Source organism: Arvicola amphibius, chromosome 11 (assembly GCF_903992535.2).
Source record: "Arvicola amphibius chromosome 11, mArvAmp1.2, whole genome shotgun sequence".
Lineage (NCBI taxonomy): Eukaryota > Metazoa > Chordata > Mammalia > Rodentia > Cricetidae > Arvicola > Arvicola amphibius.
Genome location: NC_052057.2, coordinates 100,751,041 through 100,895,219, shown reverse-complemented (window position 1 = coordinate 100,895,219; position 144,179 = coordinate 100,751,041). Strand labels below are relative to the sequence as shown.

General features: G+C 43.5%; 2 protein-coding genes across 2 annotated transcripts; both read right to left on the bottom strand.

The window, feature by feature from the left end:
• Window positions 1–50,176: 50,176 nt before the first annotated feature.
• Window positions 50,177–57,218, bottom strand: Cavin4 (caveolae associated protein 4). The gene is made up of 2 exons (XM_038346981.1): window positions 56,811–57,218; window positions 50,177–50,878 (listed from the first exon to the last, which is right to left on the bottom strand). Exons 1-2 carry the CDS (start codon window positions 57,216–57,218, stop codon window positions 50,177–50,179), a joined length of 1,110 nt encoding a protein of 369 aa, XP_038202909.1.
• A 600-nt stretch (window positions 57,219–57,818) lies between these two features.
• Tmeff1 (transmembrane protein with EGF like and two follistatin like domains 1) lies at window positions 57,819–141,200 on the bottom strand. Its single transcript, XM_038347526.1, has 10 exons — window positions 141,026–141,200; window positions 123,240–123,349; window positions 116,838–116,967; window positions 112,656–112,682; window positions 110,285–110,381; window positions 84,977–85,125; window positions 83,164–83,229; window positions 70,520–70,643; window positions 61,842–62,000; window positions 57,819–58,820 (listed from the first exon to the last, which is right to left on the bottom strand). Exons 1-10 carry the CDS (start codon window positions 141,198–141,200, stop codon window positions 58,736–58,738), a joined length of 1,122 nt encoding a protein of 373 aa, XP_038203454.1. The 3' UTR covers window positions 57,819–58,735.
• Between the last annotated feature and the right edge of the window lie 2,979 nt (window positions 141,201–144,179).

Sequence of the window (144,179 nt, the reverse complement as noted above, 5' to 3'; positions counted from 1 at the left end):
CACTGTGTGAGTTCCAGGATTTGAACCTACACCCTCAGGCTTGCTGCAAGTGCTTTAACCCACTGAACCATTCCACCCACTGGTCTTGAACCTTTAAAACCTAGCACTCTGAAGTCGTTTGCTGACACGTTAGCTGTCACATCATCTTTTCTCTGGTGTTACGAAGCTCTCAATTTGTGCAGCCGTCACAGTGGAGACTTGCCTGTTCCCTCTTGTCTGCTCTCAGACTCCAGTCTTGTTCTTCGCTTGCTCACTGCCAATTGTACTATTGCTCTGAGTTTTGGTGGGCCCTTCTGGCTCACCCCAGGAGACAGGAGTGTCCATATAGCCGTCACTTGACACTAGTTTTTTTTTCCAGTTTATTTATTTTTTATTAAAAATTGCCATCTCCTCCCCTCCTCCTCCCCCTTCCCCCCCCCTCCCCTCCACCCACACCCCCACTCCCTCCCTCTTGAGGCCAAACAGCCATCAGGGTTCTCTACACTATGTTGAGTCCAAGGTCCTCCCAACTCCCCCCAGGTCCAGGAAGGTGAGCAACCAAACTGACAAGGCTCACACTAGTTTTGCAAACAAAACTTTAGTTGCCAACACAGTGCCGCGGCTTCTGTCCTGCCGTCCACGACCTTCTGAGCATCTCTCTATAGGATCTACCTCACTGCCATTGCTCAAGTCATTATCTCCACTACAGATGGACCACTCGTCATTTCAGAACAGTCTGTCTCAGTCAAATTTCAGTTCAGCTTGCTGAAGCAATGAGTTTAGCTCGGTTAGGGCAAAGGAAGCAAAGACAGCTTACAAGTGACTACACCACTGAAGAAAATGTCTTCATAACATCAATTAACTTCCTATAAATTCTCAAGGAGGAGCAGGGCCTCATGAGCCCCTTTCCTGCCTCCATGGCAGAACATCAATGGGCCCAATTGTGTGTAGGTGGTGTGTAAGCAAACATAGCTGCTGAGAGCTCAAGAGGACAATGGCCATGTCACACCCAGAGAAGAGCATTCTGTAGCAATCTTAAGAGACTCCCCCAGGAAACGCTCATCTCTCCACATCTACCTTCTCCCCTCAACATGTTCATACCAGGTCTGTGCTGGGAGGGGCTGGTATTGTCTCCTTTCCTTATAGGTGCTCTGATGCTCATTTTCCTTGTCTTTGCTTAATTGTGAATGTTTTTGTGACAGCCCTGTTCTGTCTTTTGGAAACACTCCTTCCTACGCCCCACTAGGGAAATCCAGTATTGAGAAAACCGAAAAACACTCAGAGTGTTAGGTAACTCCAGTTTTTTGTTTGTTTGTTTGGTTGGTTGGTTGGTTGGTTGGTTGGTTGGTTGGTTGGTTGGTTGGTTGGTTGGTTTTGCTTCTGGTTATTTTGAGACAGGGTCTCACTCTACGGTTCTGGCTGTTCTGGAACTCTCTGTGCAGACTGGGCTGGCTTCAGACCCACAGAGAACTCAGTTTTTTCTGTGTCTTACTAGCAGACATGAGGGTGAGCCAGACTCAAAAGAGTCTGGCCCTAGCCTGCAGTTTCTAATGGTTTCCATAGTTTGAACAGCAGTGTTGAACTCTCCATCCATGTGACCACCCAAAGGTGTCTCTGTGTCCCATAAACACCAAAGGAAGGTTTTGACTGCAGGTTAAACATGTTTATAGACAGAGCTATTGCTGGTGACCATTCAGGCATCTTAAGTAAACAGAGTCCCGTTGTTTAATCAGATGGCTTTGTTAACCATTCTTTAAGATAGCTCTGCAAGCATTTGTCTTCTCAAGATAGGAGAAAGGGGCTCAACGGGAACATGTAGGAGAACAAAAAGAGTAAATCAGTATAAAAATCATACCCCATTTGTCTTGACTTAGTCCTGTAGCTTCAAACAGAAACTAGTGGACTATCAGGGTGCAAGGTGGTAGCTAGACTGCATTAGATGTACAGAAGACCAGTAAATGTTTAGCATATGCTCTTTTTCCTCCTCCCCCCTCACAGCATCTGCTCTCTGTATTCTCTACAATTAGAACACAATAGATATGGCAAAGATTAGAGATATGTTTCTCAGCATACCCACCAACACTCAAGGCAGCTTTTCATTCTCTCCATTTCTTTAGGAAATCTATACTGCTCTCTTCTCTATCTTTCTCACCATGCATTTTACAAACACAAATTTTACTTCAGGCCACAAAGCACACTTTGATGAGATAGTCCAAACTAAGGTCTCCTATATGGCCTTCTTTGAAAGCATAGCAAATAATTTTGTCAGAGAACATGCCTTCATAGTCTATGCCCTAGGCTTTGTTTATTCTGCTTTTCCAGAGCAACAGCAGACTCTCCAAGGGAAAGATGCAGCTTGGTAAAAAGCCACCCTTGATAAATCTTCTTTGTATTTTACCGTTGTTCAGAGGAGAAAATCAAACACTGCTCTGCTCTGAGTTCTCAAGGATAACCCTGGAAGAGCTCAGGGAGAGCTAAATAAAGCAGAGTGGCGACCCAAGGTTCCTCCGGTGTGATGGAAAGCCGCTAGAGTTCTTCCAGCAAGGCCAGGGCCTGCTCAAGAGCCACTCAGGCTGTAAGCAGGGAGTACACACTAGGATTAAAGAAGGACCGTGGGTGGGAGCTCCGGAGTGATCCACACAAGGGTGACTCACACTGTGTCAGTCTTTGCCAAGAGAGTGTTGAGAAATACCCAACCTAAATACAGGAAGAGGTGCTTAGTCTTACTATAACTTGCTACGCCATTCTTAGGTGATACCCACGGGAGGCCTGCCCCTTTCTGAACAGAAACAGAGGAGGAGTGGATTGGTGGGGAAGGGAGGAGAGAATGGGAGGAGAGGAGCGAGGGGAAACCACTGTAGGAATGTAAAATAAATTAATTTAATTTTTAAAAAACTACAAAGGTAGATGATTACAAACGGTACTTAAATGCATCTTCTTTTACAATCAGCTTAGAGAAAGATCTTAAGAGTAGAGTTGAACACAGAAATCTCAGCATTAATGTACTACTTGTGCTTGAGAAACCTGGACAATACCAGTCAAAGCTAAAAGAGTAGGTAAGCTTGTCCTCCCCTATGCTGAAGTTTGTCTGATATCCCTATAATGGATGGAACTCAAGGGAGCCCCCATGTATTGGGTAAGTGGCTGGCCATATGTCAAGGCTTCTACCTGAACAATACCATGCTGACAAGGGAATTCAGAATCTATCAGAGAGTCTCAACTCACACTCATTACCCATCACTCTGAAACTCTAGGGGTCAAATATCTTTAAAGACAAGTTCCTCTGTGTCCATGAAGCATCCTTCCATCACCTAGGCTAATTACCAAAAATTTGCTGTAGCCATGAAGGCAATCACTTAACAGCTTTCTATTGTGCATGTTAAAGTTTGACTTAATGTACATACAGAAACTTTTCTGCAAAGGTAAAAGAATGAGGCATAATATTTGCTGATTCTCAAGCTCTGCAGTTATTTTGTATCTTATCCTTGTTGTGGAATATCCTTTCTGTATACTGTGAAAATGTCACTCTGGTTTGTTTAATAAAAAGCTGAATGGCCAATAGCTAGGCAGGATTTCCAGGCACAAAGAACACTGGGAAGAAGAAGTGCTGTGTCACCAGGCAGACAGAGAGCAAGCAGAATGGAAAGTACAGAATAAAGGTAACCAAGCCACATAAAAGAACATAGATTTAAAAGTACAGGTTAATTTAAGTTATAAGAACTACTTAGGAACAAGCCTAAGATAAGGCCAACCTTTTATAATTAATATATATCTCTCTGTCATTATTGGGGAGACAATGGCCCCACTTAAAAAGCCCAGCTATATATTCTCATGGTTTATTTCTTCCATTGATTCCACAATGCAGCTGAATCTACTTCACTTGACAGAAAGTAAACTAAAGGCAAGAAAAGATAAGGGCCTAGTGCCAATGAGCAACAGGAACCAGATTTGATTATAAAGCTTGTATTTTATGGAAGTCAACTAAATAACCTTTGGTTTCTCTTAAAGAACAGGGGACAGTAGAGGTTTTAAAAATTGAGCAATGGTACCTTAAAGTAAAACAGCTTTTTGCAAAATATTTTAAATGTATGCACATACAAGTGGGGGTCAGAAGTAACCCAGGTTGGCCATGAACTCATGACCCCCCTAGACTGGGATTATAGATATGTATCACACCTGATTAGTCCTCCATATCTTTACCAAATTCTACTACTATCAAACCCATACATAGTGGGTTTCCTAAGGTATCAGTTAATTCCATATACATGGATTCAAAAATACCTTAAAATAAAACAGAAACAACATATGTGAATGAGGTGGAAGAAATAAGAACATGGGCAGAGGAAGGAGAAGAGAAGGGATAGTGTAGACTGATTAGAATTTTTTAAATATATCAGGGAATGCTCATTCTCACACCATGAGAAATCAACTTGATGGAAATTTCTAAGCATCAAACCTGTAGATTATCTTATTATATGTCTGTGTGTTCCAGTTTCCCTGACTACAATATTTGTTCTTCTCCTCTAATACATTAATAAACATTCTACAATTCTTCACCCTGCTCTCCTCCAAAGCTGTCCCTGCAAACCTCATTTTGCCATCTTGCTTAGCATTGCTGGACAGAATCACTTGTTGATCCTACCAGGCGAGAATAAGACCACTACCACAGATTTTGAGATAAATTTGAAACAAGATTTATGAAATTCTGGCCAAGATGATGGGCACTGGCCAGGTTCATATCCCAGATTCCCAGAGAATGATTGCAAATGACATTAGTCCGTTGCTTATAATGGCAAAAGCCTCAAGGCTATGTACTCCTTGCCTTCATCTAATGGGGCACAAGCACACATCCTAACATATTCCCTGCCTGTGTGTGACCAAGTGCATCCTGTGCGGTTAGGGCAACCAACCTTGTTTACAGAAATAAAAACACAAGGCTTGGTATCTTATTCAAACAACAGCCCCAGCATTCCAGGAAGTTGTCTGTCCTTGGGTAAGGGAAATTTACAGGTTAGAGGCATTTTTTTATAGATCTTTTTTTTTTTTAAGATTTGCTTCAGATTTTATCAATTGACATTCCTTGTAAAGATCATATAGAACGTTAGTGTGACTGCATTTTTGGTTTGCTTTCTTTGGACCCAGTGTAAGAACTCAAAGAAAAAATATAAATGATGGCTGATGTGAAATATCCTTCTGCATATGTGTTGCTTTTATTGTTTAATAAATAAAGTTGTTTTGGTCAATGGCTTAGCAGAATAAAGCCAAGCTGGAAAACATATAGAGAGAGAGAATAAGCGGAGTAAAAGAGATGCCTCATAGCTACCAAAGGAGAAAGATGCCAGAAAACCTTACTAGTAGGTCACAGCTTCATGACGATACACAGTTTAATAGAAACGGGTTAATTTAACATGTAAGAGTTACTTAATAAGAAACCTGATCTATTGGCCAAACAGTGTTGTAATTAATATAGTTTCTGTGTGATTTATTCAGGTCTGGGTGGCTGGGAAACAAGCAAACAGTTTCTACTTACACAATGGCACCCATACATTTGGGGCTGACCAGCATGGCCAGCCACACATTTCAGGTTCAGGTTCTTGTATGTCTACTTGGGGTTAGGAGGAAAGTAGCTGAGAGCATGCCTGCCACTCAGCACCCCCTCCTGGACAGCTGGATTGGGTCTGCTAGGCATGCACAGGCAGAAAAGCATGGTGGATTCCCTCCACCATACAGAGACATTTCCAGGCCGCACAGCATGCTGCATGGCAGATTTAGCTTTTACTCAAACAAAAAAGGTTTATGTGCTCCATGGTGCTTTTCAGAGTTGAGGTGGTGAGCATGGCTCCCACCCAGCAGTCCCAAAGCTGGCAGTAAATGTACCTCTGCCATATTGAAAGGCCAAGAGAGGTGGAGCCAGCATCCAGGGCTGCCACAACCACATTGCTTATCATTTTAAAATGATCCTGGTCAGAAAAGGATCTCAGATACACAATAGGACAGATTCAGACATAAAAGACCTCTAAATGAGACACAGTGTGTTTAAAGATTGTATGTAGGCTTGGGAGAGAAAGAAAAAAACTACAGAGAGTTATGAAAAGAAATAAATAGTTTTTAAAAAATAAAATAAAGAGACATGGTACAGATAGTCACAGATTAAAGGAGTAAACAAAAATAAATCATGTAAAGATGGAATATACACAGAGAGTCTGAATTATATATATTATTGTGTTTTCGTTGGATTTTTTGACTGCAGAGAGATATTTAATTCTGGGGGCTGCTAAGTTAAACTAACAAAAAGGTATCCTGACTTCAAAATTTGGGTCTAAGGATATGTTGCTTTGAAAAAGAGGGTCTGCTTTTGTTTACACAGAAGATGAGAACCTGTGGATACCTTCCAGGCTAATGTGGTTTGATGAAACAAGACCCCCCCAAAGGTCTCCATGAACCCTAAAAATACTTTGCCCAAGAAACAGCAGGAAGAAGTTTGAAGAAAACAACAGCCAAATTACAAAAAGATTGTTTATAAATGTTTGTTTTCATTTAAAGGAGGATATGTTATAGATATGAATAATTTGCAATGGTATGGATCTTGATCTATTGATACAAATTAAAAGTTGACTTTGTTACACTATATATATATATATATGTATTTATTTCTGCTCTTGTTTAAATGTGTTTGTGTAGCTCTTTAAAATTATAATGTATAATTAAAAATTACAGATTAATAGATAGTCATCTATAATAGTCAAACTGTAGTCATGTTAGCTAGGTTTTCTAGATTTACAGAGATATATTTCAGATAGGTATTCTTCAAAGCTTTCAAAGACTTACATAAAAAGGCATTTAAAATGTTTTATTAACTTAAGACTTTTCATGACAATGAGACACATCTGCTCCTGGCAGCACCAATCTACTTCAAGAGGAAGATGGGCATTAAGAAACTCTTTATGGAGTTAGATAGCCATTTGGGCAAGAAACTGCTCTTGCCTATACTGCTTGATGGTATGCTGTATTAACTGGAAATGCAGGACCCACAGAAAAATAACTGCTGAACTTGCCAAAAGATGAGACAATCCTTCAGAATCCCTGCTTCATGAAAGAGTCTGTCAGACATTTTGCAGGACGCAGAAGAAAACAACTGATGGACTTTGTCAGTACAAGACAGAACAGATTTTCAAATTGTCTGCTTCACTGAAAAGTCTGTCACACATTATAGGCCTATAGGCTGAAGATGGATGCCCCAACATTACAAAAGAACTTTGGGTTGCTGTCCAGACAGTGAAGTGTCTCTATCAATTCTAGAGTTTTAGAAGTTGCTTACAATGCACTTCCTGTTTACTTGGCAAGATTATATCCTTCTGGAGTCTTTGATGGAGTGAATATAAATATAAATAGTTATAATTATAGTTTTCCTTAGTTATGATAAAAGATAAGTTATATATGAAACTTAAGACTCACAAAGAATTAATTGTAATTCTTGCTTGATACCTGTTTTGTTATATGTAATTTTCTATATTACAGTTAAAACCTTCCTTTTTATTTAGACAGAAAAGGGGAGATTATGTGGGGTGTCCTTCTATACATGTGTTGCTTTTATTGGCTAATGAATAAAGCTGTTTTGGCCAATGGCTTAGTAGAATAAAGCCAGGCTGGAAGACATATAGAGAGTAGGTGGAGTCAAGGAGACACCATATAGCTGCTGAAGGAGTAAGATGCCAGAAAACCTTATCAGTAGGCCACAGCCTCATGGCACTACATAGATTAATATAAATGGGTTAATTTAAGATATAAGAGCTAGCTAGGAAAATGCCTGAACTAATGGCCAAACAGTGTTGTAATTCATATTATTCAGGTCTGAGTAGCTGGGAAACGAACAAGCAGTCTCTGCTTACAGATGACTTACAAACATTATCCAGTACCCATTTCTATATGCATTATAGCTCTGTTTCTGAGGGATGATCAATCAAATGCATTTGCTCTTCTTTTTTTCTTTCTTCTTTTTTTTTTTTTTTGCTTAAATGCGTTTTTGCTTTTATTGAGCTTTAAGCATAGCAATTGAAACTTAAAATTTTAGCCCTCACACACTGCTTCCTCCATCTTCCTCCACTTTCCACTGACCTTTATGTGGGAAGCATCTACTATGAGCATCTAAGTACACATTTCTCTCCTCTACTGAAAAGCCTCAAGACAGCCCCACATTTTATTAACCCTTAAGCCATGAGCATGTATGTCTTGACACAATGTACAGAGTAACCCTAGAGCAAGAACAAATCCACTGTCTCTATACTGGATGGAGAGATGGTGAAATACACAAAGAATGGTATGGAGCCACATTTCCTAGGCTCAAAAGTTGGCTCTGCCTTTACTGACTGTGACCTTGGACCTCTCTGTTCTTTTTTCCTCTCCTGTAAAATGAGACATCTATGGTATCTATCTCTTAGTATAAGAGTGTGAGGATTTAATGAGCTATTAAAGGAATTTAAAAACTGAAATACTTAGAAATTGCACTCAAGTGCTCATTCTAAGATATGTATTGGCAAGATAAATATTATTCAGTCACATATCTGTGCCCTATGAGAGAATAAAATACAACCCACAGTCAGACCACATCACCTCCACCAGGTGTTTGTCTTCACCAGGTGTTTGGGTGGTCAGTGCAAATGGACCGTTGACCATTGACACTGTTTCTACTGCAATCAGGGATTTGGTGACTGGAATTTACTTTAGACATCACTCAGTGGAAGCTCCTCACTGAATGGAAGAGGTGACAAAGGTAAAGTCACTTTCTGAAGGTACCGGCTGTATGCATAATGATATTTCTCTTGTCAATCTTACGTTCTTTCCATGTTTGCAGGTAACATTAGTAAACCTCAGTGTTCTTAAAATTATTTGGGAGGGGAAAAAAGAGAGACAAAGTGACTTAGTAGCTGTTCTTATGCAAAGCAGATCTCATTATTTCCTGAACAAAGTCGAGTTCTACTCCTCCTAGTGAACTACTGTGCCCTTCTTGGATAAAATTACCACGAGTTCCAGAAAATGCTTTTAATTGCTTAGTGAGTGACAGGAAGAATTACAGGAAGTCAAACTGCCTTGGTGTCATCTGGGGAGAATGTCTTCAATTTTATTTTTTTCTGTGGGAGAGTAGAGATGATTGTTAGTTGTTACAATGAGATTGGGGTATTGTTGAGCAGAATGCAAGATGTGCTTGCTTTCTCCTTAGATTTCTTCAAATGGCATTGTAAAGAGATGGCTTACTTCTGAGGAGGATGATGCAGGCCATACTTCTTCCCTCTGGAGACCGAGGCCATGATCCTCTGTACTCAGGGGCACTTCAGTGGGACATTTGGGGCATGTAGTAAAACAATGCGCACCTTAGATGATTTAATGAGAAAATGTAGAAAATGCCATAAAGTATGCTAGTACTTAAGCCTGCCTGAGGACTGGTTGGTGTTAGTGCCCACAAAATAATTAGGCCACCATGCTTTAAACATAAAATACGAAACAGTGAGATCACTTAGCAGATAAGGGCTCTTTCTGCCAAACCTGACACCTGAGTTCAATCCCTGAACCCACATGGTGGAAGGAGAGGTGACTCTGCAGGTTGTCTTCTGACCCCCACATGTGTGCCATGGCACATGCAAGAGCATACACACAAACACACACTCATTACTTAGTCAACTAAACTAAATAGAACAGTTGTCTCAATTCAGTTCAATGAACACGTCAAGCTCCTGAAGAATCGAGGATGACAGACAGACAGTGTGACCAATTTTGATCAGTTACAGTTATCTTTGTCTTTTTAAAAATATTTTATTAAGCTTTTAAAAGTGTGTGTGTGTGTGTGTGTTGTCACATGTGATGGTCCGAGAACAGTTTGAAGGGATTAGTTCTCTCCTTCCATCATATTTGTATGGAAGTCAGATCACCAGGCTCAGTGGCAAAAACCTTCCCTCGGTCCCTCTATTACCACACTCATTTTGTTCTCTTAAAGTTTTGCTAGCTAATGATACCAGCTTGGTTCTAACTTTTGTAGACATGATTGCTTGGGTTAGGAGAGGAGTATCCTTATATTTGTCCAACAATAAAAAAGATACTGTGAGTGTTTCTTTTCAATTTTTAATGGTTATATTATTTTCAATGTCATACATACACACACACACACACACACACACACACACACATACATGCTTTGCTTCTATTTTACAGGTACCCCAAGCACATGCCTATTCAAGAACCCTAGTTGAATTATTTCCCAACCTCTTGCAAGGAAACCTACCTACTCACTCAGAAAGACCTAAGATAAGGCAGTTACAACCGATTAAGTTGTGGATATGAACCCATGACAAGTACACCTCCACATACTCACACATGTAGCTGATGAGCCAGCTTGCCTTCACCTTAGGCTTAAAAACCATCTTCTAGTAAAAGCAAACTAGGTTTATATCTCTTTATGATTAAATCTGTTTCTCAAAGATTAGGCTATGCACACCTGTAACCTTAACAACAAGTGGTTCTGTGCAGCCTGTTCCAGGAAATGGCAACCACACCTTTGTTTCAAAAGGTTGTTATGATCAACTTATGCCTTTGTCCTGCTTCTGTAACCCTGCCTATTTGCCTATAAAATTCTCCATTTGGAAACCCTTTATCCCTGAGCTATAAAAACCCTATCTTCCCCATGTCCAATACTGACTTTTTGAACTCCATCTTAGGGAGAGGCAACCTGAATACAGGAATAAAAAGGTTGATTTTATTAATTGCTTGCTTCAATTAATTTGGCCATGATAATTTGGGTCAGTGGTCTTTCTCCTCCCATCCCATCACTGAAATTAACACAGTCTAGATCTGAAATAAAATAAAAACAGCACTGGGTCACTTGGGGAAATAACTGCTGTTCTGCCATACTCTTTCGTATGGCAAACAATGCATGGCTGGGAAAGAGCCATTTCCATAAATGTTTCATTCTCTCTCCGCCAAGCACAGCATCACTGCAACATGAATTATGACCTGTTTGACCATGGAGCATCCTTCTCTGAGTGCATTCTTTCTCATTTGCCTTTACAGGAGTGCCCCCAGTGCAGAGGCATGTGAACAGAACTCACATTCAAAAACACACCCATGGCTTCTACAGCAACTGGCCTACCCCAGCCTGAGATTTTTAAACAGCTATTGACTTTCCTCAAAGTCACAATGAGCAGGATTTTCTTTCCTATTTGACAACAAATGTGGAGAAATCCTACTTTCTTACACACCCACATACACTTATGCTCACGCATATTCCTATACTTGCACACATACACCTATGCTCACTCACTGGCCAGGCTATGCAAATCCCTTGTGTTATAATTAAATTATATATATATATATATATACACATATATAGTGTGTGTATGTAATATATTACAAAATAAATTATATGTTATAAATTAAATTACATATATATAATTCTTAGTTTCTGAGTAATAATAATCATAATTGCTGCTGATAGCAACACAGCACTGTTGCGGGGACACAGTGTGACCCCACACAGCCCCTGGTAGCCTCCTTCATGTCACTTAGCTCTCCTCACCCTTAAACAGCTCTACTTCATAGCATAGAACCATCCACAAAAGCCACTTGGTTTATTGAAATGTCCTTACAAAGTTCTTCCATGATACTTAGGAAGTAGAAATAACTGAGATAGATTTTTTAAAAAGTCATCTACAAGGAAACCCTCTATATGAGATAAGCAAGATGCAGTCACCCTGAAGGGATAGCACTCCCAAGGATTATTCCTCCTCCTTGATCCCTGCCCCAGCTCAACCAATGGTGTCTTTATCAACCTAGTCACCCAGCTCAAAACCTTTCTCTTCTTCACTCCTGTATTCCATCACCGAAACAGTGAACCTTTACTTCCTAAATACATTCTAAGTCTGTCTCCTCATCCTCAGCCTACTGCCAGTGTATCGATCCAAGTCACCATTGTTTCTACACAGCCCCAAAGCTCTCAGCTGGACTCCCGGGCCAGTGCATAACCATCCCTCTGAGAACTTTTCAGCTACAAGCTCTTAGACCTCACTCCCAAACCCCAGGGCCCCAGAAATCTGTGTCTTACAGGCTCTCTGAGGGTTCTGATGCTGACATATTTCTGGACTGCTATCTTATTACAATGGAATCCTGCTTCCCTGTTTCCTTGTTGCTTCCTTCCTTCTTAATACATATTCTGTGGATGAGCTTCCTAAGACAAGCAACGCTTGCTTAGGTCGACCCCCACACTTCATTCACCCTTCATGCTTCAAGATCCTGACTTCTCAGAATAGCATCTGAGTTCTTCCTAATCAGTGGCTCTCCTCTTCTTCCACCATTGCTGTTTCCCTCTGCATGTCCAATGGGTAAAGTTGGCATCTGGATGAAGATGAAGATGTCCATCTGGAATACGCTTATCAAGTATATGTGGTCACTTCATTTGCAGAAGGCAGCAAAAACAAAACAGGTGCCACAGTGTTCTGAGTTCCTTAACTGGATCTTAAAACAATGGAGATATGATACACTTAAAACAATAGCCGATGGATACACTGGCTACTGAGGCTCCACTCATGTTAAAGGGCTCCATGACTTCTGCATCCTCGAACCCAGAAGCTGGGTTCTGAGTGCTCTTACAGAACAAAAGCTCATGGTCAACTGATAGTAGGTTTATGAAGCAGGACAGCTAGCACCAATAAAGTCTATTCAATTGTTGGTTTGTATTTACAAATATTTGCTAGTGTCCTGTAAGTGGCAGAGTGAGAGGAAGTATAGAAGGCTTTTGGGAAGAGGTCTTGTATGACTAGGAACTACTGCAACATATCAAAGAGAGTCAGGCATTGGAGAATCCTGCAGAAGATTGGGAAGAAAAATTGTAGGGGTCAGAGGGGCCAAGGACGCCATAGAAATCTCCATATTCAACTAACCTGGGCTCATGGGAGCTCACAGAGACTGAACCAACAACCAGGGAACCTCATGGTACTGACCTAGACACTCTGTGTATATGTGACAGTTATGTAGCTTGGTTTTCTTGTGGGACTCCTAACAGTGGGAGCAGGGGCTGTCTCTGACTCTGTTACCTGCTTCTGGAACCCTTTCCTCCTACTGAGTTGCCTCATTCAGCCTTAACAGGAGAGGAGGTGCCCAGTCTCACTGCAACTTGAGATGCCAAGCTAGTTGATAGGATGCCTGCCCCTTTCTGAAGAGATATGGAGGAGTGGATGGGAGGAGAGATAGAGGGTAGGGATTGGGAGAGAGGAGGAAGGTGGTGTAAAAACAAAATAAACAAACAAGCAAACAAATTCAAAGAAAGTAGTAATAGTCTCAACAGACTGTCAAAGGCAGTCATTACTGCTCAGTAATGAGTAATTACTTCTGTGCCTCTGCCTCCTTGTTTCTAAAATGGGGTGATAGGGTAGCAAGGTTATATATCATTCACAAAATAGGAACTGTGATTCTGAATGTAGAGTATTAAGCATAGCTTGGCACACAGTAAGTGTCCCACAATCAATCACCACTATTACCAATAGTCAAAGATCTACCCAATGCTACCGAGTGTATATATGGAAAGAAAGCATCTAAATGGGACTGAATCTACTAAGAACATCAACTTTAACAAGATTCAAACTTTTGCACCAGCTGAGTCTCCCTTCGCACTTGGTCACCTGTTCATTCCACATACAAATTCATTGGAATTTCTCACTTATGAAGTTGCCCGGGTCTCAAAAAATTGGTTCCAAGAATTTGGAAAGATTACAGGTATTTCCATTGATGCAATGAAACACCATGACCCAAAGCTAGTTGGGGAGGAAAGGGTTTATTTGGCTTACACTTCCACAGCACTGTTCCTCACTGGAGGAAGTCAGGACGGGAACTGGAGCAGGGCTGGAACCTGGAGGCAGGAGCTGGTGCAGGGGCCATGGAGGGGTGCTGCTTACTGGCTTGCTTCCAGTGGCTACCCAAAATGGGCTAGGTGGCCCGCTCCCATCAATAGCTACTTAAGAAAATACCCTACAGGCTTGCCTACAGCTTGATCTTATGGAGGCATTTTCTCAACTAAGGTTCCCTCCTTTCTAGTTTGTGTGTCAAGTTGGCTGAAGATTAGCCAGCACAACTGGTAGAGTTTTCCCAAAATCTTATACAGCTTCCCCCAAGTTACCCAGCAGTTGAAATGGGGACAGAAGTAAGTAGGCATGGTGTTGAGTGAGATCCAGTTCCCCAGACGAGACTTCCTATAGAGTTGTGTTAAGTACTTGATTTCATTTCTGTGGTACAGTCTTCAGTTCTTACTAACTTCTTCAACAGGTGGGCTGTATGGTTAAGGGCTGACAAAACCAGAAGCATTTCAATAAAAGAAAGATACTGCATCTGTGATTCTTCCCATCACTGTGCAGAACACCTGGCAGACACAGCCGAAGGACAGGCTTCTTTTGGCTCGTGGCTTGAGGGTGCAGTCCTTCATGAAAGGAATAGTGTAGTGGCACTGTGAAGCAGCTGGTCACTTTGCAGTCAGAAAATAGAGAGATGACTAGAATTAAAGAGGGCTCTAAAACCCCAGGGCCCACTTCCTCCATTGGGGTTCCGCCTCTTCCCAAAACTGGCTCCCCCAGCTGGGGCCCAGGTTTTCAAACCCATGACCTATGGAGGATATTTCACATTCAAATCATAACAGATGTATTCTGTCTTTAAGACTCTCTAAAGCACTGGTTCGCAACCCGTGGATTGGGATACCTTTGGGGATCGAAAAACCCTTTCATGGGGTCAGCTAAGAGCAATGGAAATATCAGATATTTACATTATAATTCAGAGCAGTAGCAAAATTACAGTTATAAAGTAGCAAGAACTATAAAAAATAATCTTATGGCTGAGGGTCAGCACAGCATGAGGAACTATATCAAAGGGTTGCAGCATTAGGAAGGTTGAGAACCATGGCTAAAGCTTGACAGAAGCACCTAGTTTGACAAGGTGCACAGTACAATTGAAATCAAATAGAATCACCCCTGTTCTCACTAGCAGTATGCCTTGGGAATAATTCCTCCATAAGTTGTCACAGCTGGAATTCTTTCTCCCAAGAAGTGGAAGTTTTATGCTCCTCGTTTTAGGATGTGGGTTTCATGTTGGAATCTATAATTTTGTGACTGAGAAACCTAAGTAATGGAAATGGCGCTAGGTCTGGTAATTGACATAAACAGGCTACCTGAAAGAGAGTTCATGGTTGTAGAAGCTGTAACAAAAGCCGGGATCTAGGAGCAATTATAGGCCCCTCATCTCAGGAATTGCTTAGGGGCTTTGTGTAATTAGTGAATGCTTATGATAAATTTCCATCTAGCTCCAATTGGGTCAAATTACACATTTGACTTCTCAATAGGGTTTGAATTCCTATAAACGATTTTTTTTTCTTAGTTATAACTGAAGGGAATTGGCTTTGAATGAAGGGCCTTCTTGTGTACTCTTGGGACTTCCCTATATCCATGATATTAACTAACATTTGCTAAATATCACACTTGCTCTACAAATCACATTAAACACTTTTGTGGATTCTCTCTTTGAATCTTTTCAACAAAGTTACAAGACTTCTACCAATACTAGCACCATTAACATGAGGAAAGTGATGTTTGGAGTTTTAACTTGATCAAAGACTAACGGTTGGTCAGTGTGGGGAAGCAATAGTCAGACCTGAGCAGCCTCACTCATAGAGCTACAACTTTGAATCTGCAATGCCATATTGATTTTAAAAGCCTGGCATTAAATCTAGAACTTCCCATTCTCCAGGACAATGAGAAACAAACTTGTATTGATTATAAGCCATTCAGTCAATGGTGGCTTCTAGTAGCAACATAAAACAGTAGAACTATATTTATAACAAGAAATTTTAAAACTTTCTTTTTTCCCTTATGGCTTGGAGAAAAGAAGCAAGATTTTTTTTTTTTTTTGCTTCAACTGTCCTATGGTAAATAGAAATTAGAAATTTAAAGTCTAATTCTCAAATGATGCCCCACACTGTGCCCACAGATATCACTCTGGCATTCCTTTCTGACCAAAAGACTCGATACTAAATGTCAAAAACAAAAGAATGGCAGGGGCGGTGGTGGCACATGCCTTTAATCCCAGCACTTAGGAAGCAGAGGAGAGCAGAGGAAGAGAGGATCTCAGTAAGTTCAAGGCCAGCCTGTCTATAAAGTGAGTTCCAGGACATCAGGACAGCCAGGACTGTTACACAGAAAAGCCCTTTCTCAAAAAAACAAATTTTTTTAAAAAAAAAAAAAAAGTAACAAGAAGAGAGAGAGAGAGAGAGAGAGAGAGAGAGAGAGAGAGAGAGAAGAAAGGGACTTCCTTGAAGAACGACATCACCCTAGTTCGTTACATCCTGTCTCCTACCCCCTTTTTACCTATGCCTCTTGTCCTACTCTCTAGCAAATAACTTCTTTTAACGAAAAAAAAAATGGTCAAATGTAATTCTTTACCACATATTTTAGTGGCAGCCACAGAAACCCAGCATCCTTTAGTCGATGTGAATTAACACCACCCTCCGGTAATTGGATGATCATCAGAACAGCAGTTTTGATAACAAATGACCCCACTTGCAGCCTGTCATTAATCCATCATCAGGTTCATTAAGCTAGAATTGAATTTCCCAACTTCAGGCAGGACCTCTGCATGGTGACTTATAGGGCTGCCCTTTGATTTTCTAATCTAAAACCAAAATTGCCATACATTCCAAAGGCATCCTCATGGAAGCAAACAGCTCTATTAACACCCGAGACACTGGCACAGTTATTCTGAGCCAATAGGGCCATTATGTACACAAAACAAGATGAGTGGTCCCGCATATGAGGCCAAGCTTCCAGTGAGGGTGAGAAAGACACCTGATTTACTGCGAACACACGAGGTAATTGTGATTCTGTGATATAGAGTCGCTTGTCTTCCGTGCAGACTGTGAGGGAGTGATTCAATCATGTTAGATGGGCTTTTTGACTTTTACCATAATAATTATTATTGACAGATTCATTTGGGGTAAGAAATGGTCTTTCAGACAAACACTGGGGATTGCAGCAGAGCCCGGGGTGTGGGAGCAGATGTGCATTATAAAGCAATATGTGGCATAATGAGAAAAAGCATTCTTCCCTACCCTATTAATTGTGGACACTACCTAGTAATCAAGAATGGCTGACCCTTCCAACCTCCAGCTAGCACAGAGTCCTGTATCACAATGCACCATGGTCTGAACACGAGCTCAAATGAACATACTGCCGACAACTTGCATGCCGATAATTCATTTGAACACTACCTGTCCCCACTGTGTTGTCTGACTATAATTCGTCAATAATACATAAACACTCTGAACAGGTGAAAGGTCACCAAGCTACATAATGCAATTGATAAACAGCTATGGCAAAATTTTAGTCAACAATCGTGAAGACGATTTTTAAAATATGGAAAAAGCTTGCATCATGAGATTACAAGATCACAGATTGCAAAACTGTCAGAACTTTAAGATTAAAAATATATAATAATGCAGCAGGGTACGTTAAGAAGTCATAGGCAAGCTGTTATACTGATAGGGAAGATGACAGGTGATTTATTTTCTAATGCCCTCTAATGTTCCTTATAATAAAATTTTTTTAAATCAATTCCACCACCTCATGTGAAAAAAAAAAATCTACCCCTCACTGTAAAATCTATAGACTAAAATAAACCCTGTATGTGATAAACGCTGAAGCATGTTTTTTCCAAGTTCAAAAATAGTGTTGGGATCTGCTAAGGAATGGGTTCACATTAGTCAATGTCAGATACATTTACACTCACATGTATTAGTAATTCCTTTGGTTGACTCTTCCTTGCTGTTGTCATGGCAACCATTTCCACTGCCATTAGTACCCCTAGGGCCAGGGATTGTTCACTTATTTTTAGGCTGTTTCTCTTCTAACAAAGCAATTAATACTGTGGCATGTCTGTATTGGAAACTGGAGAGACCTGTTCTGCCTTTTCAAACGCTGAGTGTGCACTTTCCTTCCTTCTGCCTTGAAGGTGCTCTTGTTTCTATTCTGGTGGTTCACTTCAGCAAATGATTTTTTACTGCTTCCAAATATAACATATTTGGATTTAAAGGCTCAATTTTCCCCACACATACTATTTCCCTATTGAATAACCCTCTCTTCGTCATCAATGAAAGAGCACGCTTTCATTAGTAGTCACTTGGGACTGCTACCGTAAAAAAAGGATCACGAAGTCTCAGGGGAAAAAACAAAGCCTTCAAAGGATCATAGACAGGTGTAACATGGTGATATAGTCTGGACCTGCCTATCTCCAATTCCAAGATGCTCACAAGACCTCAAACATCGCCCTGCATTCTCTGGCATTTGGAGTCATCTAATGGTCCCTTATAATTGAATGTTGAGGTTAATGACTATCTTTTTTATATGTCAAGTTAATACAAGGCAATGTCATGTATGGTGAGGTTTAATATAAGATGGAATTATTATGTTGCTGTACATATGAATAGATATAAATTTATGCAAATTTTATTGCGTAATATACCAGGTCATCTGCAAAGACAAGACATACTCCAGCCCCAAACTTACTTTATAAAATCCTCTTTCCTTGGGTCCCACTGTAATGTCTCAGTGGATAACAAGAGATGCTGTACAAGCAAAAGGATCTGAGTTCAAATCCCCAGAACTCACACAAAAAGCCAGACTTGGCTATACATGTGCCTCAAACCCCAGCTCTATAAAAGATGGAGACGGGGATTCCTGGAGCTTACTGGCCATCAGCTTAGCTCCAGGTTCAGTGACCGCTTCTGACTCATGGAGATAAGGTAGACAGCAATAGAGTAGGACACTGGACATCCTCCTCCAGCATCTGTGTGAATGTGAATGCATGAGCACACACACCCACACATACATACGTATGCATGTACCACACATGTATACACTACACATTCACACACAAAAAAAGAAGCAAAGAAACTGACAAAAATCCATAATAAAGACACTAATTCATTTGTGAGTGCAGAATTCTTATTTGCTTGCTTGCTTATTTGTTTGTTTGTTGGCCAGGGTAAAACTCTATAACTATGTAACTCTGCCTGGCCTGGAACTCACTATGTAAACCATCCGCCTGCCTCTGCCTCTGCCTCCAGAGGAAGGGTCAAACCCCACTAGACCCAGCTCTCTTAGCCTTATCACCTCCTAAAATTCCCTCCTTTCAGCACTGTGGTGACGTTCTGTTTCCAGCACTTGGAGTTTGAGATGCACATTCACACACAGCTCAACCTTTCTGCCTTTCCAAATACTCAGACACTTTAGAATCAACTAACAAATCAATTTTTTAAGTCTCGCAGAGCATGGTGGGATATGCCCATAATCACAATACTTTTTAATCTGAGACAGGAAGTAAGTTCAAGGAAAGCCTGAACCACATAGGAAAATTCTGTCACACAAAAAAAAATATAAATGAATTTAGTGCACACTGTCTTTCTCAGAAGAGGCTACAGGGAACCAATTTCAGTAGCAGTGAACCACCATTTTACCTGACAGACATTGACTGGTGTGTGCGCGCGCGCATGTGTGTGTGTGTGTGTGTGTGTGTGTGTGTGTGTGCGTGCACGTGCGTGCGTGCACCCCCACTCACTCACAGGCTCCTAATAAGTAGATGCAGGATGGGTGTAAGCAACACTGAGCAGCTCGGGTGTGTGTGTGTCGTAACATAATGGAGAATGTCACATACCAACTAGAATTGGCTGGTGTCGTAGGACTATTTTTTATAGTATTTTTAAGAGCTCCGAAACTGGCATTTATTGTTAACAGATAAGAGAGACGCAGTTTTCCAGCCTAGTAGATGGGCCAGCTACAGCATGTGGGGAAAAAGAATTTCAAGGGCCATGTGTTCCACCTTTTAAGGCGTACTTGAAAATTGCAGCAGAAGATGGCATTTTCAAATGTTCCCTGTTTATGATGGCTGCCCGGTATTAGCCTTCCCTCTGCCAATGCGTACACACGGGAGACAAAACCAGCAGCCCATCTAAACACCAGCTGTCGGGAGACGCTGACACATGGCAACCCCAGTCAATGCAGGCAAGAAACGCCTGCACTTGGGCACCCTGCTCTTTTCCCTCCTTCCTCCTATGGCCAACGCTTCGGCGGCACCAACCGTTTCCCCTCCTCTGCAAACCTCTTTATGCAGTCCTTTAGCGTATTTAGAGCATTTCCATTTTGACGAGTATTCAGATTCCCGCCTCATTGGTATCAGACACGCAGAGGACTTCTCCCCATCTGTATGGAAATGCGCTCCACCTATGTGTTCCAGCTAAAGGCCCTTGCCCTCGCTTCCATGGCCCTCGTTCCCTCGATAAGTTCTGACAAGACTTCATCTCCAAAGGCCTTTTCTCACTGATTTAGCGGAGGTTTACAGGTTCACACTATTTCGAGGTAATTAAATCATGCTAACTGAATTTACACCGTTTCTCCAGAAGATTGAACAGAAAGAAATGAGATCAAATCACTCACATATGAGAGGAAATTCAGAGACGAAAGGGGAAATTTTGAGCATATGTGTGGAGGTTTGAATAAGAACAGCCACCATAGGGCTTTGTTTGGAGGGGGTGGAGAAACTGTCAGGATTCAAAGGATCAGTATGTGTGGCCTTGTTGGGTAAGTGTGGTCGTGTTGGAGGAAGGGCATCACTGGGGGGTGGGTTTTCAGGGTTTTAAGGTTTTGAAAGCTCACACCCAGCCCAATCTCTCTCCCTCTCCCTTGCCCTTTCCCTCCTCCCCCTCCCTCTTCTTCCCCCTCCTCCTTCCCCTCCCTCTTCTTCCCCCTCCCCCTCCCTCTTCTTCCCCCTCCCCTTCCCTCTTCTCCCTCTCCCTCCCCAGATCAGGGTGTAGCTCCAGCTACCTCTCTAGCATCAAGCCTGTCTGCTGCCCCCTGCTTCACCTCACCTCTGAAACTGTAAGTTAAACCCAATTAAAGGCGTTCTTTTATAAGAGTTGCCTTAATCGTGGTGTCTCTTCACAGCAACAGAAGTGACTATGTCGTCATATAAATCAAACCAGTGGTTTCTGTGAAGGCTACAGGGTACCAATCATCAATTCTTCAGAAGAGTCACTTCTCCCTAGAGACCTACCTTCTTCAAAGTAGTGATCATAAATTAAGGACCTCTTGATTTTCCCCTCATAGAAATTCTATGACTAGAGAGTATGACAGCAGGACACCCTGCTAACTGCCTTCCCTATATCCCTTCCTTCCTTTTCTGAGATAACAGGCTTTCCCATGCTGCAAGAGATTAGCATACAAGCTGGCCAATAAGATGTAAAAGCAACTGGGGGGAGCTTCTAAGGACTTTTCAGAATTCATACCATTCATACCATGGGAGAGAGAGAGAGAGAGAGAGAGAGAGAGAGAGAGAGAGAGAGAGAGAGAGAGAGAGAGAGAGAAAGATTACACAGGCACACAATGTGTTTTTAATCATATTCACCCTCCACTCCCACCCTCTAGCTCCTTCCAAATCCACCTACACCCACACCCTCCTAAATTCATGTCCTCTTTTGTCTTTTAAAATAGCCCATCAAGTCCCTTTGTGCTTTCTATATACCCACAAGTTTTGGGCCATCAGCCGCCCTCCCCAGAAACCATCAATGGTCAATAGTCGCTTGGGTAGGGGTAGGGACTTGTGAGCCCCTCCCCCCTCCATGCTAAAATAGTGACAGCAGGGATCCTGCGAAGGGCACGTGCAAGCACACACAGCCGCTGGGAGCTCATGACTGCCACATATCTATCATGACCAGAAGGCACTTTTGCACTGATCCTCCCTGGTCTCCGGCTCTTGAAATCTTTCGGCCCCTCTCTTGTGATGGCCCCAGAGTCTTGACTGTCATAGGTATTCTTGCGTACTACCTTTCGTCTGACCCAGAGGAACTATGCAGGCTGCAGGCTGGCAGGAGTCATCAACAACAGTCTTAAGTCAGTTGAGAACCCAGTGAACTTGTGGCGAGATGTCCCTATGGGTGAAATAATAGCATTATGAGATCAACCAACCACTTTCTGCTTAGATTTAAGAGGAAACGCATGCCTAGTTCTGAGCTCAAAGGTCCCTGGAGTGAGCCTACTACTATTAGTTTGCTCAATAGACACAGTATCAACCTGCCCTCCAAATTCCTATCTCTGTCACACGTCATCAGAGAAATTTCTTTGCGCGGAGGATGGCAACTAACAGAGAGACTCTCAACTGCGCAAAGGGCAGAGAATAAATGTCTGAGGAGCGCTCAGTTACAAGTCGGACGTCTCCTGGCTTTTCTCTACCTAAAATGCTCTCCTGATTCCCTTTCTCTCATCTTATCCCAAACATCACCTGCTCAGAGACCCTGCCCCGCATAAAGCAGTCATTCAGTCATTCAGCTGAGTCGCCCCCTGTTTTAATTCTTCACAAGGTGCGTGTTCTTATCTGTCATTTTCACTCTGAGTGTGTTCTGTTTCCACGCAGGGAAATACAAAAGCCTTGACGGCAGGGAGCTCGCTGCCCTCTTCCTTGCTTATGCCCAGGTGTTTAAAAACTGCCTGCCAGCCGGGCGGCGGTGGCGCACGCCTTCAATCCCAGCACTCGGGAGGCAGAGGCAGGCGGATCTCTGTGAGTTCGAGGCCAGCCTGGTCTACAAGAGCTAGTTCCAGGACAGGCTTTTAAAAAGCTACAGAGAAACCCTGTCTCGAAAAACAAAAAAAAAAAAAAAACACAAAAAAAAAAAAACAAAAAAAAAAAAAAAAACAAAAAAACAAAAAAAAAAACAACTGCCTGCCATAAGGTAAGCATTTGGAAAACGTTTGTTGAATGAATGAAACCTGCGCTGGGACCTGTCTTTGTGGTTAGGAATCACCCTCCTCGAGCCATCAGTACAAGAGATGTTCTCTAGCACTATCCATGACAAAGAGCTGTATTTCATTCTCAGCTGATTGTGTGTGTGTGTGTGTGTGTGTGTGTGTGTGTGTGTGTCCACTACTTAACGAAGAGTCCTTGAAAATAACAGTTAAGAGACTGATACAGTGAGCAGCGGCTAGAGTTCCAGGAAGTCGCTTGTAACGGTTGAATGAATAAAATAAACAATTAATTAATCAACGAGTAAAATCATAGGCAGAAAGAGAATCATGTCATATCTTGTCACCACATCTTCTCTGTTCATCGAGAGTCAGAAAAGGATGCAAATTGAATCACCTGGTAGCAACCACATATCAGAATAGGTGTGAGCAAGCCTGCGACGTATGGGAGCTACTGTGGCTCTCCCTTTTCACCTTGACTGATCTAATAGTCAGGGAGAGTTCACCTGAACTAGGACTCAGTGCATGATAACACCCAAAGATTTCATACTTTGAACATCACAGTAAAGATAAAAGGACTTGGGAATGGGATATGTAACACTCATTTTATAATGAAAATGAAACACCCACTAAATATTCTCTCATATATTGAAAGGTAATAATTATAGAGTGGATTCTGATAACTGCCTCATTTACTATGGAACCAGTAATAAAATAATTCTATGAAAATTTTTACAGCTAATATTATAGAGAATTTACTTGGATCCAGAAATTCTGCTGAGTGTTTTACATGATATATGTTATCATTGTTCCTATGTTACAGATGATGTGAGTCTGCACCAAAGAAAGTGATTTTGGGGCTCAGAGAGATGACTCAGAGGGTAAGAGCATTGACTGCTCTCCCAGAGGTCCTGAGTTCAATTCCCAGGAACCACATGGTTGCTCACAACCATCTGTAATGAGATCTGGTGTCCTCTTCTGGCGTGCAGGCAGAACACTGTGTACATAATAAATAAATAAACCTTTTAAAGAAAGAGACTTTCCCTCACTCTGCAACAATCAAATGCCAAATGCCAATAGCTGCTTAACCACGCTTTTTCTTTTGGGCCATCAACCAGCTCTCAAATCATGACACAGAGACTTATTATTAGCTTTGAATGCTCAGCCTAGCTTAGGCACATTTCTGACTAGCTCTTTTAACTTAAAATCTGTTTCTCTTTATCTACCTTTTGCCTCAGGGCTTATTACCTTTCTTCTGTATCTCTTACTCGTGCCCAGCTTTCCCCTCCATGCTGGAGCTATGTCTAGCTTGAGCCTTGTGCATGCTCTCACGGTCGCTTTGAGTTCATGCCACCCCGGTATTTCCCACCTCAACATTCCCGTCATGTTTCGCGTCACCATTCTGCCCCTTTAAGGCCTCTTTCTCTCAACCTCATAGACCCTTTCTAGTTTCCTGGCCTCAACAATCACTACTAATTAAACATATAAATATAAAAATGTAAAGCTAGGATCCAACCATGAATGCAGTTACTAAACGCAAGATTACATGGCTATTAAATCCAAATATAAACATGTTAATCTAATTCCTGACCCCATATGTTCACCCTACTCTGTGTCTTGACACATCTACCTGGACTGATCTCTATTGGGATTCTTAGATGTTTTATGGTTATCCTGGGACTCTTACTTCTGAGACTTGGGTCTCTGCATAAGTACTCAGTCTGAGGACTTTTTTGATTATATCCTGGGGTGGTATGAATATCAAATACCCTCCCCAGACACAGCTGGTCCGCAGCTGGTGGCAGTTATGGAAGTGTGGCCTTGGAGGAAATGACTCACTTTGCGTATCCTCTAAAGCTGTCTAGACCGGTCTCTCTTCCTCTTTACTCTCCATGTCCTGACTGAGGAGCCAACGTGACCACTCCACCCTCCTCCTGCCATGGCTTCCCCCGCTGTGGTGGGCTGTATTCTTCTTAAACCATGAGTTAAAATCAATTTTCCTCCCTTAAGTTTCTTCTTGCCAGGCATTTGGTCAAATAAGGTAAATAACTAATAAATATCCTAGGTCCTTGGGCATATTTTGCTCCACCACAGTGGTTCTATGTAAACCTGAGAATATATACTAAAGTCTAGAGCTCCCTGTCCCTCTGAGGCGGGTTTTCTATAGTTGTGCTACCCAGTATGGGCTCTCTGCTATGTCCCCTTCTCTGTAACTGAGCCCTGGCAGCAAGATTAGAAAATCCCAAAGTTCCTCTGATAGGAAGAGCATATAGCAGCTGGGGTATTTTAAAATGATTCCCTCCGTGGACAGAAACAAGAATAGCATTCCCTTTGAGACACCACTCACCAGCCCCATATAAAGTGTTTAATTACTCCACTCCCAATCTTTTATATGTTACTCTAGAATACTGTGTTGAGAATGTATTTCTTAAATCACATCTTGTACATTCTAACTTGAAAACACTAATAGACAAAGTCAAGCATTTCTTAATCATCTCCATCTGCCGCTCCGAGAAAGAGCTTTGCTGTGCCTTTTCCCTTGAACAATACTTCCCTGGACCAGACAGCCTTGCATCTGTACTGCTTTGTCATTTACCCACCACCACAGAGGCAAGGGCGGCAATAATAAGAGGCCGAAACATGAACTCGTGCTAACTTTTCTCTACCAAAAGAAGAAATGCCTGGGTATGGCCGCACATGCCTGTAATCTCAGCACTAGGGATGGGGTAAAAGCAGAAAAATCATGAATCCAAGACCAGTCTGACCTACATATTAAGATTCTGCCTCAGCCAAGTGGTGGTGGCGCACGCCTTTAATCCCAGAACTCAGGAGGCAGAGGCAGGTGGATCACTGTGAGTTCGAGGCCAGCCTGGTCTACAAGAGCTAGTTCCAGAACAGGCACCAAAACTACAAAGAGAACCCCTGTCTTAAAAAAAAAAAAAAGAAAAAAGAAAAGAAAAGACTCTGTCTCAAAACAAAATAGTAAAGGGCTGAGGATGTTAGAGAGCTCCCAATGTTAGAGAGGTTGCCCAGAAAGTGCAAAGCCCTGGGTTCGGTCTCTAATACTGCACATCTTACATGTATAAGCACATACGTGTATACAGTGTCATATGTATTTACTTTTTGGTCCATGTTACTGAAGTATTTAAAGGAGTCTGGGGAGAATCTAACAGAACTGGACAGGGAAAGTCACCAACATTGAGTCATAACCACCAATTGTGTTTCCAAACAGATACCAGTATATATTTCTAATATCAAAGAAATGGCTTGTGAATAAGACATACGCTGAAAAGCTAGAAAGGATGCACCTGATATCCAAGCCACTGAAATCCCCTTCTGTTTAAGTGAAAGTTCAGTTTTAGCTTATTTCTTGTACCTTGCAGCATGCTACACATTCAGTCCTTAAGGGGTTACTTTACAAACTGTGTGCCTGTAAGGGTGATTAGCAATAAGATAGAAAATTGAGCAAGTATATACCATAATTTTGTAGAAAAAGATTCTGCTCAATTCCTTATTTCATCTGTGAAAAATCTGCAATATGGGCAGTTTCTAGGAATAAATAAAAAGGAAATGTAAAAAAAGAAAGGAAGGAAGGAAGGAAGGAAGGAAGAAAGGAAGGAAGGAAACTCTCTTCTTCACTAACCGTAGTAGCAAACTTCTAAATGAAGACTCTATGGCTTTCAGAAAACAAAGACCCTGACATCCTAGAAACATAGCTAATCACAACTGTCCAAATAACTCATGTCTCGTTTACTTAGTGTACAGTGTTTATGTGCAAAAAGGAATATCAGGGTTTTGTGGCCGGCAGCCCTCACAACTGTCAGAGGCCAATTTCCTTATCAGTCCAGCAGGAATGTGTAATTAAAGACAATAGCCTGAGCAGCTGTATTGGAAAAACACATCATTTGTCTCCAGTTTCCCCTGTGCCTTCTGCTCAGAGAGCTTCAGCTCCATCAAAAGGCAGAGCGATAGAAAACACAGGTCCTTCTCCCACTGTGCACTGCTAAGGTCAAAGAAACAAGGCACCTGAGTTAGGGCTTGGAATTCAAATGTACCTGAGATAGGGAAGTTTTGGAGAATAATAAGAATTATCCTGAGATAGGGATGGCCTAAAGTATTTAACAGTAGGCTCTACAAAACGGCAAAGGCCAGTTTGGCATATTTTCCAACTTCGGCTGATTTCAAGCTATGAACATATCACCGCCCACAGAATCTGGAGAGAGCAGGGAAGCGGCACAGCAGCATTGTATGACGTAGGATTTCTGCTACACACACTCACACAACAGACATGAATAATCTCATGAGCACAGGTCACAGCAAAGAATAGAAAACTAGGAAGCCATGGCTGTGAATATTTATCGCCTTTATAATACAATGTAATTTATTAAAACTGTATATAATTTAATTTTTAGTAATAGCTGGGTTTAATTACCACTTTGTAGAATTCCTGAAAGCAATCATCTCTCGCACTGGCTCCCGGCCACCACCGTCTGTCTATGCACGGGCTGCCATGTCACTGCAAGTAACAAATGCCATTCCGGTCGGTAACAACGAAAGAGAATGTATAACAACATCCATCATTAACAGCGGAATTTGCTCAGTTCTTTAGTAACTCCCCTGAGAACTACCCTTCCAGAATGATCTCCCTGAAGCCAGCAAAAGACTCATTTAGGAGATGCTCATGTGTTGCTACCCAAACAATGAAAACCCAGATTCTTTGGGTAACAAGAAATGTCGAGAATGTACTTTGCAACCCTTTCTCCACATATGTCCAGCCAGATGCTGATAAGGAATTTGGTCCAAAGCATTGAGACAATAAGTTCAGAGTGAGGTAGAGGGGGATCTGCGAACTTAGAAAAGATGTGATCAAAAACAAACAGCCACATATGTACACGCTTAAAACAACCATTATCCAGGCTCCAGTTTCTGGAGGGATGGAGATGGCGACATTCTTATCCCTGGCATCCTGAAAACAACCGAGAACTCTGGCAACTATTTTGGGAGAAGCTAACCTGAAAAGTAGAGAGAGACACGGAGAAGCCAGCGGGTGCGAGCTGGTTGGCTGCGTTTGCACCTCACTTATCTTAGACTCAAAGGTGAAGAATAACACATAAAACCCCATCACAAACCGCAGGCGATGCGGAATTTTATAAGATGTCACATATGAGCAGAGAGTGTGTGCATCTGTGCGGCCTTGAGCTCTCTAAATTTTCTACCTAGAAAAGCTAGGAGAGAAATGGATGTATTCTTTAATAATAACTTACGCTCTTGGGTATTATAGAACTAGGTGAAATGTAAATCACCTATCCCATGATTTCCTGAGACTGATTTGTCTCAGGAGAACACCAGACAAGGAATCAATGAGGCCATGGCCAAGGGTTGATTGGTGTGAAGGCTGTTTAGAGTCACTGTGTGGTGGGTGCATGAGGGAACTACACAGATCCTACCCTTGCCGGCCCATCCTTTCCTCGGTCTACTGACACCCCCCTTCCGCCTCCAGGAGCCCTATTGCCCCAGGACAGAAGAATCCTGCTTCCTGCCTGTCTCAGAGATACGCTATCTGGACCATTTCCTCCGGGAGCTCCTGAGACTGCAGTTTATGACTCTGCCTCCCTGGCCTTCACCCTTCCCTGCTGTGCCACCTCCCCAAGAAGGCACAAGTCTTTCTAAGAAGCTTTTCTATCATGGCTTGAGAAAGTGAACAGGGAGGAACCAGGCAGCACACGGGTCTGTTACAGAGCCGCTGTGACTCTTCAGAGTTCTCCCACAGGCGTCCTCCAGGTGGGGACAGGCCTGGAAATGGAGGGTGGAACACAGGGATTTCCAGGAGGAAGACACACACTACCCATTAGCCGATGACGGGGCAACTCCACAAACACTGGAGCGGCCTTCACAGAGGAGACGGAGGTGTGTGTAGAGGGCTCTGTATAGGCACAGGGGTCCAGCGAGTGACCCCGCCGAGTGACGCCGTGACTGATTGTCTCAGTCGCTTGTTCCTCATCCCACTGAAGAACAATACTGATGGGAAGAAAGCTTGCTGGTCTCTCATGCAAGCATCTCTCAAAGAACTGTAGGACACCCGCTCTGGAGGTCACAGAACCCTGGGTTTTTACTTCCTGGATGCATCTCAAGATGTTAATTCGGACATCAGGCTAGACAATTTCAAAAGACTTTCTAGAACAATAGTCGAGATACAGCAACTCCTTGGCCCTGCCTGGATGGGCCCGTGTCCCCTCCTCAGAACCAAGCTGTGGGTGCTTGAGGTGGTCGCTGTACTTGAGGCTCGGCTCCACTGGGCTCTTTTCCACGGTCTTCATTTGTGAATCCAAGCTCAAGATGAATCCTATCGAGAACACACTGCTCTCTTGAAACAAACTTGTGTTTTGTGTGGCAGAAATTGGTAAGTTAAGCCCATGACCACTCACAGTTGCCCCAGTGTCCGAGGAGTCAGCATGGAGTTGTGGTTTTCACAGGGCTAAGACTCACTAGGACCATTTCCAGAGCTGACCGCCTCCCGGCTCTCCAGCGCCTGGAACTTGTTTTGGACTACTGACACCCCCCTCCGCCTCCAGGGCGGAACCTATTTTTATTTCCTATTTCCATCAATTTAACATTACCTAGATATCAAGAATCCTGGAAATTTTACAGACAATCTTCAATTAAAATGTGATTTCCTTATATACTATAGAGAATTTGATTAAGATGCCTGTGAGTTTGGTGATATTAATATGAATCTGATCATTTGCCTTTCCCCAAGAACTTATCAATGTGAGGAGCTATTATCAAAGGACCTCAAGCCTCAGAACCTAGTGTTATTAAAAATCAATACTGTCACCACTAACGACACACGGGTGTTCTCAGAAGGAAACCACATCTGTCGTTTCATAAAAGGATTTCAAGTAAAGAGGAAACTTTCTTGGTCCGTATAAAAGGAAGCATTTAAAGGCAGGAAAGTTGAATGCAGTCATCTGAGCCAACTCCCCCCTTTACGCCTCCTCTCATTTAAAAGAAAAACACGGGTAAATGATGTCTCTCACCCTTCTAAGGATGTCGATGATTTTAACTATCTTAGATGACATTCTGCCTACATAATTTTTGAAAAGAAGAGAAAATCTATAAGCTTGCAAGTCATTTAAATTCTGTAGGAAGCAGGACCAGTATTAACAAATGTGGTATTAGGATAAATGAGTGCAGGTTACAGTTTTTGTAAAACATATCAAGATTCAATGTTATGGGGCTGGAGAGATGGCTCAGAGGTTAAGAGCATTGCCTGCTCTTCCAAAGGTCCTGAGTTCAATTCCCAGCAACCATATGGTGGCTCACAACCATCTGTAATGGGGTCTGGTGCCCTCTTCTGGCCTGCAGGCATACATGGTAGGAATGCTGTATACATAATAAATAAATATAAAAAAAGATTCAGTGCTATGAACACTCACTGAACATGCTCACCATTCCATCGGTATATGAAGCAGAGAAACAGACTAGGAAATTTCCCAAGATGGGTCTCGGACAACACAGAATTATCATCATCATCATCACCATCATCATCATTTCTAAGCAATGACCAATAAATGTTGATATTGGTGTCCTCTTTTATAAGTTAACTGAATTTTGATGGCTTAGCTATATTTTTGACTTCAAAGAACTACAAAATTAGCGAGGAGTGGTGAAACCAAGTCTAGGCAGGAAGGGAACGTGACAGACATAACCCATAATTTGCCATCCTGAAGGCAACTTGCTGAAGCTGGAAATGAAGGGGACAAAGGAGAGGCTAAGAAAGTGAGCACTGTCCTCTCCGGGGATTAAAGGAATAAATATGTGAGCCCAGGATGGCCCAAAGCTCCGTGGTAAATACTCAGTATTGTCAGTGAAATTCCACACAGAGAATATGGATAAGTTCAAAGCAGGCTGGCTTTCTCTGGGGCTAAAGCCCAGACCTGAACCATCTCAATGCCTGAGAGGATTAAGGTGAACTGTCCAAATGAGCTGTCGAGAGAAACGTAAGGGAATCTCGCCCAGGAAAGAAAAACAATACAAGAGCCTAAGACTGTCTTTAAAGCTCCTCACGAACAATACCAGGCACTCTGTGAAGAAGAAAGAAGAGAAGGAAGGTGAGGAGGAGGAGGGAGAGGAGGAGGAGAGGAGGAGGAAAGGCAGATAAATAAACTATTGCCTGTCAGTCAACTAAATAGAAGGCAGAGAATTGATTTGGAAACCTGGAAATAAGTTAAACAGAAAGTTGGGCTCTCAAAGACTACACATGGCCAGCTGGAGAGATGGCTCAGTGGTTAAGAGCACTGACGGCTCTTCCAGAGGACCTGGGGTTCAATTTCCAGCATCCACATGGCAGCTTACAACTGTTATAACTCCAATTCCAGGGGACCCGACACCATTGGCAAAACACCAATGCACATAAGATAAAAATAAGATTTAAAAAAAAAGAGAGAACAGATGGCGAGGTGAAAATATGAAAGATGAGCTAAGGAAAAGATTAGATACAACTTAATAGATAATTCCTGGAGCAACACATCAGAAGAAAACGTGTGTGCTGAAGAAAACAGACTCAGAATAATGAAAAGATCCGGGACAGTTAAAGCAGCTCAAAGGGGGGAAAAAAAGAGGAGAGGATAAAGCAAAAACAATATTTGAAAAAATAATTCCACAAGTTTTTCCAGAAACACCAAAAAGTACAGCAAACTCTAAAATGAACAAAGAAAATGGGATCAACACGTAAGCATGTCATAGTCAAGCTGCTGAATAACACTGACAAAGAGGAAATCATAAGAGCAGGAAGAAGATATAGTCAGCCCTCCCTAGAGAAAGATTTCGCAGGCCCAGGTTTGACTAATCTGTTTGAACTACACACAAGATAACGTTATAACAATACACTATATGGCGTTGGCATTGTATTCGGCAGTGTGAGGAGCTTAGACTTGATTAAAGCGTACAGAGGATCTGTGGAGTTATATGCAATTACTACAGAGATAAAATATATGAGACTTGAACAACTACAGGTCTTGGGATCTGTGGGGATCCTGGAACCAATGTCTTCACACATTATACAAGATGGTTATATTAGCTTTGAAAGAATGGCAATAAAACCACCAGCTGACTTCTCAACAGGAGCAAAGGGCAGTAAATCAAAGAAATATCTTCAAAGGGCTGAAAGCAAGTAACTCCCAACAAAGAATTCTGTGTTCACCAAAAATGTCCTTCAAATTTAAGGCAAAATACTTTTTTTATTTTATTTCATTGAGCTATACATTTTTCTCTGCTCCCCTCCCTGAAGGCAAAATACTTTTAGTTCCAAAATAATGAGAGCATTTCAGATCGGCAGAGATGATGCTAATGTAAATACAACTATAAAAGACAGTCCCTCAAGGAGGAAAACGGTCTCAGAAACACTGAGATGCGGCACAGCATGAATACAGAATGATGGGAAGGATGCTTGCTGCATCCACTGAGCCTGGTGATGTAGGTCTGTGGTCCTAGCTCTGTGGTCCATCTCCTCTGGAGAGGGAAGCAGGTGGTCCATCTCCTCTGGAGAGGGAAGCAGGTGGAGTCTAAATTCAAGGTCAACTTGAACAACCTAGTAAGATCTTGTCTCAAAATAAAGATGGCTGAAAACATAGTTATCATTTGGCACAATGCTTGCCTAGCATGGAAAAAGCCCTGGGTTCAGTCCCGGCACTACATAGACTGGGCATGGAGGTGTCTGCCTATAATTCAGCACTTAGAGGTGGTTTGGCAGGAAGATTGGCAATATAGTGAGTTTGAGTTTGAGGCCAGACTGGTCATGGGATCCCATCTCAAAATGAGGGAGTGTATCAAAACATAAATATGTCAGTTCCATAGAAGATGTGTCTTAAACAAATGAGGCTGAGAGTAAATAGATGGAAAAATTCATATTCACAGTGCCAACACTAGCCAAGGGAAGCTGATGAAGCTTGACTATAAGACAAAGCAATCTTTAAGTACAGAAGTATTGCTAGAAACAAAGATGGAAATTTTATCTAATAGAAAAGGAAATATTTGAAAGGAAAATAAGATGCTGAGTTTGTATCAATCTAAGTACACTATCTCAAAATATGTGAAGAAAAAAATGCTGAAAATAGAAGGAGAAATAAAGAAACCCACATCATGCCTGAAATTGCTGACATAGCCTTCTGAGTAACATAAGATGCAAAGAAAATATCTGTAAGGATTTAAATGGGCTTGATCAAACTACTCAATGGGCAAGCAGAGAACCAAACACCCAGCTAATGTCAAACATCCTCCCTCCCCCACCTTCTCCTCTGCTCTTTCTTCCCTCTCCCTCATCTCTCTGCCTCCTTTCTCTCTGTGTCTTTCTCTCTCTCTTTGTGTGTGTATATGTGTGTGCGTGTGTGCACACGTGCATGCACACATGTACATGTGACAGTCAGAGGACAATCTCAGGTTTCATCCACTTTTTTCAGACAGTCTCTTGCTGGCCTGGGAACTCAGCAAGAACTGAGTCAGCTGACCCTCAGGCCCCCAAAGATGTCCATCCCTACCTTCCAAGTGCTGGAGTTACAAGCATCTGATTCCACATCCAGTTTCCCTTTTGATGTGGGTTCTGACTAAACTATGTCTCTAGCACCAAATATGCATTATTTTAAAATAACACCCAGCATCTAACAAATTCTCCAACATCTGAGCTGAAAATCAAGTTTGGACGAATCTCAGAGGGTTTGTGTGTTAACTAAACCCAATTAATTCAATTAAGGCTATAATTAATACCACGAAAATACAACCAAAGAATCCTGACATTTGAAAGTTAGCAATCCCCTTCTGAGCATCCCAGGCAGCCAGGCACAATGACTAACACCTGTGATCCCAGCACTCAAGAGGACTGTTGTGACCTCAAGACCAGTGTGGCCTGCAAAGTAAGTTCCAGACCAGACCAAGCTGTGGGTGAGACTCAGCTTTGAAAGATAAAAATAAATAACAAAGATCCAGAGATGACAGTGGTTAAGGCATTGGGCCAGGTTCAGTTCCCAGCTCCTCCTCGACAGCTCACAACTGCCTGAAACTCCAATTCCAGGGGAGCCAACACCCTCATCTGGCCTCAGGGCACCACAGGCATGCATGTGGTTTACATGCAAACATTCAGACAAAACACTCATACACGTAAAATAAAAACAAACATTTTAAATAATAAATAAATAAAATAGATAAATGCTCTGAATCAAAAAAGATCATGGAAGTGAGAACTACCTGGAAAAACAGTATATTTTAAATTACATGTCCGTTTTCAGAGATGGAAACTATTATCACATCAAGAGGGCATTTATGGGTGTAACTGCACATACTAGAAAAATGAATGAAGGGTAACTTCTTAAGTAGCTAGAATGAGAAAAGAGTGTCAGTTAAAACCACAGAAAGAGAGAAAACCATAAAGATGCTATCAGATATTTAACAAATAAAAACTAACCACATGAGATGACAAAGACAGTTCTCTGAAAAACCCAGATGAAAGCCCATTCATGCCCAGAGAAAAATTAAACCATAAAATCCTTGATAGACAGGAAGGGGTCTGTGACCTATGGAACCAAAGTTTCCTTCAGAATAAGGGAACCCACTTAGGCTTCCACACGCAACATGAAATTACACGTTTTCCTGCACCCTTCTCCACATGGGTACTTTTCCTCATTATTTTATGCAGATCAGTAGATCCATCTCTGAGCTTGCTGACGCAGCACCAACTCTTGCTGGCATCTGCACTTGTCCTTTCAAATTGTTTTTCCATATATTTGACCAAGCAGAAGACAGGAAGGAAAAAAACCTGTGGTCAAGAAGCCCCAGGGCAGGTGTGTGTGTGTGTGTGTGTGTGTGTGTGTGTGTGTGTGTGTGTGTGAAAGAGGGGGGAGAGGGAGAAAAAGAGAGGGAGAGAGGGAGGGAGGGAGGGAGGGAGGGAGAATTCAGAAGTTAAAAAACATGAAAGCAAAGAGAATATTAGTCTCAAAAATATGTATATGAAAAATAATTTTCTTTGGAGGTCTTTTATATGTTAAAATTACATTTCACCAGTTATCAGTTTTATCAAATAGTGTTTTGACATAGTAATGCAATTTGTGATGTTTAGAGATGACATCAGAAAATGAGACAAACTCAATGCCAGGCAGGGCTCTGGCACCTGCCATCGTTGCGTCTTTGGTGAGCTCAACTGAAAAACGAACCCACTCCCTGGGGTCTGGTTTCCTGGGAATAGAAATTGCTCCTTTGCTTTATGTACAAGCAGCGTTGTTTGCGCTGTGGCATTGACAGTACAGATGCTGTAGATGCTTCCAAAAGAGCAGCTCATGAAATCAGTTAAACCGAGAACAGCTGTAGCTTTTGTCATGAAAAGCTCTTGTTAAAGGCCTAGAGGAGGATATGATGAAGGCAGAATTCCTCCTGCAAAAACAGACTGGGAGGCTTGAACAGAACAGGACTTTCCACAAGAATCATCTTCAAAGCTGGGCGTGTTGGTGCACACTTTAATCCCAGAACTGAGAGACAGAGGCAGGCCATGTCTGTGAGTTTGAGGCCAGTTCTACATAGTGAGTCCCAGGCCAGCTAGTACTGTATAGTGAGATCCTATATTAAAGGAGAAGGAAGGAGGAAGAGAAGGAGGAGGAGGGGGAGGAGGAGGAGGAGGAGGAGGAGGAGGAGAAGCAGAAGCAGAAGCAGAAGCAGAAGCAGAAGAAGAAGCAGAAGCAGAAGCAGAAGCAGAAGCAGAAGCAGAAGCAGAAGCAGAAGCAGAAGCAGAAGCAGAAGCAGAAGCAGAAGAAGAAGAAGAAGAAGAAGAAGAAGAAGAAGAAGAAGAAGAAGAAGCTTCAAAGATGGAAACGATTTTTCCAATCTTCTGAGACAACCCTAATTTTGCTTATAAAATTTGGTTTATAAAATCAATAATTAATCCTCTCTTGTGAATAGGTCTACAAACATGTCAAAAAGATAAAACTGTACCCAATTCAAGGAGGCATAATAAAATAGAACATGAAAGCTTGGAAAAGCAGAATAACAAAAGAAAGGCAAATTATTCAGCTAGCAATAGTGGAGAGGGTGCCTGAACTGGCTTTCCCCTATAATCAAATTAGTGACTACCTTAATTGTCATCATAGAACCTTCATCCAGTAACTGATGGAAGCAAATGCAGTGATCCACAGCCAAACACTGGGCTGAGCTCCTGGAGCTTAGTTGAAGAGAAGGAGAAGAAAATATACAAACAAGGGGAGGGGATCAATATCCTGATTAGGAAAATCACAGACAGCTGACCCCGAGCTAGTGGGAGCTCGCAGACTCTGGACTGACAGCCGGGGAACCTGCATGGGACTGAGCTAGCTCTCTGAATGTGGGTGACAGTTATGTGGCTTGATCTGTTTGGGGAGGACCCCTGGCAGTCAGACCAAGACTTATCCTGGTGCTTGAACTGATTTTTTGAAGCCTGTTTCCTATGGTAGGATACCTTGCTCAGCCTTGATATAGTGGTCAAGGACTTGGTCCTGCCTCAACTTGGTATACCAGACTTTGTTGACTCCCCAAGGGAGACCTTACTTCCTCTGAGGAGTGGATGGGGGGGAAACAATTAAGGCTGACTGGTCAACTTGCAACAATCCCTCTGAAGTCCCAAACATGGAACAGGAACATGCAGGCAAATACGAGTGTTCAGCAGCTACAAAATAATATTTTCATAACACATTTAACTACAGTAGTCTGAAGGGAAATCTAAGAAGATCTGGCCATGGTTATGTCTTGCTACTGTCCCATGCCCACTTCCCTCCTAGGTAAACAGAGATGTGCTATTCTAAATTACTTCGAAATAAAAGGAGTTTGCAGTCTGCATATCTGAAAAGTCAGTGTGTGTGTATGCACACACACTCAATATGTCCAATAAAAGAGAATACTTCACATAATAAAAAAGTCCCACAAAATTTACTATGAATAAAAAAAAGAGAGAGTCTAACTGGTTATTTTGGTGGTGGTGGTGGTGGTGGTGGTGGTGGTGTGTGTGTGTGTGTGTGTGTGTTCATTCATTCGTTGTAAGCCAATACTCTAAGAGCTGAGAAGCCCCCCCCACAGACCTCCCCACAATGGTACACCCTTCATTTACCTAAATAAGGGCTGTGTAACAGGATCTGGCTACACCCTGTCTGTGTATGCTCTAAAATAATTAACTTGTTTCTCGCTTCCCTGGTTTTGTACGTGTTAGAAAACTATAAGAAATAGCCACTCTCTTTACTCAGAAGGTTTGGCAGAAAGATGATCTGTGTGGACTATATTTAATCATGTAAACCTTACAAAATGAGTTAACACAGTCCTGGCTGAGCCAAGTCTGAGCGCTTACATGGCCATGATTAGACAGTGCCAACTGTGCCAAGAATATTCTTGAATGAAAGGTAAATAGCTACTGGGCCTTTGATTTCCATCTTGATAAATGAAGTAATTAGTCAAACAGACCCTCTCTGAGAACGCACGCTGAGACACTACAAGGAGTTCACATGTCTTCTCTGTTCTTCCTTAAACCTGAGAGGAAGTCAGCCCCCGGACGGCACTCTCTTAATCCCAACAGACTCAGAAGGAGGCAGATCTCTGAGTTCAAGCCAGGCTGGTCTTTACCACAGTTCCAGGACAGCCAGGGTTACACAGGAAAACCCTAGGGAGGGGTGGGAAGAGAGTGGGAGAATACAGCACACTGATCAAGTACACAATTCCTGATAATAATTCTCATTTCTAGCTCTCAACCCCCTCGGAAACCCACCCATCCTACCCAAGCCTGCACACTTCTCAGAAGGAATTCAACCAAATCAGCTAAATACTAACCGGATATTAAGGCTTTTAGACAATCTCCGTGCTTCTAAACCAGGCAGCCACCAATTTTGTCACAGTTAGTAGCTTTGGCTTTAAATGTGCTTGCTGTCATGACTGGTCACCATAGCAGCGACTGTTCTAATTAAAATTTGTCTACAAAGACAGACAGAGGCCATATTTGGGCCTGGGCCCCTCCAGAACTTAGTTCCTCAGAACGAAGCCTAATGAATGCCCATGATTCAGCCAAACATTCTGGTTCCCTGCACGCCAGTGCCCAGAGTTCTCATGCCCTGAAAGCTCATCTCTAAACAATGCAATACCCGTGGTCCGGTTCCCCAGAGAGTCTCCCTTTGTCTGGCTTGTTAGTATTCCTAAGCACTCCACAGGCAGGGAAAAAAGTGGAGGATGAAGGCGCCATTTTCAGAAAAATTTGTAACACTGGATTCACTGACTTCAAAGAGATGCTCTTTTGGCTCAAGGCATTAAAAACCCCTAGGTTTTTCTCTAGGAGACCAAGTGCCAGTGTGTCTCAGCCTGCCATCTTGTGGCAAACCAGAGCATGGACGGGGGAATCACAAGGGGACCAGGACAGGAGGAACAAGTGCAGGCTTTATATATAACAGGTAGTAGACCCTGCACTCCATACAGCCAAGACAGCCACAGTCCCCTTGCTTCAAATAGTTTAGAGGCCATAAAGGAAGGGCGGATACCAATCCAACAGATGACCGGAAGACGTATAAAATTTCAGCAAGGGAAAACAGTCTGAAGGAGCCGTACAGCGCTCTGGAAGTGAGTGAAAGAGGAGGTCCAACAGTTGGAAGGCGGAAATGCTTCTCTGGGGGGGAAAGATGCTTAAAATGAGGCCTGAGCGAGGACTTCGGGTGAAAAGGAGAGGGAAGAAGACACCGGTGTGGTGGCTCATGCTGGTGATCTTGGAAATCTGTGGCAGGAGGAAAGCCGTGAATTTGAAGGAAATCTGGGCTATACTGTGAAATCCGAGGGAGACTGACTACAGAGATACCATCTTATAAATAAATAAATAAATAAATAAATAAATAAATAAATAAATAAATAAATAAAAAGCGAGGAAGGAAAAAACTCCGGAGAGAATGGTGTCTAAAACTCCCACGGGGCGGGGGCGGGACGGTGAGAGGGACTGGGGTGTGACTAGGGGGACCTGGAGATAAAGAGGGACAGAGGTCAAAGGGCGCCACAAGCAAACATGGGGGCCTTTTTTGCACTGTTATAGAGTAAAACGGCGGGAAGGAGGAAAGACAGAGTCACCGTCTCCTTCCAAAATGGGTCAAGCTGTGCATCAGTCGGGATCAAATCAGGAGTCAGGAACTCTGCAAGGAGCTGAACTGGGAAGTCTGGAGTCTAATAATTAACAGGGTTGGACTAGTGAAGAAGTCAACCACAAGAAATAAGGAAAACTGAAACAAAGAAAGACATAGCAGAGACAAGGGGCATCCACCGTTCGAAGAGCCTCCTGCTTCCAGCACCAAATCCTGAGCTGTTGGAGAAATCCTGGCCAGGGTTCACTGGATGGCAGAGAAGCCTCGGTAATAGGGCACCAAGGAAAGCCATTTAAGCAAGGTAACTCTCTGGAACATTCTGCTATAGAACTGCCTATACTGGCTGCCACAGGGTGCTCTTGGCCTCAGTACACAGCGGGTGGACTTAGGAACCCAGTGCCCAAGAATCTACCCCAAGAAGAAGGGCACTGGGGAAATCTCCCACATTGCAGGGGCTGGCATGGAGCCCTGCACCACAAATAGAAAAGAAGTGTAGCTGCTGGCTCTCTAGTGCCCTCTACTGACAAAATGTAGCATAGCGTCAACCGGCCAAACTATTTGGAAGACCCAGGGAAGGAGGCAATAACAGAGTAGATTTGAAGGTGAAAGACTGCAAACGTATTTTAAAATACCAAATAAAAACTTTCTCCATTACAAACTAGGGACAGATAAAATTTGCAACTTTAAAATTTAGTTCTGAATTTGTGTGTGTGTGTGTGTGTGTGTGTGTGTGTGTGTGTCTGTGGTGTGCATACATGTTGGTATTACTAGCATTAACAATCATGCCAAGCTTTTCACCTGGATGCTGAGGATCAAACAATGTCTTTGTGCTGGTACGGCAAGCACTTTGTCAACTGAGCTGTCTCCAAGCCCCTTGATGAACTTTTAAGGTATCTACTAATGTTACAAATTAATAGTTGACTGGGGAATTTTCATACATGTCTATAATGTAACCTTGGTTCTATTACACTCCCATTACCCTTCTTGTCTGACTGATTCTCCCAAGTCATTCTCTCACTAGATCCACATGCATTAATGCTCTCTTTAATTCTATACTCTCCGCATGAAAGTATGATCTTTGTTTTTCTTGTCTTGCTCAGCATCCTGACCTTCAGTTCCATCCTTTTTCCTGCATCAACATGATTTTGTTTTCCTTTACACCTGCACAATGTTCCATTGTTATACCACATTTCCCTTACCTAGACATCTGTTGGTGGACAGCTCGGTTATTGTGACTAGAGCCAACATGTACATACTCAGTAATCTTGATTATATGCTAATTTGGATTCCTATGGTGGTTTGGGTAAGAAAAGCCTCCATAGGCTCATATATTTGGACGCTTAGTCACCAGGGAGTGGCGCTATTTGAAAGGATTAGAAGGATTAGGAGGTGTGGCCTTTTTGGAGGAAGTGTGTCACTGGGGGTGGGTTTTCAGGTTTCAAAGGCCCATGCCAAGCCCAGAGTTTCTCTCTCTGTTTGCAGTTCAGGGTGCAATTCTCAGCCACTACACCAACACCATGCCTGCCTGCCACCTCACTCCGGGTCATGACGACAATGGACTAAGCCTCTGAAACTGTAAGCCAGCCCCCAATTAAATGCTTTCTTTTCTAATAGTTACTTTGGTAATGGTGTCTTTTCACAGCGTAGAACAGTGACTAAGACTATTCCTTTAGTCACGTTCCCAGAAGTGACATATCCGGATCATATGAGAGCTCTAATTTTAGTCTCTGAGAAACCCCCAGGCCGACTTCAATCCTGGCCTCATTTTCATGAATTACCATCGACAGTGTGTGGTGATGTCGCCTGTCCCACCTTCCACATCCCCATTGGCATCATCATGATCCGTTTGGTGATGATGGTCACTCCCAGTGCGGGGGAGATGGAATGGCAAGGTAGTCTGGATTTGTATTTCCCAGATGGTAAGATGCGAAAACTTTTTATTGTGAGACCACACATTTTTGACCAGCGCAGCCGCTTGACCTGTGTATGGAAAGCTTTCTTGGGGAGGAGTAGGAGCAGCTGAAATGGAAGCAGACCAGGAGGGAACAGAGGAAGCGGCGGTAACAATCCACAAATACAAAAGAAGAAAAAACAGTAAACAAAAATACCTGTCTACTCCAAATCTCCCTCAGACTGAAGGAAGGACACCAAATGACAAGGCTTGTATACTAATAGTCCTGGGCTCACCCGACTTACAAAGGAGAGCTTCCTTGGTAGGTCTGGGAAAAAAGCATGCTGGGTCAGCTGCCACAACTCAAGACAAGAGATTGCCAGCAACAGCTGTGCAGTCGATTCCTGGTAGAGGAAGTGCCCAGAACAGAACTGCTCTGAGTGCTTAGCGGGCTTATCAAGGACGTCAGGTGCAAGCAAGCTGCATCCAGTCCACACAAACACCGCCACAGCAAATTAGGGCGGTGGAGGGGGGGGACGACTTGTGCCTCAAAACTCACTAAAGCAAAAACAGCTTGTGACAATTTAGTGTGCTTTTAAGTTTCTGACATTTTGAAAAGCCAGCCTGGCCTTCTGAAGCTTCCTACCAGCCTTAATTCCGCAGCTGTTTCTGGATCATTTGGAAGCAGGGTCCAGGTGAGGAGGAAAGGGACACAGTACACCCCCCACACACAAAAGGACCCATTCCCACCTTCAAAATGGTGGCCTCACCAGTGGTAGAACTCGGGCACATCTGGGTTGACGTCACTGTCAGCAGCTACAACTCACCACGTAAACACAAAGCAGCTGTTAAAACACTCCTTCGTGGCACTGGAACTGCAGGCGGGAGCAGTACTGTTGCTCCTGCATTATCTGTCTGCGCGCGCATGCGTGCATGCGCACATGTGCGTGCACTGGATATGCACATACGCGAACGTGCATGAGCTGTACATATGTAGAGAGCCCAAAGAAAGACATCGAGTGTCCTGTTCTCTAGCGCTTTTTTTCCTTCCTTGAGACAAGGGTCCCTCACTGAACCGAATCAGCAAGCCCCTAGCAATCCTATCTGAACCCTTCCCAGTGCTGGGATGACAAACGTGGGTGGTCACGCACGGCTTTTCACATGCATGCAAGAGATTTGAACTTGGGTCCTTGTGCAGCAAGTACTCTGACCCACTGAGCCATCCCCTCATCCTGAATTCAAGGCCAGCAAGGTCTACAGAGTGAGTTCCAAGACAGCCAAGGCTACACAGAGAAAAACCAAACAAAACTCCAAGAGAGAGAGGGGGTGGACACTTTCAGTGGGCTTATGGGCCATCATAGTAGGAACATGGAAGACAGTGGTGCTGAGCGTGATTTGAACGGTGGGGGCCTGGCTTAAGAGGTTTCAGAGGAGAATATTAGTATATGGCCTGGAGACTGCTTTTGTGATATTTTGGTGAAGAATGTGGCTGGTTTCTCCCCTTGTCCAAAAAAACCCAAAACTGTCTGAGGTTAAATTGAAGAGTTTTATACTAATTGCATGGGCGGAGGAAATTTCAAGACAGCCTAGTATTAACTCTGTGCTGATTTTTTTTTTTTTTGTAATCTAACAAATAAAGCTTTCTTGAAGAGCAGAGTGCAGAGCTAAGCCACTAGTTAGCCATAGCGCCCAGGCAGTGGTGGTGCACACCTTTAATCCTAGCACTCGGGAGACAGAGGCAGACAGATCTTTGTGAGTTCAAGTCCACCCTGGGCTACAAGTGGATAATATAACAATAGATATACAAAATGCCTTAAATTCTGCTAATGGCAGAGGCTGAAGACAAAAACATAACTTTAACACAGATATTACAATAGGCCACTATTAAACCTTAAAATTGTGAGGAGAAAAACCAAATCCATAAGGCAAACTTTATTTAATACTGGCTATGTCCATACCCTGGGTTCCCAGAGAATAGCGCTAATTTAGGTTAGTTGAGCGCTTATAATGGCAGAACCAACAGGGACAGGGCAATGTACCGCCCATCTTTGTCCAGCTGAGAGCAAGCATACATCTTGATGTGCTTCCTGTCTACGTATCTCCCACCTATGTGTGATCAGCTACATCCTGTGCAGTAGGGGCAACCAACCTTGTTTGCAGAAGTAAAAACAGGCAACTTGTGGCTTGTTATCTTCTAAGAACAACAACCCCCAGCATTCCAGGAATGTATCTGTCCTTGCACAAGTGGGGCTTACAGGTTAACTTTAGACCTTACACCATCTGGGTCTCCTCTAAATACTAACGTCCAGGCTGCTGCGTAAGTACTAGTATGTGAAGCAATATGCATAAACTGCCTGACTTAATAAAATACTCTTGCAAAAACGGATTTTAGAAACTAAATACAGAGAATGTAACTGGCCCAAGTTCTTGGAGTTAGTAAATGGCTGAGACTTGAAGCTGAGCATCCAACTGCAAAGTAGAAACTGAAAAAAAAAGTGCTAACACCTGAATGGTCAACAGACCTGTAAACAACTATTCGCAATGTCCACTAGGTGTCAGACTTGAGTTGCAATGGCACTTCCTGGGAAGCAGGGGAAGCCCAAGCTCTGTAACTGCAAACATTTGAAGTCTGGGTTTTTTCCTCGAAAATAAAAAAATAAAAAAATAAAAAAAAACTAAGTATGGCTGTTCCTTTCTGTATAAAGCAGAGTGATTTGTTTTCGCAACAGTAAAAAGGCAATAAGCTAACAAGAGTTAGTCACTGTTCTGCTCTACATGCTCCAACCTATTCCCTCATTCAGGAAGAAAACCCAAGTCCCTGAGAAAGCCTAGAACCCCCAGCTCCCGGCACCTCAGTCGTCCCTCACTCCAGCCGCCTGTCTTTGAGATGCTTGAAACTTTTCACAGAACCTTGCATGGTTGACACAGACCTAAGACACTGTAGCCATGGTGTCCATAAAAACCCTCCCAACACCATAAAGCAGCTGCAGCCCGTCCTCACTTCCCTCACACTCTACTCCCTTACCCTGACCTGAGTTTTCTTGGTAACCTTAAGTGACCCTTAAGTTACATTCACTTCCTGTTACCCTCTGGAATTGTTATCTGGAAAGCACTGTGTTGAGCCTCCAACAGTGTCGGGGTTACAGGTGTCTGTCCTGGTTTTCTTTCTGTTGCCACTCTCACCAAAAGAGACTGCGGAGTGAGAGCAGTGGGGTGTCCCCTTACACTTCCAGGCCGCAGTCCCTCAACAATAAAGTCCAGACAGGAACCGGCAGGAACCTGAAGGCTACTGCAGGCAGCATTTCCAGTCTGCTCCAGGCATCGGATCCCTCAACTGAAACTCCATTTTCAGGCTGAACGGGTAAAGCTAACTAAGACAGAACCCAACAGATAAATAAATACTAACTTTAACTCAAGATACATAAGAAACTAGAATTCAGAGGCATTTCTGTTCAGAATATTTATCCAGATAATATAAATATAAAGACATTGAATGCTGGGAAGTAGGGGACATTATCTGTGGTAAACAATGCCCCGTTGTACTTAACCCCAGCTGTGTGAACACGGGAGTCACCGCAGCCCTCTGAGAAACCCTGAACAGAAAGCATGGGATGCGTTCATTCACCTGAGCCCTTCACTCACTTCCCTGCTGCCTCCAAACCCAGAACGCAACCCCCCCCCCAAGAGCCCCTAAGCTGCAGTGCCTGAGGGAGCCTTCGCTTCCCCCTCCCTCCTCAGGAACGGGAAACCCATTTACTTCTCTTTTGTCCGCAGTGATGGTGGAGCACCGCTCAGCCTTCTCCGCAGAGACACGGCATCGGAAGTGCTCCTGGCTCTGGCTCCCTGATCCACAGCTGAGCTGCGGTTTCGCTGTATGTAAACTTAGCCATATGACGACGATTCGTGGTATCCTTTTCCATTCTCCCCATGTCTGCACCCCATAGGAGTCATTGATTTTTTTTTTTTTTACGTAATAATTATCATCCCTTTTAACAAAATTTTGGCAAGTCGGAGCAAATAATCAACTATGGTTTCCGTCAATTGACAGAAGTGCCTGGAGAGCAAAGCGAAGCCTAAGCCGAGTCACACTGAAAATTATTTTCTAAGATGGTGATATAAAGACATCATTTCCCCCTTCCCTTTCCTCCTTCGAAACCTTCCCAGGTCCCCCATGCACATAATGAGGTAAGGTCTTCTAACACACATTAGGAAGTACAATGGGGGTTGGGGTTTTGACTTTTTACTTTTTAAATAATATTTTTGCCTGCATGTATGTGTGTACATAGCTGCATTCCTGATGCCGAAGAATTCAAGACGAGGGTGTCGGGTTCCCTGAAACTGAATTTACAGGTGGTTGTGAGCCGCTACAGCGGGTGCTAGAAACTGAACTCAGGCTCCCTGTAGGAGCAGCAACCTGAGCCATCTCTCCATCCGGTGGTTTCATGTCTGTGTCTGAGTGAGCGGAGGTGCATGTGCCGTGGCATCCACATGGCAGTCAGGGGGCACCAGCAGAGTTCTCGCCTTCCACGGGTGGGTCTCTGGTTTTGCTGATGCTGCTGTGGCTGCTGCTGTTGTTGTTGTTGCTGCTGCTGCTGCTGCTGCTGCGGCTGCGGCTGCATTGCACACTCCAGGCTATGGGCCATGCTCCTGCTTCTGTCTCCCAGCTTCCCACAGGAGTGCTGTTGTTCCGGAGGCACACCAACACACCTGCCTTTGTGTGTAGGTCGTAGAGGTCGAAATTATCAGGCCACCAGGCTGGTGCAGCAAGTGTTTTTACCCAGCAATAGCTCCTGGCCCCAGATGACGGTTTTTTGTTTTGTTTTTAAATATGAGAGCATAACCTTGGGTAATTTACCCTTAGAAACCAATTTTCCTGAACTACTAATGGTTTCTTTATGTAAAAAAGATGAATTTCAAGTAGAGAATATTCTGATGCATTTTTCTCATGAATTTACAATCTGTGGTTTTATTTGGGTATTCCTATTTAAGAAGATTTAGTCCTATACTTTGACAATTGACAGGAGCATCAATGTTCCCTTAAAACCCTTCCCTTTCACTTTGAACTAGAACCAAGAATATGCTAAGCCAATTCCATTAATTTATTTCTTCTCCTTATGGAACTGCTTCAGATAGATGTAGCTACTTCAAAAGGCGTTAACACAGAGGAGCCACTCATTTCAACGGATTTGATTTTACCCTAAAATGATGCATCTGTGCAACCACAGCTTGACAACTGAAGGCTTGCTCTGATGAAAGGTCTGGCGGGGACCCTAACAAATGGTGAAAGGGCCCATAATATTATTAGGAACCTGGCTGTCTTACAATAGAACATAGTAGGCAAACCAGCCAGGCGCTGTACAAATACATCTTAAATCCCTAATACATTCTGATGTATTATGCTGTGATTCAGATCCAAGGTGACAAGCACCAAAGGACCACGGTGAGATGAGGCTCTCGTGCAACCAAGGCTGAATAGCCGCGCACCTGAGCAACCGGCCTTGGCCTGTGTAGCAGGTCACAGCAGTTTTTATTGCTGTCTCAATTAAACAAAACCCTGCTTTAGCTGGAATTTTCAGGTGTCAAACAATACACAAGAAAGGCATCCGTGGTAAGAATCAGGAGTTGCTTTTCTTTGGAACACACAAGAAGCAAGCAGGACTCTGGCCTTGAACAGAGAATAGAATTGAAAGGCCCAGTGGATGTAACCCCACCAGGCAATTCCGCTTCTCAAGGGCGTGGGTGTACTGAAGGGGGGGCAGCGCAGTGAGGGAGGAAGCCGTGCAGTCCTAAGAGACTTAGAACCAGGCAGCAGCAGTTCTAGATCTCCCAGCCCTACTGATGCGGATCTGGGGGGGAAGCAGCTGTGGTGCTGGGAGGGGAAGCTGGATGCTGGGAGGGGCAGCTGATGCTGGGAGGGGCAGCTGGATGCTGGGAGGGGCAGCTGGATGCTGGGAGGGGCAGCTGATGCTGGGAGGGGCAGCTGCGGTGCTGGGAGGGGCAGCTGGATGCTGGGAGGGGCAGCTGATGCTGGGAGGGGCAGCTGCGGTGCTGGGAGGGGCAGCTGCGGTGCTGGGGCATCATGGACTCAAAGGAATCACAAGAGTGACTCAAACCTGAGCAGGAAACTCCTTCACTACGGAAGTGGCACACCGAAGTGAAAGAACTGAGGATGAAAACACGAGGATGATCCTTCCCCTTATTTGGATACCAAGGACTAAATTTTCTTACTAGAGTTCAAAACCGGAAGCTACAGAAACCTGTGCCTGAATAAAAAATAAAATGGATCCGGTGATTTCATTCCATCCCAACGCACAGTCACAGGGCTCTGAGGAGTATTTGGCAGAACACCACCCATGCCCTTCAGCAGGTAAGTGAGGGGTTGGGGAGATGGCTCAGCAGTTACTTGTTCTGCGACTGTGAGGGCCCGAGTTCGAATCCCGGCACTCACAAAAGCAGTTCACCTGTAAAGGGCAAAGCGGGGATAGGAAGATCGCTGGAACCTGCTAGGTTCTGGCCTAGATGAGAAAGTGGGAACACTACCTTCAGGGAACGACCCTGCCTCCAAAGAGCAGGTGACTGGAGGACAAATCAGGTGCCAGAGGACACCTGAAGGCCTCTACTGACCGACACACATATAAGTGTACATTCACACGCAGACATGAGTAAGTAAATCTTTAATTAAAAAAAAATCACCATAACCACCAGACCTATTCCAAAGCAACCCCTTTAATGTGTATGAAAGGCAAAGAATGAAGTCAAAATGGTTGCATTTTTATTTTGGCTTCTACTTTTCATTCATGAAAACTTGCTTTGGGGGAACATGTCCACTCTCGGCAAGCTGAACGCCCATGCACGCTAATGTTCTGCATCAGCACTTTCTCTAACCTGTAAGCAGGAGCCAAACCACTGCTCACTGGGGACATCCGGATCACCACATGCAAGAGACAGGCCTGCACTTCCCCCGTCACCCCTAAAAGAGTTTCCACACCAGCTCCCCAACCCTGGCATCTGAGGCTGCTCTTCTCCTCTGTTGCATTATGAGAAGGGTGGTAAGTCCTGCTAAGGGTTTGACTTGAGAAAATTATTTAAAGCCTGCTCTGTGTGACTCTGCATCACAGATGAGTGAATAACCTGGTGTTTACAGAAACGTTGAAAATAATGAACGCTGGCTAGAAAACTCCTTATGTTAAATGAATACATGGATTTTGCAGCCCATTATCTCTGCACCAATAAAACAGAGTGAAGGTACAATAAATTATAAATGTGGAATTTAGGAATTTCCTAGACATGGGAAGACGTTGACACATACTTATGGCATGGAGGAAGGGGTCCTGGTAACGCTATGAAGCACAGGGTTATAATGAGCCTCCAGCAACATGAAGCACTCAGTGTTCTGGTGACACACAAACCCCATCTGTAACTTCTCTACATTCCTTCTACTCTTCATTTTCTTCCTCATCCTTCATTTGCACACTGCTGCTTCCGTTCATCATTGGTTAAAAGATTTAGAACCACAACACTGGCCTCACACTTTGTACTCACAATCATTTGATGTTCAAATATATTGTTGGGCACCTAACCTCCTTCTAAGCTATTATAAAACGTTTTTTTTTTTGGAATTATTCTTTCCAAGTTTTGTTCATGGCTGCTCATGCTTTAATGCAATATAAAAAGATACCAAGATTCCTGGCAGTGGTGGCACATGTACTCAGGAGGGAGAGGCAGGCAGATCTCTAAGTTTAAGGCCAGCCTTGTCTACAGAGTGAGTTCCAGGACAGCCAGAGCTACACAGAGAAACCTGTCTCAAAACAAAACAAACAAAAAAGCAAGTTGAAACTTGAGGCCAAGTGAAAAGAAAATTATGCTGAACCATATATGTGTGTGTGTGTATAGATATATATATACACACATACATATATATATATATATATATATATATATATATATATATATATATCTCCAGACTCACTCAACTTCACTTGTGATCCTCTTGTCTCAGTGTGGTCAGTGCTGGGCAGCAGACATATGCTCCCATGCCTGCATATTCCTAACTACTACACAATTATTCAAAATTAAACTGGATGTCAATAAAAAGTTTATCAAAAATCCTACCATCTCTTCCATATCAAAAAACAATCCGAAGCATTCAGTGTGCCGGAAGTGTGGAACTGGTGTGATTTTCTCTCGGCGCTAAGATGTACTTCCTGACTGCACAGATCTAGAGCTAAGTGGAACCCGATGTCCTCCAAAGTGGCTGCGAGGAACACTCAAGGGCACTGTTTGGGACATGCTAGCCCTAAAGGGTTCACTCTGGAAAATAGGAAGTATTGGAAGTCATGTCTATGCCCACAACAGGGCAGACCTTAAAAAAGCCACTTCACAACCGAGCCCCAGACTTCCACCCCATGCTGTGCACACGGAACTTGCACTAATCTACCCCACGTTCAAATCTAAAGGCAGTTAGACATGGATTTCCAAGGAATATGTTAGGACCCCCCCCAAAAGTCCAAGGTTGGTTTCAGCCTTTAACGAAAAAGTGCCCATCCAAATATTTATTTTTCACTCTCCAAGCTATGAAAAGACTTCCAAAGTACAACATCTGTTTCTGCTCAGCTTGGGCCTCAGTTTCTGCTACCAAGGGCTTCGTCATAGATGTACATGTTAAGTCCTATTAGAAGCAGCGGTGTGGTTCATGCTTCTCCACTGAACGTGTGTCTTTGCTGTCACACACTCTGTGACAGCCTCTCAGATCTCAAGTCCTCCAAGAAGCACGGGACCAGCAAGACCTCCCCATTTCTATCATTGGAGAGAAATGGCAACTGGCTGAGCGGCTCACCAGCAAGAAAGTTACGATGCCACAGCTAAATGCTCAAATCCAAAACTTCAATTGTTTTACTCACTCACAGAAGAGCTTCATGAAGTGTATAGCTACTGATCCACTAATGAATCTCCAGATATGAACATCTGGATAACACAATATGCTCATCAGCTACTCCCCTTTGAGACTGGACTTGTTAATCTTGACCAAAAGCTACAGTTTGCTTGTGAACGATGGGCACAGATTCGCCCCTCCTGTTACGGATAACCAAGCATCTAAGTGACCTGAGCCATGCAACTATGTTCTAACTGGCCGAGAACTGCCACAAAAAAAGGTGTGACACTAGGAAGGAAAAAAGGTATCAGAGTCATATATATTACCTGGGGAAATAGAATTTTAAGTTCCCAAGGAACTTATAAGAAAGCTGTGTATATAATGTTTTTATAATCTTTAGAACTTTAAAGGTAAGAAATGAAGTTTTTGTACCATTTGCCTTTCTACTGTGTGACTAAAAATGACTACTCTATTCAAACTATGACCACGTGACTTGAGATTGATGCTCACACTGAATTCCTCTCTACGAGGACTGCTTTAAATCCAACAGGAGCGATTCATCATCTTCTACTCTCACCTGAGGTTTAAAAGTCACCTTCAAAGGCTCAGGAGGTGGGGGATCCCCTCCTTCTTGGGGAATGTACCCTACCTTGGCCACCTCCTTTTCTGTCTCACTGAACTCATCAGGATGGAACTCGTGGATGGGCCCCAGTGCCAGGCTACCTGCGATGATGTCCACGCCCATCCCTCTGTCTCCCTCCTGGCTCTCCGCCTTGGGATCCTTTGGTTTCCTAAGGCTGCGTATCTTGAAAGCCTCCTTTGAGGGGGCAGCATTTGAAATTGATTTCTTAAATCTTTCTCCTGACTGTCTGAGCCTCTCCCCTGACTGTCTGAGCCGCTCCCCTGACTGTCTGAGCCGCTCCCCTGACTGCCGCAGCCTCTCTCTCCTCTCAGGTGTGACGATTCTAGTTCTAATTCCACTCACTTTCTTGTCAAAATTCTGCCGCGTCTTCTGCATGTTTTCTTTGGAAAATGCCTTCTTGATATGATCGATGTGCTCCTTGCCTGACTTTCTAAACCTGGCGGATCTGCTTTCTTCAACGTAATATTCTTCATCTGAGGAGAGATCTATCGGGGGATCAAAGACTTCCTCGTCCTCCTCCTGGTTCTCAGGCAGGCTTCTGTCTTTAACAACAGACAGGGATGAGGGGCACCGAACATTCTCCTAAAGGGCAGAAGAAGAAGGCGTGTGAGTGATTCCTGCATGGCAGGCATCAGCTGTCACCTCTGGCCACACCTTATAACCCTCCTCCATGCTGTTTGTCCCCAGCCTGCATTTCTCAGGATCTCTCTCTGTTGGTCTTTGTCTCACAGATACTGTTCCTTCGCTTCCCCACTCCTGAGATGACAAGCTTCTCCATCAGCACAGGCATCTTTCAGTGAGAGGTGCAAACCTCAAGGCCACCTATCATGCTCTCCGCTTGAACTTCCTTCCCTTTCTCTCTCAGCACCAGTGACCACTTGGGTGTCACACAAGGCAGGGACCTCAGAAACATCACCTCCCAAATACTCCTCGCCCTCTCGTTCTACGGTCAGCTAGTCATCAAGTTCTACCAATGACACCGCAAAATAATATCTGCTTCTCGCTCCTCCACCCATGTCTTAATTCAGCTCCTTGGGACCTCAGGTCTCACCTTGCGCCATCAATCCCCTCCAGTCCCTCTCCTTGCAAACCATCATCTGAGAATTTCCCCAGAACTGTTTTTGCTGCACAGTCTGGTTATAACCCACCAGTGACTTCTAAGAGCCTGTCAGTGCTCAAGGAGAGAACCCGAACCTTTGCAGGATGTTTAGAAAGTTCTTGACCTGACCCTACTCTCTCTCTTCTCCAGCCCAGACACATGCTCCATTTTTAAGGGCCACAAACACAAAAGGTTTTGAACTCTCTGCACAAGAGGAGTGCACCCTATGGCACCCTCGATGTAAATCCCAGGATAAGTATGGATGTTAGCCAAGTACATTTGCAGATAGGATGCCATATCTCAGTGTCAAACAGACACTCACACCCTCCACCTTCATTTGTGTGCCTGCTTCTGTCTCAAATACCCCTTTACCTTTTTTAGCTTCACAAATGACAACTTTCCCCAAGAATCAATTCAAATGTCCCAAGTTCCCCCAAGTACAGAGTTAAGAATGTCAGGTCAAGAGAGGCCCTGTTGGCCAACAGTGAGGACAGTAGTTACTATTCCAACAGAAAGACTTCTCAAGGTTTTGAGGACAGCAATGACATGATTTGACCCATGCTGAATGCTGTACGAGGGCCACCCTGCTGAAAGCAAGCCACGGGGTAAGACAAGCAAGAACAATAACAGGACAGTACTGAGTTTAAGCAAAGGGAAGGTAGATCAGGGAGGGGTGTGTGTGGGCAGGGAAAGGGGCAAGACATCTTCTGACTGCAGAGGTGCCCTGAAGGTCAAACCCACAGGACCTGTTGCTAGATCAACAGAGAGAGGACTCCACCATTAACTGAGACAGGCACAGAAGCCAGAGAAGGAACCGGGAAGGAAGGGTGGGACACAGTCTTTGGAATGGGCACTGGGTATGCAGACAGAGAAGCTGAGTAACTGGGACTCAGGAGGGAGGTAAGGGCCAGAAACAGGCACTCGACAACCATTAATACGGCGATGAAATGAAGAGTCATGGAACTCCTGAACTGGAGAGCTCAGTTGAAGTGTTCGCCACATGTGAGAACCTAAGTTCAGCCCCCAAAGTCCACATTAAAAAGTAAGGCATAGGCTGCAGAGATGGCTCAGAGGTTAAGAGCATCGCCTGCTCTTCCAAAGGTCCTGAGTTCAATTCCCAGTGACCACATGGTGGCTCGCAACCATCTGTAATGGGGTCTGGTGCCCTCTCCTGGCCTGCAGGCATACACACAGACAATATTGTATACATAATAAGTAATAAATAAATATTTTTTTTAAAAAGTAAGGCATAGGGGAAGTGTTTGGGTTCAGTAGGTAAAAAGTACATCAAGCAAGCCTGATGGCCTGAGTTCAGATCCCTTAGAAGGAGAAAATCAGTTCCCAAAAGTTGTTCTCTGGATTCCATACACATGCTATAGAGCACACATGTGCCCACATTTAGACACACACACTCCAAAGTCAAGCGATCAGAAGACAGAGTGGTGTTTCATTCAAAACTCCTCAGAGAGAAATGGGTTTCTCAAAACTCAGAATTAAATTGACTTTGGGAAACTACAAAAGATAATATACTATTCCCAGCATGACTTCAGGACAAGACAAGTCTCCTGACAAATGAGTCATTTTAAAAGTTTTATTTTGCTGCCATGGTGGTCCATAACTATACCCCCAGTTCTCAGGAGGCTAAAGCAAGATTACAAGTTCAATACCTGGACTATACAGTAAAATCCTGTTAGAAGAAAGAAATGAAGAAGGAAGGAAGGAAATGTTCAGGTTTTGATTTTAGAATGTTGGGAGATTTTGAACCTATACATGAGTAAGGAAACAAAAAAGGGAACCACCAGCCAGTGAAGAAGACAGAACACCAGGACCCCCAAGGCTGAGGAAAAACTGGTTTAGGAGAAAAACAAACTCTGCCAAGTGTGGAGAAGCCAGCACAAGGTATGGGTAAAAGGAACCTGGTGTGCTATTTAGAGATTATTTCTAAAACGTAACAGGCAACTTTGGGGATTGTGAGATTTAAAAAAAAAAAAAAAAAAAAAAAAAAAAACAAAACAGGACCACGAGTTATAATTTCTTTAAAAAAAAAAAAAGAAAAAACAAAACAAAAAAACAACTAGCATTGTTACTTGAGATTCACGTTGACTCCATTCAACAAACAGATTCAGTAAATACACCAGGAGGATGTTTGCACACACCCTAAAATATATCCAGCCTGATAGTCAGGAAGGCATCCTTAAAATCTTATTCCTTAATTTAAATTACATTTTTGGCTAGAGGATCCGAGTGCCCATGAGCCTCCGTCTCCCCAACGAGAGAGGCAGAAGTGGGCGTCTCATAACTCTCTGATGAATCAGTTAGAGGCGGTGAAGTTATTCCTCTCCTTCCTGACACCTGCTGTGGGGAGCAGCCCCAGCAACAGCGTGGGTTGGGCAAGCCTGAGAAGGTATAATTAGACAAGGAAAGAGCCAAAGGGTATCGCTTGGTAGGTAGAAATCTTCACAATCCTGCAGGGAAGGCACCAGACACAGGGAAAGGGGAATCACTCGCCCTTTTCTTCAAACGCACCACAGACAGTACAAAATCAGGCTTAGAAACAAAGGTGAACAGAGAGAGGCAAAGATGGGAAAAGACCTTGCCTGGGAATCCATCCCAGTCCTATGAATCCTTGCCACTGTGCGCTAAGGGTAAACACTCTACCGATGATGGAAGGTCGTAGGGGTGAATTATAGTTGGCATATGAATACGGCCACATTTGGATATGAAAATCCAGGTTACTTCTTGTTGTTTTTAAGACAGGGACTCACATAGCTCAGTGCCTCAAACTCACTGTGTATTTGAATTCCTAGTCCCCCTGCCTCCTCCTCGCGAGTGCAAGGGCTGTAGGTGTGCACCAGCACACCTGATCTAAAGAATTGTTTTTGCAACAGAGAAGACTGTGGGTCTGAGTAAAGTGAAACTGAATTATTAATAGAAAAAGTAAGACAGATAGGGACATTTTAGATGCAGAAAACTCTGGGACTTAGCATGTGAGGGTGTTTCCAAACTTACTAGGTAACCACAGACTTGTGCTTTAAAAAGTTACTGGAACTATGAGAAGATACACTGTGTCTCATGCCACACATGAGCGAGGTCACCAGGGTGAAGGAGTGTTCAAAGAGAAATGGCCTGGGTAAGAACGTCACACCAGTTTTAAATGCCAACATCCAGAATTTGACAAAAGCTTAGCCATGTACAACTGCAAAAAAGGTAGGATACCAATATTTTGTTCATCTGATACGGTTTTTATTATTATCCCTTGTTACCAAGTTTATCCTTGTCACCAATATAAAGGATTATCAACAAGGAAAATCTCAAATGAAAATGAAGATATACTTTAGCTGACCAGCTTGGTTTTGAAAAAAATTTTAGAAGGGAAAATCTTCAAGTAACTATGAGAATTGATTAAAGCTAATTTTAACAGCTAAAAATAACCATGTAAATATCATACATACCTACATATAGTCTAACATCTAACAAGTATATAAATCTGAGTCCTATGCCCATGATATCTTCATATTTTCCCTGTACACATATAAAAGATAGCAACTGTTTTTTTTCTAACAAATTCTTGTGTAATTTGAACAACTAAGTTTCACAGATTCTTCAAGATACTCTATCTTAAAAGAAGAGAGGTTTGTCACTAATTAGTGCCGCTCAGTTCCTTCACGGAACTATAGGATTCAAAGACAGAGAAAATAGCAGTAAGTTACAGAGAGTAGAGACAAATAGAAAAACAGCTTTTAAATGGGAGTCAGAGAAGGAATTACTTCAGTGGATGGGACCAACTGGAATTTTTGTTTCCTTGCTGGGGCTTCTGTCAATCCTGTGGGAAACCTGGTCCACAGACCCAGGGACTCCAAGTGTACTTCCTGACATAACACATGCCAGCCAAGGGTAAGAACCCAGGCAGGGGCTAGCGCCCCTGTAAGGTGAGTGGATTTATTCTGCAGTCCCATCCCCAGCTCACCACTGTCTGCTCTGACACTGGAATTGACACCTGAAGCAGGTGACATTTTTAAGCTCAGAGAAAGGCCTCCGGAGGCCTGGAAGGGTGAAAAGGACACTTGCCCACTCTTCTATCTTTGAAATAAGCGCCTCCTCTCTCTCCTCCCTATTATCCTCAATAACCTGTGAACCCTTGGAAACAGGTCCCAGATACTGCTCTCCCTTTCCAGCGTAACTCGACCACTCAGCAGCGCGCTCTGGAGCCCCCACTAAGGCACAGAGAACGGGAAGGTTATGGGCCCTGATGTTCCCACCAACTGTGTCTGCATTCATTTTGTGTTTTATTCTTCTACGGGTCTATGCCACGGACTTCCACTTTTAAAAGCGTATCGCTGTTATCGCTGTGCGCACGAACTGATGGACATTTTTATTAATTACTTTAATTAATGACTTAATGATTTTATGCTTAGAACAAACTTCCCTGGCATGAAATTTGGGGGCCCGAAGACTTGGGAATTTGTAAAGTTCATAATATACACTATCAAAAATGCCTTCTAGCATGTGGTGCCAGCTACTTCTCCCAATAGAGCGTCAGGGAAAGCCGCCCATTCTAACGTTCACACTCTGGATTTACGGTTCCGTGATGGCCACTGTTTAGACGGCAGAGGAAAGAGCCCTGCTCTCTTCTACTCTGTGGTCTATGAACTCTTCCCCCATCATTATTCTTTCCGGATGAGGGGGAAAGAGTTTAACTCGTTCCTTTTCATTTACAAGAGTTCAAAAAAAACACTGCAGACATAGCATGTTGCCACAGATACGCTCCAATTTTTTTTTTTTTTTTTTTTGGTTTTTCGAGACAGGGTTTCTCTGCAGCTTTAGAGCCTGTCCTGGAGCTAGCTCTTGTAGACCAGGCTGGTCTCGAACTCACAGAGATCCGCCTGCCTCTGCCTCCCGAGTGCTGGGATTAAAGGTGTGCCCCACCACCGCCCGGCACGCTCCAATTTTTTTAAAGTATTGAGCAGTGATAGAAACTTAGCAAAAACAAAAACAATGTGACTGCCACTGGCCTACATCCTCTGCCCTTCCCAGTTTCTTCTTTTAGGTAACAAAGATGGTTTTTTAACTTGAGATTTCTTAGGACCCTTTTGGCTCCAGCATTCTAAAGTCTACTGGGTCACTGTGCTTAATAGGACTCAAATGCTGGAAAACAAAACAAAACAAAACTGACAGAATTAGGTTTCAAAGGGAAGGAATAGCTTGAGCCACAAGCCACAGTTCACATTACATGACCAGTAAGAAGCTCAGGCCACAGATGGCAGAGTGTCGGTTAGCAGGAATGGCTCTACCCTGAGGTGGCTGCTCAGCGAGCGCCACAGCATACCACAGACGGTGGCTGAGAGGTGACACTAGAAACCTCTGTGACCGAGAGAGACTACACAGTCATTAAGCTGAACACAAGCGCAAGCTTACCTGGAATATTACCACACGGAATTTGTTTTTCTTCATTATTTCTTCTTGCTTGGTTTCAACTTTGGATACGTGAACCTGCTGCTTCTCCACCCTGGCCTTCACATCTCTGATGTGAGCGCCAACTTTCCGGGTCTTCTCAAACAGCTTGTTGACAACGTAGCCCGTGTTGCTGTGCGACTGTGAGAGCTTCAGCAGGTCAATCTGGACGGATTTGATAGCGTTCTCCATCGCCCGGTGCCTCTCTTCTATTCTCTTCTGGCTGGCCTGCACGCTGTCCACGACGGTGGCCACCCTGTCCAGCACAGTCACGATCGTAAGAGCGGCGTCTTGGTCTTCGTCTTCAGTCACACTTGACAATCGATTCTGGTGGATTTTACCAGCACTGGAAGCAGACCCGTTGTGCTCCATTTTACTTCTTCCTCAGGAGAAGATGTCCTAGAGCAATCAATTCCTATACTCGAAGCCAAAAGTCGGCTCAGTAGCAGGCTACACGAAGCCGCTTTAAGGGCTGAAAACCGCACCCTGGAGAGTGGTCAAGTATTTATAACTACAAATGCCCATCCGTGACCGTCCTGCAACACGAGCCCCTGCAAAGCACCGGGGCCAGTTCCAAACATGCTTGCTGGCTGACTAAGGGCCTCAAATAAGACCGTGTGGGTGGGAAGGGAAAGCTGTCTGAAGTTCACTGCAGTCACTATGTTACTCATAAGAAGCCTGCAAGCCAAGCAGCTTGGAACACTGAGCAAAGTTTTTCTCTTTGGATCATTTCAAGCAATAGTCGGTACAACTACTGTGGGACTGCAATCTTCCTTTCCTGTTAATTTCACCTATTACAACTACTAATAGACCAGTACCAAAGAATACAAGAAATAAATACACAAAACAGACCATATAGTGAAAACATTATATTATAACATGCTTTTCCAAATCAAATTATTAAAATTATTATTTAAGTTTGAACATAGTCTTTAAATCCTACATGCATAATTTCGACTAGCCAAGCTACACATTAGACACCTCGACACATTCTACTCACATTTCAGACCCTTGAACACCAACAATCTATTAATAGAGCTACTACAGGACAAATTTGAATCAGAGGTCTTGGGTCATTTTGAAGCTCACTTTCAGAGCACCAATCATTAACAATTATTTCTGCATTGTATTCACAAACACTGATACAATTTGTATATTTATATTAAAAGAAATGCCATGTTTAAAAATGAATGTGGGTTAAAGTAGTTTAACTGATAAGTAGGTTTTATTCCAATCTGCTCGTTAAACAGCCTATCTTGACAATATCTAAATCTATTTTCAATGAGCTGCTCCGTCATTAATTCCCAGGTATCTTTTCAAATTATCAGAACTATGTCTTCAAAGAGAGAAATCGTCGATTCCAGTTCGTACAGCTTATAAATACGTTACATCTAACACACACAGCTTTGCAGCTCATGCAATAGGGGCAGTGTCTAAAAAAAAGCAGGTACTAAATCTCAAAAACATTTAGATATCTATTTAAACAGTGTCTTCTAGATTTTTTTTTTCTGTAAGAAAAGGGATCTGTAAACATCTTCACTTTCAGTTCATGCTTTGCCGTTTGCTGTGGTCCTTGGAGAAGTCTGACGTTAACAGCCACTGGGAAGCGGGTTCGTCGTCTTTGCAAAAATATTACATTCCACGGGGAAAGAACAATTCTTAGTATCACCATGTGGTACAAATTCGTGAAACCGATTTCTGTATTTAAAAACATAAAACGGAGACTACTAAACAGTCCAAAACTGCTGTAGCTAAATACTCTAAATACGAGCCAACAGTACTACACTAAAAATGTCCAAAAATAAGGCCTCTGAAATAAATATTTCCATTCTTTAAAAAAAGACGTAATAAATGTACATCACATGGTCAGTGTGCATATAAAAGTCAGTTCACACCATTCGGGATGAAGTGTCTGAAGTAAAATGGCCTAGGTTTTGCTTCTGTCGACGTCCTCTATTGTTCTTGGGGCATTTTCTGTTGCACAAAAACACAGAAAGAAAAAAAATTATTTAGCTAAGAATGTTTAAACCATGTCAAAGTAATACCCGGTTCACATGCTGCACCCAGTTAGGAAACGAAACTAGACACTGTTTATTTCAAGGCAAGATGAGGACAGACATAACGGCTGTTTGTTCTTTGCTAAATGGCTGGGCGTTGGGAGGGATCACACTCGTGAATTAGGAACAGTGCCCACACTGCTGATACACATTTCTGAGAAGGACGCCTGCCTCTCTGGCCTGGCAGCTGCTCGGTTCCGGTGATGAATCACTGTGACGGTAGAAAAGATGCTGACCTGGCCATTTTCCCTGAGCGTTATCACGGCACCAAAATGACATGAAATGTTTCGCTGGAGACAGAGTAGCATTGCACTGACAATCTCTGACGGTGTGCACTCAGGTCCTCTAAGGCAAGAAAACAAGAGGAGCTGGTATACACCCAGCTGCAGCAGGCCACAGAACCACACTCGAAACGGGGACCCTCAGGTGAGAGATTCCAGGACTCTGCTCCTCTATCTCAGTAAATGTGGCCCTAATGTAGAACAAATCTTAGGACAAAAGAAAGTGTTAATGCAGAGCAAAGGCGCTGAGGAGAACGCTGTCATTGCCCTTTGGATCCTACTGGCTGTAGTAGTAACCGCCTACTATTATCCTAGCCACCTGTGCAAATTCAATGCCCCTTAGTGGAAACGGTGCCTGGGAATGAGTTTGTTTCATGCTTTTATTCAATTTCAAAGAGGACTGCTTTGCCTTAACTTAAAAGCCTTAATGACAACATTTATGATGGTTTCAAAGGATTTTCTCTCACTAATCCTTATAAAAATAGTCTGATGGAGACAAGGCTGGGATCGCATCCATTTCATAATGAAGGAGCTGAATGACAGGCCAAGCAACCGGCTCTAACTGCCACTAAACCACCATGACCAGGCGGAGCTCCAAGTTCCTAGTACCAAGGTTTTTCCTTCTATACAGTAAAGAGTTTGGCTGAGATGTGTTCAAAGTCCCTGCCAATCTGTCATTCTAGGAGTCTGAAAGCATAATAGAAGATTCCAAGCATAAAAGAAGAAACCACGACTCCCAAATCAATGGGCCAGTAGGAACATCCATTTAAAGGAAGATTCCTCATAAGCAACAGCCATTGTGGATGAACAGCTGTCTCCTAATGGACTACATGGAGAGGCGTGCCTTAAAAATTCAGTGGTGTGGTCCAAGAATGTCATCACAATATTCCACATAAGACAGCAAGCCATTTGGGAACAGGGAGGGGAAAGGCTGTGTTCCTTATATTACAGTAAATGTGGCCCTAAGAGGGAACAAACGTCAGGACAGTGTTACTCCTCTCCCTACCACACTGTGCGTTCCTCTACTGATGCCCTAAATGCTCTCCCCTTATAACCCACCTCCCCCAGTCCAATCAGTTCTGCACGTGGCCTTTAATATGGTTCAAACACACTAAACCTCGACAAAGGCAAGTTTGGTTCCTGCCCCCATGAAGCAGTCATATCTGGCTGACCTATTCCCAGCAGGACTCACCAGGATCCTGCCTCCTAGAGGGCTTCTGCTGAAAGAGGAATGGCAGAAGAACCACCCACATGGGCATGCATGCGCGCACACAAACACACACACACACACACACACACACACACAGGATCCAAAACCAGTCACTTCCCTGTGCTAGCCAAGTGGTCACAGGCAAAGTAGTTAACCTCTGAGCCTGTATTAAATGGCCACAGCTGGCTAGGCTGTTAAATGTTTCCCCCCATCTTCCTTCCCTGTTGTATTGTTTGTTATGCCGTTATGTCCCTACTTTGATCTACTGCCCAATTTGATGCTCAGTAGTCTTGCCTAAAGGCAGATCATCTGTTCTGTGGAATAAAGCACACCGACTTCAGTGCCTAAACTTCATGAAAAATGTCAGCTACTCAGAGAACGTTTTCCCATCATTTCCAGATTTATCATTTTGGCTCCAGGGTGCTGGGACTACTTGAAGATCTTTTTCCAGGCCTTGGATAGAAGGCCTATACATCCAACCAGCTTGTCAGAACCCACCTGATGTGCTATGACTCCCTGTCCACTGTAAGTTCCAGTTTGGCCGGACACATTCCTACTCATTTGAAAGACACCCATTTACTGTCAACTGCACTGCAAGTAAGTCTTTTAACATAGAATAAATGCTTTTAATTTTTTTACATTTATCGTGTGTGTGTGCGTGTGTGCGTGCGTGTGCGCACGCACACACACACACACACACACACACACACACACAGATCAGAGGACAACTTTGAGGAACTGGTTCTCTCCTTCTACCATGTGGGTCCTAGAGATCAAACTCAGATTATCAGGCTTGGTGGCAAGAGCCTTAATCCACTAACCCTCTTGCTGGCCCCTGTGCTTTATTCTTAACACAATATTTTATTTATTTATTTATTTATTTTGAAACAGGGTTTCTTTGTAGCTTTGGAGCCTGTCCTGGAGCACAGTATTTCAAAGCCTTTTACCACTGTAATCCGGATATAGTCAGAGAAGGTTATCTCTAAAGTTGATGGCTGTTTTCTTTCTTACTATACTTACTACAGGTAAAGTATATTCTCAGACCATAAAACACAATTCTGCAAGACTTAAAGCATGCTGCACGGCTCCTCTGTGGATGCATTCCAGAAACTCTGACTCAACCACTGTCCCTGAATTCAGCACTCCTAGTCCACAGCTCTAAGCTCCCTAGCCTCCTTGACAACATGGAATATTCTCACACCTCCTCTGCCTATAGCCCAGGTATGTCCCTAGCTCTAAGAATGAGTTCCTACACATATTCTAAAGAAGCAAGACAGAGAGAAGTCAGATCCACGGAGAAATCCTGTCCAGTAGACTAGACACTAGAACTGTGACTGATGAATTGGCCAGCTTAAGGCTCCTTAAACGGGAAATTCTTTCAGGGTTTGCTCTGATTTACAACTTCCAGGGCACAATTTAACGTCAACACTCTATGGCCATTACCTACCTGGTTATGCACATGACAATCGCTACTATAATGGCGATCTGTACTGCTCCAATGATGGCCGCGATGAGGACGTGCGTGAGTTTCTGCCTACTTGGTACTACGTAGAGAATACTGAAGTCTGTCTTCTCACAGTGCTGCCCAGTGTAGCCAGATTCGCATCTGCAAGGGGGAGAAGTAATCCCTGTGAGAATTACATTTTCAATACAGCATGCTTTATTCTTTGAGAATGTCACACATGCATACAGTGTGGTTCCATCAGGTTCATCCTCCCCAGTTAACTTCTAGATCTACCCCCACCCCTCCCAACTTCATGTCCTTTTTTCCCCTCCTTTTTCTTTTTTTTTATTAATAGCACACTAGGTTCAATCTGTGCAGCCCATGTACATATGGGTGTGAGACAGTCACAAGAACATAACCGATTTACCAGGGACCACATATCCCCGAAGGAAACTGACTCCCCTCTCCTGGCAGCCTCAATGCCAACAGTGCTCAGGTAGGGGTGGCGGCTCAGGTGCCCCTCCACTCTTCATGCCGGAATGCTGACGGGACTGATCTCATACAGGTCTTGTGCAGGTGACCACAGCTGCCGAGTTCACAAGTGTAGTGGACGTTCCATGTGCAGAAGATGCTGTTTCACCCCTAACCTGACTCTATGATCTGTCCTCCCTCTCTTCCACAGCGTTTCCTCAGCCTTGGGGAAAGCGGTGTGATATACATGTCTCATTTATGGCTGAACACACCACAGACACAGGAGAATTTTTTAAAAATATTTATTTGTTTGTTTGTTTGTTTATTATGTATACATGTTTGCATGTATGCCTGCAGGCCAGAAGAAGGCACCAGACCCCATTACAGATGGTTGTGAGCCACCATGTGGTTGCTGGGATTTGAACTCAGGAGCTTTGGAAGAGCAGGCAATGCTCTTAACCACTGAGCCATCTCTCCAGCCCAAGAATTTTTTTTTTTTTTTGAGACAAGGTCTCAGGAGTTACCATAAGCTAACCTAGAACTCTATTTTCCTGCTTCCACATCCCAGAAGCAGGGATATTAGTGTGTACTGCAATCCCTGGAAGAAGTCACAAAATTTATATTTTCCATGTAGTTATTCTTTAGGATAGATACCTGGGAATAAGATTGCTGAATTAAGAGGAAGAACCAGTCACAATTTTATGGACATAGCATCAAATTATATTCAAGACACTTCTCAGTGTGAACAGCATAAACACTTAACATGCAGGGGAGAGGAAAATAAGTTATTAAACAAACAGAGCAAAGCAGTCAAGTGGATGCTAATCTTAGAAACTTTCTATCCTAATTAAAGGTAAATATAAAGGTGCCGTCATCAGCTGGTGATAATTTGATAGGGAAACGCGTAGGATATTTAGAGCTGACAGAAGCGAAACGTATAAATTAGCAAGACTTCGACTGGAAGCCATGAATAAAGCACACGGCTTGGAGGGGCACCATTGTGAACTCACGGGGCATGAGTGGTATATTCACTGCTGTCCCACACTTTGTGACGAAAGGCTTTGAAGCAGTGTCATGGTAAAATGCAAACAACAGAAAGGAAACCTGGGTGCTGGGCAACAGGGGAACGGGTGTGGTGTGGGCTTGCTCGCTCACTCTCTAGAGTTCTTGGACTCCTGTCAGGAGGTTCTACACTGGGTTCTTGACCTCTTCCTTTCTGCAACCTCTAAATGAATTAAAAGCGGATATGCTGGTTAGTTTTCTCAATGTGAGAGAAACTAGAGTCATCTGTGAGGAGGAAACCTCAATTGAGAAACCACCTCCATCAGACTGGACTGTTACAAGTTGTGTGGCCTTTTTTTTTTTTAAATCATTGATTGATGTGGAAGGGCCTTGCCCACTATGGGCAGTACCATTCCTTAGCAGGTAGGTCTCGGGGGTAGAAGAAAGGTAGCCTGAAATCAAGTCAGTGTGCAGTCTTCCCCATGGCTTCTGCTCCAGTTCCTGCCTTAGCTTCCACCTTGGTGTCCTTCAAGAAGGGACTGTGACATTTAGAGGCCAAAGAGGAGATAACCCTTTCCTCCCCAAGTTGCTTCTTGTGGTGCTACTTTTATCATAGCAATGGAAAGCAAAGGAAGACAACAGGTCACAGGTCTGAATAGAAGCTAAAGCTACAAAGCAAGCTCTTAGAAACACAAGCACACAAGGTTTCATGATCCCGGATTGCAGATCGGGTAATAATATTAGACACGACATGATCCCAGATTGCAGATCGGGCGATAATCTTAGAAACAAAACGAAAACAAAAACCGTGACATCAGCAACAAAGATAAACTGGGCTAAATCAAGCCGGAGACCTTCACATTATCAAGAAAGTGCAAAGGCAGCCTACACAAAGGAAAATCACACCTGCAGATTATGTATCTGACAGGACCCTACACGGAACGTGTAGAAAGCAAACAAGTGGCTGAGGAGATGGGTCACCAGCAGCAGCTCCGTAAGCCTGACGATCCAAGTGTGATCCCTGGGAAAGTGTCACATCTACAATCTGTAATCCAGGAGATGAGGAGACCGGCAGCTGACAGGCGCTGAAGACAGGCTGTCCTGAAGCTGGCCAGGAATACACAGCACAGCAGCAGCAGGAACAAGAGAGACCTTGCCTCACAAGGTGGACGGCAAGAACTGACTCCCTTTCCCCAAGTTGCCTGTTGACGTCCACAGGCGAGCAAATGTGCATGTGCACATATATACACTTACGTACGTACACACACACACACACACAATAACTGTTTTTAAAATAATTAAAGAAAGTATAATTTAAAACATACATCCTAAAAAAATCCACTAATTAAGAAAGGGGCAAAGGATCTCAACTCCATTTTCTAGAAAAGATATATAATTGGCCAAAAAGAGAGTCAAATATGATGGCATGTACCTGAAGTGCCAGAATTCAGGAGGCCGAGATGGGGATTTCAAGTTCAAGGACTACCTGTGAAACCCAAGACTATCTCAAAAACAAAACAAAAACAAGCAGTCACAGTGGGCTAGCACCACACACCCACAGTGCTGCCTGGATAGAAAGCAAGGTGGCTACAAAAGCTAGCAGAGGTCTGGGACAGGATGGGAAATGGGAAAGATGCTTTCAAGCCGGGCGGTGGTGGCGCACGCCTTTAATCCCAGCACTCGGGAGGCAGAGGCAGGCGGATCTCTGTGAGTTCGAGACCAGCCTGGTCTACAAGAGCTAGTTCCAGGACAGGCTCTAAAAAAGCTGCAGAGAAACCCTGTCTCGAAAAACCAAAAAAAAAAAAAAGAAAAAGAAAAAGAAAAAAAAAAGATGCTTTCAAAACAGACTGGTCGTCCTCGAAAAGTTAAACAGAGTTAGCATCTGACCGAGTAATCCCACTCTTTGTCCACACAAAAAAAACAAGTGCTCAGGGCAGCGTCACTCAAAACAGTCCAAATGTGTGTGACATCCAGCACTCATCAGCTGGCAGCTGAGTTTAATCATGTGATCCAATCCTCACAGCAGACTGTCCCTCAGCCACAGGACAGAACCTAGACACTGGTGAGGCTTAGAAACAGCTTTCCTGGTTGTCAGGGCCATGAGAGTTACAGCAGGTGGTAACTAGTGTTCAGATGTCAACCCACCAGAGGAGTGGGTTCTCTGATGGAGGTTAATCCTGTCCAGACAAGGCCTGCAGGACCGTCGACTGGAAACTGTGCTCACTTTTGCTAAAGCAGTTTGGTGTCTCCCCAATACCTGCATCGTAGTGTGTAATCTCATGTGATGTGTATATGAGATCTCATGATTGCATCTCCATCTTACGGGCACATATATCTGTGGATGATCAGGAAGATGACTTTTCATTTCTATATGTACACATGCACATACACACACACACAAAATTCTGATATATAAAATATATACTGGGACATGCTTCATAACTGGATCTATTTGTCCCACAAGGACTGTGGACATCTAACAGCCTGTCTTGTTCTTTTGCCAGATTAACTGCTCACAATTAGCTCACCTCAAAGCAAGTTCAAACTAGACTAAAAGGCCTTTTCATAAATAGATAAGTTTGAAACCTTACAGCTATGCACAAGGTCAGAATCACAGATGTCCAACCAAGGTTACTAAGAAAAGCATGCCAATTTTTCACTTGTCAGTCTACTAACAATGGATCTGTGTCTCAACTTTGTCATTGGGCACTGTGCCCCCCACCCCCACCCCCAGTCTGGTCACAGTCTTGTTCCTATGGCCTTGGGAACTTATGTTGCCAAGGCAATGGCTCAGCTCCCTAATCACTTATCCTAGGAATGTGCTCTTGACCAATGAGAAGGTAAGTCTTGTAATTTCCTTATCGTTTCTAGGCTCCTTTAGGAAAAGAGTTTTTAGAATAGAAGAAGCAGCTAGGAGGAATTAGAAGTAGGATAGGATTAATTAGAGTAGAAACAGGACAATAAAGAGAATGAAGGGGGAAAGTATATAGTAGAGAATTCATTTTGCCCTCAGATTTTTTTCTAATTCCCATGCTTGCTGAAAGCATTCTCTCTGACCCCTGAGAGATCTGAGGGGCTGGGACCCAAAACCGACACCCGGTGAAACAAGTCAGACATGGAAGACCATAGTTTAATATCCCAGTTCCATGAAATATGCAGAATAGGGCTGCAAATGCGGCTCAGTTGGTAGAGCACTTGCCTAACATTCATAAGGCCAAGTTTGATTCCCAGTACTGCCTATACCAGGCACAGTGGAGTACACCTATCTCCCCAGCATTCAGAAGGTAGAGGCAGGAAGATCAGGGTTCAAGGCCAGCCTCTGCGACATAGTGACTTTAAGCCCAGTCTGGGATACATAAGACCTTGACTCAAGAAAGAATGTCTAGAATAAATTGCTTACAGAGACAGAAAATAGATTCCTGGTTTTACCTAGTGCTTGGGTCATTAAGATTTAGGAACAAAGGGTAAAGGGCATAGGATTTTTAAAATGTGTTAAAATTGATTGTGGTGGTGCTCTATTAAAACCATTGGATTGGAAAGGAGGGCTGGGGAGGAAGAAGAAGGGAAGGAGGCAGGGAAGGGAAGAGAAAGGAGAGGAAAGAGGAGAGGAGGAGGAAGAGGGAGGGACAGAGAAGAGGGAAAGAGTACTAGCACAAAAGCAATCTCCATAAAACAAAATCAAACAAGTTATTTCAGAGGAGCAGTTGCTACTGCTATGAAACTCAAGGGAACTTCCCTTCGCGGTCCTCGTGCAGAGGGTAACTTCTAATACAGAGAGTATAGTTCTCAACAGCACAGCAGCAGTAAATCCAATACTGTAATGAGGACCCGTGGGACTTTTAAAACAATGTCCTTCATGGTAGGCTAATGGCTCAAAGTCAAAGCTCAGTAAAATCAAAACAGCTCCGCAGAGAGCTATAACAATACCCTAGATGTGCGGCTCTCAGACAGTCCAGCTTAACTCAGATATGAAAATCAGAGTATCAGAAAGGACCTTCAGCCCACATCCCTCATTCACATCATCCTCTGGACAATACTTTCCACAACTGACTTTTACACTGTCCAAACATCTAGAGTATGAAATTCTAAATTGCCATTGCTTCTTCTGCTACTGAAGGTGGACCCAGGAATTCGGCCCCACCAGTCACCTCATTCCATCCCTTGGCTTCACACACTGATTCACCCGCTCAGCCATTTCGCACATTTACTGAGTAGCTGCCAGGTTTCAGGTACTACAGCTTCTTCACATTCAAGGGAAACACGGCAACAAAGGGGCTACGGAGATGGGTCAAGGAATAAACCATTTCACTGCAAATGTGACGACCCTAGTTCAGCTCCCTAGAACCACATAAAGCCAGATACAATAAAAACTATGTTTCTCAGAGATCCCATGGGACTGTGGGGGGCATAGACAGGAAAAGCCCCAGAAGTTGTAGGCCAGCAAGCCTGATCTACCTTGTCTCAAAAGAAATAAAAGTAAAGGAGACTTGAGATGGTCCTCTCAACATGTGGGCCTGTAATTCCACACACATACATATACATTTTTAAAAATAGTATTTTTTTTTAAAAAAGCTTATCCTCTAGTGGAAGCCCAAAGGCATAATAAGTAAACTAAATGGTTATATAAAAAGTAAGTGTGTGTGTGTGTGTGTGTGTGTGTGTGTGTGTGTGTGTACACATATGCATGAGGGCCTGCCTAGACTGAGAGGAGCAGTGAAATTCTAGTTAAGATATATTCTGAAACAGAATAGCTAAGAGTTCTTTCTACCAAGCCAATAAGATGGGGAACACGAGAGGGAGAGACATCAAAGGTGTGTTTGTAGTAGTCTGTCTGAACAACTGAAGAGACAGAGTTGGCATCCACAAGGATGAAAGAACTTGCAGATGGATCCAGGGCGGTGGTGCGGGGGCAGGACTACAGATCAGGGTTAGCTCAGCTGAGACGGAGCCAGACATCCACCGGAAATGTAAAGAAATCACAGATAAGAACCTCAGATTCAAGAGAAAGGACTGGCAGTTACGTAAATTGAATGACATCCACAAAAGACCCAAAGACTGGATCCAGCCTCTTAGGGAGAGTACGTGACGGAATCAAGGTGTACACATGGTGAGGTCAGGGGGCAAAACGGAAACCAGCCAAGAGTAGAAGATCCACTGAGACAGGAGAAAAACAAGGGAGTTTCATCTTAGGAGCCAAGAGAATAACACACGACACATGGGAAATGCTGTCAACCACTTGAATGTGAATTTAACACCACTTGACCACTGACTTCAGCCATAAGAACAGGCTCTGGAGGAGGCTGGAGACAAACGCTTACTGGAGTGAATTCAAGAGAGACCAGAAATGACGACTGGAGACAGACCACAGACAACTCAAGTTCCTCTGTGAAAGAAAGGAGTGTGGTGGGTTTCTCTGTGGAAGAGAAAAAAAAGCACTCACAATCTACTTATAGACACATAAAATACATTTACACTAGGATGTGGAGGAAAGAAGATTGCTTGGGGACACTCACAGCCTGTGGGAGCCTGGACACAGGACCATCTGCTGCCGGCAAGGAGGAGAGACGCGCTGATAGTACTCTGCTTGGCCCCGCAGTCCAGGGGAAGCTGGAATGAACTAGACTACAGTTTTGTCAATACGACAAAGCAGGAGAGGAACAGAGGTGATACAGGAGATCAACTACAAGAGATGGTAGATGCAGAAGGCCTACCGGGTAAAGGGAATACGCTAGAGGTAGAATTATTCTTCAGCCTACTTCTCCACTTGTCTTTCCCACGAGTTTTCAAGTCAATTATCGTGGGCCGCATAAATGGATACACCAGCATGTGAAACTAAAGCCATCATTTCCCCCACACTCAAGGCTCTGAAATTTTCCGCTTCAGTTTTGCCACAGCCAGAAGCTGAGGCGACTCTGTACCCTTCCTCCCTCTTCCCTCAGCTATCTCTATATTTGTTTTGTTTTGTGGCCTCAAACTGTCCCAAGCACAAGTACAGATTACAGCACAAAAAAAAACATTAATGTGTTTTGATTACTACACATTTTCTGAAGAAACCTTAAAAGATGCCCCATCTTGAGCCATCAGGACCTGAGCTTCTCTGACGATTTCTATGCCACTGTGGGACACACATAAAGAATTCATGTGTGCTTTACACTGTGTCGTCCGTTCTCTTTTATATAGCTGTTGTTTGGAAATGTTTGGGGCAGGGGGCATACAGAGAAGTCAGCTCCTTCAAAGACGAAGGGAATGGTCAGTTGGGAAAAGGCCAAGGGTTTACCCAGAGCTGTTCAACCGTGGACAGCGAAAGCACTTGCTCTGCCTTTCATCTTTATGCAGGAGGAAAGCAGAAGGGAGCTAAAGAAGAGGGGACCCAGGGGGCCTCAGGACCAACAGCTTCCTATTACATCCAGGAAAGCAAAGAGTCACTAGCTTGCAGGATAAGAAAAAGTAAAATGTAACAACCCCCCTTTCCCCCCCCCCCCCGCCACGTTTTGATGCTTTGTCTGAGAGACACAGAAACTCCTAAGAGCATACGGAATAGACAAGACAGCAATGCCCCACCCCCTTGTCTATGGAAACCTGGCCCGGCGATCCAGACAGCACACAATTACTGACAGCAACAGCAACACACGTAGAGAACAGCAAGCAGCACTGAAGCCCTTAGGCCGCATGTCAGGGAGTCTGAGGTCTAGGTTCTTCTCAGCTCTGTTTCCAAATTGCGGTTGACCTCGAACAGGTGAGGTCACATCGCTGGGATGCAGGAGCCGAACACTTACTCTCTTTCCACTTCCTGCTCACACTCACACCTGGCTCTCCAGCCCACTCCTTTATTTTTAGGAATCTATTTTAGTGCATGTCTTATTTGAGTTATTCCTTCTCCATTTGGAATATATTCTTCAGTCGTTCAACCACCTTGCTAACAGATTGCTGAAAGATCAAAATCGTGTTGGGATGAGGCATATTAATATTAAAAAGCCATCAGAAAGACGTGAAAGCTCACACCCTCCAAAGCCTAATACAGCCTGTTCCTTATCTTTGCATATTTCTTGCCAGGGTTTTCATGATATATGAATGATTGGTTGGATTATTTTAAACTCATCTATTGCAGATAATACTGCTTCTTTAGTGTGACTTAGTCTACATGAAGCAGCAGCAGCTGACGGTGGGAAGCGGGAACTCTCGTTCCTGATCACGAGTGGCCAACTTACCTACAAGAAGCCTTCTGAGTAGAATAGATGAATTCACACTTCCCGTGGATGCAGTACCCATTGAGATTTTCAGGACAAGGCATGTGGCTTCCAATATAAACATCTTCCCTTTGATCACCAGCATCTTAAGAGAACACAAAATGAGTCACTGAATACTAAGAAGAAAAATGAAAAATACAGACCTTTCCAAAGGCTCAGAAACAAATGAATTCACCCTGCCAATCACCAGCCTGGGCTAGGATAAGTGAGATCTAAAGTCCCTTGCAACACCCACTATGTACAAACACAGCAAGCAAGCAGACGACTTAGATCGGAGGCACACAAAAACAATTGCGGAGCACGATCACTATGAACTACTGCTATATTAAAAAACAATCTGAAAAAGATAAACATCTTTGCTAAACTGTAAGTGCCAGGTCTAGAAGGAAGCTTACCCTGGGACAGAGACAATGTACACAATATTGGCTTTAAATGGGTGAAGTTACTCATTTACCCTATGAGGCTCCTATGAGAACAATGGCGCCGGCAGAAAACAAGATAAGGGATTCTAAAATTTTAGGGCAAAAGATTTACTTTGAATGAAAACCATCAAGCATGTGTATTTTCAAACAAGAACAGTTTTAGCCAGGCATGGTAGTCCACACCTGTAATCTCAGCACTCAAAGCTGATGCAGAATTAATCCTAATCCCTTTGAGGCCAGAGGAGAGAGGAAGGAACAACTGAGAGGAGAAGGGAGGGGAGGATACCTCTGCCGGCTTTTTCATACAGTATTTTTAAAGTCAGTGATCACTGTAAAACACTTCAAATAACAGAAGGTAAGAGAAATGTCTTACAGATTCTGCACACGTGTTAGCTGTGTGACCTTTACCACTCATTCTACTCTCGAACCTCAGAATTCGTAACTGTAAAATCGGGATAACAGCCTATACTTCATGCAGGTTTGAAAGAATTACATAAGGTAAATAATGACTGACAACGCCAATAAAATAACCAGCAATCTATAAGACACATCACACAACAGTAAGGGGCTTATCTCCACAAAACACAAAGTACAATAAAATCTGAAGAATGCTAATGGAAACAGATTAGGTAGGATCAAAGGGGGGACTGTAGGAGCCTTCACCCCTATGTTTTAGTGTCTTTTGGTGTGGGAAAGTTCTCTACCAAAAGAGAAATGCAAACACCAAAGCATCCACAAAGTCTTTGACCTACAATCTGTCCTGCCTGTAAAATATGCTAGTGCAATGGTAGCATAGAAGCATGTGGGAGTAGCCACCAATGTCTGATTTTACTTAGGCCTGTTCCATGAGAGGGAACCTGTATCTGACACTGTCAGAGTAACCAGGAGCCAGGAACTAGATAGTCCAGAGACCTAGGGCGAAACCAAACACTACTGGTTGAAAGAAAAAAAAAAAAAAGAAAGCATCAATAAAATGACTCTTATTGATGATATTCTAGCCTTATCCAGTCATCATCAGAGAAGCTTCCTCCAGCAGCAGATGGGAGGAGATGCAGAGACCCACAGCCAGACATTAGGTGGAAAGAGTCTAAATGGGATGCCTCCTTCAAATCGCCCCCTCCCCGAGAACCCCATGGCAGAAGAGGGGAAGGAGGGAGGAAGGGAGGGAGGGAGGGGGTTATACATGTATAGACACAGGAAGATAGTGGGGGGAGTGCCGAGTGGGAAAACTAAGCTCAGCATACAAATTTCGGGGAGGGGAAAAATTTTACATTATATTAATTTAATTCATGCTAAAAATGAAAATGAACTGGAATCCAAGCCACAAATCCACAATCTTAAACTCATCTCTATTGCTTTGTGACCTTAGTCACACCATTTAATTATCCAACAGATACACAAAAAGACCCAGGTATAACTTTCTATTTTCTCTTGGCCATATTCTAAAGTTAAAAAAACAAATTAATCTTAATTATACAGTTTAATAAATATTAGCATTTTGATATATCAATATGAAAATTGAGACACTTTACAGTTGTTTCCAAGATATGAATTCTGTCTAGCCCAATTCAGGTAACAGCAGTCACATAAGTCTAGTAAGTGCCACACTGAACAGTCTAGAACTAATGACTAAATTTGCTGAAATTCTCTACTGATCACCTTCCATTGGCCAAACATGATACTACATCTTGGAGACACAAAAAACAAGACATATTTCGACCTACAAGGGGTCCCAGGGTGTCCTTCAGCTCCCAGATGACAGTTCTGTGGTGGCAGAAACAAGCACCCCCCTCAGGATGCTACACCTGAGCCCCTCCCCACTATATGTGCATCACAGAGTGGAATACCTGTTTGGATTTTAAAATCAGTCGGTAAGACTGAGCTCCTTGGGAATCTAGATATCCCTGCTGTTTGTCCCTGCATGATTTCCGATCCTGAGAAGCAGTCTGTACAACGTGTCGGGACACCTCAGGCATTAGATTGTTTGGCTTTGCACCTGGTGACAGCACTCCCTAACTGTGTGACCTAGAGGTTCCGCCTTTCACTTCCTCATCTGAGGAATGAAGACGATGACTGTGTCCGTGTTCACAGGGCTGATCTGAGGGCCAAGTGAGGTCAGAGCTAGCGTATCAATAGTAGGTGAATTTGTACAGCACACTTTCAACTTTCACATCATATATCCGCGTGCATCAAATGTGTACTCTGGCGCTGGCGGAGGAGGGCACTGGGTCCCCTGGAACTGGATACTTGGATGACTGTGAGCCACAGACCCTGGGTCCTCTACAACAGCAACAAGTATTCCTAACCACCAAGCCAACGCTCCAGCCCCTTGAACAGAACTTAAAAAACAGTCCTTGGCAAACAGTAAGTGCTTAATAAATATTACCAGCTGCTAGTCTACACCTAACAAATGTCGCAGGAATGAATGATAACTTTCACTTGTTGACATGCGTAGTATGAACATCTGGCTTTGTGCGATGGGAGTGTGCATCAGTAGCAGAGCCTTGGCCCCACAGGCTTGACGTCCTAGGTTCAATCCCAGTAACAGAAGAAGAAAAAAAAAATTATGGATTGAATCATCTTTGGTTTCCATCTAAAAACAAAACAAAACTATCCCAACAACAAAACAAAAGGTTTTCACTTTGAAATTCCCATTCAGAAAGAGGCTGCTTTTAGCAGCCCGGCCCTGGGTCTCACAACACAGGCTGGAACTTAATTAACAGATTGCTTGTTTACAAACACTTGTGATCAAAGCAGAAGGCATGCCTCAAGCAATCAGCTCTGATGAGAAGTAGTTGAACAGAAACCAACTCAACTAAAACAATCGCACTTTGCTTGCTTTAGTTTTAAGCCAAAAGTCCCGTTGAAGTAACAAGGCAGGCGGACGCTCCCCGACTTCAGCGGACGCTCCCTGACTTCAGCGCACTCTTCCGAACGTGGGATTAGACAGTGCGACACCATCTAAGCGTATAATCGTGAGACCACAGAGCGAGACTGTGAACCCAACTACCTGGTAAAATGCTGGAACACGTATAACAATAGCACTGAGCGGCTGTGTAGAGATCAGGTAGTGTCCTAACAGACCATAAGAAAGCCCTGTAAACAGCAGGAAATTCCAGGCATAAGGCAGAAAAGCTAATGGACAAAGTATGACACCAATAAAGATTTATTAAATGAATTCATGAGAGAAAGTGGCCCTGCGCTAACATGAAGTGGCACTGTAGAAAAGAAGGCATATCTGATAAAGCTGAGAGTCTGGCTGGCAGCGCCCAAACTCAGCACTCCACTCAGGCCAAAGTATTCACCACACTCTTCTCCCATGCTATTCTGTACACAGGCTCCGCTACCAGATGATGTAAAGGGAACTTTACATGGCCCTGGCCCTCAAGAGCTTATCATCAACTTAAGGAATCAGTATTAGCATGGAAAGATGACCAGCGGCACCCAGTATGGTGGCTTATAATTAAGAGGAAGTTCACAACCAAAGCCATTGAGAAGGACCTGCAAGTTGACTGGGCAGGACGGAAGGCAGGGCCTCAAAGTGTGGAGAACTGGATGGCGGGAAGGTAGACACAAGGGGAAGGTGCCGCGTGCACAGCCTCTCCAGACTGGAGTCTAGAGCAAGGACTGCAGAAGGGTATAAATCAAAGCTGGGGAAACCGGCTGAAACCAGATTATGTAAGGCAAGTTTTCTTTATCACCCACAGAAGGAAAAAACATCCAAGGCCTCTTAACTGGAGGGCAGTTCCATGAAAGCTGGGGTTTGCGTAAAATAAAATTCACTGGAGGGTGGTTGCCTATGGTTAGTAGTGAGGAGGAATACCCAGTGACCAACTGCTAATGGGTGTGGTTTCCCTTAGAGCAGTGGTTCTCAACTCGTGGGTCACGATGCCTTTAAGGGTCAAACGGCCCTTTCACAGGGGCCACGTAAGACCACTGGGAAACACAGTTATTTATGTTATGATTCATAACAGTAGCAAAATTACTGTATTAAATGGTTGAAGCATTAGTAAGGTTGAGATCCAGTGTCTTAGATGGTAATATAAATATTGTCAAGTTAGATTCTATAACAGCATGAAAATTAAATTACTAATTTTAATGCCTTAAAGGGGTAAATTTAATGTTTTAGGTGAATTATGTTTCAATAAAGTTATCTCAATAATTAGACAGCAGCAAACAAGGGGCAAAAGTACTAGAAGACAAGCAACCACTTAGAACAGCAGTTCTCAATCAGTGGGTCACAGCCCCCTTTGGCAAACGTCTATCTCCCAAAATATTTACATTACAATTCATAACTGTAGAAAACTTACAGTTTAGAAGTAGCAATGAAAATAATTTTATGGTTGGGGGGGTCACCGCATTAGGGAGGTTGAGAACCACTGAGTTACAAGTTAATAAAAGTGAGTTGTGATAAATGCCTGTAAACTCAGTGAGGTGAAGGCAGCATGGGTTACACTGCAAGACCCTGAAAGCTAAGTCGCTGCTCTTACTTGGCATACACAGGCCTTAGATTCAATCTCTAGCAACACACACACACACACACACAGAGAGAGAGAGAGAGAGAGAGAGAGAGAGAGAGAGAGAGAGAGAACTAAACCAGAGATGTACAGGAGGTATAAACAGCAGGACACACCCCATATGCATACTCACAAAAGCACGCTCAATCAAGTAAGTAGTAAGTAAATTTATCTTGAAGGTGTTCAGACCGTTTGAGCACAGACTCCCTGACCTGAAGGGTCCATGGAAGACATTTGGCTGGATGCAGGAGCCCTTTAGTTTAACCCTGAGAGCCCATTTCTAGAGGACACTTCCAGAGAAACACATCACGGTCCAGTAAGTTCTGATACTGCTATTTCTCGTGCGGATGAATCTCTAGCTCTGGACACATTTCCTGGTGGCAGCTCACTCGCTGCCTACTGCCTACCAGTATCTATTCTAAGGTCAAACGTCCCATCCCTATTTGAACATGTCCAGTTTACAACCATCTTTAAGAGTTGTTTGAACTCAGGGGCTGGGGAGACGGCTCAGTGATTAGGAGCACTTGCTGTTCTTAGAGAGGACCCAGGTTTAATTCCCAGCACTCCCATGGTGGCTCAGAACTGTCTGTAACTCCAATTCCAGGGGACTCTGTGCCCTCTTCTGAACTCCACAGGTACTGTGCCCGTGAGGTACATGACATACGTCCAGACAAAATATTCACACCATAAAATGAACAAATATTTTTAAAAAGAATATACCCAGTACATTTAACAGAACAGAACCATCCTCTTTACTAAATATGTTCTTAATAGTGTGTCATGTAAATGTCTCTAAATCTGAGCCTAATGATGGGGAGCCCAGCAGAGAGAGTTTAGTAAACTGAACTAAAACTTAGATCTATGGCTATCCAAAAAGTACCATGTTCCGAGCACCACAGTCGATTCCTGGAGCTTTAGACAATGGCAGAATAAAGAGAAAATAAGGACAAAGTCTCACTAAGCCATGGAGTGTGTAAAAGAGCAGGCTGGAGAGCCAGTTTCCCTGGGTCACAGCTGAGAAGAGAGCGAGGGCTCTGAGGGAGATTCAGGACAGAGAGCAGCGGGATAGCACAGGGTTCTGACCAGCCCTAGTGCAGCTTCATTCTGCCACTCCACACGAACAAAACACTCAGTTTCATCTTTATCATATGCAAAATGAGAAGGGCACGGCTGCTGTGGGGACACGGTGACAACTCCGAGGCACAGGCGCACACAGTACCACACTTGCTTTAAAACTGCTAAGTGGCTCCCGGTGCTACTCATGAGCCCCGACACGGATCAGTAAAGCAGGCGAGCTCACAGGCTGGGAACTCGCAACCAGCAGAGAAACTGCAAACTGCCATGACAACCACGCATCAAAACTGAACCCAGGAATCCAGTGCTTGATTTTTCAGACTGACCCCAACGTCTCCCCAGATGTGATCACCGAGGCTCAGAGAAATCAGGTCTCACAAGTCTGACCGCACAGCACAAGCTCTTGGCTATCAAACTACGACACTTCAGCTCGTTCCCTGGGAGATGCGCAGGAGACGGACAAAAGCATAATGTGCACGCAGCACCTGCTCTCTAGGACAGAGGGGAAGATAAAAAAGGCTTTGAGGACACGATAAAGCGTGCCTTCAGAAAGCAAAGCAGAGGTGCAGCCTTGGCACAGAGGAGCGGACACAGAAGGACCCTGTGTGAAAAATGCCCGGAGGCAAGTGGTGACAGGCTCCAACGACAACAGTGACAACTGCTGGTGTCTGAACAATGCCTGAAGTGTGTGCAGTACACACCGTACATCTGGCCCCCCAGTGACTCGTTCCGCACAGAGAAACAAGCTTGCCAGCTACAGCCGTATTTTCACACACAAAGAACAGCGCATTCGAAGTCATGATGTCATACGAAACAGCACCCAGTGGCCTGGGCCTATCTGCAGAGGACTGTTCTACCAGTCATCCCTGCTCCACAGTGGGCAGCCCAGACAAAGCACGAGAAACTGACCTTAGCAGCTGAGGCAGGGACCTGCAGGGTAAGCTAGTGCGGCTACACCTCCACCAGCACTTCACCAGTAATTCAGGTTCCCTCGCTCTACAGAGTTTAAAACTTTAAATACCGCGTGCTGCTTCCCAAACTGTGCCTCCCTACATCCCAGCCTTTACAACACTAACATATCCTTCCGCGGACTTTCCTATCCCAGGCTCCTCAAATTCCAAATTAAGGAAGTGTCTACTTGTAAATGCACTCCTAACCTTCTCTCTGAAACCTCTCCCACTGCTATAAATCCACTGCTCTCCATCCCATCCCTGACCCTCCCCTCCCAACTATGCCAGGGAAGCAACTCCTCTAATTATACAAACTCACCTACCTCCTCAACTGTTCCCTTAGGAAAACACCCTTCTGTCTTCCTCAGGTACCATACCCACTCTGCTCCCAGATCCCCTTCCTGCCCGCCCCCTTCCCTCCTCAGCTGCTTCCCAGCAGGGCTTCCACTCTAACCCCAGGACAAATGGCCCCTTCTTGGGAGTCCTTGAACAGCCCCAACCAGACTCTCCACCTGCTCAGGACACACACTCCGGCTTCCTTTCAGGGAATCCAGCACCTGCACTGCTGGCTCGTTGTCTTTTAAAGGACACATCAAAAGAGGCTAGATTGAAATACATAAACAGTCATCAGGCAAATGAGACTCATGATAATGGCATCTATTTATCTCTAGTGCTCCTGGCTGGCACAATCAAGACTAATACGGCTCAAAAACAAGTTCAAAGATGAGGTGAGGGAAGGGATGAGAAGAGTGGGTGTCTTTCTAATTAAAGCGCCACAGTTCAATTTCAGCTACCATGAAGCTTTCTTTGGATAACAATGTCTGTATCGCGCAGGAACTTCCTGGGTAGCTGGAAATACTGCCAATCACAGTAGGGTGTGATGTCAATGGGAGTATACTCATTTCAGGTTGAAAGTGTGTCTCAAAAACTGTAAAATTAGGGCTGGAGAGATGGCTCAGCGGTTAAGAGCATTGCCTGCTCTTTCAAAGGTCCTGAGTTCAATTCCCAGCAACCACATGGTGGCTCACAACCATCTGTAATGAGGTCTGGTGCCCTCCTCTGGACTACAGGCATACATGCAGACAGACTATTGTAAACATAATAAACAAATATTTTTAAAAAAAAACTGTAAAATTAGAATCATGCTGACACTGTGTACTGAAGGTAAACAGAATCGAGATGCCAATAAAAACTGAAAGCAGGGATGGCGTGATGACTCAGTGGTTAAGAACAAATACTTCCCTTGTAGAAGACCTGAGTTTGGCTGCCGGTGCCCACACTGGGGAGCTCACAAGTGGAGTTGTAGTGGGCATCTGCATTCGAGTGCACATACTCACACACAAGCATGCATACACATAATGAAAGTTAAATCTTTTTTTTTTGTACAAAGAAAAAAGCCCAAAGGTTTGTATTAGGTACGTCTGGGTTTGTTACATTACTCTCTTGACATTATCTTTGAAATTTTCTATAATAAAGTTTGTATCATACTCAACTGTTGTGGAATATTACTTTAACAGTGTAAAGATGTGTTACATTTGTTTATGTTACAATTGTTTAACTATGTAAAGATGTGCTGCTGTTTCACCTTGCCTGCCTGAGGCACCTGATTGGTCTAATGAAAAGCTGAATGGCCAATAGCTAGGCAGAGGAGGGATAGGCAGGGCTGGCAGGTGGAGAGACTAAGTAGGTGGAAGAGACAGAGATGCCCAGGGTCAGCCAGCCAGCAAGCCAGCCAGTCAGCCAGAAATGGAAGAAGCAGGAAAAGTAGGACATATGGGGGGGGGGGGATTAAAAGCCTTTAAAAGCCTTGAGGCAAAACATAGATGAAGAAAAATATGTAAAATTAAGTTATAAGATAAGGTCAAACATTCATAACTAATATTGTCTCTGTGTCTTTATTTGGGAGCTGGTTGGAGGCCTAAAGAGAAAGCCTGTAACACTTAATCATCAGACCTTTATGATTTCAAGATCCTCTAATGCTACTGTAAGCAACCCAATTAAATTCACTGAGTTGTCCTTCTCCAAAACCAAAGCACACTTTCCACTGGCATTTCCCTCTAAGTTCTATGCTCCTGCTTGGGCAGAGTTCCTGCTTTCTATAGCACTCTGTAGAAGTACCTCCTACCTACACAGTCTTGGCTGTGGACTGCAGACACGAATATTCACCAAAGACTCCTATCAATGCCGTAAGAACAGAAAACAAAAACCAACAGAGCTACCTTTTAACATATTTCCTTACTGTCTGAGTACTAAACTCTCAAAGCCTGGCTTCCATCTTAATTCCATAGAAACTATGGTCCAATGACCTTACTGTCTTCAATTTGAGGTGGTTGAGTCCTCATCCTGGAATGTCTTTCTGTACTATCTTAAACTACTGCCATTCTGTCCAGTTATCAACTCTTAACCAGAGGTTTGTTTCTAGATTTATGCTGAAGGGTCTCCTGGATGAATTCTACATCAATCAAATTTCAAAATGCAGCTGATCACCTTCACCAACTCCTTCTTCACCGGACTTCAAACACCTCCATTCTTCCTCCCAGCGTATCATTTGTATAAAAAGAACCAATCGTCTAAGTCTTTGTTCTTAAGTCTCGGTATTTTTAACTCTCACTGCCCCACATCTAAGCAGAGGTCTGTCCCTTTGAGTGTGCCAAATTCACCTCTCTGCCCTTGCCTGTGTATACAATAAGCATGATGCTTCCGCGGGTATCACTCATTCGAGTGGTTAACATTGGAGCCTTGTCTTTCATTAATATCATGCTAATGATCCCTGTCTTAGTTTTACTGCTATGAAGAGATGCCATGACCACAACAACTCTTATATAAGACAGCATTTAATTGGGGTTGGCTTACAGTTTGAGTTTTAGAACATTTTCATCATGGCAAAGAGCCTGACAGCTTGCAGGCAGACATAATGCTGGGAAAGCAGCCAAGAATTTTTCATCTGGACCCAAAGGCAGCTGGAAGAGAGAGCCACTGGGTCTGGCTTGGGGTTTTTTTTCCTCAAAGCCCACTTATAATGACACACTTCCTCCAACGAGGCCACATCTCTTCCAACAAGGTCACACTTCCTAATCCTTCTCAAATAGTGCCACTCCCTGATGACTAAGCTTCTAAATATATGTGCCTATGGGAGCGATTATTCAAACTTCCACATCCCTAAGGTTCAAAATGAAGTCTCAGTTCTCCAACAGGACAAATCTAACCCCAAGCTACTTTTCCCACCACCTCCCCCTCCTTCCTCTAAATCCCTCAGCACTCCCCAATACATCCTGCCACAACATTTGAGAGTCCACATCTCTTCTGATAATCTTTTAGCTTCCCTAAACACCCTCTCACTGCGGGTTCAAATTCTTTCTTCTCCAGGACTTTCCTCTCATCTTCATGGTCCCCCACCTTTTCTAAAGACCACTAACACTTTCCACGTCTAGTAAATCATGACGATATGTGATGCCTACACTGTCGGATACGGGCTAAGCACACGTCACACTACGGCTCACACTCTAGAGATACACGCTATGCCTTTCACAGCACTGAGCGCACTTTGAAGAAGAAAGGAGGAGAGTCATTTTACCGTTGAGTCATTTTCTGCTTTCAACCCTTAAGATAAAAATGTTGGCTCTCTCCTTTTTGCTTTTTCTCTTTTTTTTTTTTCTTTTTTTTTTTTTTTTTGTGTGTGTGTGTGTGTGTGTGTGTGTGTGTATGCTTTCGGAAGTTCACTGACTTTAAAAAATTAAAACTTATATCCTGTGAGGGGAAAAAAGATACATACCATGTACTAAATTATCTTTCCTTCCACAAGTAATGTTGCTAAAAGGACTGACATAAATTAAACCTATAATAAATAATGTCTTCTAATTTTGTTTACGTTATATGGCAATTCTTATGTGTACCAAATTTTTAGTACCTAAAAAGTGGAACAGACAAGATTATCAATATGTAGTCATATTATTATGTGATTTTTATGAACATTACACAAGTGTTTGGGGTATACACAATTCCCCAAATTGTCTTCAAATTGGGTTGCTAACTACTGAAAAATGGTCTTCCTAGGGCATCGATCAGCAGAGAGAATGAAACTAGAGCTGGCCTGCTACAGCTCTGGTGGGGGCAGAGCTCAGTTCCTATTTTAAATACAACACTTTGTATCAGCAGAGAAAATGGTTTTTCAGGGCCTCACGGGTTATAAGAAATTCAGATTTAATACGATTCAAAAAAAGAAAGTAACATATTATTCAATTACATTAGTTGCTATTTACTGAGCACTTACAAAAATGTTAGATTTTGTTCTAAGCATTGATGAATAGTCTTACTTAACTTTGATGAAATTCTATGCAACAGGGATACTTAAGAATATTAGACATATAACAAAGATTACATTATCTTTTCCCTCTATGGTGGTTCGTGGATCCAGCCAGGGTCCAAGGCTGCCAGGTAAGTCTGCTCCTGCTAAGCTAATCTTCAGCCCTTGGTGTGTTGAGTCAGGGACTCACTACATAGCTCAGGCTAGCCTTGAACTTGCTACATAGGCCAATTTGGGCTTAACCTCATGATTCCCCTCCCTCAGTTCCCCAAGTGTCTTGAACATCACACATCTTTACACTCATTTTGTTAGTATATTTTAGAATTTTATACATAAGCGCTGTACCCATCCCTTGGTCCCCTCCATCTCCTCCCAGGCTCCTCACTCCCTCTCAAATCCATGATCTTTCCTTCTTTAATTATAAATTAGTTGAAGATATACTTATGATGGGGCAATAGCACACAAATGGTGACCTAGGAGTCCAGTGATGCAACTCGTCTTTGATTAACCAATTAACATCACCAAGTCTCTCATCTGCCATTGGTTGAGCGTTCTTCATACTATTGCTTGTAACAAACTATAAAAATGATCCCTGAAAGTATGGTCTTTGTGCTACTATTTGTAAGATTCAAATACAATAATGCGTGTGACCACAAGACAGGAAAGCTCAAGTAGCATGGATTCCAGTCTCTGCTTTGATCTTTAATCAACAAGACTTTGTGCAAATAAATCATACGGCTTCTTTGAGTCACACCCATTCTCTTGATGAGTATGGAGTAGCTTCTAATTTGCCAGACATTCTATTAGGGTTAGCAACATAAAGTAAAGACGGCTTATTTACAATCCACGTAGAACTCAGGATCTGAGATATAGATGGAGGGGGTAAATTATAATGAAGTAGTGTAAGTGCTCAGACAGGGGAAGGTGTAAAGGCATCTAATCCAGATTTAGTGGCAAGGGGTGATTCTCCAAGGAAATGACTCCCACACTGAGACTGGAGAAGATGAACAGGGGTTAGTCAGACAAAGAAGTAGAGACTTCCAGATAGAAGGAATGAGGTTCAAAGACCTGGGCACACAGGGAAAATGTTAATAGTAGATTCTAGAGAACTTCCACATTGTAAGGAAAACTTTAAATCAATAAAAAGCATACATGGGATCACTCTCTAAACTGAGAGGAAACTTAGCTGTTTCAATAAATACTACTAATCAATTTTATCGAGTGTATTGCCACAGAGAGCTAAGCTAAAAGGCTGCCACAATGAAAATAGAACCACTAGGGACAGCTAATGGCCATACTTCAAAATTTGATTCAAATCTACAAAATCATAATTCAGTACCTTTCACATCTGGTCGATATTGCAGCCCATCATCTTTCTTTCCCAATAAACTCGTATCATCTGTATCTGCAAGAAAAACGGTTGTCAAGTTAGCAAATCCATGATGCTGAAGTCACACCACAGGACTCACAAGTACCCAGCTGTTCTGGCTCCTTTTTAACTGTATACCCACCCTGCTCATGCATGTTATTTTTTCTAACATTCTACTCTTCTAACTGACAGGACCGCATTTATCATGTACAGAATAATATTCTGACACCTATAACACTGTGGAAAAGCTTCCACCATTCCTGCCATCAATGGTCTTTTCTGTCTCAGATCTCAAATGAGCCCAGGTATCTCTGCATGATGAATAGCTTTCATTTGGATCTCTGCTCAAATGTCACCGACTTTAAAAGCCATTCCTGAGTAATCTGAAATAACATACACCCCTTGGAGAATCTCTCTCTCCAGGGAACCACTGAGCTCAAGATTTATCTTTTCCTACCACGCTTATCTGAAAACATGAGATTAAAATCGATATGAGATCTCTGCTATATTGTCAAACAACATTAAGACCCTTTCCATGTGACCTGCATTGGACTTTGAGGACCGGAGGGGACCATAAACACCTGCTGAGAAGCACAGACTTCCACCTCCAACACCCAGTGAGAGAGGCAATGGGGAGGCAAAATGAGGTGTGGGTAGAAAATTATCGAGAAGAATAAAATACAAGTTAAGGCTCCACGATTCCAAAGTTGTATAAATTTCAGTTAAAGCTCTCCGGCTTGCCCACTGCTCTAAACCGGATATTCCAGGAAGGAATTCAAGCAGTCAAGCATCCTGCCTAAGCTCTAAATGTACTGCATGAAATAAACTAAATTGTATTCCAAGACACAGGCCAAGAAGAATGGCTTCCTAAGGGATCTGTCTGCCAGGAAATGGCTTTCTCCATCATGCCCATGGCTACCCTACCTGGAAACCCTCTGAGGACCTTCTTAGATCTGCGAGCTGCTCACAAGAGATATGGGAAGTGTTTCACAAACAATCCATTACTAAGATGTAATAAACTCACCTTTACAATCTTGCTGCATTGGCTCAGATAAGAGTACATGCTTTAGTAAATGTCCCCCCACCCAGAACGAGGGTGAGGGGGACTGAACAGAGCAAAGCAGAAGGGGCTATCACCCTCCAAGAGCATGGGCCTGGCCTGCAGGCCCTACTAGAACTGATCCACTACCCCGCCCCACAGGGTATGAGGACAGAAGCCTCTATCACTGCTTCCGTTAACATTCCCAGTAGAAGAAGAAAACCCATTCCTGTATGGTTCATGTTTCCTAAACCATAATAAGCAGGAATAAGGCAAGTGGAATTGTTCACATTATATAACTTTACACTAAAAACTGTAATTGCATATAATGTGTGTGGAAAGAAACAAAGGGAACTATATGAAAATAAAGGCGATTATTATGCTACGAGAAAAGGGAGACTATACACAGCCCATGTAAAGTTTTACTGCCATTAAAATAGTCTAACTTCTAGTTCTAATTGAGTTTGAGATCACCTTATAACTATAAATACATCTCAACTAATTCAGATACACTCACATAAGGCAAGGGTACGCTTAGTAACCAACCAAGACACACAGTTTATGTCTGGAGAGGATAAAAACAAGTGAGTATCTACACTATAGCAAGTAAAGCTTTAAAATACACAGTAATGAAAAGACCAAGTCTGAAGAATTACTCGTTTCATGAGGTTGAGACACTACCAAGCAAAAGTACCAACTTGTGACATTCAAGAACAGGTTCCTGGAGGGCAGAAGGGATTTTACCTGTGCAGTGGCCAAGATGCCTTATGTCGATCTGTTCTTGCTTTATACAAGATGCTTCTCGAACGAAACAGGGATTATTATAGGAACTCCCATCAGAAGCACACACGGGGTTAAAACTGTACCCACTGCAGTCTATGTTACATACACACCTGTTGAGAAAGACAACAATCACCGGCATTGGACAAAGAAAGTACGGCAAACAGCAAAAAGCAATTCCCGTCTTCCTCATCACCTCCCGCAACACAAGGCAGAACGATGCTGATGTCATGGAAAATTCGTCAGTGACCTGGATGCCCGACTAAAAATGTCTCTCAGGCATGGATCTGGAGATAGTTATGTTACCCCAGTCAGGAGTCTTCTAGAATTTTCATTTTTAGATCAAATGTCAACAACGTTAAAAAAAAAAAAAATAGGAAGACGGCACCACGGAAAGAGTGCAGGAGAGTGTTCTAAACCAAAGGGCACAGGTTGTATCAGCATCATCTCAAAGTCTGATTTTACCCACCTGTATAACAGATAATATTAGGACTACACCAACAGTTGGGACAATTAAAAATGTAACAGACATGAACTATGCAAAAAGTGCTTCCTAGCAACACATTTACCCAGGCAACTGAGCGTTTACTGTACCCAGATCCCACAGCACAGGAGCATCGGGCCAAGGAACTCCCCCCAAAACAAAGAAGCCAACAGTGGGAATAATACAGGGTCACCAGCAACACTCTGGTCCAGCAATCTTCACTGCCCTCCTACAGAAAACAAACACGGGATAAAGCACTTTAGAACTTCCTCTTGGGCCTCGCAGTGGTAGTGCACGCCTTTAATACCAGTACTCTGGACACAGATCTCTGTGAGTTTGAGCCCAGCCTGATCCACAGAGCAAGTTCCAGGACAGTCAGAGCTATACAGAGAAACCTTGTCTCAAAACAAACGAACAAAAAAATAAACAAAAAACCAAAAACTTCCTCTTGGATATACCCCTAAGTGGGCAGGAAAGCCAGAAATGTTCAGAACACTGGTGACATACAGACAGACAGAAGTCCTGCCTCTCTAAAGATGGTTTTCACCTTAAAGGTGTTTACCAAATGGGCAGATCCAATGATCAGCTCTGGGACCCTATGAATGGGAAACACATAATAATGGCCCACCTCAGGGAGGGAATTCAGAGATCTCCAAAAAGCTACAAGTCTTGGCATGAGTTTCCACATGCCACAGGAAATGCTCTCCAAACAGGGCTGCCCTGAGTCATGGCACAGCACACTGGGAGAAAACAAGAGAGTAAGGACTGGATGGGGCCCTGGGCCCTGGGCACGTAGCAGAAGCAAACAGGATCTCCTCTAGAGAAGCGCAACTTCATCCTAGGTCTTTGTGATTCTCCACAGTGCCAAAGTGAGAGGAAAAGCACCCCTCCAAACATGCATGTGCCTGTAGCACATGTGTGTGTGTGTACGTGCATGCACACGTACACACACAGAGAGAGAGAGAGAGAGAGAGAGAGAGAGAGAGAGAGAGCTTTTCAGAAGAGCTAAACACAACTTCTATGAATAAACCATGTATTAGTGAAAACAAAACTCAATAGCCAGAGTTAACAGACCACAAACTAAAGGGGAACTGGAGGACAGGACGGAAACCGCTCAGCCCGCAGCAGTGGCACATAGGAAAGCCAGGTTAAAGACGCAGACAGGAGTCAAAAGAGCTCGTGGGAACTCAGGGCTATACAGAGCGGAAGTGAAGCAGGGCAATATACCCAGAAATTTAGCTTTAAACTTCCTAAAACTAAAAATAGGAATTTATCTAAGCACCTAAAAAAAAAAAAAAACAAATCCCAAACAGAATCTTAAAGTGGAGATCTACACACTAAATAGTAAAACTTTGGTCACAAAGAAAAGACTACTACAAAAACAAAACAAAATGCAAAAAAAAAAAAAAAAAACAAAAAACTACAAATGAAAAAGATTTTTGAAAAGTCAAGAATAAAAAGAACAATTAATTGGAGCCAGAAGAACACGAAATAGAACTTGCAATGTGTTGGAATTAAACAGAATTCTAGACAGAGTTTTTTTTTTAAAGTAGCTGAGAATGGACTTAAACTCCTGATCCTCCGGCCTCTACCTCTAAAGTGCTGACGTCACAGGCACGTGCCCCCACCCCCAGCTCATACAGTGCTGGGAGTCAACCCCAAGGATAGCTTTATGTATGCCAGGCTAACATGCCACCTCCATGCCAGAGCTACATTCCCGGTACCCAGAAAAATACATAAAAGAATAAGAGAAAATAAAAGTACTTTAGAGGGGGCTGGGGAGATGGCTCAGAGGTTAAGAGCACTGGCTGCTCTTCCAAAGGTCCTGAGTTCAATTCCCAGCAACCACATGGTGGCTCACAACCCCAGAGAACACAGACAACAAAGGAGACCCTAAGAGAGAAATATATAGATTCGCCTAGGAAGGTGACAAAGTGATAGAGGAGTGTCTATGTGTTACTTTCATTATTAATAAAGATACTGCCTTGGTCCTTTAAGAGACAGAAAATTAGGTAGGTGGAGTAGACAGAACAGAATTCTGGAAGAGTTGGGGAGACGCTTCAGGCAGTCGCCATAGTGAGTCTCCATGCTTCTCCTCTCCGAGATGGACGCAGGTTAAGATCTCTCCTGGTAAGCCACACCTCATGGTGCTACACAGATTACTAAATATGGGTTAAAGGAAGATGTGAGAATTAGCCAATAAGAGGCTGAAACTATGGGCCAGGCAGTGTTTTAAAAGAATACAGTTTCCGTGTAATTATTTCGGGTGTAAAGCTAGCCGGCGGCCAGGTGGCGGGACGCAGCCCCGCCGCTTCCTTCTACAACAAAGACAAGATCTCCTGAGTAAATTGGGTGCAGGGGTGGGAGAGGGCACAGAGGGGAGAGGAAGAGGAAAATGTATAGCTCAATTAAAAACAAAGTGTTAAAAAAAAAAGTACCTTAGAAAAAACAAACTCAAGTGTGTCTCTGTTGGCTACTGAAAGGATTCTAAATAAAGGGAAAGGGGTCCCAAAAGGAAGGTTGAGATGCAAATACAAATGAGGACCCACGGTATAGAATTATGCAAGTAATAACAAAAGGCTGAATGTGGAAGGTAACAGCAGTGTGTTCCAAGGCCACTTCAACACTAACAGAGAAAAGAATTCAAAATAGGAACACGGCAGAAAGAAAGTCCATACATAAAGTCAAGGGACACACACACACACTTAGAGAAAATTCAAGAGGACTAAATTTTGCGATTAAATAGCAAAGTCGGGCTGGATAAAAATCACAAAAGCAAGCTATGACTTTGAAATAAAAAGGATAATTACAGCCGATATAACCAACAAAAAAAAATAGTATCCAGAACACATAAAAAAAAAATTGCTAAGGTTCTGGAAAGTACGTGCTGCTCTTGCGGAGGACCCTGGTTCAGTTCCCAGCACCCACATGAGGAGGCTCTCAACTGCCTGTCACTCTGCAGGGGCCTGACGCCCTCTTCTGAACTCCACAGGCACCTTCGCTCACACAGACAACACAGACACCACACACTCAGATGCGAAATGTAAAACTAAAGGCTAGAACATTTAGAAGAGTACAGGTAAACAACAGATAAACCTGACTCTGAAACAAAAAAGATAATTGTAGCCCATATAACCAACAAAAAATTAGAATCCAGAACACGAATACAAAGATAGATGTTAAGATGCAATGACATGAAAATTGGGAAAAGAAAATGAACGGCAAAGGAGATACACATGGTGTGGGTAGAGTTGGCATCACATTCAAAAGACTTCAGAACAAGAAAAGGATCATAATACAGAAATTAGAAGGTTCCATTGTAATACTAAAACATTTTATTATCAGGAAGACTGTCTAAGGGTTTAAAATAATCTCAAAATCTACAAAGCAAATATTGACAAGATTACTGTGAAGAATACATAACTCAGTAACTCATAATGCAAATATAAAATGACAGTGAAAATGAGCTCTCTCTCCCTCTCTCTCTCTCCCCCTCTCTCCCTCTCTCTCCCCCTCTCTCTTCCCCTCTCTCTCCCCCCCTCTCTCTCCCTCTCTCCCTCTCTCTCTCTCTCTCCCCCTCTCTTTCCCCCCCCTCTCTCTCCCCCCTCTCTCTCCCTCTCCCCCCCCCTCTCTCTCACACACACACACTATAATGCTAAGATTTGCTTAAAATATTTTCCCTTTGAAGAGCAGTGGCAGGAGCATGGAGCAGGTCCTCTTTAGTAGATTTTTCTTTCCTGTGTGTGTGAAGACTCCTTTAATTCCTGATACTCTACAGACCAAATGTAAAAAGTAAAACTATAGACTAAAAGACGTACAAGATTAAAGGAAAAAAAAAAAACTGCCGGGCGGTGGTGGCGCACGCCTTTAATCCCAGCACTCGGGAGGCAGAGGCAGGCGGATCTCTGTGAGTTCGAGGCCAGCCTGGTCTACAAGAGCTAGTTCCAGGACAGGCTCTAAAAAAGCTGCAGAGAAACCCTGTCTCGAAAAACCAAAAAAAAAAAAAAAAAAAACAAAAAACAAAAAACAAAAAAAAAACTGTTAAATCTGACTTTGAAATAAAAAAGGATAATTACAGCCGATATAACCAACAAAAAAAAATTAGTATCCAGAACACATAAATATAAATAGGCTTCTTAGAGTATATATAGTTGATGGGGAAAGAAAAACAGGAGGAATGGAAGAATCATGTAAATGCAAGATTATAAAGTTGTGCAACCCTAACAAGGTTTATTATTAATAATCATGAAAGCTGGGAAGTAAGACCACAATCACAGTATCAAAGTCACAAGTTGATAAAAATTAAAACAACAGGGTCACACATAGTTGAGGATGAGGAACAGGTATTGGTGTGAGTGCCCATGGAAACAATTCCCATGAACAGCTAGACTTTATTTGTTCAACAATGTCACTATTCAGTGGACTTCAAAGTCTCTTACAGGTGTGTACCAGGAGACATTAAGTGCACAGTGTTCCTCATGAGAAGACTGTGAATGACCCAAATGGCTACCTGAGATAAAAACAGGGCCACCAAAGAATGGGGTACCATCAATCAAATTCAATACACAATGAAGATGAATAGACTCTAGCTATGGAGAGTTCCCTAAATGAATCTCAAAAACACTACTATCACATACAAAAGGTCAAGAATGTGTGTGTGTGTGTGTGTGTGTGTGTGTGTGTGTGTGTGTGTGTGTGTGTGTGTGTTAACTTGATACAAGTCTCTGGGTCATCTGAAAAGAAAGAACCTCAGTTGAGAAAATATTTCCACCAGACTGGCCTATAGGCAAGAGTGTGGAACATTCTGTTGGCTAATGATTGATGTGGGAAGCTCAGCAGCCATAGCAAGTACCACCCATGAGCAGGTCTGGGGTGTATAAAAAAGCAAACTAAGCAAACCACGAGGAGTAAGCCAGTAAGCAGCATTCCTCTATGGTCTCAGCTTTAGTTCATGCCTCAACTTCCCTCAATGCCAGGCTGTGGTAAGGACATGTAAGCTAATTAAACCCTTTCTTCCCCAAGATACTTCTGGTCATGGTATTTATCACAGCAATGGAAAGCAATCTAGGACAGTGCACAACCGAAGTTTTAAAAAAAAATGAATCGAAGGGTAGGAGAGATGGCTCAATGGCTAAGAGCACTGTCTGACCTTCTAGAGAACCTGGGTTCTATTTCCAGCATCTACATGGTCGCTCACAACCATCTGTAACTCCAGTCCCAGGGATCTGATGCCCTCTTCTGCCCTCTGTAGACACTACATGCATCAGGAACATAGACATACATGCTGGCAAAACACCAATACACATAAAACAAAAATTTAAAGAGAAAAAAGTAAATAAATGAACAGCAAAAATCACATATATTTTAAGAGATATATCACATAGAATAAAACTATAAAGAAATCAAGGAAATATCTTACACAAAAATGAAGGCTTTTAGGTAAGTGGGAGAGTTAAGGGAGCCCTGCAGTAATAGTAAATGCTATGACTTGACTAGAAGGGCCCCCCCAAAGACTTGTGTGTAAAGCCTTGGTTGTCAGTACAGTGGAATTCAGAGGCAGGACTTTGGGAAGTGACTGGATCAGGTGGGCTGTTTTCATAGATGGATTCATTCACTGATGGATTCATAATCTGACAGCATTACTAGGTAGCAGTGGGAATCAGGAAGCAGAACCCACATGGAGGAAGCACTAAAGATGTATCTTGTCCCTAGCCCTTCCTGTCTCTCTGCTTCTCACCCGCTGTAAGGTGAACTGCTCAGCTCTATTAGGCCCTATCTGCCTGCGCTCATGTTCCCATAGCAACAGGGCCAAGTGACCATGAACTTCAACCTCTGAAATAGAGACAAAAACAAAGCTTTCTAAGGTTACTTTTCTCTGGTATTTTATCAGCCATGACAGCAACACTGTAAAACTCCACTCCTTGGCTGGGAAGGGAGATTCACAAAGGCTTTTTTTACTTTTATGATATTCCAAATATACAAGCTTTCTTGAGAGAAAAAGGAAAAAAAATTAAACTCATAAGAACAATATTCATTAACAAGTAAAATAATAATAACAGTAATTTTTTTTTATTCTTTCGGCTCTTTACTCTTTTAGGAGGCCAGCCATCCAGCTCCCAAATAAACCACACAGAGGTTTATTCCTTTTTATAAATGCCTGGCCTTAGCGTGGCTTGTTTCTAGCCACCTGTTCTTAAATTATCCCATTGATCTTTGGTCTCTATTTCTATATATCTTTTCTCTTCTTTCCTTCTTACTCTATGTCTTGCTGTGTGACTGGGTGGCTGGCCCCTCATGCTGTCCTCTCCTTTTCCTTCTTGTGCTCCTAGATCCTCACAGAGGTCTCCTCCCATTTATTCTCAATGCCTAGCAGCCCCGCCTATCCTTTCCTGCCAAGCTATTGGCCATTCAGCTCTTTATTAGACTAATCAGGTGTTTCAGACCGGCAATGTAACACAGCTTCACAGAGTTAAACAAATGCAACATAAAAGAATGCAACACACACCTTTGCATCATTAAAACAAATGTTCCACAGCATGAATAAATGTAGCACATCTTAAAATAACATCCCACAACAAATAACAGTCTTGTGCCATTGTGTAATTTCTAGAACACAAGAGTTGGGAGAAGAACCAAGGGTGTGCCTACAAGGTTAGCTAATCAGAAAAGACTGAGTTGAGATGAGAAGAGGCACAGAAAAACCCAGAGAACCACCGCCAACTACATGAGAGTGGAAACATTTGCAGACATTTAGTTCTCTTTCTCCTCCTTCTCCCCTTCTTCTCCCCGACAATGGGCAGTGTAGGGTGCCAGGGAATCAAAGGCTTTAGGGAGCCATCTACTCCAACCTTGCATGCAATGCAGGGTTCCCCGAGCGAGATCTGATGTGCTCTCACAGCCTGCTAGCACACTGCAGTGGCGATCATCTTGTATCTTACCCAACATACATTTCATGATTGACGAGTTTCTCCCCCAGATTGGACCCAAAACCTGCATCCCAGTGTCTTCTACCAACTGACTCATAGGTATGGTTGGTTATGAAGTATCCCCCATAGGCTCCTGTGATAAATGCTTGATCCCCAGATGGTGGCACTACTTTAGATTTAGGGAACCGTTTTAACTCTGGGTGTGTGTGACCTTGCTGGAGGAAGTGGGATACTGGAGGCATGTATGTGATGACTCTACCTCCTCCGTCTCTTACCACTCTCTCCCACCCCTTCCTGAATGCCATGAAGGGACTATGCTCCTCCTCCACACAACTTCTGACACCCAAGAACAGGAGGCTAAGCAACTGTGGGCTAAAATCTCCAGAACCGTAAGTGACGCCAGTCTTTCCTTCTCTAAACTGCTCCCTGGTGCTTGTGTCACCGCTACACAAAAGCAATGGATGTGATGCTAAGTCTACATGTAAAAATGTCAAACATCTCCCGAGAACTCTCTTTACATATTCAGAAATAAGCATCATATTACATATAAGTTCTCATTTCTGTAAACTGGATCTTAGGATGATTCGTCACACACCAATGTGATGGTTTTTAATTTGCAACACTTTTTATGATGAAGTTTAAATTTTTTAAAAGATTGTTCAATGATCATTCACTAATGCAGTATCCAACATCTCATTCCCCTGCATAGATTCAGTATCTTAAATGAGGCCGCAAATAAAGCATGCATACAGTATAGAAATCATTACCTTAATTATTCTAGGTAATGCAAATAAATACAGAAAAGGCAGAATCAATACTTCTTATGATTACATCCAACTTTGATCCGTATCAAGGTTTTTAAACATATTCATTTCTACATGTACTGTCATATTCTGGAACCCAGGACTCCAAGGATCTCGATCAAATTTTAGGTTATCTCAAAATGCTAAAGTAGTTAGGGCTTTAATTCTATCATTTAATCTCTTCTAGACTGACAGTCATAAAATAGAGAAGTATATTATATATTTCCACTAAGTCATCAACAAAACACTGATAAAAATAGAATCACGTAGCCTATCATCAGAAGACTACCTTTAGAACTTACAGAAAAACCAATCCACCACTGTGAGGTATGGGTGTGGGTCAGTTACTAGAGTGCTTGCCTGGCATCCGCAAAGCCCTTGGTTAGAGCCCCAGTCCTGCATCAGCTAGAGTCGTGGCACACGCCTGAAATCCAGCACTGGGAGGAAAAGGCAGAAGGAACTCAAGCTCAATGACATCCTCAGCTACACAGAAAGTTGGAGGCCAGCCTAAATTACGTGAGACCCTGTCTCAAAAAGAGGAGCGGAGCGCTAGGACTGACCTACCATCGGCCTACCATCTACTCGTGTGTATCTCAGGCTGGCAAACACCTCCTGCTAAGAGCTTTAGATACCGCGACTAAGGCTCCGCTCAGCCCTGGTACAGAAAATCTTACCGTACACCACCACCATCCCAGAAAAGAAAGAAAATGAGGTTAGCTTTAGCCTGACTTGTTCCCGGTAAGCCCATGCTGTTACTAGAAACCTTAATGTGTGCTCAGAAACAAAGTTAATAAAACAGAGGACTTAAAAGAAATCCAATGCTAAGAGTCACTGGGGCTCAAAGATCATGACTCGACCAGAACCAAGCTTTTCCATTAAACAAATACTCAAAGGCCTCTCCCAGTGTTCAGACAAAACCTGGGGTAGTGAACTAATTGTGAAGCTATTTATCAAGAAAAGGTCTTTGTTCTTGTCTTCTCCTCCAGGCTTAGCATTAAAGAGGAGGCTGGCAGGGAATATCCTATCAGATGCCTCAGCACAAATCCAGAGCCTGATCTGCTAACATTGCGTTCTACCACAGCCCATGCTCCCTGCCATAGAAAGGACGTAATATTCTATATGACAATAAGACAAGGCTTTTTTTTAAAATACTCTCTAAATTCAAAAACTCTTGTACATGTGTGTATCCTTCAAGGCCAAGTAACATTTGAGAATGACGACTCTGGGGCCAAGGACGGTTGCTGCACATTGGCATGTAAAGGAGAGACCGGCAGAAGACAGGAGGTCAAGCCAACAAGAAAGCAGATGAAACTAATTTCAAAAAGCAATCTGGCAAAGTTAATGGACTTTCTGGTAGAGTCTTAGAAAAGGAAACTGAGTTAAAGGTAAGGAAATGACTGATCCAAAAAGGGGAGCTCTCCCCCTTCAATCTGCCCCAGGAATGAGAGAAATTGTGGTAGAAACAAAGCAACAGATGGAAGGGATGAAGTGGGGCAGACATGACAGCTCCACTAGGCAGACCGTTCTACCTGTAGGACAGATCAATGGAGAATAAGGACAGACGACAGAAGGTGACGGGAAAGAAAAGACAGTGAGAACTAAGTGGGCTGGGGGCACACAACAGCAGCAGAAACTAAGACGCTATTCACCACTGCCTGCATCATACATAAGAGTAGTCTTACAGGGATGGGAAGGGAACTCACAAGGTCCTGGGTTCAATATCCAATACCACATAAAATGTGCATGGCCGTAATCCCACCACTAGGAGGTAGATTTTAAAAAGATCAGAAGTTCAAGGCCATCCTCAGCTATGCAGGGAGTTCAAGATCAGTTTGAATATATGAGAATCTGTCAAAAGAGAGATAAATAGATAGATAGATGATTGATAGATAGATAGATATAGATAGATAGAGATAGATAGATAGATAGATAGATAGATAGATAGATAGATAGATAGACGGATGGGCAGACAGATATTAAATAGGTAGGTAGGTAGGTAGGTGGGTGGGTGGGTGGGTGGGTAGATGGATGGATAGATCGGTTGATCAAAACAAGCACATGTATGTATTTTATGTGGGCGTCAATAGGAACCAGAATTGGGTCTCCCCTGCAGCTGGAGTTACAGGCAGTTGTGAGCCACCAGATAAGGATAAGGAACCAAACTTATCCTTGGGAAGAGCAGCAATCGCTCCTAACCACTGAGCCATCTCTCCAGCCCCTAAGAAGGGTTTTTGTATTTTCATTTGTAAAGGGGTAACCATAACAAACCACACGTAGCCTGCAAAGCCTGAGGGATTTACCATCTAGCTCTTTGCAGAAAAGGTACGCCCACCACTAGTTTACAAGACAAAAATGAGGCAAAACTGAAGTAGCAATAGAACAGAAAGGACAGCAAGTAGAGAGCGGAAGACCTGTTCAGAACTGTGAAGAGGGTTGGCAAAAAACGGCAGGCCACTGTGCTAATCCTGTCAGCAATCCTGTCATCTGAGAAGTGTCATTGTTTATAGTGGGCATGGGGATCCACCAGGAACTGCCTAGAACAAATGTCTGGCAGAGACAAGAACTCATCAGTGGGCTGGAACCACCGCATCTACTTCCAAGAACTATGAACAAACCATTGTCCACAGCATCTAAGAAATGAAATGAAATTAGCATCTGAAGGAAAGGCCAGCTCGGTGAGGCAGGGAGAAGGAAAGGAACACACGAAATTGCAAAGGCTGCAGCCACAACCAGTTACAATAATTACAGATGTTCCCAGAGTGCCAACAGTATGAGGGGCACGGTGCCCACAGACCGGAAGGGGAGGGCGTGAGAGACCACTGTGAGAAAAAAACTCCATAGTGTCTGTCAGCCGTCGACTGCACTCACTGGCTGTGCTGGTACATCAGCCGCCTCATTCCATCCTGACAAAAACAAACGCCAAAAGGAACCAAGAGTAAGACGTGTGAAAGCCCAAGAAGAGCATGTGCGATGACGTTTTCCCTGCCCCTTGGTCACCTGACGTGGATTTTAGAGCACGCACACTGTCACATGGTCACATTAGGAGCAGTCTTTCCGCCACACTGCCTCCTTTGACCTCAACACACCAGGGCATTCCTGTCTAGGGACTTTCTCCCCTTCCAGGACTTCTCCAGAGAAATCCCCCTGCTCAGTTAGTCCCTGGCCTCTATGTCCTTTCTTAATTCAAAAAAAAAAAAAATGGCTGAAAAAAAAAATTACTGTTTTTTTAAAAGATAAGTTGGGACTGAGGAGAGGGCCCAATGGGTAAGAGCACTTGCTACACAAGGATGAGGGGGCCTAAGGTCAGACATCCAGTATCCATGAGCTGGGGATATCCTTGAACAGCTGTGACCCTACCTCTGGCAGTAGGGGCATTACCAGGGCTTGCTGACCAGCCAATGAACCCAAATAGGGCAAACTCTGGGTATAGTGAAAGACCCTGTCTGAGGAGAATAAAATGGAGAGTTATAAAGGAAAACACCCTAATGTCATCCTCCGGCCTGCACACGTTGGTGATCTCTCACTTTCACACATAAAACACATGTACAAATGCACACATGCACCACACACGCAAGGGAGGAAGGGAGGAAGGGAGGAAAAAACATAGGTCACCTAACAGAGCACAGACCCTGCGGAGCCAAAGAGTGCATACAGGTGCCCATGGGCAGGCAAGTCAGGTTCCAAACAGTTTACTAACGAGGTCCTGAAGGCCCACAATGAGAACCAGGCTCAGCACAGTGTGCCCCCACTGAAGCTTTGCAAGAACTCTGACACTCTGGCTAGCACAAGAATCCTGAAGGTCAGCCCAGAGTCCAGTTATGGCCAGTGTGGGGAGAATCTTGCATAGGCATCCTACTATCAGACGGGAAAGGAAGTGGCTGATCGGTAGCACAGTGAGATCAAGAACTACGACTTCCAGCAGCCTGGCTTCACTTCAGGGACTGGACACTTCACAGCCAGGTATGAAAGAATACAAAAGAGAAAGGTGTGGGGATGTCGTCCGTAAGTGATGGGTCCTCCTTTGCAGTGGCCAGATACTTTCCAACAGTCAATGTCATCAACCAGGGCTTCTTCAAAGAAAATGTCCCACCTCCAAGGAAGCAACTCACCAGATGTCACGAGAAACTGGGGACACACATACGAAGTGCCTACAGAACAACAAAGAGCCAGCCGAGGGTCTGCCTCTGGGGCGTACTGTGCATACACTATAGGCGGCTGGGCATGAGCTCATCCCGGTTAAAGGATGGACATCCGAAGCGTTTATCCCGAGGGTTACCTAGACCACAGTTACTTAGATTAGGGTGAGATCAATCCTGACATCTTGTTGCTGTTAGCTTTTAAGCAGACTTTTTTTTTTGTATCCTTCTTACTTCTAACATCCATGTTAGGACTCTGTGTATTCTGAATATTTGCCATGCTGAGAAGCAAGGTCATGCTGTGTGATCATCCTGCACTGTAGTCTCCTTTCCGTAGATTCTGAAGAGTATTAAACCTCCCTTTTAAATGTGAAGAGCGAGAGAAATAAAATACAAGGCCAGAAAAGCAGTGAGCACTGGGTGCCTGGCACAAAGTGAGGCGTTGCCTACTTTCATTTCTCCATATATGAGAAATGAATGCAAAGTCACAACAAAGGAGATCAATACAGTCAAAAGTTGGTTCTCTGCAAAGACTCGAGTCAGGAAAACAGGCTGAATGGAGAGGGACAAAGAAAGATGAAAAAGAAAGGGGGAAAAGTTGAGGGCTGGAGAGAAGGCTCAGCCTCTGGGAAAGCTTACTGTTCTTCCTTAGGACCAGAGTGCAGAGCCTAATACCCACATCACCCTTCTTGTGCCCTCTGTAGGCATACATACAGACACACATATATAAAATAAAACATCCTTTTTAATCCATCAAAAGAGGCTGGAGCAAGGGTGGGGACAGAGTGCACTGATTAAGAGCACTTGCTGCTCTTACAGAGACACCCAGGTTTGGTTCTTATCACCTGCATCGGGGCTCACCACTATCTAACTCCAGTTCCATGGGATCCAACATCCTTCTGGCCTTCACAGGCACCTGGTACGTCAATACACATACAAAAAAATAAAAATAATAATAAATAATTTTTAAAGGGTCTGAAGAGATGGCCCAGTGGTTAAGAGCACTTGCCGAAGAAAACCTGAGTTGGTTCCTAGCACCTACACAGTGGCCCACAACCACTTGAAACTCCTGCGTCAGGGGTTGGGGGGGGGGCCCAAGGTCCTCATCGGGCCTATGCAAGTACCTGTACATACAGACACATAAACACATATACATAAATGAAAAAAATCTTTAAAAGTAATCCAAAGAAAATATAGTGGGGCCAAAAAAATTACTAAATAGGTAAAAATGCATGACGAAAAGCTTGAGAGTTCAATCCCCAGAACCCACATAGTAAAAAGAGCCGACTCCTGTAAATTGTCCACATACGCCCAAAGGGGTGTGTGTGTGTGTGTGTGTGTGTGTGTACTCAAAATAAAATCAATAAAAATGTTTAAAAAAAAAAACAAAAGATTCATCATTAAAAATAATTAAAAAGAATTCAGAAGACAACACTTAAATGATAAAGGTTTTAGAAACAACTTTATGGTTTTAAGTTTGTAAAACAAGATGAAATTAGTAACTTTTTAAAAATGTATCAACTATCAAGTTTGATTTCCCAACCCCAAAGAGAGACAATACTATAATCATAAAAAACTAAATCAGTTGTTTACCTCAAAAAAGTCTTTTACATACCTACATATATATACATATGTCTGCCACCATACAGCTAGGTCTATGCTACATACACACCTAAAGTTCTGGCACTCAAGAGGTTGAGGTAGGATTATAACCTACAAACCTGCTTGAGTTATGTAGTAAGAGTATTTCAAAATAAGCGAGTTCTCTCTCTCTCTCTCTCTCTCTCTCTCTCTCTCTCTCTGTGTGTGTGTGTGTGTGTGTGTCTGTGTATGTGTGTGTTCTCTCTCTCTATCACACACACACACACAAAGAGACAGAGAGAGAGAGAGAGAGAGAGAGAGAGAGAGAGAGAGAGAGAGAGAGAGAGAGAGAATGCTATCGATTCGCACATTAGAATCCTGTCAGAGGGCCTAGAGAAGTGTTTAGCAGCATTTAAGAGCGGGGGTTGCTCTTTAAGAGCATCCAGGTTTGGTTCCCATCACTTTCATGGTGGCTCACGTCTATCTGTAACTCTAGTTCCAGGGCATCTGATGCCCTTTTTCTGACATGAGGCACACACACGATATACATACATATATGAAGCAAACACATATACATGAAGTTAAATAAATCTTTTTTAAAAAATTTATTTTCATGTTATGTACACTGCTGTTTTGCCCGCATGAACGTCTGTATGGGGGCATCAGATCCCCTGGAACAGAGTTAGAGACAGGTGTGAGCTGCCATGTGGGTGCTGGGAACTGAACCCAGGTCCTCTGGAAGAGCAGTCAGTGCTCTTAACTGCTGAGTCATCTCTCCAGACCCAACAAATCTTTTTTTTCCAAATTGTTTTAAATTTGAATCCTTTCAGATATCTCAGCTGAAGAGAGCTTCAACAATATACTCCACTTCCTTAATGTCACAAGAAGCAGTCATAAACTCCACAAAGCCAAAAACCAGGCTCTGATTCAGAGGCTCTCAGTGGTTCTTGTTTTGCAAACTTTATGGGTAACACGACTGACCATTTATTCCCTGGTGATTAACATAATAACGCTGGCAATATTTTATTTTATACACAGGTACACAGAAGTTCCCTAAACGGGTGTGCTGTAGATATTACAATAAAATGTTTGAGTGAGGTACAGAATGCGCTATAGCACACTGCAATGACTTTATAAAAGAAAATGAATGTGTGCATGGATCTGCCTGCACGTGCATAAAACACCCCTGGAAGATTAAACAAAAACCAATCACAATGACTGAAGACAACTTAGTGACTGGGAACACGGGAAGGGAAGAGCTCTTATTCTGTGCAGCCCTTCAAAGCTTTTCAATTTTTAACACTATGAATTTCAAAGGCATAAATGCATGCATACATAAGTAAATAAATGACTAAATAAAATGACTTCTATGATTTAGGGCTAAGATTTTGGCAAATTGCAGCTTCCAGTCTTTAATATTGGAACAATACCTCCTTACACTGCTGACAGAGTCAAGTAAGATGTGAAGGGGGGACCCTTTGAAATATTTCAAATGCTATGCACGCTTGAAAGGCATCATTGTGACTATCACTCAAACGCATCTAACCCTCTTCATTCTTCCCTCTAACTCCACTCAGAAAGTACCGGGTTCATCTCAATAGAGTTGAGTTAGCAGTCAGGAAAACACCGACTTCAACTAGTTCAGGTGAGCTGATTTAGATTTAACAAACACCTAATCAAACCTGCCACAAACTCAATACATTAAATCCTCACAGGCAGCTCTAAGTGAATAACAGCTCCAAACCACTGAGCGCTGCTATCAACTTAACAAACAATGAAGGACCACCCTTAAGTTCCCAACCCAAGGTGGTGTGAATGAGAATGGCCCCCATGGGCTCATACTTTTGAATGCTTGATCCCCAGTTGTTTGGCAAGGTTAGGAGGCGTGGCCTTATCAGAGTAGGGGTGTCACTGGGGGGTAGGCTTTGAGGTTTCAAACCCCACACCATTCCCAATTTGTTCTCCTCTCTCTCTCTGCCTCGTGGTTGTCTCACGATGAGCTGCTCCAGTGGCATGGCTGCCGTGGCTGCCATGCCACCAGCCACAAGGGCCACGGACTAACCCACTGAAACTGTAAGCCCCAAATGATGCTTTCTTTTATAAGTAGTTTTGGTCATGATGTCTTATCTTAGCAATAACCTTAGAGCAGAGTGCCAGGTCCCAAGGACCTCATAACCAGTGGTCCCACAATATAAACACAGTGTCACACAGATGTTCTTCAAGACCAAGGAAGAACTCATAAAGACCATGGAAAATGCTTCCAAGAAGAGGTGGTGACATTCTACCTAATTCACACCACATCTCAACCCAGAAGGAATGACTTAAGATAGAAAAGCAGGTATGGGACTCCAGACAAAGAGTACCAGGGGCAAAGTGAAGCAAGAAAAGTCTCCAGAGACACTATGAAACATCATTCAGAAGACAAGAGGCTGTAGGCCAGAAGCCCTGTGCCTTAAAGGCAAATCTATCTAGAGAAACCTTAAATGGCAGCTGTTAGGGGTTATTTCTAGAAAAGAACCTGTCCTTGCTAGCATCCAGATTATATTTGCATAAACTACCACTGAATAGTATCTGTTTCCTATTACCAGCAGAGAAAGAACTTAAAATAATTTTTTTATTGTAATCTAAGGGAAACCTGCAAACCTGCTTGAGTTATGTAGTAAGAGTATTTCAAAATAAGCAAGCTCCCTCTCCTCTCTCTTTCTCTCTCTCTCTCTCTCTCTCTCTCTCTCTCTCTCTCTCTGTGTGTGTGTGTGTGTGTGTGTGCACAAATTCATTAAACAAATTCATTAAACTAATTGACTTTTATTCTCTGACCATTTCATTCACGTATCCAATGCATTTATCATATCCGTCCCTTGTCCTCTCTTACGCTCCCTCTCATTCCCTCTGGAGCCCTTCTTCTGAAGAAGGGTCCATCCCACTTCGTGTCTTTTTCTAATGACCCACTGAGTGTAATCAGGGCTGCTTGCATTAGCACGGGTGTGGGGTTATCACTGCATCATAGGCAACTTACCAAAGGCTACACCTCTGAAGAAAATTCGCCACTTCCCCCCACCCTGCCCGCAGCCATCAACTGCCAGATGCTGCTCAGCTAGGTTGGGGGGAGGGGGCCTTGTGATTCCCTTAAATTACCTTTAAGTCTACTATTCTGTATGTCCAGAATCAGGCAATGCCAAATGACAGCACTCACTGCCATTTCTACATGGAAATAGAGTAGAAAAGAAGGAAATTATGAAAACTACATAAAGCTTTCAGAAAGGAAGGAATTGCGTCGCATCACCCTTCCTTAGCCACGGGGAAGATTCCACTGTACCTGGAAGGGGAGCATTCACACTGTAACGTTGCCCCGAAATCTGCCACAACAGAAACTGGCAGCACACCAGCAGATGTCCAGCAGGCGGATTAAGCTGCTATCTATCCTTGCTGTCTGCCCACTACACACGTGCACAGTTCTCTAAGCAGCTCTCAGATACTTATGTCACACAGGGGTAAAAAGGAATCAGCAGCCCCAGAGCAGACTGCATGAAACAGGCCGAAGAGCAGAGACCATTTCCATAAAGCTCAGCACACGCAGCTCAAAGACAGCATTTGGGGACGTTGATAGCTCACCTGCACTGGTTTCATGCACGGGGAGTCTACGAATGCCTCAGACAATTGCTGGGCAGAGATTTGGGTCAGGTACATAGAGGCACTGAAGGGAAGGAGTCCTATCGTTAGTAACCACACTGTTCAGAGGAATGGCCGGTAGCTGTCTTGCAGCAATACCTGAAGCCTTGGACAAATTAGATAAGCCACCAAGAAAAGGGAGACGGGTAAGGGAATAATACTAAAAGCATGCAGTTTAGAAACAGAATGCTGCAACACAGGCACGCTGGTTGCAAGCTTTAAGACTGAGGCAGCCATCTAAGAGGTCCCCATACTTCGCAGCTGCTGCACTGTGTACTAAAGCTAGCAAGGGAGCTGCTGTTCTTGGGACCTTACCCATATACCTCCACATACAAACTCAAAAGTTAAGTGATGATGAACGCAGCCACCAAAACCCAGGCAAAGCTCACTGCACCCCAGGAAAACCAGTCTGCTCAGGAAGAGGGGAAAGGACCTCAAAAGTCATTTAATTTGGATAACTTTTATTTTTAAGTTGTCTATACTTGTGTGTGTGCCCGTGTGTATGTGCAGATGAGGGCAGATTCCTACAGATGCCAGAAGAAGGAGTCGGATTTCCCTTGCTCTAGAATTATAGGTGGCTGGGAACTACCCAACCTGGGTGCCAGGAACTGTACTGGGGTACAGTGCAAGATCAGCAAGTGTTCTTAACTGCTGAGGCCGAGCCATCTCTTGCCCCAGTAACTTAAATTATAAATGACTGAAAATAGCCAGCAAGCGAGCAAGAAAGGAGGGGCACGCAAGAGAGATCACAAATGCTCCTGAGAAGAAACAGCAGCTCATTTGGCATGAAGTTATCCCTACACTAGATGCTGTTCACACACGTGTTTGAGGAGGCAGCGACACAAACATCAGTCGAGTTCACCGACAAGACGCACCGGCAGCGGTACCCATAAGCAGCACTTAGCAACCTGATAGAAGAGAAGAAAACTTTCTGCTTTGCTTTTTGAGTTGGTTTGATTGGTTGGTTGGCTGTTTTGTTTTTAAGACAGAGTTTCATGTTACCCAGGCTGGCCTCAAATTCACTATGTGACTGAGAACTTCAGATCCTTATGACTCCATTTCTTCCTGAGTGCTGGGATTGCAGGCACGTTCCTCCAAACTCTGTTTATGAAGTGAGGGGACTGGAGGACTGAACCCTGGCTTAGGCAAGCACTCTACCTACTGAGCTACCCCCAGACCCATAAAGTGTGTGTGTGTGTGTGTGTGTGTGTGTGTGTGTGTGTGTGTTCATGTGTGAGGGTGCATCTGTTTACAGGTGCACAGACACATATGTGCTTGTGCATGTGGAGGCCAAAAGTCAACTTCAGGTGTTGTTCCTAGGAACCATCCACCTTGTTGAGACAGTCTCTTCCTGGGAACTAGAGCTCACAGATAAATCTAGGATGGCTGACCAGTAAGGCCAGGGATCTACCTGCACCTCTACAGGGAAGGATTACAAGTATGCACTACCACACCCATATTTTCCAGTGCTGGGATCAAACTCAGGTCCCCCACACTAATACATCAAGTGCTTTACCAACTGAGCTAGCTCCCCATTTCCCCTCCAAAAAAATTACTTTAAAAACAAAGATAAGAACACAAAACACAAAGCAGAATGGCATTTCACGTTTAACAGTGAAACTGTCAACCAGAACGCTCTAAGAACACGCCGGTGTTACAGACATACAGCACACTGGGTACATTCTTTGTCATGGGCCTGTGCTCTGCTTCTGCTGTTTCTGTTAAATCAGGACAGTACTTCCTTGACTTCCCATTGCCAGAAAAGCTTGTAGGAAAATTAGGTAAGAAACGTCAAGAACGTGTTAAGATGTATATATTCTGCTCGAGAAAGCAAGGAAACTCAGACATGGCAGCACGTGCCTGTAATCCTAACACTTGGGAGTTTGAAGTGGGAAGGAGGAGGCTGGGTCATGGTTCAGTGGGTAAAGTGCTTGACAAGCAAGCATGAGAACCTGAGTTCTAATCCCCAGAACCTCAGAAAGATGAGCAGAGGTCTGTAATCTCAGTGTTCCATGAGATGAGAGGCAGAGACAGGGGAATTCTAGAAGTTCAAAGGCCAGGTAGCTGGCACATGCAGTCACAGAGAAACAACAAACCCACAGGAGCCCCTGTCTCAAACAAGGTGGAAGGAACACCCAGGGCTGTCCTCTCTCTGACTCCACAAGCATCCAAACATGCATCTCACACAAACACAGATTTTAAAAGGAGTAGGGCATGGCTGGAAAAATTACTCGTGGTAAAGAGTGTTGCTGCTCTGTCAGAGGACAAGACTACCCACACCAGGCAACATCCAACACCCTCGTGTCCTCAGAAGGTATCCACAACACATACACAACACACATGCAGATATACACACATGCATACGCAAAAATAAAATAAAATGTAATTTTAAAGAAAATGAAAAGGGAGGGTGTAAATTATACAGTGTAATTAACTAAATATCCATTAAAGTAGCTGGTTAAAAACATAGCTAGTTCTCTTAAGAGCAGAAGATTAATTTCCACGGTAACACTATTCCTTCTTCCCAGTCTTGTTTCTTGCTTCCCCCTCCCCCCAAAAATGTATCTATTAACAATAGAAAGAACCTTGAGCGTAAGAAACTAGATAGATTATGCAGCATTTCTTCTGGCAGGAAAGATATTAAGTGAGAAAAGATAAAAACATTTTAATGGATACCCATATCTAAAACTATGCAAGATCTCTAGCTATGATAGTTATGGTTGAGAACATTATCTTTCTAACCGTACGTCAGAGAAGCCGTGGATTATGAAGTCAATTTGTGGACCACTACAGGATCAGTTACTTTGCTCACTGCTACGGCGAATGCCTGACAGAAGCATCTTAAGGAGGCTGTGGTGGTCTGAATGAAAACGGCTCCCACAGGCCAAATATTTGTACGCTTGGGTTCCCAAACTGGTGGATTATTTAGGAAGAACTAGGAGGTGTGGCCTTGTTGGAGGGGGTGTGTCTCTGGGGGTGGGCTTTGAAAGCCAGGCCCAGTCTCTCTCCTCCCCCCATGCTCTCTGCCTCATGCATGAGGATCAGGATGTAAGTAAACCTCCAGTTACTTCCTTAGTTGCTCCAGGGCCACACCCAACTCAGAAGAAAGCCCCCAGCTCAATGCTTTAGTCTATAAACGGACTTCATCATGGAGCACTTTCGCAGCAACAGGACAGTAACTAAGAGGTTTATCTGGATCACAGCTAACGAGCAGACCACCGTAATGGGAAACTCACGGCAGCAGGAGCCCGAGGCAGCTGGCTGAAAGCAGGGCGAGATGGCTGCTGGACATCTTATCCTATTCCTCCAGCCCTGATAATGGTGTCACCACATCTCAGACAGGTCATCCCATCTCAGTTCACTCAGACTAGAAACACCATCACAGATGTGCCCGGATGTTAGTCCCCTATATGGTTCTTGTCAAGTTAACCTTCATGACCACTATCTTATTTTTCTTTTCTTTTTTTAATATTTATTTATTTATTATGTATACAATATTCTATCCGTGTGTGTGCCTGCAGGCCAAAAGAGGGCACCAGACCCCATTACAGATGGTTGTGAGCCACCATGTGGTTGCTGGGAATTGAACTCAAGACCTTTGGAAGAGCAGGCAATGCTCTTACCCGCTGAGCCATCTCTCCAGCCCCTCTTGGTTATTTTTTTATTGCTATGATTGATAAGACATGCCTTTAATCACAGCACTTAGGAGGCAGTGGCGGGCGGATCTCTGTGGGTTTCAGGAGAGCCTGGTCTACAGAGCGAGTGCGAGGACAGGCTCCACACAGAGAAATCCTGTCTCAAAAAAACAAACAAAACAAAAAAGACACCATGACCAAGACAACTTACAAAAGTAAGTGTTTAATTTAGTTAGGGTTTACAGTTCCAGAGGGTTAGAGTCCATGATCATCACGGTGGGAAGACATTAGCGGGCAGGCAGCATGAGGCTGAAGCAGTAGCTGAGAGTTTACATCTTTAGATACATTTGTGAGGAATGTCATGGTCTTTTTAAAACCTCAATCCTACCCCCAGTAACACACCTCCTCCTTCCCAAACAGTTCTACCAACTGAGGATAAAGCATTCAAACATATAAACCTATGGTGGCCATTCTCATTCAAACAACCACCATCTTTTTAAAGAAAATAACATTGAAAATATTAGGAATATTTTAAATGCATTACATTTAATAAAGATAAACATCATTCCACAGAATCCTACTTCAAGATGTTTAAGTAAAATGTCAATAGGTAAGAGGCATGTTGGTTAACAATGCCAGTGTGTTTCTTTTTTACTTTTAGATTTTATGTGTATGAGTGTTTTGCCTGCATGTATGCATGTTCACCACATGTGTGCCTGTTGCCCATAGAGATAAGAAAAGGGCACTGGATCCCCTGGAACTAGAGTTACATATGTAAGTCATCGCATGGGTGCTGGAAATCAAACCTAGGTCCTCTGCAAGAGTACAGGCTCTTAACCACAAGCCATGTCCTCAGCCGGGTGAATTTCTTACACTGAGTGTAGTTTTATTGAGGGGGGGGGGGAGGGACGGAGGGACAAAGGACGGAAGGAAGGAAGATGCCGCAAACATAAAGACATGTAAATCCCACAATTCTGGAGGTGGCAGCAGGGGGAAATATCCAAGTCTGAAGCCAATGGGGCTGTCTATCAACAAATTTGGAAAGTCACAATAGGAACCTGTTTACTTTTCAGAGAGCATAAGTTCACAGCTGAAGCCAGCTTAAGTCAGAAAGATCATGAGTTTGAGGTCAACCTGGACTACATAATGAGACCCTTCCCTGGAAAATAGTCAACAGACCATCAAATGGCTGATGTCCATATTCCCCTCCCTAAGCCCCAAGTGGGACCACTATCATCCCATAACCTGTTAGATATTTTATGAAAAGGCAAGCATAAAACCTAGGTTTTTATAAGAGGAAAAGACAAGGGGATGGAAATGCCAATCACCCCGGTTTAAAAGTGCACAATGTACTGAAGCAGCATACCTTATACCCCTAAATACATGGAACTATGTGTAAACAATGATTTGTATGCAGATGGCATATGTGTGCACATATGCATACCTGAGAAGCAAGAAGAGGATGTGGGGTGTTTCCTTTTTTTGGTTGGTTGGTTTTAGCTTTATTCCTGTTTGTTTGTTTGTTTGTTTGTTTGTTTGTTTGTTTGTTTGTTTGAGACAGGGTCTCACGATAGAGACCTGTCTGGCCTGGAACTTGCTACATAGACCAGGCTAGCCTCGAATTCACAAAGATACGATTGGTTCTGCCTCCCAGATGCTGGGATCAAAAGTACGTGCCACCATATCTGAGGGTATTTTTATCTATCAGTCTGCACCTTATTCCCGGGATACAGAGTTTCTCAGTGAGCCTGAAGCTCACTGTTTCTGGCTAAGGCTGTTAGCCAGGGAGCTCCCGGGATCTGCCATGTCTCCATCTGCCGTGCTGAGGTTACAGAAACATGCAGCCATGCCCAGACTGTTCACATGGCTGCTGGGGATTCAAATTCATGTCCTTATGCTTGCAGAGCAAGCCATCTTACCCACTGAGCCTTTCCTACCCCCCAAGTAAATTAAGAGTGGTAAATAACAGAGGGAGAGTGGATGGCTTCTGCAGGAACCTGCCCTCATCACACCAACACAGACACACCCATATACACATAAGTTAAAGGAATATGTATTTTTAAAACGCAAAGCTATTAACTACTGCCATATTTCTGCATGTTGTAGTGCCCTGTACCAGAAGTTGTCTGTAGCTGCCTTGAAGGATCTAAAAAACCTCCACAGATAGCGTTCTTAGAATCAAAGCACATTTAAAAGAAAACTAGGAAAACGCAAGCACCTTGTTACAACCGCAATTGGTAGTAGTTTATAGATAAAAGACTAGCCTATAAATAAAATTCCCTTTTGCTGCATATCTACAGTAGCATCAAGTACTTTAGCTTCACCACTCATTTTCTGGACAGAGATGTCAATCATTCCCTCAATGTTTTCCTCTTGTTCCATCATTTCCCTGCCTGGTCTTGGCTATTCATCTTAGTCCATGTGCTCCTCTGCCTGCGGGTAAGCCCCTCCCTGGTTGGTGCCCACTTTCCCATTACACAGAGCTGGTCTCTGCAAAAAAAAACAGTGGCTACAAAACTTGCAGATAAAAAGACACACACAAAACGAATTCTCTCAAATGGGGAACGTGCTGCATCTTCGGGGGAGGCAGTCACACAAAAGTGGGTATTCAGATGTCTTATTTGGAGCCACTTTTGAGACTAAATGGAATCTGTTTCAGTTTCAAATCTTCTATCTCTTTCTATTTAAGCATGAAAAAAAAATGACAGCTGAGAAATGTATAAAACAGGGCTGAATAGAGAGGTATTGTTAAGGGAATAAAAACAGACCAATACACCAGCCAATCAATCATGGGAAGCTATATAGTCTATGAACGCTATTATAAAACTGTCCTAAGGACAAGTAATGAAAGGAGTAATTTTACACACACACACACACACACGCTCACATGCACACACACTGCTGTGTCATCAGGCCTTATCATTAGTAACATCAGAAGGAAGACAGTGCATTATTTATATTCTGGAAGTATATATCATTTTTCTCTTGTCCTATGGGTCACTGTCTACTTTGGATTTTAAAAAAAAAAAGATTCTCCCACATCAAATCACTGTGGACATAGACAGTGTGCAAAAACAACACATTAAGATTTATAAAGTCACTTTCCTCAATCTGTTTATGGTATACATGACCAAGCATTTAATTTTACTAAATGCCACCCAAACAACCAACATTACGCCACAAACACTGAAAATGGAATGGTCTTGACTCATAAACTCGCTCTGGGCATTATGCTAATTAATACACTGTTCTGATGAAAAACATTTCGGCACTGAATAAAACATAGAACCTGAAACCAAAAATGTGTACAAAAGAGATAATCTCTGTAAAAGTGGGTGTTGCTGGATACACACTGGAGCAAACAGAGGAAATGAAGAAGATACACCTCGCTGTCAAGCCCTGAAGCCAACAGCAAAGCTCTGAAAATCAGATATGCACAAATGAAGCACCATAGGAACTCAAACTCGACCCTGACAAATGCCAGTGTTATTACTAGTCTACCCATGAGCACTCCTTACAGAGAACGGGGAGGGAACTGGATGAGTTTGTGAGCCACTAAACTCACCTTTGTGAGGGCTGAACATGGATAAGAAAAACAACATGAACCGTAAAACTAAGATTTATAAGAGTTTCAATGATACAAAATAGTTAATAATACAGCTGAATTTTTGCATTTTTTTTATTCTCAACGCACTGAAACAGATAAGTTTCTGCATAAAAACTGCAAAAGAACAAACATTAGCTGTTCAGTACAGATACTAACGAGAGTGGGATGAGACGAATCCGAAACGAGTTTTGATGACTGCATCGATATTACTATAAACAAAATTATTTTTAAAGAACACAGATAAAACTCAAAAAACTGTAAATGAATTCTCATTCTGATACGTAACTTACTTAAACAGTCATTGTATTATATCAACTTAAAAAAAGAGTCAGACTCGCATTAACAGTCTGAAATGTAAGGACACATGCGCAGAACCTCCCGCAGCATCACGCCAAGCCAAAAAGCGCTTCGCCCCATTCGCTACGACTCACCCAACGTTTTCCGCATCCTCATCACACTCAGCTTTGTACTTGCACGGTCCACACTTGGAATGTTTCCTGGGAGCCTCTGCTCCGGAGCCTTCCTCCTCTGTTTAAACAGAAAAGTTAAACTTTCAACCCAAAGTTGGGATGGATCCTTTGCAGATCGGCTTTGTTCTGAAGGAAAACGCACCCAAGCTTCTGGAGAGGATCACTTTTAAAAAGTCCTCCAAGTGGGAGCCACAAATGGCTGCTACTACTGAACGATGTATTCCATGCCACAGCGCTGTTTGTAAAATAACCTCTTGGGTTGTGTGTGCGGTACAATACAGGAGGTTTAATAAACTACATTTCTAAAGAATTACTATTTAAGACTGAGTAGGAAAAAACAAAACATGAGCAAAACCCAGCCTGTGTCTACCCTTCCTAAAGAAGCCTGTATAAGCTGAGGTCCAGAGATGCTGGACCACACTTAAGAACTTAACCGTCACCTTTCCCTCACATCCGCTCCATGCTCAACCTTCTAAACACATAAAAACTAACTCCAGGGTTAACAGAAATACTTGTTTCCAATTTTGAACAAGGAAGGGGGCGCCCTTACGAAGCCCCTCCCCGTCTCTACGTGGCCCACCTGGCACAAATACTCAGATGCAGAAATCTGTGAGTCTCTTTCCCAGCAACAAAAGGAGCACATATCGCTAACCCCCAAAGGTCTCACATCCCCCAAACAAGAGCATCCTGCACGTGTGAGCCTCAACTAGAGTGGATCTTTGCAGCTCTCTGAAAGAGGGCCAGGAGTCAACTGTGAGAATGATTTCAGCCTCGCGAGATTTGGTATGTCATAGAATTCTAAAGCACGGCGCCAGTCAGTGAAGAACTGATCACAACCCAAGTCCACAGGTAACACCTAACCTTCCCATGTATGCTATCTGCCTGCTCTCTGATTGGAAATGCTCCTCAAACACAAATAAATACCCAAACAGATTGCAATGATCACCACAGTTAATAACTCTGAGGACTCAGAACCATCAAGACATCGGGAATGGCTGAGCAAACCACTAACCCTTGCCAAGGAAACGCTCCCTTGAGGGCTGAGAAAAACCTCTGTTCTCAGCAAGACAGCTAGGCCCGTAAGATATTAGTAAATCTTGGGAGCATCTGGGTCTCTTAATGGAACAATGACCACAGGGAGCAGGCCACATGATCTCTTAAAAATCCTTTCTTGCTCTCAGATCTAAAATTCATGAAGTTAGCTTTCACACATGATTACAAAGCTCCTGCTTAAACACATCCATTTAAATCAAATCCTATTGTTCGTTGCTTTTATCATTTTCCTTCTGTCTGCAACTCCCATCCTTGAATTCCTCCCCATAAATGTTCCATTCTCTACAGTCCTTCAAAGTTCCTTCCAACTCAGAAACTTTAGGATCCTATCAAAGACAGAGGAAGGAGTGGCCTAGCACAAGGTTTCCTATGGTTAGGATCATAACCGTGGTTTGTATTTGGACTGAATTTTCCCAATGAGTATTCTTTTAACATATCCTCGGGGTACCTCAAATATTACTTTACATAGAATAGATAGTAATATTTACAGCCTCATTAAACAATGACGATTAGTCATCCTCAGTTCTGGTCCTTTAATGCTATTACCAAATATGACATTTTTAAACACCAGAGATAATTTTATTTGAGATACAGAAAGCTTTAAAGGTTTAAATTTAATTCTTAATTCTACCAAGTTGTCCTGCAGGGTTTCCCTTATCTGGGCACAACTTACTCTGGAATTTTTGACCCTGTTTTCTAAACACACATACATACACATCCTTATGAGTAACAAAAATTGGAAGCAAAGAATAAAAAAGATTTGAACCATGTTTCATGATAAAAATCACTTGTGTGGACAATTCTGTACACAAGTCAGCTTGTGTCACCTCTGTTTAACAGGAGCTACGATGGGTTCCCTTTAGTCTGACAACAATCCCTCAGTGGGAACTGCACAGAGCCAAGACTGTCTATGGTTAAGAGGGAGAGCCAAGGCAGGCATGGTGGCCAGGGGGCAGGGCTTCCTGCAAGGTTGTTGGTGGCAGAGTCCCTAACTCGACACACACTAAAAGTCCTTGAGCTTCGAACTTCAAATGAGTGAGCCCTTTATGTGTGAATCGTATCTTAGAGTTAAGAAAAATCAAAAAAAAAAAAAAACAAAGACCGATAAGAAGTATCAGAGCTGAGCTTAGAGGATCACATTTGGGTTGCAAGCACTTCAGAGGCTGAGACAGGAGGATCGGTGTGAGTTCAAGGTGAAAGCTGCACTACAAAGTGATTTCCAAACCAGCCTGCGCTACAAAATGAAACCATCTCAAAGAGCAAAGCATGTGAAACTCACCTCCTTCTCCAGATCCAGAGCCGTTATCTGAAGGAAAAAAAAACCAGCAAATGTAAATATCTCTCCCAGATATTTCATCTTTTCAGATAGTAACATTTCTTATCAAAAGTAAAACCATGACATTCATGACATTCCTTTTCCTTTTCCCAAATTTCTAAGAATTAAGTTTATTTTCATGCCTACGTTAGGCTCTACCGAGTAGGTAACCTAGACACACAACCATCAGTATTCCTTATAGATTAAGTACATTTCTTCTATCTCTGAAGCCAGCACAGCCAGGAACCACTCAGATCCCAAGCACCATGACTAAAAAATACTAGGAACAGCTAAAGAGAAACGACTAGCCCACTCATTTAAAAGGAAAAGGGAAATTTTAATTTTGTTAGGGCTGGAGAGGAATACTGAACAAACTGCTTTTATTAGAAAGATAAAAGCTGAGCCTGGCTCCAAAAGTCTTCTTAAATCAAATTTGTGGATGCAGACCAGAGGCCAAAAGGCTTTAAAGAAAAATCCCTAAGGTTTAGCAAGGAGAACCTCAGGGTTGAATCTGCATAGGACTGATAAAATTAGCTTCCTCCAGGAAATCTATTCAGGATAAATCTCAGAGAGAAATCCATCTAAAATGTAATTAATGCACAAATTTAAATTTTTTGTAGTGCTGGGTCTTGTACACACTAGGCAGTCACTCTACCACTGAGTCACATTCCAAACCCTAAAATTTTATTTTATCGTGCTCAAAAAACCAATTCGTAACACAAGGTGAAAATAGGGGGTTCTGTCATATCAGCATGGAGCTGTAATGGTTAAAAATAAAACAGAGATGGCAGATGAAGATTTTGACACTTTAGCCAGAACTCTACAGGGGAAATGATGTCTTGACCCAGGGAATTAATTCTATTCTTCAAATGGCCTCTAGAATGGAAGATAATACCGAATAACAGAACAGTACGGGTCCATTCCCTCCAGACTCCTTCAAGCAGTAGCCAAGCCCCAAGCTATGCAGCAGTGGGGGGACTAGAAAGCAATGGGGAACTAGAAAGCAATGGGGGAACTAGAAAGCACACGTCATAGTACATAAATTCTGTGCATTTTGGAGAGTTCTCAAATGTGTTCAGTTTTGATTTAATCAATCACTTAAGGATGTCTTCTGAAAGGAAAGAGGGAAAAAGTATGGGAACGGAAAAGGAGGAGGAGGAGGACTGAATTTTTAAAAACTTAAAACCATATTTCCTTAGGAAAACTGACCCTTCTCCCTTTCATTTAATATATATTAACTGGATACATGTTAGTGCTGAGCACTGTGACAGAATTACAGAGATAAATAAGGCACACTCCTAATATATAAGACACTCACCCTAAACCTTTGTGCAAGCCACGGCCAATTTTAGAAAATATTAAGTCTCACAACTTGTGTGGCCATTAAGAATTCCTAAATACATTAAACACTATGACTACTCTGTTAACATAGCAGAGTTTTTCTTGTGGAATTTTATCAGTAGTACAACACAGCCAAGAGTCCATGCATGGTGTCATGCATCCCTGAACAGGACACATCACCTTCTGGTTAAGAAAGCACTTGTGTGGCTGTAAGCAAGTATGTCAGGTAAATGAAATGCTGCATATTCCATGCATAACTACATAGAAGACGTAACACACTTCCCAGAGATGTTATGAGAAAGACTTCATGTCAGATAAATGAAATGCTGCATATTCCATACATAAGTACATAGAAGATATAACACACTTCCCAGAGAGGTCATAGAAGAAAGACTTCAGAGGAGAAATCATAAAGCCTAAGAAAAGGTTTTTCTAAGGAATTAAAAGAGAAAATATTTTTAACTCACAGAAGAGGACACTTTCCAAGCCCAAATGACATGAAAACATGGCCCAGTAGCAAACCACATCAACACAGCACCTCATGGCCTTGGTGTTCCCAAGCCTAACAATCCCAGAAGACTAACACCCATGTAAGGATGTAGGAAATGGAGTTCAGAGAATCTAAGTGACCAGCACACGGTTACACGGTAAACAAAGGCTGGGATAACTTTCAAGTGGGCCTTCTCCTCCTGGTTCAGTGTTCTTTGCAACCTACCCTCTACCTCCTGTTTAACATTCACTGCCTATCAAATATGTGGCATCTTAAGCACATGCTCCTCATAAATGATTAATAGAGCATCAAGAAGATTCCCAAAAATGTCTAGAGCAAGCCTGTGAAGCGCAATGTACTTAGAGAAGTATATGAGGAGATCACATGATAGCCCAAGAACACAGTACTTTCTCTCAGCACCTAATTATTTTGTGTATAGTAAAAAATTTCTCCTTGTCCAAAGAGGTCTGATATGTGAGCTATGTCTCTGGGCAGTGCTTTGTAGATATCTGATAGGAGTGTCTGTTAGGAACAAGTTCTACATCAGAACTGAAGAGGGGGCAAGTCACATCTCACAATATGAGGGCCAGCTATACTACCAAGATCAGGCCTGAGGATCTTAGTTTGAACCCCCAACATCTGCATTTAAAAAACCTGATGTGGCACCATGCTCCAGGAACACCAGTACTGGGGAGGCAGAGCAAACAGCTCCTGGGAGCCTCTTGGCCAGCCAGTCTAACTATACAACAGTGGTTTCCAATGCAGTGTGACCGTATCTCTAAGAAATAAGATGAAGGAGCTGGAAGAACACTCAGCGGTCAAGAGCATTTACTGCTATTACAGAGGACCTGAGTTTACTTCCCAGGACCTTCAACTCCGGTTCCAAAAGCGTCAGCACCCTCTTCTGACATTCTAGGGCCTTGCACAGACATGGTCCACTTACAGATAAGCAGGTGAAACGCTCATACCCATAAATAAAATAGAAACAAAGGAAGATAGCAGATGTCTCCCTATGGTTTTCACACATCCACACACGGAGAAGTGTACCTGCACACATATGTGCATATATTACACACTCATGTACACAGAAGAAAGGAAAAGAAAAAGAAAGCTCAGCTGGGTAATTTAGAATGGGAGCTTTTGGGTCGGACAGTGTTAGAGGGTGCAGAGCAATGGTTCTCAATTTTCCCCATGCTGTGTCCCCCTTTAGTGAAGTCCATAAAATTTTCATTTGCTTCGTAACTGCAGTTTTGCTACTGCTGTGAATTGTAATGCAAATATGTTCAGAGGCAGAGGTTTGCCAGAGGGGTCCCGACCCACAGGTTGAGAAGCACTGATCTAGCGTCTAAGCTCAACAACACAAATAATCCACCGATCAACCCCACTTTGGAATGAGACCCCTATAAAACTCAGCACCAAACCTCAGCTTTCCCGGCAGACAGCACTCCATGAGGAAGTAAGTCTATCCATGAATCCTTGGACCTATCCCAGAATCTGTCCTTTGGCCAATTTTAAGTATATCTTTTCTGTGAAATGAATGATAACTGTAATAATTTTTAGTGAGTTTTATGAGTCCTTCTAGAAAATTATACCAGAGGACAGATTGGGGAACTTCTTGAACAAACTGGTAACCTCACTGAGAGCAGTGCTAGGGACTATGTCCACTGACTTACAGTTGGTCACATTTACTAAGAGGGAGAACTTTAAACACGGTAGCATAATCAGAAAAGGAAGTAAATGGAGATCAGTCTCCATCTTTACCACTGGACTCTACAGGGTAATTCTAGTTCCAGTACCTAACCTGCACCTCCACCTCCACCTCAAACACCAGGAAGCGACGCACAGGAAGGCCTCCCGGAACCAACTACCACCAATTCAGAAAGGTGAAAGGAGGGAGTAATAAGGTGGCTTGGGGTGCTGGGTGGAAAGGAGAAAAGAATTCAGAAAGAAACACAATTTGAAATACTCACAGAGGTTTTCTAGAGACAATCATCTCAAAAAAATAAGTAAGTAAGTAAGTAAATAAATAAGTAAATAAATAAATAAATAAAACAGAAACCTATCCCATGCCAGTTCCCAGCTCCAAATTACATTTGTTCAATGTCTGGGTTATCAAGGAAAGGATATATGACATCCTCATACAAAACATGCATACAATCAATACAAAAATCATCCCCCCTTAAGCAGCAGCAACATAAAATATGAATAAGACTCCCTCAATCGCCATCAATCCCTGTGGCAATGTGAGCCAAACAATGCTGGCTAAAGTCTCCGCTTGGAAAATATGGCGGCCCCATTTCTAACGGTCTACATACCGGAGTAGCAAGGTCCACGCGCCACCACCGTTATGTCTTTCTGATGCTTACAGGCAGCCCTCCTGAGAAAACATTCATTCTGGTAAGTATCCCCATTTGATCCACAGACAGGAATGTAATTTGTATGGCACTGCAAAAGAACAAAAAACCAGAAATAGACTCTCAGAACTCGGCATAAATATTATTGGCACGGTGCACACTCATGAACACAAAAGCAGAGCTGTTGGCGTTCTTCTGCTGCTAGCACAGGTTGCCCCTGTGTTTGATTTTGAACAGGGGACCTGCCTCTGTCTCACAGATTTTTCTCGTTCCTAATGAAAATAATTTCCAGGTACCCTTATGAAACTGGTCATCCCTGAGCCATATACTTAATTGTTTGTTAAGAAAACCCATAGAAATATTAAGAGGAAAGTCACAGTGGCAGTGTTCATAAAGAGCTGCCTGGGTGATGTCACCTCATCATTAAAACTCCTTTACTCAATACGTCTGGTAGTAGAGTCCCAGGGAAGGAACAGGAAGACACAAGGAAATACACCAGCATCTCTGTTCTCAGAGATCTTATACTCTTGCTAGAATAGGGAAAAAAAAAATGCAAAGCTAAATCATGTTTGGAATCACGTGATTTGGAATCAATAGATCAGACAGGAGGTACAGTGCCCCACCTCCGGTACTAAAAGCTAGGGTGTTTAAGGAAAAACCTCCTCAGAGAGGAGAATTCAAACTGAGCCCTGAAGAATAAATCAGGAATGAGGCGGCAGATAAGGATGAACAGTGATGAGATTTGGAAAAATGACACTGGCTCTACTTGTCAACAGTAGCACAAAGGTGTGGGGGGGGGGAGGTTGGAGAAATGGCTCAGTAGTTAAGAGCACGTTCCGCCCTTACAGAGAACCAGAGTTCAGCTCCCAGAACCCACATGGGCAGCTGGCAACTGTAACTCCAGCTACAGGCAATCCAATACCTTCTGGATTCCACGGGCACCTGCCCATACCCACACAGAGACACATACACATAATTAAAAAAATTTTTTTTGGGTTTTTCAATACAGGATTTTTCTGTGTAATAGTCCTGGCCACCCTGGAACTTGATTTGTAGACAAGGCTGGCCTCAAACTCAATGAGATCCGACTGCCTCTGCCTCCCAAGTGCTGGTATTAAAGGTGTGCACCACTACTGCCCAGCTAAAAGTTATTTTACTAATTTTTTTTTTTTTTGGTTTTTCGAGACAGGGTTTCTCTGTGGCTTTGGAGCCTGTCCTGGAACTAGCTCTTGTAGACCAGGCTGGTCTCGAACTCACAGAGATCCTCCTGCCTCTGCCTCCCGAGTGCTGGGATTAAAGGCGTGCGCCACCATCGCCCGGCTTTAGTAATTTTTTTAAATAGCCTAAATGAATTTTCGAAATTTGGAGAAAGTATCACAAAATGATACAAGCTATCATTGTTACTTAAATAAGAGTAGTGCAAATGTTCTTTTGAAATGAGCCAAAATATTTACAGAAAAATTATAAATAGTCAATTAATATATAAAAGTAACTGAAGTTCATTAGCAATCAGGTTTGTATACTGAAAACGAGAGAGGGGGTTCTTGAGACAGGGATTCATTACAGAGTCCATGTTAGCGAGGAGCTCTCCCCTGCCTTCTATTCAGAGATTACAGGCATGTGCCATCACGCACGACAGAGATTACAGGCATGTGCCATCACGCAGAACAGAGATTACAGGCATGTGCCATCATGCACAGCAGAGATTACAGGCATGTGCCATCACGTACAACTTGTCCTTTTTAAAAAAGGATCCATGAAACTGAGCGCAAACTTTTAAAATATAAAATGAATATAGCAAGAAAATAGATTACATTCAGTCCAATTTAGAAAAATATGCATAAATTCTAGAAAATGTCGATAAATTTTCATATCATGTCTTTTAATTTTAAGTATGTTTCAATTTTTGCAAACAAACTTACTAATATTTTTAAGTGGTTGGTCTCAGTATATAAAATACAAATATGGCATATTAGCACAATTGAGCAACTGCTAACTAACACAATATCTTATCACAAGTTGATTTTACTATATGTTCAATATCAGCAAAATCTTATATGAACTTTTATTAAAATTAAATTTTCATTTGGAGGGCTTTGTGTATGAAACTGCTTATGAATATTTTTAATCCAACTTCATTATAAGTAGATATAAGTGCTTGAGTACTATATTGTCTTCTAACACTCCAAGGCACGTAAATTATGAAATATTCATATCATAAATGACCTTTATTTTTCTTTTATATTAAAATTTTGTACCATATTCATTTCTTTAATCATGTGTTTATGTGGGTTACATTATGAATTTCATTTAAAGGTAATAAAGAAAGAGATCTGAGTTCTGTAGGAACGGAAACCTTAACATTTATAGAACAGTAAGCACTTGACAGCAGCTTTAAACGTCCAACCAACGAAGCCATGAAAATTTCAGAGCCAGGGCTCTGAAGTCCCAATCCCCAGGCCCATATGAAACCAAACCCATTCCCCATCTGTCTGAAGGCAACACTATAGATCCTCTCAAATAACCTCATGGGGACTAAACAAGGGAAAGCTACCTATGGCGTTTATATCTGGCACGGTAAATTCTCAGTAACTGTTAGCCCTGATTGCCGCTGTCACTGTCATTTTGAAGCCTTGAGTGTGTGCATAGGAGCACAGCTGATAAGTGGAAGAGTCACACCTGCTCCAGAGTCGCCCCTGAGTCACTTGGTGATGGTGAACAAGGACCCTCACATCCCTGCCATCAGTCTCAAGCACCTACGGCAGAGTGAAGCTGAGATGGGAGGGCCGATGCTGCTCCTTCATCATTCTTGGTTCCTAGGGTCTCTCTTGGAAGCCCCCCGCAGAAAACTTGTGGACAAATGAAGGGATCCAGGCAATGTTACGACATTCAGACTGATCCTATTTCTAACCCCTAATCTGCCACCTTTGCTGAGGAAAGAAGCTTCCCTATTAAGACGGTGATGATACTGCCAGCTTTTTGCAGCTGTCTGGAAGATAAAGCACTAGTCGGCTCCGGAGCTCCATCCTTTCATGCATGTGCCGTATACCTACTGTGTTCCAGGGACTGTTGGGAGCACAATAAAGTAAGAAAATGTTGCTGGCAGAGTCCACCTTGATTGTCAATTGATTAATGGATATCGTGAAGCTTAGCAAAGCACAAGTCCTTAGGGAGAAAGGTCATCCCTGAATACTGTAGCACCATGCAACAGACTGGGGAGATTGGTATGGGGACGAAGAAGCCCACGAGCACTAGTTCCTCTTTATTTCCTGGACACCACGATGTGACCACCCACTCCACTCCGCCACACCACGATGGACCGAGCCTCTGACAATGTGCACCAAAACGAGCCTTTCCAAAAACTAACTAAAGAAATAAGACTTTTCCCCACGTGGTTCTGCTTGAGTATTCTGTCACAGCAAGGAAAAGTAGGACTAACATCGCTGCGGTGGTTAATTTCATGTGGCAACTTGACTAGGCCCTGGGGTGCCCGGATTTAAAGCTATTTCTGGATGTCTCTGTGAGGGCATTTACAAATAAAATTAGCACTGGAATCAGTGAACCAAGTAAAGCAGGCTGGCCTCCCGCAGGTGAGATGCATTATCCAGTATGGTGAGAAATCAAACAGAACAACATGGTGGATGGTAAACTCTTCCCTCTGGCTGTACTGAGGTATGGTCTTCAGTCTTCACACAGGGACTTATATCGCTCCATTTCCCAGACTTCAGCCCTTAACACTGTGGGATCTCAGCCTCTACATCAAATAAGCTAATTGCTCATGAGCTTCTTTCTTCAACTCCACATAAATTCATGTGCATGTATCCTGCTGTTTCTATTTCTATGGAAAACTCCAATACAAAGGTCTAGCAAGAGAACGTGGAAGGTATTAAAGACACAGGTCGGGCAGTGGTGGCGCACATCTTTAATACCAGCATTTGGGAGGCAGAGACAGGCGGATCTCTGTGAGTTCAAGACCAGCATGGTCTACAAGAGCTAGTTCCAGGACAGCCAGGGCTGTTACACAGAGAAATGCTATCTCAAAATAAATAAATAAATAAATAAAACCAAAAACCAAAAACAACCAAAAAAAAAAAAAAAAAAAAAAGCCCAGACACAAACACAGGATGATAGCCAGCAGAACTCTAAATACAATGAGGAAGAAAGAATCTAAGGGGAAGCTAGAGACACTAAGTTTTAAGGGAACGATGTACTATTAATTATTGTTCTATGCATCTAATTAGTAGGTGGCTTTGTTTATAAGTAGCAAGATAATGGCTTTTATTAGTCAACTAACAGAATTTGCAGCTATGTACAATTCTACTTTCTGTGAAAGGAACTTAAAGCTTGTATTAGCACTGAAAGCACGCAGAACTATAAGCAATCTTTCAAACAATTTGATTAGCTCTGTTAATATTTACACAGCAGAGAGATATGCCTAATATACATGTCAAATCATTGTTTTTAAGCTGCAAGTAAAATTTGGGTTTTATGAACAGATCTATAATCTTATAGAAAGATAGCAGAACAGTCGGAGGAAGGATTCCTCAGCGGGAGGGGAAAAAAAATCATGCTTTTAAGCCCTTAGGCGGTTTGCCCCTACAAGGCGAGGAAACTGTCTTTAAAACGTCTTTAGCATCCAGCCTAAAACACAGCATACAGCACACCTGGAAAAGCATCTAGTGATCTCTCTTTCTCACTTATATTTCTCTTCATGCTTTGCCACAGGTTAAGAACCAAAGGATTTAAGGCGGATCATGGAAAGATAGTTTTTTAGCTGTTCAAGGACACTGAAAAGGCTACTTTTTTTTATAATCTTAAAAAAAATCTCAAGGGCTTGCAAAAACTGAAGGAAAGCAGAATAAAAGGCAAGCTCCATGGAAATGAAAGAGCCCCATGGAAAGGCAGGCACAGAAGGAACTGATGTCCCTAGCCAACGGGCAGCAAGGGTATGAAGCCAGCCAGAGCAGGCAGAGCAAGCTTGGAAGAAAGTGGCCATTGTGGGGCTGCCCACAGAAATATCGCTCTGTGTCAGTGAATGAACAGTCTCTCTGACCCTGAGAACCGGACTGGGTGGTCAATAGCAACATACACAGCTAGCAGCCCCGCTACGTCCATTCTCTACTCCTTTGAATGGACACACACGCTGTGGTGCTCTATAGCATTCAAAGGTTTCAAACAAGTGCTCTTCCCTGTGTGTTCTCACCACATCTTACAGGTAGGAAATGTGCCTTCTCTGTCCAGGTGGAACACTGCTGAGGGAAGGAGGCCATATAGTTGCGGAGGTCACTGAGTTACCAGAAACACTAACTCTACTAGGCTCAATGCCTGCTTTCTGAAGGCCTTCCTCTCCTCAAAATTCAAAATGGCAGGCTTAGTTAGACCAAGACTGTAAGTGAAAACCAACCAAGCTCCTTCTATACCTTGTCTCCAATTCTGAATGGGGGTGGGGGGGGGGTCTTCTGAGAAAACATCTACAGCTACATTATAATTTAATCAAAGAAAACCGGCAATCAGGAGCAATCAAGAGTCACGCTCTCGGGACTGGAGAGATGGCTCAGTGGTTAAGGACACTGGCTGTTCTTCCAGAAGACCTAGGTTCAAGTTCCAGGACCCACATGGAAGCTCACAACTGTCTGTAACTCTAGTTCCAGAGGATCCAGACATACGTGCAGGCAAAACACCAATGCACATGAAATAAAATAATAGTAATAATAGGAAGGGGAGGGGAAGGAGGAGGAGGAGGAGGAGGAGGAGGAGGAGGAGGAGGAGGAGGAGGAGGAGAAGGAGAAGAAGAAGAAGAAGAAGAAGAAGAAGAAGAAGAAGAAGAAGAAGAAGAAGAAGAAGAAGAAGAAGAAGAAGAAGAAGAAGAAACAGCACAACTAAAATTCAGAAGGAAAAGCGAAGGCACCATACTCTTGGGTTATGGCTCCAATTTCTCCCATCTCTAACCCCAACTCTCCCCGAGGCTCTACTCCATCCTGGTTCTAAAGAGCCGCTATAGCAATGGGGGAGAAAGGGAGGGAAGCCAGGCTAACAGAAAGAGGAAACGGTGCCAGCCTGTGCACTAAGAGGCTCTGCCGTGGCACCTGCTCTTTCCCTACTGTGGCAAAGCTCACACTTGGCTATGACAACGTCTTTCCTGTGTGTGCTCACATCTAGTACAGTCAGCCTGACCTCTTTCATTTCTGGAATAAAGCACAGAAAGCACAAATATCAGGACTTCACCTGGCAAGAAAGACTGGTGGGCTGCGAGCCGAACTTCCCGTGGGGCTCAAGGTGATGTGCACTTTTTATCTGAAGAACGTAAGATTATTATAAAATAGGGAGGAAAATTGAAATAGCTGACTTTAGTTTTTTTCTCACCTGAAACTGGCATGCACATTTCAAACCATCTCCATCTTCTTTGCAGACACCTCCATATTTACAGGATGACTCATCACACACTCTGATATCAGATTCTCTCACATTTAACTCTGCAAGAGAGGAAAACATTGTTTCAAGTAGCTACAAACATACACATATATACAACAAACACACAACACACACATAAATACATAATGTATACAGATTAATAAAGAATAAATGTATTGAGTATCACATTCACTGGTATAATAGCAAGACAGTATTTTTAAAAAAAGAAAAAGAAAAAAAAAGGCTATGTATGCTAGAGAGATGGCACCTGCTACAAAATATGACAACCCAAGTTCAGATCCCAGCACCTACACAACGAGTCAGGCATTTTACTACACCTGTAACCCCAGCACCAAGTGGGACACAGACAGGAGGATCTCTGGGGCTTGCTGGCCCAGACTGTAAAGCCTAGGTTTAGGGAAAGACCTTCAGAGACAGGTAGAAAGTGCTGAGTCACCCAGGCCCTCTTGCGGCATGAAGGCACAGACAAATATACATACACTACACTACACTACACTACACACACACACACACACACACACAATATATATATATATATACATATATATATATATGGAAAAGCAAGTTCTTGTAAGACTCAAAATGTTCAGTATACCCCCAAGAGAATCTTAAACTCTATTCCTAAAAGGAACTCACCCCTCCCCCAAAGGAACCTCAAAATGCTAGGTTTTAACATAATTTCCAAAGATAAATCTACGGAATTCTTCTATTTTGGTTTGCTAAACACAAGATAATTTTGCTATTGTCTTGATAGTTTAGATTCTCTGTCTGAATTATAAAATTAACTTGAACTTCATATAATAGGTAAATATGTAACATTTATGAACACAAAATTAAGGAAATTGAAATTTTCTCTCTCATTAAAACTTTTAAATGACTGAGTTAATTTTACCATAGGAAGCTCAATCACTGAATTTGTTTCTGCTCCTAGATTGTCACCCTTGACTGGAAGCCATACATTAAACATCCTCAGAAACCCATGCCTGGCTTCCAGGTTAAGTCAAGTGGAACTGGGTAAGAATCATTGGGATGCATTTCCCTACCTCCCCCGCATTGGGGACCAGAGCCACAATGACAAATGTGCACAGGTACACAGTCAATGACTGCCTTAAAAAACCATCTCCGTACAGTCATGGTCATGTGCATGTAAGCCAGAGAAGCCAGAGGCCAAAGCTAACTCCTGGCTGGCTGCAGCTAAGCGGGTGACGGACTCTGGAAAAAGTACAAGAGGTCTCTTGCACTCTAAGTCAAAATGAGGTAGGCCCCAGTAAACAGATCCCCTTCCCCAGGGCTCGTGGACAGAGTGAAGGAGACTCCGATGTCAAGGGACAGTTACACTAGTGACATCCCGCTGGCCTCTTCTCACCACCTGTTTGTACCACCCTGCAAGGGCACCCACAGTGCGTTGCTTCTAAGGGAACTGAGTCACCAGTACGCACCTGAGTTGACACTCTGAAGCACCACGCACTGCACTGGTGTAGAAACTGGCTACACACCTGTGGGTTGCAGCTACTCTCCCTTTTACTTAAATAAACCTCCAGGTCACAGAAACAGATTAAAGTTCAACATTTTTGCACTTAAAACAAGACAACTGATACAACTGTTTGACTGTTCTGTTCTACAAATTATTCCACCTACAGAAGATGGGTTATAAGTTCCTTCTACCTAGGGCTGTGAAAGTCTTGGGTTCTTGGCTCTCTTCTCCCAATTTTTGCTTGCCCTTCCTTCCCTCCTTAATAACATATTTAGCTTTCAAAACTCCTTGATATGGGCTTTTTTTTTCTCTATATCTAGTCAATAAAAATTTACAGTAGGTCCAGTTCCGATACTACCAAAGACACAGCTTCAGCCCAAAAGGTCCTGTTGTCTATAGTCAGAGCTGCCGCCATCCACACATAAAGATGCAGAAAGATGGACGACAAGAATCCTGAGGTCACTGTACCACAGCGGTCCACCCCTCTAGATTATTGTTGTAGGAAGTAAGCAAATGAATACATTAAAATAAAAACCATTAAATATGATAACAATAACAATAGTTACATGCAAACTTAATTAAAACAAGCATTTCTAAGCAAAAGGCTTACGTCTTTTTGCTTCCTTATACATTTATGAATTTGTCCAAAGCACCATTACTTCCCGGGGCTCTACCTCCTAACCAGCATTAATCAAAGCCTTAGCTCAAAATCAATCCACGACCCTCTGAGTGTCCTTGTTAGGCATTCTACACAGTTCCAGGGGAAGAGGGCACTCTGCTACTGTCAGCGATGACGATGATCACACACCTGCCTTCTTGAGCCCAAAATGGAAATTCAGCAAAATGGATGCGCTGTTCCTATGGCCCTCAAAACTCAGCTCTCCAAATAAAAATAGTTTACACAAAAAAGCACTCAGAAGAGTGGCTCAAAACAAAAATACTTTGCCCTGGTTACCAATCTGTCCATCATCCAGTTCTCATAATGTAAGACCTGTCTCCAATCTCATTAGCATTTCAAGGCTGGGAAGCAATGCACAGGAGGGGCAGGAACCCTGCTTAGCAGGAGCAGGCGCTGCCAGATGCTCCAGTTGTTGGCACCACTCACTAGAGGTTCAGCACACAGTTCAAACCAGGGCCCCGCAGGCCTTCAGAATGATATGGCTTTGCTAGCACCTTTCCGGCACACAGGAAGAAAAAGTCCGCTTGGCTAACAGTCATAAAGAATCAAAAGGGAGTAAACTCAATGTGACCACAGAGTTTGGGGCTTCAATCTGGGTTAGATATTTGAGAAAAGTTACTGGTAGTTACTGAGCTATCTTGAGCATTGGTGGAGTGTTGAGTGACATTTCTGGCCTCTACTTACTAGATGCCAGGGGTCACTCCAGCTGTGACAAGTCAAATGCCTTCAGACTTTACCACACATATCACCTGGGGAGACAAGATCACTCCCAACTGAAAAGTACTGTGAAAATGAAATCAATGGCGTTGCACTTTATTCTTCTCTAACAAGGGTGTCCAGCCCTTCGGCACTGTGACATGATGTCATCTACAGACTACACTAGGCCACCTTTGTAGCTATCCTGGGGATGATATCCCTGAGTTGCAAGTAAGACATAACCTTCAACACCAATCACTATAAGCAGCAGCCTCCAAGATCTTAGCATATGACTAGAAACATTTGCCATTTCAGAAGAGGGACCTACATACAACCCTATAGCAAGCTAAGGTTCACAGTAGGAGTTCCAGACGTAATAACACCAGACCTTAACTACAGCAAAAGTGGCTTCCTCGGCCACTCAGGAACTGGCCTTCCTCTCTCTCTTCCTATCAAAGCATTTTCTTCAAAGTCAACAAAATCTCGTTCTAACAATATGACAGCTTTTTTTCTTAAGTCTTTTTTGTATTTATTTATTGGGGGCTGGGAGTACCACAGTACACACGAGGAAGTCAGAGGACAACCATCACATGGGTTCCAGTGTCACAGGCTTGTCAGGAAGCACCATTACCCACTGGGCCATCTCAATGACCCTCCAACACTTTTCTTGATCCTTCTATAGCAGATGACACTATCCTCCCCCATTCTAGCATAATCTTTATTGTCCTCCAGTTCTGACCACTTCTCATTTGCTCAATCCTTTATTACAGACTGTCAAGTCTAGAGCAATGCATTCTGAACTACCCAGATTAATCAAAGTATGCATCCTTTGGAGTAGGTCTACGGCACAAGGAATTCTCCGGGCTATAGACACGCTGCAGAATGCCAGGAAAACGTTAACTCCCATCGCGGGAGGATGTCTTTATGTTTCAAAGCCACGCAACCTAGTTAAGCCCATATAGACGTCGTTATAATTATGCTGCGCCAACATTTCACAGGAGTGAAAACCAATTGTTCCCATGAAAGGTAAACTAGGAGACTTGGAAAAGATGAGCTGCTTCAAATATAAATGGATTCCCATTTACAATTCTGCATCTAGAAATCTTTAGGTTCGTTTTCAAAGGAATGAAAAATGGAATCTAATTAATTATGAATATACTTTATTCAAGGAGGAAGAAACTATTCTCAGGGGAAAAATTCTATACCTGTTTTCAAAATATCATCTAATAAGTATATATGTTCAAGTTAACATAAAATATTCCATGCATTCATGAATCACTTTGAATTCATGAATCATTTACTTAAAGTAAATTTCTCAAAAACCTAAACATCAGAGCCCTACTAGACCAGACAACAAGAGGGCTCTTACCACATACAAAAGCATTCTGTCCTCAGCCGTCCATCACGCCATCCTCTCTGGATTGCTGCCTGGCAGCGTTCTCCATCACACTAACTTCAAACCCCGCACAGCTTTCACAGCCTTATTAATGCCAAATTCACTCGTTTCATCTAGTTCAAGCTCCAGGCTGCACAACTAGGAAAAGCCCTTTCTGTGACTGCTTCCTGAGGCCTCATTAACAATGAAAACATCCCTTCCTCTCGTGTTGAGTTCCAGCTGATTCCTCACAAGGCATATTTGAAGATGCTACCTTGTCTTCAGAAACACGATTTCAACGGCTTTATAATCACTGCCTACGTGTTACTTGCATTTGGGGAAAAACAACCCCTTTTAGAAAAGCACAGCCACCCAAACAACGGCCCCTCATGGGTGGTTTCAGTCCCCAAATGATGTTCTGGAATATGTACCCAGCTGCCAGTTAAGCAATCCCATGGCCCCTATACAGGCTGAAAACGAAAAATACGGAAAGGTTAAACATTTACAAGATCCCCTGCCTGAAACAGTGTGGTACATTCATGGACTATTACATACCGATTTAAAGATTCATTTTATATAATCCACAAATATTTCATAATGACTATGTGAACGTTTAAATGAAAAAAGAACATAAAACTATACATACATGTCATTTTATTTTTAGATCCCTACAGGAAAACCCAGTTGGGAAAAATAGAAAATGATAACAGCAACTGTCGGGCTGGAGAGATGGATCAGAGGTTAAGAGCACTGGCTGACCTTCCGGAGGTCCTGAGTTCAATTCCCAGCAACCACATGGTGGTTCACAACCATCTGTAATGAGATCTGGTGCCCTCTTCTGCCCTGCGGGCATACAAGGAGGCTGATCACTGTGTACACAACAAATAAATACATCTTTAAAAAAAAAAGATAACAGCAACTGTCTTCCACCAGTTCTACAACGAGCAACTGCTCCCCTTTTCAGGTTTCTGTATCAGTTACTATTTAACGAGGAGGGGGGCCTCAATGTGATTTCAAATCAAACCAGAAGGAGTTTGCTACATCATGGGCAAACTAGGGATTGTGGGGCTCAATGAGATAACATGTTCAAAACATCAGTGTCTCGAATAAGTAGACCCAGTACACGGCAAAGATCTGCCCCCCTCCCGAGATGTGACTTCAACTCCTAACCCATCTGAGTGACAGCAGCTGAAAATATAAGTCAGGGTAAATCAAGAAACATATGTAACCTGTTAACTTCAAGTTCTAGCAAATCTTAAGAATTACAAATCAAATTTTATTTAACTTGTTGGCTAAATTAACATTATTATTACAGTCTCTATCTTCTCCCAGGACACGGTGACAGAGAAAATGAACTTAGTATTCCATAATGCAAACGCAGTCTACATTGATATTAAAATGCATTAATAGCAGAGACAGACCACAACTTCTCTAAGCTACATGTGAGTGACAGAAACTGCACACATGCCTGCCACACAACTACATCTCCAGTATCTTTCATGCGTTCTGCATGCTCCTGCCAAACTACCTTTGCTAAACAACACTTCCATCCTATCAACCCTGCACCTCCACACCCACATCTTTCCCTGCTGCCTCCTTCAGTTCTAAATGCCTGTGTCAGGATGTTCCAGGCAAGGTGACAGAGAGGACACGGCTGCAGGTTCAGATGGGAGAACAGACCTGAATCGCAAGCAGAGGAGTAAAAACACGCAGTCCTGGCCAGGGGTGCTGGACAGCAGTCCTCCCTTCCTCCCTCCCTTCTTCCCACCCTCCCTCCCTCCCTTCCTCCCTCCCTCCCTCCCTCCCTTCCTCCCTCCCTTCCTCCCTCCCTCCCGGTTCTGATCTCAGGATACTGACACCAGCTTGGCAACCCCATGTGTTTTCCTATCACAGATGCATAAAGTGGATCTATTATGATGCTTATTAAAAATAACGATGACAAATCTCTACATTCCTGACACAATACATTTAGCTTTTTAAAGCCCTTTTTTAAAAAGGGCAAGGTACAGACTAGAGATGCAGCTCAATGGTAGTGGGGTTACCGAGCATGCACACAGCCCTGGGTTCAAGGTCCCAGGGCACAAAAAGTACAATAACTAACTTTTTAAAATCCAACCTTTTTAATGCCTATAGAAGAATTGTCAGGGATGGGGAGATGGCTCCCTATGTAAAGCACTAGCCATGCAAGCGAGGACCCAAGTTTGGACACCTCGAACCCACAGAAACTAGACACACAGTGCAAGTCTCTGTGATCCCAGCACGTGTACCCCAAGATAGGAGATGGAAACAGAACTGCAAGCTCTCAGGCCAACTAACCTCGAACACACCGTGAAAAAAACAGCAAGGAGACCAGGTCTCCAAAAGGGTGGCTACAAGGGCTGACACCTGAGGCTGTCCTCCGATCTCTACAAAGGAACCACGCCACACATGAATGAGTGTGCGCTCACACACCAATCTATGACGTACAGTTCTTTCTTGCAGAGATGTGGAGTTTCTTTATTAGTCTGTCTTTCTGAAATATTATTTTTAGCTTTATGGTTACCTCATATTACTTTTCAAATCAAAAAGACTGTATGCTGCAGTATGATGAAGCTCTGAAAAGACAGCAAGAGAAAGAAGCCAGGCACAAAAGGGCCGTAGAGTACGAGATTCGGCTAATATAAAATGTCCAGAACACAGAAAGTCACAGACACCATTCCTCTGTAGCTGAGAGGGAGAGGTGAGGGTTAATGGGACTGGTGGTTCATACCTAACAGTATGATTCAGCTTTCTCTCCCAAGTGATGGACACGCTCTTGGATAGGCGGTAATGATGGTACTGGGCATATAAAACCCACTGAACTGCAGGTTTTAAATGGCAAGAGAGATATCACCCCTTCTGTAAATCAGATTAAACCATCATGCTACTGAAATTGGGAATCTGACACAACCAAGGGACATGTACTATAATGTGGCATTTAAGGTATCATCTGGCACAACCTCCAGCGGTCTCCTGGCTTTTCCACTTATCAGCCGTGTGATCGTAGTAATTAACCACTCTGTAGAAAGAAGACAGGACCGCTCTTAAGATGCTAAAGATAGAGAAGCACCTTAGAGCAAGCAGCATGTAACATGCAAATGCCACGGTTTCCCCCCCACACACACCATGTGTTTCTCCTCTGGGAGCTCACTTAAATACCCAGGGAGGGGTCAGGACCTGGCATGCTGGGATTTGGAGTCCAGACCAAAACAACTCCCAGGCCTGGGGGCTGGGATGGATGCGAGGGGCTTGGGGGTTATGCTCCCAACTTAACAGTTATATTCTCGTTTTTACTGTGCGCATACATTTGTCTTCATACATGTTTTAGGATTTTCCAAGTGCAGTTAGTAGACTGCTTCCATAGAACATTTTCCAAAAGTTAATAAATCTGAACATATAATACTGGCTTCTGGCTCTATTCCTAACCTCTGGCCCTTAGTGTCTGTAACTAAGTAGATAGGAGGAGGCCAGAATCCAAGAACTCACCCACAGAGGAAAAAAAAAAAAACCTATATAAAAACAGACTGAAATTGGCACTGGAGAACTTGGAATTAACCGCTTTAAATGAGGGGGAAAACTTTTTTGATAAGCTCTTACTATGTAGTTTTGGCTAACCTGTAATTTGCTATATTGACCAGGCTGTCCTCAAACTCAGAGATCTGTATCTCTGGGTGCTGGGATTAACCACTGCCCCCCCCCAAAAAAAAAAGACTGAATAAGGTTTAACAATAAATGAAGTCGCCTAATAAAATGTATAGACTGAAAAAAAGCTCATGTCTTAAACATATAATTCTAAAATACAAGAACTATGCCAAGTTCATAAACCCCTGATCTCTCTCTAGAGAGAACCTAATAACAGAATTAATAGTAACGCATAAAAATAGTTCTGTTACATATTTAAAGACGCCTAAATGGGTCGAAGTCACCAGCTCACCAAACTTAAAAAGAAATTTAATTTTTTTAATCCATTAAAGAATATACATATGTAGGAAAATTTTAACGAATACCAAATTAAATGAAGATGGCTGGTTGTAAGAGAAAAGAGGAAATGATGTTGAAGAAATGGAAGGTGGGTGGGCCACACACCCATCACTGTATGCTGACACAACCCTACCGTCTGGTCACACACCCATCACTGTATGCTGACACAACCCTACCGTCCGGTCACAACCATCACTGCTATGCCAACCCAACCCTACCGTCTGGTTGCCTTTTCTATAAAACAGGAAAGTCCCGCTGTGCCCCTCACAGCCATCCCCAGGTCACTGAACTTCTCTCTACATTTCCCAGAGTTACCAAGCTAATTAATGGCACTGTGCTCATTTTCTCCTCACTAGAACAGGGCTTTATTCCTAAAATTCTCATAAAGATAGCTCAAGATAGCAACACAACACCATGTGTTCAGTACCAGGGAGGTGAAATCGGTCCAGCCTTGGCTACACAGAGAGAACACGCCTCATGAATGTAAGTCGGTATCAGAGCACCTTGCCTGCAGGGTGCTCCTTCCCATGAAAACATGCATGGTAAAGAGCAACACACATACATAAGTGTGTCATTTGTGAATGGGCTGAGGGCCTAGGAGAGCAGAAGGAGCCACGTCCTGCTGGGGGAAATCCCAACTCAGAAAAACTAAAAGGTAAATCCAGAGATGGTTGGATATGATAGCCTGAGAAAAGGTTTTAAAACACCCTACAAAAAGATCTAAGTTATAAACAAAGGCAAAAAGTGCGACAAATTATGAGACAGTTTAATGTACATTTCCTAAACAAAATAACAAAAATCCCTGTAGAAAAACCTATGTCATATTTGGAGATTTTAATATTTTATTAACAAATGACAAAATAAAAATTAAATTTTCAGGGAAGCTAGGGAGCTGGTTCAGTCAGTAAAGTGTTAGGAAACTTAAAGACCTGGGTACAGACCCACAGCACCCCTGTAACGGTCAGGTGTGGAAGTGGATCGCAGCACTGCAGAGGCAGAGTGGGCGGATCCCTGGCTCTTACTGGCCTAGCTTCATCGGTCATCTCCAGGATCAGTGGAAAGTTCTGTCTCAAAAATTCAGCAGAGGGCTGGAGAGATGGCTCAGCGGTTAAGAGCACTGCCTGCTCTTCCAAAGGTCCTGAGTTCAATTACCAGCAACCACATGGTGACTCACAACTATCTGTAATGAGGTCTGGTGCCCTCTTCTGGCCTGCAGGAATATAGACAAAATATTGTATACATAATAAATAAATAAATATAAGAAAATAAAAGACTCAACAAAAACGGCTCAAGTATTTAAAAAAAAATTCAGCAGAAAGGGACTCAGAAGACACCTTACATCTACCTCTGGCCTCCACACAGACTATCCCTATGAACATGGACACATTCATATCATACACACACCAAAAACCAATGTGCAGACTAATACAGAGAATGAAGTAGAAGCAAATGGCTCAGAGGTTAAGAGCACAGGCTGTTCTTCCAGAGGACCAGAGTTCAGTTCTCAGCATCCACATCCAGAGGCTGGCAGCTGCCTCTAACTCCAGCCCAGGGGATACTCTGCCCTCTTCTGGCTTCTGTGGGCACCTGCATACATGTGCACACATAAGCAAAAAATTAGACCTTCAAAAACTAAATTAGATCTTTCCCTTAATGGGAAAGCAGTTTAGCAGAGGTAGGTTCATAAAGAAAAAAGAGACAGACAGACAGACAGACAAATGGAGACTAGGTGAGAAAACAGGAGACCCACAAAGTGAGAACAACTGTGGAAAGACATTGTGAGACCTCAGCTAGACACCATGGATACACTCCTGTGACTCACTCTTCCGAAACTGAGAATTTGTAGAAGTTTAGTAAAGTAAGAATTAACATGGAAACTGAGAAGACAAGGAACTTCTTTTCCTAGAGTGTAAACCTCTCATAAAACTGGTTCTCAAAACACAATGTCAATATCCACCCCCTTTTAATATACGCAAACCTAGAAGATCCATAAGGCACATTCTCAGATCACACAGAATCATTAACCAACCTAGCACACCTAAGTTTGCATACCGTATAACCGTAAGTGGGGTGTAACCATATTTTAAAAGTAGAATTAACACATTCAGAAAGGGGAAAGAAAAGGCAAAGTGTAAAAAGAGGAAGTGCCAAGGCAAATGAAGAAAATGCAGGGAAAATAAATTGATAAAAATATCACTAGGGAATCTTAAGAAAAATATTATAACCAGATAGTAGAGTAAGTTTCAAAGACAAAGAAGAGGTGGATTCAAGAAAAGGAAGAAAAACCATCCTGAGTGAAGCTACTGCTTCCCTGAAAATCCTTTGGTCACTGATGGCCAATCACGGAAGAGTGAGGAGAGGATGCTAGCTGGGGTAAAGGGAGCCGGGCACAGCATAGGGAAGGTCACACACAGGCAGGAGGGTGTGCAGGCAGAGAATCTGCAGAAGCAGAGCTCCAGCTAACCTAGCGATCGTGAGGAGAAGGAAGGCCCGAGACCTCGGCCTCCTCCAGGCCCTCCATCCCACATTAAGTGCAGCACATGCCTTTTGTCTCTAGAACGAGAGATGCAGATGACACAGGAAGCAGGCCAGCAGCTGGAGGACCCAGAGGAGTAACGATGCCACGCCTTTCTCCTCACTGACCCATTGTGGCCATGTGAAAATGGGGGCCCAAAGTTGCCAGTATCCCCAAGTCTAGAAAAGTCTGAAACCCAGATTTTGAGTGAAGCCTTCAGATGTCAACGGTACAAAACCAATGCAACTTTTTTAAACACCCCATAGGCTGAATGCGTCTCAGTCTCCATGGTCATCATACTGCCCCTTTTTTCCTGGCCAGTTCCAGGCTTTGCTTTCTAAAACCGCAAGGCCAATGTGAACTTTCTAGTAAGACTCCCCTGTCTTCAGAACAAGTGCTAACCTTTCAGATTGGCCTTGAATGACTGCAACGAGAGGGTGGCAACCTGTGCCTATCTCCTACCTGCCCCACCACAACCTAGGGCAGTGTCTTAGTCCCTGTCCTTCTGGCTATAGCAAAACCCCTGACAGAGCAGCTTAACCAAGACTGTATTCTGGCTGACGTACTGGGATGGATGTCCAGGCAGCAAAGGTTCAAGAGAGCTGCTCACAGGCATTCAGTCAGGAGCTGGAGATCCATGGCTGCTGGTGCCCAGCTTCCTTCTCCTCTAGGAAATGGTGCCTCCCTCCTTCAGAACAGGTCTCCCCACCTCAAGGACCCTAACCAAGAGAATCCCTCCCGAGTGCCCAGGAGCCTCCCTAACCCCTCACAGCTGCCCAGATGTGTCTCCTAGATTGGAGCCGCACAGGCAATACTCCTGAAATGCCACCTCCATCTTCCCACCCCACTGCCTTTTCTAAAGCCACACTGTCAACCTAGTGACACCCCTCCCAACTCTTCAGATGCAGAGTTTTTGTGGTCACTCTGTAAATTAATATACAGTGGGCAACTAAACTCTGCCAGGTACCATTCTAGGGACATTGTAACCTAAGTGAATAAAACAGACAAAAGTGCCTTGTTACGGAATTTATAAAGGAAGAAAACAGCCTGATGGACAACAGGGTGGGAGAAGAGAGGTTCTACAGAAGGTGCTGAGGGCAGCTGCGCTGGGAGGCAATACTTGAAGGAGGTGGGAGGCTACATGACTGGGGCCAGAAGGCTCCAGGGGAGGGGAACATTGACAGCAAAGGCTCCAGGGAAAGGTGACCTTCCACTGCCCCCCAAGGTCTGACTCAAGTGCCCCTTACCCTAATTCCCACAAATCAGGACTGTCATTCCTCAGCTCCCTGTACAAACCTTCCTCCAGGCATTCTGTGGGTGTGAACACAGGCAGGAGAGACTGGTGAGGAGCAACTGGGAGGTGGAGGGGGAAGGGGAACCATAATCAGAACATACTGTTTGAAAAATAAAAAATCTATCTTCAGTAAAAGAAAAAAAGATGGTAAAGTTGTTTACAAATGATACAGTTTTGTGTTGACCATTTTAAGTATATAAAAACTTCCCAACATCTCGCCCAGACTTCTTTGTATAGGACTCTGGGGAAAACTGTCCCCTGTTTTCTTAAATAAACCACACTAGCGATCCAGTGGCTTATGAAGTCTGTGCTCCTTTCAGAAAAGCAGAAGGTCTGAAAAATACTTGTAATGTTTTCTGGGGAATCCAAAACTGTTTCTGTTGCCTTGATCTCAAATCTAATTCAAAGGCAATTCTTTCCATCGCTTTCCTTTATCAAGCCTAAGCATTGCACAAAATAGCTTTTCCTATCTGTACTTCTTAACCTGAGGAACATTTATTAAATTACTCTCACAAGTACTGTTGGCATAAACAAGTTTGAGAACAAACAGACCTGATTCTTGCTAGGCAGGAAAAGTAAATGGCACCCAGGTAAAATGCAGCTAGCAGAGGAGTTTTATTACCTGAATGTGTGTTGTGAACCTCCCTGAGTATAGAGATTGGCTAACTAGAGTCGTCAAAATTAAGGCCAGGGGCTGGGCGGTGGAGGTGCCTTTAATCTTAGCACTTGGGAGGCAGAGGCAGGCGGATCTCTGTGAGTTTGAGGCCAGCCTGGTCTACAGAGAGCGTTCCAGGACAGGCTCCAAAGCCACAGAGAAACCCTGTCTCGAAAAAAAAACAAAGAAAAAAAGTTAAAGCCAGGAGAAGATTTAAGTAGATATTTCCATTCACCAAAGAAGTGACCAATAAATACATAAAAATGTTTAATATCATCAGTCATTGGGAAAATGCAAATCAAAACCACAATGGCACACAATCTCACAGCCGCTAGGATGGTTGTAATCAGAAACACAAAAGCTAGGGAGCATATCGAGAAACTGGAACCCTCACACGTTACCAGTGAGTGTAAAGAGCACAGAAACTTCAGAGCATGGTTTCACATTTCCTCAATAAGTAAAAGATATGAGTTACCACGGGAGCCACCGACTCCGTTAAGTGTACACCCAAGAGATGGAAACAGCAGGAGTGGATGCACAGATGTTACCACATCCATGCAACAGCACTCGGCCCTAAAAGGGAATGTAGTTCTAATACAAGAATGAATGTCAAAAATGCCATATTAATTTTAAAAAAAAAAGTCAGATACAGTGGATGCCATAGGCGTGATTCCACTTCCTTGTATGTTCAGACTGGTTGCAGCAGTGGCTCAGGAGAGGGTGGCCATTAACAGTGGAAGGTCTTTTATCAGGGTGAAGCAATGTTCAAGGATTAGTTGTGACGTGCATTTAGTTACTGTACTATTCTTTCTGTACTGGTTTTAGTTATTCTGATTAGTGTTAGTGGTTGATAAATGCTTATTAGGGGGAGAGGTAGATCCAGATGTGCTAGGTATTAAGGGGAGAAGTAGATCCAGATGTGCTAGGTGGGAATTTCCGCTGTACATGCTTTGTAAGAGAATGAGCACTCCTACTCTGACTGGCATGTCTCTGGGGGCAGAAATGGCCTCTCATATATTTCCCTTAATATCTGGTATGTTAGAGAAAACTACACCAACTCATTCAAGGTTCACTAATTAATTAATAACTACATTTTACATATCCGAGACCTCAAACAGTACACTGAGTAGAAAACTCATTGCTTATTCCCCAGAATCCCGAATGAGCACTGCCAGGCTCTTCTCTTAACCTGACATTTATGCCATCTATTTGTAAGATTCTTACCATCACGTAACATCTAGAGGACCCACTTCTAACCTTCCTGACATTTCCTAAACCCAGTTAAAATTCTCTGTCGTATGTCTATCACTGAATGCCACTGGCTGGTCTGTATTTTTCTACCTTTTTAACTACATCCCTGTTCTAGAAATGTGTGATATATATTTAGCCTCATTTGTTCTTCCAAATACTCCTAAAGCCCCCAAGCCAAAAAGAACCAAAAAAGGACTCCTATGACAAGTGGGGAAAATGTTATCTATGATTATCTAGTCTCGAGCTTAAGTTCATCTTTACAAATGTCACATAATAGCCACAATTTTTCTCTGTGGATAAACAGAGAGCTTCCTCATAAATTAGATTTTTTAAAGGGTAACTGGAAATAAAAAGATGTAAAATCAAAGAAAAACAAAATACTAAAGCCTAAAGTCCAGAATGAGCGGAGCACTGTGCAAAGAGACTGACAGAAAGAGCTCACACGGGTGAGAGAAGAAACGGGCCTACTGCTTAGGGAAGAAGCTGCCCAAACAGAGACGAAAGGACGGCACAGGCTGCCTTAGAGAAGCATGCTCTCCAAGCTGAGGCTAGGACTCTAAGGATGCAGGGGACCCCTGAGGTAAGTGGCATGCACCCTGAAGAGCCCCAGAACACGGAGCCCACTCCAAAGGACATTTCCTGGACGAACCAATTGTGCTCAGTGATACTGAGAAAAACTTTCAGATCATACTTAAAAAAAAAAAAACTACTGCTAAATAGATACACTATATTGATAAGGAGCCAGTAGACCAGAAATTAAAGAACATGACCTCCATTTTAAAAAGGGGGGAGCACAGAGATACAGCAAATCACCTATGGGTGAACTTGTGACCTAGATGCTGAAACTTTCTAGAGTAGGTAAAAGTGTGTGTGTAATGAGAGGAGAGATACAGAAAGCACTAGATTCCTTATGAAAGCAGAGAGAGAAAGCAGTAGACTCCTTATGAAAGCAGGCCCTATATATATAGGGTATATGCTCTAGAATGGAAAAGGGAGAAAGGCACGGTCTACCAAGATGCTCCAACTGTATCATTTAAGGATAATCTGGTGAATAAGATGGAAAGTGTCAAACATCAAAAGCTTGAAATCCATTAAACTCAACTAAGAGGATGCCCAGCTTGAGCGTCAACAAACTTCCAGTAAAACGCTGCGGGATCCCACCCTTCCCATAACCTGTATAACTTCTGTCGATAAAAAACATAAGACTCATCTTCATATTTACAGATGCCAAAGCTCTGAGTAGCCCAGCACCCATGGCCTGACAGAATCAGACTCCATTAAAGATTATAGAAGTCTGAAATAGCAGATCAAAGAATAACAGGGAGTCAAGGCCAGTGTGCAGCTTCTAAAGCTCCAACACACCCTGGGTTAACTTCGGTTTACATGGTAACACCAGGGTGTGCCATCCCAAGCGGTGTTAACACACGATAGTGTGCCCCCACTGGACTGCTACAGTTCTCAAATTCTTCAAAATGGGCATTTCCCTTGTGAATCGTTTCTTCATCCTGGAGAGTTGTAAGAAAAATCTGCCAATATGCACTGGAGAGATGGCCCAACCATTGGGAGAACTTGCTGCTCTCACAGGGGACCTGAATTCAGGTCCCAGTACCCACATGGTAGACAGCTCAGTTCAAGGGAAATCTTCTCCTGCCTTCTTCTGGCATCTGCAGGCTCTACATGCATGTAATGTACATACATGCAGGGAAAAAACATAAAATAAAAATTTTGGTTCATTTTAAAAAGTCTGCATTTATTATTTAGTTAAAACTACTTTAGATCTAGAATTATTAAAGTATACATCATCCCTAGAAAACATTCTAATTTATTTGCATTTATATCAGTGACAACTATTCCTAAAGGAAGGCTGAGATATTAAATCCAGGTCTGTTTTAACTGAGGAAGCTAGGAGAAATCAAGCAATCTGCCCCAAGGTAGAGCTATGCAGCCATGACTATGGCCTTCAGATGGACCCCCTTCTTCCCACACCCTGTGAGTGTCCAGTCCCCTGTGTCCTTTCTAAACACATATCCTATGCTCTAAAGAATCAGAAAGAGTACCCAAGAACATCCACCAACAAATACTATGCTTTGCTGAGGACAAATCACACACACACACACACACACACACACACCCCAATAACCATAACACACCACCAGGAAAAATATTTTGACATAGTGTGATCACCTACAAATGATAACCATTACCGGTCACCTCAAAAGATCTACTGGGATAGACGAACAGCTTATATTCTTAAATAAAGACTGAATGCTTACTATAAAGCATTAGCTCATCCCAATCGCTATTAGAAAAACAGAAGAGGTTTTAGGGGTGGAAATGCTTTTAATGGATATGCCATTGTTAACAGTCCTCAAAACCCTCCCCCCTCATAAAACATACTACGTGAAAATTACTAAAAAAAAAAAAAAGCTATTTAGTGTTTGGTCTTATCCCCTCCCCCACCCCGTCCCCAGGTCAGCACAAACCCTCTAGTCCCAAAACCACTGCCCCATAAAGAAACCCCTTCAAGAACCCCCAGGCACAAGGTTGTCTGATAGGCAGGCTAGCAGACTCATGGTGGCTCTCAGGTGCACCCTCCTCCTCTTTTCAACCCTAGTTAAAAGGACGAGTGCTGGGCTGGGGAGAGTTAAAAAAGCCCAAGTGAGCATGGGCTAGCTTACTAGGTCTGCTGGGCCAGCTGCAGGAGGACCTCCCCTCCCCTAAAGAGAACCTGGAAGTCGCTCCTTGCCCCAGGGCCCGAAATCTCCTGGCTCCTAAGGGACTCCTTCCGAAAGGCTGGGGCAACTTCACTGCCCGGCCCCCTCCTCCCCTGTGTCCTCCATTAAAACCCCAGCAAGCTCTTTGTTTCCAACAGCTGAGGAAGGGCAGGCAGCCTCAGAGAGAGGGGAGAGGTCACTCACTCCCTGGCTCCCCTGGCTGCCAATCTCCAGGTCCTCTCGCAACACACACACACAGCACCAATTCCCTCTCTTTCTATAGCACTTTAATTAACCCGGGGTTACACTAGCTACACAGGGCACTCTCTAAAACCTAATTACCTTTCATACCCAAATCCCACACAAGCTGACTCCCTAGCTCTCTCCCTCTGTCAAACTGGGTTCACTACTGGACTCTCTGCCTCCTAAATCCGTATTCCAGAGCGGTTACCTGAGCCCCAAGCTTTGTCCATACACAACATATAAAACACTTCCTGGGCCCTCCTGGGACTCCCTACTGCCCTGACTGACAGACATGTGGACTGTGCAAGCCCCCTCCCGCACCCCTGAACCCAAACAACAAACGTAACCACTCTTTCCTTTTACCCACATGACCTCTCTGAGACTCCGGGTGCCCTAGGGAAGAACCCCCACCCAACACACGGTCAGATCTCAGGCCCTTATCCTCAGCCCCCAGATCCTCACCATCACGCACACACACACTCCCCTTGAAGCCTGGCCGTCCTCCCTCTCTTGAGGCTTCACAACACTTAGCACGCGCTTCCACGAGCACACCCACGATCGCTGCTCCGCCTGGCGGAGCCTCACCTGCTCACCACGCCGCAGGGCCGCCCTCGCCCGGCCACTCGACACCCACGGACTCACGCACGGCCACTCCCCATCCCCAACACAGGACAGGTCCCCAAGCTCGCACCACTAACTCGCGTCCTGCCCTCAGCCCGGCTCCCGGGACTCCCCAGCACGCAGATCCACACCGGGTACTCCCGCGGCGGCCCAGAGCGGCGGAAGGGAGGAGCCCCAGGGGCGGGCGCCCGCCGCTCCTACCTGAGCAGTTGATGCTCTTGCCTCTGCCTCCGGGACAGTCCCCACCACCGCCCGCGGGCTGGTTGGACGCGCGGCTCCCCGGCAGGCAGAAGGCGAAGAGCAGAAGCACCGACGTGTAGCCGCAGACGGCGAGCGGGGGCGCGGCCGGCAGCCGGAGCGGCGCCTGGGCGCCCATGCTGTCGCGGCCGCACGGCGAGGAGCGCAGGGAGCGGCCGGCCGGGCGCACCGGCCCCGCGCCGCCTCCTAGCAGCCGCGCCACCGCCCGGGGCAGCCCCGCAGCATCCCCGCCAGGCCCCGTCCCTCCGCGCTCCGGACGGCCTCGCTGGGGGACCCCGGCGCGGGCGAGGGGCGCGGGCGCGCGAGGGCAGGGAGCGCGCCGCGTGGGGGGGGACACGGAGCTGGGGCGCGCGCGGGGGGCGCGGGGCGGGGACGGGCGCAGCCTCCTCCTCGCAGGCTAGCCTTCCCTTTGTGTCCGCGCGGCCGTCGCCGCCGCGTCACAAAGACCCCGGCCCGCCCGGTGAGGGGCGCGTGACGGAGCCGCGGGCGGGGAGGGAGCGGCGACCCCGCCCCGCGCACACCCCCGGCGCCGAGCTCCGCCCCTCCCGAGGAGCCATTGTTCCTGAGGCGGGCGGGGGCGCGGGCCGGGGTCGCCGATCCCTCCGGCTGGCCGGGCGGTGCCGGGGATGCCAGAGAGCGCTCCGGGACCCGAGTCTCGGAAGCCCTTTGTGAGCCTTTCCCACGCGCCTTCTAACCCTGCACGAATCCAGGTGGTCTTCCGCGCGTTTTCCAGGTGGAGGGAAAGGCAAAGGTGACTTGTCCAAGGTCAGTCACATTCCAAGAAATGGGCAGGATCTGGATTGGTACCAGAGTTCTCACTCCAGCTGTGCACTTCTCAAAGGGGATGGCTTAATCCCCAAGACTCACCGGACCACCGGGCTTCTGGAGAACTCCATCCCTCGGCTGAATCCTAAAAGTGCCTTACCCTTTCCACGCCTAATAGCAAAGATTTAGAGCGGATTTGCTATATCCAAGGCCTAAAGGAAGCTCTTAGCCTGCATTCTCTCCAGTTCTTTTTCACAGCCCTACAAAGGACTTTTCATTCTGCTGTTTCCCAAATGAGGAAGTTGGGACCAAGAGTCTCCCAGCGCTCTGGCGCCCAGGCCCACTGCCTGCTCTGCAGACCTGCCTCCCCTGGCTAGGTGATAACTTTACTCGGACACAGACAATAAGATAACAGGTCGAATTCTTGCAAGTTTTCTGCTTTTTTTCAGTCTATTATATTGCCCACTCAGAAGGAATTTTGGAATCTCGTTGTAAAATTAAGAAACATGCAAAAAGCCGCACTAAGAAAGCTTCAATCTAACTATAAGACGATAAAAGTCAAGAAGAGAAAGCCGACTAAAAGGAAAAATGCAGGCAATGAATATATGAGAAAGGTTTGCAGACTGTTGAGAGATGGCTCCGCATTGAGGGCATTGACGGCTCTTTCAGAGGCTCCAGGTTGGATTCCCAGGATCTACACAGCAGTTCACAACCCTCTATAACTATAGTTCCAGGGGATCCTAGGCCCTCTTCTGGCCTCAAAGGGCTGTGTAAGCACATGGTACAGACATATGTGCAAGCAAAACACACATACATTTGCAAATAGGTTTTACTTTTTTAAATGATTTAAAGCCCGCCATGGTGGCACAGGCCTTTAATCCCAGCCCTCAGGAGGCAGAGGCAGGTGAAATCCTGTGAGTTAGAGGCCAACCTACTCAGCTAGGGCTGTTACACCGAGAAACAACGAGAAACCCTGTCTCAAAAAAAAAAAAAAAAAAAAAAAAAGATTTAATACCACTACAAATAAAGGGAAAGTTCAACCATAAAAAAAAAAAATTCCCTTTGGATGAATATTAACAAGGGTTAAAAGGATTAAGAAACTTAATGTTATTCATTTATACATTTTGGAAGTAGGTCAACCATTTGAGGAAAAAAATTTTCAATGTGTTTTCCTAATGATACCATTAATGGAATCTATGCTTTAAAAATGGTTTGACAGGACACGGCAATGAAGAAAGGAAGATGCTCATCACAGCCTTGTGTAACAGTAAAGCTGAGACCCATTGAGCATCGGTGAGGCCTGAAGGATGATTGTCTCTGCGGGTCTCTGTGGACAGCACTTGACGGCTGGGTTAAAGTTTGATGGTATAGAAAAGGGGGTAGCAGTGAGCGTGCTTAAGAAATCCCTGTGGGCTGGGCGGTGGTGGCGCATGCCTTTAATCCCAGCACTCGGGAGGCAGAGGCAGGCGGATCTCTGTGAGTTTGAGACCAGCCTGGTCTACAAGAGCTAGTTCCAGGACAGGCTCTAAAGCTGCAGAGAAACCCTGTCTCGAAAAAAAATAATAATCCCTGCGGACTGGAGACATGGTTCAGAGGCTGAGTGTTTAGTGCTCTTGCAGGGGACCCTGCACCCACATCAGGTAATTCCCAACTGTCTATGACTCCAGTTGCAGGGAATCTAAAGCTCATGAACTCATGCAGGCACGCATTAATGGATAATCTTAAAAAAAAAAAAAAAAAGAAAAGAAAAGAAAAGAAAAGAAAACCTTGTTTTTCTAAAATACACTTGTGTACCAGCCAGCCCAGAGGAAGGTCAATACTGCTGTACTAGATTACATCACCACTGACTTTGGAAAAGAGGATTGTGGGTAATAGGTACTTGTCCTTTATGTTTTTCTGAATTTTTTTCAGTAAAAGAAACTTGGATGTCATAGTTTTTAAAACTAGTTGCTTTTGAGCTATACTTCTGTCATGGTTTTTAGCTAAATAAATCTGCATTTCTATCGTTCTTCTATGGTTTGCCTCAAGCCTCTGAACTGTTGCCTGGTACTTCCTACTGTTCTGAATCAAGAGGGATCCCAGCCCTTCCTGCTCAGTCACAGCCCAGGCCTCCTTTTGAGTCCAGTCTCCCAGCAGCTTCTTTGCTAAGCTTGACTTCATGGGTGTTTCTTCCACGAGCAGTGTCTTCATGCTCCCGACCCCCGTATTCTGCCTTAAATTTCCATTTGCCTGCTGATCATAGCCAAAAAATAAACAAAAAAAAAAAAAGAAGAAGAAAACAGATTACAGCCTTAGTTTATATTGAAAGCAAATAACCTTAGGTCATACTTCA

Excerpts from the sequence above, each read along its gene's own strand:
- Cavin4 (XM_038346981.1), bottom strand. The coding sequence starts at position 57,218 with ATGGAGCACAACGGGTCTGCTTCCAGTGCTGGTAAAATCCACCAGAAT. Across the intron at positions 50,879-56,810 it reads TCCGTGTGGTAATATTCCAG|GAGAATGTTCGGTGCCCCTC; the intron begins GTAAGCTTGCGC and ends TCTGCCCTTTAG.
- Tmeff1 (XM_038347526.1), bottom strand. The coding sequence starts at position 141,200 with ATGGGCGCCCAGGCGCCGCTCCGGCTGCCGGCCGCGCCCCCGCTCGCC. Across the intron at positions 85,126-110,284 it reads GAGGATGCGGAAAACGTTGG|GTGTGTATGTAACATAGACT; the intron begins GTGAGTCGTAGC and ends CTTTCTCAACAG. Across the intron at positions 58,821-61,841 it reads ATTGTCATGTGCATAACCAG|AAAATGCCCCAAGAACAATA; the intron begins GTAGGTAATGGC and ends TTTGTGCAACAG.